This window comes from Mytilus californianus, unplaced genomic scaffold (assembly GCF_021869535.1).
Source record: "Mytilus californianus isolate M0D057914Y unplaced genomic scaffold, xbMytCali1.0.p SCAF_20, whole genome shotgun sequence".
Classification (NCBI taxonomy): domain Eukaryota; kingdom Metazoa; phylum Mollusca; class Bivalvia; order Mytilida; family Mytilidae; genus Mytilus; species Mytilus californianus.
The window spans coordinates 6,098,287-6,241,433 of record NW_026262669.1 but is presented as its reverse complement, the minus strand read 5'-3'; the positions used below and the strand labels follow the sequence as shown (position 1 = coordinate 6,241,433).

Below are 143,147 nucleotides of genomic sequence, written 5' to 3'. Positions count from 1 at the left end.
GCAATTATGCATTCTCAAACATTACAAGACCTGGTATATAAAGGATATACCTTAGCTAATCATAAACGTCATCAACACCATTGCATAACTTTGACAAACCAGCAAAAACAATTTGCCCCATAACATATATGTTAGTCCAATAAACATGATAGACGCAAATCACATCAATTGTAAAATGAGTCATTATAATATTCTATTAGTTCAATTTGCAAAATTCTTTCAGCAGACTATTTTCATACTACCGACTTTTGACTCCAAGTATATTTTCATTTCGACAAGACTCCTGACTCTGATTCCGAAGTATATAATTTGTTGACAGGTAAACTACTCTGTGATGGTACATTGTGGTACTCGGTCAAGTGACAGCAAGTAAAAGAAGTAAAATTAAATTTGCGATTGAAGAATTTTTGTGGGAAAAATTAACAGTTATCTTTTTTCCATACTTGATAAAATCATCGGAAAACAGTCATTTTCCCCTAATTGTACTGACTGCAAGTTGACTTTTTTCATGTATTTCCTCTTAATTGACCAAATACCAGAATGACCTACCACATAGTAGTTTACCTGTCAAACAATTATATATACTCCGGAGTCAGAGTTAGTAATATGAACATATGTTATTAACCCTAATGTCGAATGATTCTTTCTAAACAAATAAAATATATGTCATTACAGATGATTGTTCAAGTGTCAAACTATTAGTACTTAACCTGATGATTAAAGGGTCCTCACAGTTCCACAATGCAATCAAATTGATTAACCTGCTAATAAAAGGATCCTCACAGTTACACAAAACGAACTAAATTACTTATCCTGCTAATAAAGGATCCAAACATTTATACAAAACCAAACTCAAAGTACAATGTACATACTCTGCTAATTAACTACTCTTCACATTTACACAAAAAAAACTCAAAGTACTTACCCTGCTAATTAAAGGATCCTCACAGTCCCACAAACCACACTCAATATGCTCAAAGTACTTACCCTGTTAATTAAATGATTCCCACAGTTATACAAAGATAACTCAAAGTACTTACCCTGCTAATTAGAGGATCATCACAGTTACACAAAACAAAATCAAAGTACTTACCCTGCTAGTTAAAGGTTCCCCACAGTTACACAAACCAAACTCAAAATACTTACCCTAAAGAAAAGAGTCTCCACAATTACACAAACGAAACTAAAAGTACTTACCCTGTGTGGATCTACATAGTGGGTGATATAACAGGAATTACTCAGTTTCTGTTGTATACCTTGATTTGTATCCTCTTAATAGATTTATGAGAATTGAACATCAGCACACTACTGTTGCCTAAATTTGATATCGATCAATACACTTAGTACACGTATAACATACAGCGATGTAATAAACAGTAAAGGAAGACAATATCTTAAAATGCGTCTAGAGAAAACTTTGCAGATAAACAGTTTTGCTTTTACATTGCGACTTTTTTTTTATTTTAAGAACAGACGCAGTGAAAAGTAAAGTAACAAACATACTGAATTGAAAATGGAAAGTTCTTTATAAAATGGCAAAATCAAAAGCTCAAACTCATCTAACGAATGGAAAACAATTATCATATTCCTGACTTGGAACAGGTATTGAAAATGGTGGGTTAAACCTGGTTTTATAGCTAGCTAAACCTCTCACTTCTATGACAGTTGCATTGCATTCCATTATATTGACAACCATATGTTAGCAAAACAAATAGACATTATAGGAAAAACCGTAAAAAAATGGGGTACAGTAGTCAACATCTAAAGCATTATAAAAACAAATAACTGTTTCAACAAACAAACACAAAAGGGCATGTAGACAAAGTGCATAGAAGAAATAAAAGACATGAACTCAAAATTGACCATAGCACAATTACAGAATGGCAGGATGTATAAGTACCCAGCCACGTAATAAGTATATAAACAAAAATAGACTAAACAGTAAAGGTTACAAATATACAAGGACAATGAAAAAGAAAACTTTAACACGTAATTAAGATGATAAACAACGTCAGTACCTATAATCTATTCTTCGAGACCATTATGAATTATTTGTGATGGAATATTTATAAACACGGTCTTGGTATCTTTCAAGGAACTCTTTTAGAAAAAGGACGAGACGTTCTTCGACATAACCTTGCCTCATCAACTTTCTGCTCAGACACTGCTGACGTTTGATAAAGTCTAAGTAGCAGTGGCAAGCTCTTGAATAGCGAATGAGTTGGGAATAGATATCCCATATGTAGGTGAAGTATACTGCTGCCAAGGTTGGGAAAATTTATAATTTCAAAATTAAAATCGTCTCGCTTGTCATAGATTCTGGTATGGAGATGACCGTTTATGTCAAATTCGAGGTATAAGTCTTAAAATGAAGCAGAGGAAGCCGTGTCTGATGTTTCATTAATTTCTAGTTATGGAGGATATGTTAATGGAACTCAATCAGAAAAATGTGGATTGTTAATATTTATTAAGTCTTTTTTTCTTTAATGGTTGAGCTAATTATGTTGTTATGCTAAAAATTGTTTTTTATATACCAGTGAATACGCTTTTTTAACTGATGATCAGGCTTTCTTCATTCGTTTTTATCAGTGACTTCGCTTAGTTAACTGGTGATCAGGCTTTCTGCATCGATGATTATCGTCCGTTTAGATGTCGTTCTTCATATCGTTATTCATTCGGTTAACAACTGTTTATCCTGTGCGGACTTGTATTATCTTTTAGCTTTTCATTCATCGTACATCAGGTGGTATCATATAGTATGATATTGCAACTTTTCGATTCCAGTTCAACAAGAATCTAGAGTTATCGAATTAAGGACACGATTCAATGTTATATATAGAGAAAAAGAACAACAGTCTGCTGCTTGATTTGGAAATAAATATCTACTGGAACAAATGTTGATTTACATTTTGATTTCCGATTACAACATACCACTTGTCTCTGGTATCATATAGTATGATATTGCAACTTTTCGATTCCAGTTCAACTATAATCTAGAGTTATCGAATTAAGGACACGATTCAATGTTATATATAAAGAAAAGAACAACAGTCTTCTGCTTGATTTAGAAGTAAATATCTACTGGAACAAATGTTTATTTACATTTTGATTTCCGATTACAACATACCACTTGTCTCTGGTATGTTTTACTATGTCAAATGTCCGGATTTGTTTACATTTGTATGCGAGTTAGTCTAACGTTTAGTCAAATATTCATCATGAGGAGAAAAACGATGTAAACCAATTCCTTTTGTATAAAGTGAAATTCTATATTCCAAGTCACACTATTGCTTGTTATGATAATAATATCATGCTGGTTGAACATCGTGCGCTTCGTAAATATTCTAATCAAAACACAGCAGCGACAGAAATCTATTATTTCCAAATGTTTTATTTTATGTTTTTAGGAATGAAGGTTTTCACTTTGAGGGTTTTTCCTTAGACACTTACTAAAATATGTCCAATATAACGAGCACAATTTACGATGTTATAATGTATATATTACTCTATTTATCGTTATTTCATGTTTTTTATGCGTAAGACGTTTGTAATATTTTTAGTAAATCATTGGTGCGTGACATCATTATTAAACACGTCCTTCAATGTTTGTACGTAGAAAAACCTTAAAAGAAAAATAGAATGTTTGCATGACTTGCCGAATTGTCATCAATCGATAAGTTCATGACATGAACTATTAGGGACCAAAATGTATAGATAATTATTCTGAAACTCTTGTTAGCAGTACAAATCTTAGACTGACCAAGCTATGCGGTCGCATGATAACCCAAATGCATTTGTGTCGACTGATCGTATCTTCAGCCTATAAACTAAATTTTAAATATTTTACTTTGCAATACCAATAAAAAATGTCATAGTGAATTTAAAGATCGACGAACAAGAGTTGAACTGTTCATCTTTATGACTTATAGTTGGTGTCGGTTTAAGTTAGGACTTATATGTTTGTGATCCTTGGGTTAAGCTGTACAGGAACACTCGACGAACAGGAGTTGAACTGTTCATCTTTGTGAATTATAGTTGGTGTCGGTTTAAGTTAGGACTTATATGTTTGTGATCCTTTGGTTTAGCTGTACAGGAACACTCGAAGAACAAGAGTTGAACTGTTCATCTTTGTGAATTATAGTTGGTGTCAGTTTAGTATAGGACTTATATATTTGTGATCCTTTGGTTTAGCTGTACGGGAACACTCGCCCACCTGTAAATGTATCACAGATTCATTTGAATCATTAAATACAAATTTCCTGTTTTCAAAAATATGTTTGAGAGAATATATCTATAATTGATTTGAAAACATGAATATTTGCAATGAAATCTAAAGTTTAATATTCATGTACTGTACATATTATTTTGGGTTCATAAAGTGTCTGATCATACAACGCCCGTTAGTGTCGTTGAAAGTGTTTTTTTTTGTAGATTCTGTATCATATGTACAATATGGAGAGTTGGACAAAACATCGTACAGGTATATTAATAAATAACAGCATGGTACACCTAAATAAGCAATATCCAATAAATAACAGAAGACGAACATTTAAGAAGATTGATTTGTTTAGAAAACAGGATTGCAGTGACGGAACCCAAGGAAAAACACAAAGACTGAAAAACGTATCTCCACAAGGTGTCAAAAATAGTAGTTAACAAATGTTAACAATTACCCTCACAAATGAAAGAACAAATGAAAGAAAACACGTGTGCTATCATAACAATAAATCGATAAAAGACAACCAAGTCGTAAACTCATGTGCCACGAAATGAAATAATTTTCTAAATCTACTAGTTGGTCAATAATTATGCATTCATATCAGTAAATAACAACATGGCAGATATTACATAATTTTAGGTTGTTATAAAATGGATAGTTGTAACAACCTTGACTAACAAGGATGAAACTACTACTGTGGGTAACAACCTTGATTACCCAGGATGAAACTACTACTATGGGTGTTTAACGACCTTGACCACCAATTAGGGCGATGACATTACTATTAGGGGGTTATTTAACGACCTTGGCTACCAATTAGGGTGACGACACTACTACTAGGGGATGTTAAGCGTCCTTGACTACCCATCAGGGCGATGACACTTCTACTAGGGGGTGTTTAACACCTTGACTAGGCTTTGAATCGTTATGCCATATGTACTTAGCCTCACCTAATAAATTAGACATTTTTGCGGATCAATTTTTATTACAGAAGTGGAATTCATTTTCTTTTAGCAATAAATCATACATCAGTTTGTTTTATGATTTTATAGTTACGATGTCAGAGGCTTATAATTAATTGTTCAGATTATGTTTAAAGAATACGTATATGATATTATTATAAGTGTGGGCTAAAATAAACATAAACAATGGGGAAATTTAAGCTTAACTATTTGCACTACATCAAAGCGTACAGGAATAAACTTTCCAAATAGTTGTAGGATCTAAGAATGTGTCAGTTGTTTGCATTTAACCAAATACCTCTATGTATTTGTCAATAGTATGTTTCTTTAGGGAGTCTTTTTACGTTTTACCAAATTCTTGTTTGGAAATCGTAATATTTTCTTCATTGATTGACAATATCAATTGCGCTTCAAATAGTTTTTGTTTTCAAGCTCTTTTATTTTTTCTTACTGAATTACAAAATATGAACATTGCTTAAAGGTATCGTCGATTTGTTGAAAAAAGAAAAATATCTCTCTTTTACTTGATTCTTTGTGATAAAACTTTCTGTTAAATTTCGCTTTTATGAGTAAACCACTTGTCTATCTTGTTCCCATTTATAATCAATAGAGAGTTACATAAAAACAATTTACGAATTAATCATTAAACATAGAAGAAATTACATCAGTTTGGAAATAAATCAACCTTTAGGAATTTTCTTAACTTTTTGACTAAACAAACTGAATATTAAATGATATCAAATTGCCTTGATTTACCTTGTCAACGTTCAGACTTTTTATAAAAACTCTAAAAGTCCATCAGTACATTTTTTTGCATTATGTTTTTTCTATTTTATTAGCTAGTCCATTAAATAGAAGAAAACAAACTTTTGATATAGGACATATTTATATAGTCACGTGAATCATGCGTGCCTCTAAGGTGAAACAGTTGTCGTGCAATGAACGTATTTGATATTTCCTGACGTCGAACAAGTTGTTTTGTTGTTACAGTTGTTTCTAATAGTAAACGAATCAACACGGGATCCTTCTAACCAGGCACACACACATGACGTCTGACCTAGTTGACGTGCTTGCGCGAATAATTGTGTCGATGTAATATTTGAACCACTCTGCCTGCACAGATTGACAGCCTTATTACAGGTGAAGTTTTCAGTAACGCTTCCAAAGAGAGGTATGTTGATAAGTCTGCCTGAAAAACAGAAAACATAATGTTACAATTAATGTATGTTTATATAGTAACGCCATGTTTCCGATTTTGCCGAACATTTAGTGTTTTTGATATAACGTGTTTACAAATTTTGAATGAGTTCATTTATCATAGTCTCAATAAATTTGTTAGAAATTGTTCAGGTTAACAGATTCTGTTTAAAATCAAACTGTTAACAAAATGATCGAATCGAATGATAAGGTTTAGGTTGCCACTTTTGTGTCTCCTTGAATATTTTAAAAAAGTATTATGTACTATGAAATAACATCAGTTACATATTCATAAGACATAAGTATTTTTGAATTCTGATGGCATTAAGGCTTCAAAGTTCATATATTTACTGCATAACAGCAACAACTGCCAAACAAAAGCCTCATTTTGAGATCTTAGCATGAATATTTAGACAGCTCTACCAACAAATATATTTTGTCACAAAATGTATGTTATAAAGATATCTATGTGTGTAAAGGTCGTAACATTTCCAAAATAAATTGCTTATAATTCTGTTATCATACATAAAATAATTAAACCCTTTAAGATGTTTTAGGATCACATTCGGTTTTTAGTAGCGATCGTGTTTCTTAGTCTACGTTTTTCTATGAAGTGTTTTGGACACTGCGGTTTGTATTTTCGTCATTTTTGTTTTTTGTCATCGCTTCCTCAGTTTTTTTTGGACTCAAAGAGTTTTGAATGACCCTTTGGTATCCTTTACTGTTTTGTACTAGAGAAATGCTGCAGGAATTTGAACAATATATTATAGTTTCAAATAACAAAAGAAATTATACTCACCACAAAACAGGCCATTGTAGTAACTCTGGGACCCAACAGGACATGCTTCACATTGTTTTGTCATTTCTGAGTAATACTGTTTGTTCTTAGGACAACACAAATCTCCATTTGATCTCTGTTTGCGTATGCTAGTGGATGTAACGCGTCTTCTGATTGCCTGACGTTGTTTTGTATATCAGCTCATAGACATAATTTTGTCATGTGACAGTGACGTCATCAACGTTTTTTCATGGTTTACTCCGGTTTAAAATGGAATTTAGAATTAAATTATAAGAAATGACTGTAATATTTTTTCTGTCTATTCGAAATAACATAAAAAATGTGGTGCACACTTTAAAATAACCCGCTACGCGGGTTATTCAGTGTGCACCACATTTTTGATGCTATTTCTTCATAGACAGAAAAAATATTACAGTCATTCCTTAAATAGATGCAAGCAAGTGATGAGTAATAAGTTATAGATATAAGCAATTGGTGAGTAATAAGTTATAGATATAAGTATTTAAATAATAATAAGTCATAGGTATAAGTAATTAGTTATACATGTAGATGTAAGCAATTGGTGAGTAATTAGTTATAGATATAAGTATTTGATAAATAATAAGTCATAGGTATAAGCAATATGTTCCCGTCTGTAACACCCTTTTATAGGTCTTGTTTGTTACATTCGTGTGCAATCTTCTTGATTCCCTCCTGCGTTTGGTATTTTACACCTCCTTTTTATCACAATTGTATCGGTATCATGTGCTTGTGGTTCATCCCTACAATTAAAAGCACATTCAATGTCCGTTTTTTGTTCTGTCAAAGATTTATTTCATGAATGACCTTCATTTTGCATATACAATACCAATAATGAGGAAAGCCAAAAATTGTCTTAATTGTAATACCAAATCATCATTCTATCAGGAATTAACAGATTAATCAAAAATATATAGTGTTTAGGGTAAGTTTCATATCAGGTTAATAGGTTAGAAATGCTGAACATATAGCGAAGTAAGTCGTCTGTTATTTTAGAGTAATTGTTAAAAGGTATTTTTATTATGCATGCATTTTACATCATCAGATATATTAACTAGATATAATACATGGACGCTAATACTGTCTATTTTCATTAAATGGAATAATCATCAATACCCAGATTTATTCGGAACACACCTTAAAGTAGTAATCATTTGACATGTTAATATGTTGTTACTTAAGACGTCAAATAATGTAGGGCCCATAATTTAGATCGCCAGGTTTAGTTTTTGGTTTAATTAGTCTCCGAATCGTACATGCATGAACACAGACTCCCGTTCAATCAACAAGGTGTTTCGATCGGCATTGATGTTAACCTGTTTTACACAGAAACACGTGAGACTGTTATTTGTTGACTGAGCCTTGTATTTCGGGATGTTGGGATAATCACGATAACATGTCAGTTAGACATCTCCCGTATCTTTCCTACAGCAACACCAGGATTATTTATACATTATAAACATAGTACCTGTCAACGTTACATTTCCACGGTAATTGGTGGCAAATGTTAGCTGTGCATTATATATACCTTGAGATTTCTCTTTTCTGTCGTTGCAAAGGTCGACATGGATCAACATAGCAGAACTTGATACCAATTTTTAGAGGAACATCTGTGACTGGTTTATCTAGATGAAGTTGTTCATATCCCTCCACTCGTAAATTAAACTTTGAATAAATGGACGGTAGCAGTATACTGTTGTCTTTTTCATCTGTAAAGCAAATATGTTTGTTGAAAGGTTGAGCTATAAGTAAATATACCAGTGTGCATTGTACATGCATAAGGTAAACACATGTTTAATGTAACTTTGCCGTAAAGCGTGCAATAAGTTAAATATGATATACTGGCATACATGTATAAAATGAAAAATGCATTAGAAAAAAAAAACTATAAAGAGTTAACACAATGAAAATGTCTGATGTTATTTGCATAGTGTTTATCGATGACTATTCGGTAATGTCATGATGAGAATAAGGTATGCTGATAACAGTTGCATTGTGTTTACCGATGACGATGCGGTAATGTCATGATAAGAATAAAGTATTCTGATAATAGTTGCATTGTGTTTACCGATGCCGATGCGATAATGTCATGACTCATGATGATAATTGCTTTTTTGCATTGTGCTTATCGATGTTGATGTGGTAATGTCATGATGAGAATTGCTATTTGCATTGTGTTAATCAATGATGATGCGGTAATGTCATGATGAGAATGAGGTATGCTGATAATAGTTGCACTGCGGTAATGTCATGACTCATGATGATAATTGCTTTTTGCATTGTGTTCATCGATGTTGATGTGGTAATGTCATGATGAGAATAAGGTATGCTAATAATAGTTGCATAGTGTTATTCGATGACGATGCGGTAATGTCATGACTCATGATGATAATTGCTTTTTGCATTGTGTTTATCGATGACGATGCGGTAATGTCATGACTCATGATGATAATTGCTTTTTGCATTGTGTTTATCGATGTTGATGTGGTAATCTCATGATGAGAATGAGGTATGATGAAAACACTTTGAACAAGATAAAAAAAATATCTAATTGCAAAATACAAAAAGGATTTCAAATAAGTAACAATATAAGTATTTAATTTCTTGCATTTAATAAGGACAGATAGATTAATGTTTATAATAATGTCCAAAATTGTCTAAACCCAAGGTTGCTGTCTGATTTGCTTGTATCCTATATCTCGGTTTAGTCATTGTAAATCGCAAATGAAAATGCAAATAAAAATTAGAATTACTTATTGAATTAGGGCATATCTTTTGAAAATATGATCGTTCGTTCCTGCCACACACCCGGTATGGATTGGGTATTCTTTGCTGAAGGCAACTGGAACCGTGACCTTCTGTGTATGATATCTTTAGGCGGTTGGTCATTTGTTTGAGCGGTGATATGATGTAATTTGTCTAAGCATCTTGAAACAATTTGTTGTCGAAGTTCTTTGGGGTGACTTGCACAAGTACCTAATAAAGAAAATAATTTAGTAAAGTTGGAAAACATAGTCAAAACAAACTATGACAATCATTCCTATCTAAATAGTTAAGAATTTTACTCAGACACTATTTTCCAATAATGCTGGAAATTTGGATTGATCTTAAATACAATATCCTGTAAACATGTAAACCAGGAAGTAGAACATACTTAATACGTTTTACATGTTTTACCACGAATTGATTGACCGATACGATGTGATTGTATAAAAGGTCAATAAAGACATGATTACACGGATTGATTGAATAGCAGTTGTTGGCTGATATGCAAATTGACCGAGTGTGTCCTATTCACGATTGTGATACTTTGACAGGTGATGAAAACATGAAAGTTAACGGTTATACAGTTGACGCACTCAGGAATTGTCTAGTCGTTAATGAATTTATTGTATGATTACAAATGCGGATGCGATAGATGACACACCTTTCAAATGACCCATTTTTAAGTTGCATATCATCGTGTAACAACGACCCCTATTTGAAAGTCTTGTTTTAAAAGACAAATGAGAATATTAACATCTAAATCATGTAAACTGAAAATGAAGTCAAACAGGTTAAAAAGTAGATGATTTTATTTTTTGTTTGGTTTGCAGATGGATTGACGATTTACGAAATGTTGGTATAATAATATATATAACACATAGTCAAAAAAAATAATGTTATTCATAAATTAGTTTGGTAAGTTTTGTAAATTCAAACACTGTTAATCGTTAATTGCTAATTGTTGAGTAATGTACACAAATGAGAAATTGGTTATTGGGATTTTAGAAAATACTGCATAAAAACAATGTTATCAGCATTTACAATGTAACTTTGTTTCGGAACCTATCCGATTGCAATTTCACAGTGATGAAACAAAGCAAAAATTATTGGATTTATTGTAAGTAATTAAACTATTTACCGGACGAGCGTTTTTGCTAACAATCAGCATATATATTTCAAACCCAGCCAGATAAAAGCTATGACCTCTTTGTGATGGTAAAATTTTAGCATGCTGCATCCACCAGTTCGTTTCTGGACTTGGAATAGAACAGTTTTAGCACGGAATAACATTGAAAGGTCTAACCAAGAATAGTCGCAAGTTTTGTTCGTCCTTTTTGTTGACACTGTTATAAATTTCAATTCAGCATGACATTAACTGTCTCTTGATGCTAATAACTTGTCAATTTCTGTAGCCAATCCGTTAAATAACTATGGCTTTCGTCCCTGCTTATATTCTAAAATGTTACACAGCATTTGAACATTAGTTGTCCGTAAATTATTGTACGACATCGATGAAACTGCCAATAAGGTTGTAATAGTGTCAATGGATAAACCACTTGGATGCTGAGCCTTTGGACTTTCTCCAAGAATTTTAAAGGTTTGTATCTGAGTGAGGCTTCACATTAATTTGCCATTGTTTCAAAAAGGTCAACCTGAAGGTCGTATACTTCTATTTGTGTTGCTACCAATTGTTCGGCCGTTATTTTAGCTTCATGACACCTGCCAGTTGCACCATAATTCCTCTTATTGTGTTTGCAGCTATACTACTTGTGGAAGCAATGCCCTCGCATATTTCTGCGATAAATAGTGCCCAATACGAACTTAGTTTGGCTAGATCATCTTTAGGGGAATAAGAAGTATAGTCTCTCAAAAAAATGAATTGCATAGTTTCATACCCATTGTCATTATCTTGCCAACATTATTTGCAATTTCAGTGCTGTAATCCACAAGCTTATGAAAATTAACTGCATTCCCAATGGCATGAGTTAAACGTCTAGATGCTTCCGCTATTTCTGTCGAAACTCAAAAATATCGTCGGAATTCTCAATATCAGTCAGCCATTTAAATGTATTTGCAGCCATTGCCATTCGCAATGCCATCTTTAATACGACTTTAAGTAAATCTTCCAAGGCACTACCAATGTAAATAACTAGTAACTTTCTTAGTTTTACCTTGAGTTCATCTACATATTTGACAAATCTTTTTTGATAGTCTGCAATTCTACCTTTAAGATAGCCAACGTCCGCATCTAGCTTAGCTTTTTGGTACGAGGCTACTTTCTTGAAGCATGTTCCAAGTTGTTGAAATCGGTGTTGTACATCATTTTTGATATCCATAGCAGCAACTTGTATACTGACTACATTCTTCTCTGCTAGATCTTTTATTTGAATTCCTTTTAAGCTTTTTATATAATCCCGAATTTCAATATCTGAAACCAAAAACTTGCGAGGTAAAACATCAGCGTTACCTGTCCCAAAGGTTTGAAGGTACACACGGAGCTCGTTAAATACCTTGGCGCATGAGTAAATCAACCATTTGAATGATGGGAATAGTATAATGTAATCACATGGTGAATACTGACTTTAAGGAAGTATCTTTAATAGTTTGACAGCTAGCGATCAATTTTGTAAAAATTTACATATAAGATATATTACACTTCTAACTGGATAAAATGCTTTTAAGACACAATCCTATCGAGTTCCATTTAAAAAATTAACGTGACAAATGTAAACCACCAATTTAAAAATAACACGTGTTTCATGAAAGTGCCTTAGAAATGTAAACAATGGACAAAAATGAAATGTGACTGTTGATTGCTTAATGTCCAGTGGCAAATATTTTCTGCATATGTAGAGCAAACATAAAGATTGCAATTAGTTTTGTACAGATAAATGCATTGTACTAATATACTGCAGTGATGCCTAAATATCTTAATAATGTTTCAGGGTATTGCATGGACGGTTTCCTGCAAGAGTAGTTTTTGAGCTTTTAAAGAAAAACTGTTCCATTTTTACAACAAAACAAAAGGAAGGTTCCTGCAATAATATCGATTGGATTTATTCTTAAACCACACGTGATTATTTTATAAATCGCTATTGTATAACGGTGGACACAAATAAGCATTCATAAAAGGGGACGATTTGGCTTCATTTGAAACGTTTGTGCGATTATGAAAAGGACAAGTTGGTGTTCATTGACGTCTTGACATATAGACTAGTCTGGGGGTATGGACATGTGTCTGAGTGTTATATACAATGTACATACATATAATACTCCTTACTTTGGAGCACTCAATGTGCACTTTAAACATACATGTAGTGTATACATAATTATTAATATGAAGAGAAAAAGGAGTACACAAATGCTATATATATATGTATTTTAACAAACATTTCTTCACTACATAGTTTTTTAACAGGTTTGGTAAAATCATATATTCGAAGTATTGCTTCATGCAGACTTATAGCTATAATGGATGATAATGTTGTATTGGCAAAGTTGCATGGACGTATTAGGGTACAATGGACTATTCCAGAAATAGTTCACCCCCATCTTTTTTTTAAGGAAGAGCCTGGAATTACAGATAATTGTGTTTATTCTCTAGCCCTATGGAAGACGCTGGATTTCCAGTACTTTTTGCAAAATGGAATGGTATGGAAAATTCCGACACGGGATTGTTTGTTTACAAATAATAATGTCACGTGATAATGATTATGTAATGATGTCAAATTAATTATTCTAGAACATCGTCCGCCATCCTTTTGGGTGCATACAAAATTTCTCATCATAAGCCACTTATCTTGTATAGACTTGAACAATGTGAATTAAAACATGACATGAAAATATATGTTCAAGGTTACACGTTAAATACAAAGATATAGCAAACACAGATTATTCAGAAATTATGTTGATCAGTGACCCAAAAATTGTTAAGATTCACATTTCATTTTTGTCCATTGTTTACATTTCTAAGAAATGGGATTGTTACTTAAGCAGTCGAAGGTCGACAGAACCCAAATCTGATACAAATCAATTCTAAATAATCCTCACCAAAATTATTGAAAATAGAAAGATTATGTCTAAGAAGATCATTGACATGCCTCATTCATTGATTTATGGATTTATGGCGCGATAGATTCTTACTTACTTTCGATTTGTATAACAAAATTGTATAGAATGTCATTAAACAATATTTCAGTGTTAAAATGTGAACATACATAAGCATAGCATACGTATTATATATATATCTTTGTCAAGGTTAATATTTTACCTCAACAAAGTACTTCACTTAAGAATTATATTTGAGCGGAGTAAATGTATTAATAGCATTTTAATTTGTGAATCTTTTGAATCACAGTACAAGTTGAACCAATCAGCGGAATTTATAATTTTGGGCATACTTATTTTTAATGCAGTTTTTTGCACACTTAAGTAAGAAATATAAAAAATGGAATGCTGATAGTAGATATAACAGGTGGATCGGGGTTCTGTGTATTCAAATTATGTGTACAACTCTCCTTACTCTTTGAATTTCTAAAGATTTTGCGACCTGCATCGTTCACCAAGATTAATATTTTATTATAAAGTATAGTAATTATTCATATCTTATAAGCTAGAGGCTCTAAAGAGCCTGTGTCTCTCACCTTGGTCTATGTGCATATATATCAAACAAAGGACACCCTCCAACATTGTAGACGAGAATAGACTTCATGACGAAAATCTCTATTTTTTTTATCTTGTATGACTGATCTTTTAGTCTGTTTAGTTTCTCTCTATCTTCTTGAGTTTTTGCTCAAAACACAAAAGAGAGTAAAACAATCCTCATGTAAGGGCAATCACTTTTATGAAGAGTGACAGTCTACTAACTATATCGGCAAGATTTGACTTTTTAATGGAGCTTACCTTGCTGATCATTTTTGTGATTAAAAGTGTTTATTAATCTATTAAAACTTAAATCATATAAGGCATAACAGAAAAAAAACATGTTTCTCTCTAAATATCATAGTTAACATGATAATAGGCAAAAATGAAAAAAAATGGTGAAATTTGTTATTTATTGGCTATAACTCCTATAAGAATTTGTCTAATAGTTTTGACGTATATAAACAATTGGTAGAGCTCATAATTATGAACATTTTTGCTCCTTTCAGATTTTCTCTATTTATAACGGTTCAAATAATAATAGACAAACCTTGCATAGTACCCCTATGTCTTATTTTTAGCCATGCCTGCCATCTTGGTTGACAGGCGAGGTAATTGGACACATTTTTTAAACTACCTACCATAATGATGATTGTGGCCAAGTTTGGTTAAATTTGTCTCAGTAGGTTCAGAGGAGAAAATTTTTGTAAAAGATTACAAAAATTTACCAAAAAATTGTAAAAAATTTACTATAAAGGGCAATAACTCCTTAAGGGGTCAATTGACCATTTTGGTCATTTAACTTATTTGTAGATCTTACTTTGCTGAACATTATTGCTGTTACAATTTATCTCTATCTATAATAATATTCAAGATAATAACCAAAAACTGCAAAATTTCCTAAAAATTACCAATTCAGGGACAGCAACCACACAACGGGTTGTCTGATTTGTCTAAAAATTGCAGGGCAGATATATCTAAACCTGATGAACATTTTATCTCATGTCAGATTGCTCTAAATGCTTTAGTTTCAGAGATATCCGCCAAAGTCTGCATTTAACACCTATGTTCTATTTTTAGCCATGTCGGCCATCTTATTTGGCGGGCCAGGTCATCGGACACATTTTTAAAACTAGATACCCTAATATATATTAATATGGTTAAATTTGTTTCAGTAGTTTCAGCGGAGAAGATTTTTGTAAAAGATTATTGCTGTTTACAGTTTATCTCTATCTATAATAATATTCAACCAAAAACTGCAAAATTTCCTTTAATTTCCAATTCAGGGTCAGCAACCCAACTACAGGTTGTCCGATTTGTCTGAAAATTTCAGGGCAGATAGATCTTGACCTGATGAACATTTTTAGTCATGTCAGATTTGCTCTTAATGCTTTGGTTTTAGGGAAATAAGCCAAAATCTACATTTAACCCCTATGTTCTATTTTTAGCCATGGCGGCCATCTTGGTTGGTTGGCCGGTTCATCGGACACATTTTTTAGACTAGATAATTGATGATTGAGGCCTAGTTTGGTTAAATTTGGCAAGGTAGTTTCAGAGGAGAAGATTTTTGTAAAAGTTAACTGACGACGACGACGACGACGGACGACGGACGCCAAGTTATAAGAAAAGCTCACTTGGCCTTTCGGCCAGGTGAGCTAAACAGTAATTATCTTAAGGCATTCATATTGACTGATTGCAAATGACGTTGCATTATTTCTGATCTAAAAGAAGAAATATTGGCATTTTAATCAATGCAAACAAAATTGTAGTATCTTTCCCCTGAAAATCAGCATATTTTATGAAATACAGTCAATCCTGATGTACATGAAGTACTAAAATCAAATGGCGGTTCATGATTTCTATTAAAATAAAGACATAAGTGCATTCTTATTCAACACAAACAAAAGTTTAAGTATTTTCATCCTTATAGCATTACAATTTTATCAATTTTCATTATTTTATGAAATTATAGCAATAAAAAACTTATCCTGAGGCCTTTGAAATAACCAGTTACAAATAACATTGTATTTTTTTCATTAAAAAACCAATTTTGTTAATTTTAAACTACATTTGTATGCGAACAACATTTTAGTATCTTTTCTCTGATATTCATTTAACTTTGTGAAAAACAACCTTTCCTGATGTAGAAAAAGTACAAAACAACAATGACTATCAATAATATATATTCAAATAAAGGAGTGATTGCATTCTTATTCAACAAAAACAAAAGTTTTTGCATATTTATCCTTATATTATTCACATTTAAAAAAAAACAAAAAATACTCACAGGCATTTAAAATGACTTATTGCAATTAACATTGCATTAGTTTGAATATAAAGAAGAAATATTTGCATATTTAAATAATGCGAAAATCATTTTAGTATCTTTTCTCTGATATATATCATAATTTGTAAAAAAAAAATCCTGATGTACAAAGAGTACTACATTCTAATGGCGGTTCATAATTTCTATTACAATAAAGAAATTATTACATTCCCATTCAACACAAACAAAAGTTTAAGTATTTTCATCATAATATCATTACAATTTTATCAAAAAAGAACTTGCACTGAGGCCTTTGATTAAACTAGTTACAAATAACATTGCAATTTGTTGGATATAATAAAAAAAATATTGGTAATTTTAAACAATGCACTGCTAACAACATGTTAGTTTCTTTTCTCTGATATTCATTAAATTTTGTGAAAAACAACATTTTCTAATGTACAAAAAGGACAAAAAAATATTGGCATTTTTAATCAATGCAAACAAAGTTTTAGTATCTTTTCCCCAAAATTTAGCATATTTTATGAAAAACAATCCATCCTGATGAACAAAAAGAACTAAAATCCAATGGCGGTCGATAATTTCCATTAAAATAAAGAAATGGTTGCATTCTTATTTAACAAAAACAAAAGTTTATTTATACTTAAATTCTTCACATTTCATAAAAAAAAAGAATTATTTAGAGGCATTTAGAAAAAGAAGAAATGTTAGCATATTTAAACAATAGAAACACAATTTTAGTATCTTTTCTCTGATATAAATCATTATTTGGTAAAAAAAAAACAACACATCCTGATGTACAAAAAGTAATAAATTTCAATCGTGGTTCATGATTTCCATGTAAATAAAGAAATGAATGCATTCGTAATTTATCCAAACCTAGCTTTAAGTATCTGTACTGTTATATTATTTTCATTTTCATCATCTAGTGACATTAAAATGCATAATTGCTACATACATGATAACATGTTATCTCTTTTTAGTGATACAGAAACATTCTGAGCATGACATTAAAATGCACTTAGGTAATTTATTTGGCTGAAAAAAAAAGAAAACCAATAAAGAAAACAAAATACACATAATGCGTGAAAAGTAATTTACATATTTGTTTATGTGTTATTGTGAGTAAAGGTGTCTTCGAAGAGGTCCGCGTTTATCGCATGTAATTACTTTGGAGTTCGTTTTACATAAGTATTTTAATTATATACGCATTCGGCCGATCCGTGCGATCCGTGCATATAATTAATTTACTGATCGATCGCTGACCGTTGTCACGGTTACTCTCACATAGCTTATTTGACGTATCTGACGGTTTATATGGGTTATCGATCACAGATCATTCATCGATCAGTCAAACATCCGTCACCGATCATTCACCGATCAGTCAAGTTCCCGTCAAATAGTAATGCATAATATTGCAAGTAATGTAGCACATGTAATTCAACTGATGTAAGTTCTTTATTCTCTCTCTCTCTCTCTTAATTATGATATAGTGTTTTTTATATCATGATTACCTTATTTATTTGATTTTATTACTTTCATTATTATTACTATACTGTATCATTATTATAAGTAGACGTTGTAGGAGTAGAACTGTTATATTTTAATGTTTATGAAACGCCCAAAGTTGAAGTGTGGTGAACAATAGGGATATTCCGAAATAACCTTTCGATAAACAATTTCGATAAAATATTTTCAAATGTCTTTTGGTTCTTTATACCGTTTTTTTTTTAAGAATTGCAAATTAACAGTTTAACTTAATCAACAAAATTAATTGTTTTAAACAATTTATTGACTTTGTGAATGCAAATTGTCATTAGTTTTATTAGATATTCGCATGTTCAATTATCCAAAACCTGTACCGAGACAGTATGTCATCGTCCTAATTGGAAGTCAGTGCGTTTGTCTTTGTCACTTTAGTGATCTTAAAAGGAAGAATAAGAGCAAACTGTTTACTTCAATACATATATAAAGTCCTAATTCGAAGTCAATATGTCAGGCTCTTAGTCACAGCGTGTACAAAATTGCTTTTTTTCAGAATATAACTTTTGAGTAGATTTGTGAGAAAATGAGACAGCAAGCCAAAAATAAAATTAACCATTAAACCTCTTTGGTCTGTTGTGCCAGTCACCAGTAAGTTTCATCAACATAAGGTTTCAAGTTTGGTGGCAGTCCCCACCTGTTGTATCATACGCTGGCTTGCACATTTTGTTGTAAACATATTTTTTACGACTTTCCCTTGTAAAGACAGACTTGCTTTGACAATCAATTCAAGCTGACTAATTAAACGCGGTCATAATATGGAAGTTCGAATTAATAACCAAGATGGCAATGTTACAATTCACGTTATTGTTGGCAATCGATCTACCATATAACTGGACACAATATCAGTAAGGAATTAACACAGATAAGTTTTCTTTTGAAAGAGATGCGAAAGATACCAAAAAGATATTCAACCTAATAAGTCGGAGAAAACCTGAAAACGCCATGGCAAAAAAAAAAAAAAACTACTTAAATACAAACAACACAAAATAGAAAAACCAAAGACCGAGTAACCGGGACCCAACTTAAAATTTGGGGTATTATCTAGTGCTGTGAAAGGGTAAAAAGATATTGGTCAACATTTCGTACCTAGTTTGAAACACACATATGTTGATTAGTTGAATTCCACAATGTCCTGTTTGAGACAATGAGTAAGCGATAGTGGTGACGACCATTGGAAGATAACTATCGTTATCTGTGAAACAAAAACAAAAATTATATAATGGTTAGCTAGTAGTTTTCCCAATTTTCTTAACGTTCTGAGATGCATCGATCAAAGGTCTGACACGTTTGAGTTAATGTATTTATAATTTATAAATGTGAAATTATTTCATGGCTCTGACTTTTGTTATCATAAAGGGACCATCGTGTTTTTCTAAATACAGTATCACGCTAGATACCTGTACTTTTATCTACAAACAAAAGAAAAACAGAAAAATCACAAATACTGAACTTCGAGGAAAATTCAAATAGGTAAGTCCCTAATCAAATGGCAAAATCAAAAGACTAAACACATCAAACGAATGGGTTACAACTGTCATATTCCTGACTTGGTACAGGTACAGCTAGCTAAACCTCTCACTTGTATAGTGTCGCATCAAATTCCATTATATTGACAACAATGCGTGAACAAAACAAACAGACACAAGAGGTAAAAATGTCAAAAATAGGGGCACAGCTGCCAACATTGTATTATCATCTTAATCACTATAAAAACAAACACATGTAACAAAGAAGCACAAAAAGGCAAACATCAAATTTAACATTCTCATTTTGCTTTTTTATGATACGATTTTATTTATCTATGTAAAATCCACCAATAAAGGATAGAAGGTTTTAAGTACTGGCGAAGAATTGCGCGTTTGACGTCACACAGATAGATATAAAATACTTTTGTCGTTCAAAGTATGACGATATATCTAAATACAGAGTCACGTCAAATGGATATCACAAACAAACAGACTTAACAGTAAAAGTAATATTAATAAAATAAAAAAAAAAAATAATTTTGTCGTTCAAAGTATGACAGGATACATAAGTACAGAGTCACGTCAAATGGATATCACAAAAAAAGACTTAACAGTAAAGTAATATTAATAAAGACAAATAAAAGAATATTCTAACAGCTCTTTAAATGTCTTACCTGTAAGATTAGCTGTTATACCTGTATATAATATATATCATATAGACAAATTTCTGAAAGATTTTGTAATATTGTGTACTTATATGAGCATTACAAATTGTATGTTGATAATTTAGATAAATGTATATTCTTTTGGCAAAATATATAAGTAATGTACGTGTTTCATTCTGTATAACATGTGTCTTTCTATTTTGTTATGTTACACTATTGTTATAGATAAGGGTGATGGTTTGGTACCATTAAAACGTTTAAACCCGCTGCAATTGTTTGCACCTGTCCTAAGTCAGGAATCCGATGTTCAGTAGTTGTCGTTTATTGATGTGGTTCATAAGTGTTTCTCGTTTCTCGTTTTTTACATAGGTTAGACTGTTGGTTTTCCCCGTTTGAATTGTTTTACACTAGTAATTTTCTGGGGCACTTTATAGCTTGCTGTGTGGTGTGAACCAAGGCTCTGTGTTGAAGGCCGTACTTTGACCTATGATGGTTTAATTTTATAAATTGTGACTTGGATGGAGAGTTGTCTCATTGGCACTCATACCTCATCTTCTTATATCTATATAGTCCCTGTTTATTATTTTGAATACTTCAAGGTTAGACACATACGGATAAAAACATAAAAACATAAATTTGTTGGTAAGACATATTTGTTTAAGGGCCGTATTTGTTATAAAGGCACTTACCCATGCATTAATTTTAATCATTCTATATATGTTATAAACCTATAATAAGTTGTATGTTTTTATTTTTGCATATTTACATGTCTTATGTGCAATCCCCATGGATTTTGCTGTAGTAAGGGTTTCATTGTTTTTCACTTATTATTGCTCATTTAATTTAGACAGCTTGTTCTTTGCTTTTATTATTATACGGAGATTCTTTTCAACCTGAATGTATTTAACGTTGCAAATAAATATACGACACATATTGATATAATCTTATTATATCTAAATATAGATTGTTATGTCACGGGTTATATATCTTACCTGTGTGATAAGTGTATTTGCTTTCCGATAAAATGGCTCAGGCGGCGTCTAAAACATGCGAGATTTGCATAAGTGCTTCAGGATCGCAATACTGCTTAGAATGTGAACAATACTTTTGTGAAAATTGTAAAATATTTCACAAAAGACAGAAAGGCACAATCAATCACCAGTTTCAGTCGTCCTTAGACGTCATTCCGGAAGGTAAATCGAAATGTCCGGACCACAAGGAAGACTTATGTTTTCTATGTAATACCTGTAATGTAGCAGTTTGTAGCAGTTGCGTGACCGGAAGTCACACAGGCCATGCCTTTTCTAAGCTTATGGACAGCATAACAAAGTTGAAGGTGAAGATTAAAAAAGACCTCCACAGAAAGGTACACGAAACAACCCAAAACTTGAAAAAGATAGAAGAAGGTCTAAAGGCATTTGATGTAAACGTAGAAGTAGTAGTAAAAGCTATAACAGAAGAAGGTACAAATATAAAGGCAATGGTTGATAAATGCATCGCAGAGATGATCGCATCGGTCAAGGATCAATCCAAGACGGAAAAGGACAAATTGACAAAGATCATGGCAGATAGCAAAATGGATTTGAAGGCGGGAAGTGACATAAGCAATAAAATATATGAACTCGAAAAGACACGAAACGATGGACAATTGTTACAGTCTTTACAGAAACTTACAAATGACATTGCAAAGCTGACGATAGAGCCTATATCCGAGTTTCCGAACATACAGTATACTGCTAAGCCTGTAACAGATAACGACATCAAACAACTGTTTGGCATCTTCAAAATAAGGTAAATCCACTGAAATACCTGAGAGTATTGTTTTGTAGACTGCATTCTGTAGTCCGAATACATGCTTTAATATAACTATATTATTTGAAAGTGACATGTATTTTTGTATAATCAAAATTCTGTTTTTGAATATCAATGTATTTCTGTATTAAATCTCATGACAGATGCAGGGGAGACAATTCATTCAATAAAAAGATGTGGTCATTAACAATGTATTGTTTATAATGGAATAACAATGGACTCTAGTGAATAGACATGTGGTCTATGACAATGTACATTTTAAATTGTATTCACAATGCACTCGACACTACGTAAACTTATGAATTTATTCAGGAATACTTGTTTTCAAACTGGCACAGAATGTCTGTTTTCCTCATTTTTAAAATGTTTTGCTTTGATATTATGCATTTAAGGAATCATATGTAAATACTTCATTTTTATTTTGACAGTGGAGTACGTACACAACATATCGGAAACAGAGAGAAAGAATTACCTAAACCAAAGAGGTAGGGCAATATGTTTGTATATTGTGTTAATTTTACGCATACAATAATGTAAACTGTTCGTTAAAAGTTTAAGTGAATCACACATTATCTTCGTGTATACCTTAATTTTTTTTTACGAAATGAAGCCCCTCTCTCCATGGTTCTGGGTAAATTTGTTTCTTATATTGTGTAAACCAGTGCACCGTTTTAATGTTGACACATTTACTAGTTACATGTATGTACTTATCTTCATTACATTGTTCCTAAGTAGCAGTTGTTTAAAGCCGTATTTGCTTAATTATCTTGATACATATTTCACCAACTCACATTGTTTTTTAAATATTTTGTTTTACTTTGATTTACATCTTCTACAAATTCATTTATAATGCGTTGCATACGTTAGCAAGCACTAATTCGAGTAGGATTGCGTTTAAGTAATTAATACTGATAATGATGTGCAAACGTATAGCGTAATTTATTTTCCATAGCTTTAAAATTAGGTTGTATTTAATTTTCGTAAATATACTACTCGTTAAAATGTTTCTGCTTGTCTAGTTAAAGATTTGGAACCTATTGATACTTTAAATTTACGATATAACCATGATATTGAATGTAAAAGGCATTCATCATAATTATCCGCACTAGTAAGGCAAATTGTGCATAGTATAAGCTAAGGACACCATACTGTTTTCAAACGACATTATCAGGTCATGTTGCGCAGTCTTCTTTTAGTTGTGTATATGTAGTTTTATGTTAACTGTTGTTTGTCCTTTCGTCAATTTTCATTATTTGCCATAGTGTTACCCATATGTCTTCGATGTATGAGTTTGATTGTCCTCTTAGATATTTTCCATCTCTTTTTAAAATATCCTCGATTCACAAGATTATTTTAAATCGAATGTTTGCTGAAGGGTTCAACGATTCCAGCAGTAACGTTCACAATCGACTGTTGATACAGCGGTCAAAGACTTCAGCAGTCACATTCACAATCGACTGTTGATAAAGCGGTCAACGACTTCAGCAGCCGCATTGAAAATCGACTGTTGATGAAGGGGGGAATGACGTAAGCAGTGACATTCACAATCAACGGTTAAAAAAGGTTCAACGATTTTACATTCAGATTCACAATCAACTGTTGATTAATGGGTCAACGACTTTAGTAGTCACATTCACAATCGACTGTTGATAACGGGGTCAACGACTTCAGCAGTCACATTCTCAATCGACTTTTAATGAAGGGGTCAACGACTTTAGTAGTCACATTCACAATCGACTGTTGATAAAGGGTTCAACGACTTTAGCATTCACATTCACAATCGACTGTTGAAAAAGGGGTCAAAGACTTCAGCAGTCACATTCACAATCGACTGTTGATAAAGCGGTCAACGACTTCAGCAGCCGCATTCAAAATCGACTGTTGATGAAGGGATGAATGACGTTAGCAGTCACATTCACAATCAACGGTTAAAAAGGGTTCAACGATTTTACATTCACATTCACAATCAACTGTTGATTAATGGGTCAACGACTTTAGTAGTCACATTCACAATCGACTGTTGATAACGGGGCAACGACTTCAGCAGTCACATTCTCAATCGACTTTTAATGAAGGGGTCAACGACTTTAGTAGTCACATTCACAATCGACTGTTGATAAAGGGTTCAACGACTTTAGCATTCACATTCATAATCGACTGTTGATAAAGGGGTCAACGACGTCAGTAGTCACATTCACAATCGACTGTTGATAACGGGGTCAACGACTTTAGCAGTAACATTCACGAATAGCGAAGGAAGTTAGTAAAATTGTTTTGTCTGTATATTATCATTGAATGAACATAACAGAACACTACCATTGATTTTGATAATATTTGGAATAATCGTATATAACACAATTCTATATTAATATTCTTGTAATGGTTATAAAATACATCAAATAACACCATTACTAACTTAATCCCAATTTCATTTTGTATTTTTAGAAATTTACCTATGACGTCGTTTTTTTTTTTTTGTGGCGTTGATGCGTTCGTGTTACGAACAGTTCATTATTCTATTGTGCTGTATTTGTGTTCTGTCGTCAATTAATTTTAGGTGTTCGTTGTTATTCTGTGGTTTACATGTTGGGATGGGCTATTGTATTGTTTGTTTATGTATTTCTCTGTCCTGAATGTTCTTGCATTTATTTGTACTTTATTCCTGTCACGTAATGTTGTCATTTTAGCGGTATTTTTAACATTGCTATATAAGCGGGAGGTTTGGCTAGCCATAAACCCAGGTTCAACCCACCATTTTTTCTTAAAATGCCCTGTACCAAGTCAAGAATATGGCAATTGTTATCACAGGGTCCGTTTTTAAGTGTTGGCGTTTGTTTTTGTAACAGTTCAGTGTTTCTGTTGTTCCGTTTTATTTCCTTTCATGGTTTCCCTCAGTTTTGGTTTGTGACCCGGATTTGTTTCAGTTAAATCGATTTATGACTATTGAACAGCGGTATACTACTATTGCCTTTATATATAGCTTCTTCAATTAAACCGTTCTGCATATTGTTAAAGCTAAAGACTTCATCAGTTCATGCGGCTTTTTGCTGTAAGAAGGACGGGGAATAGGAGGGAAAAGTATATGCAAGGCAGAAATAGTTCTATAAGGATTTTGAATATAGATAAGTATGTCATTAATTCATTGCTACCTTGTGTTTATATCGTTAACTTAAAAAGAGTTTAATTTTATTTTAATCAATTGTGATGTTCATTACAGTGATTACGAACAGGATACGAAACCAAAAGAGGAAGGAAAATACCTGTACAGATGTGAATGGTGTGGGTAAGTTCCTTAATATTGTTTTTATGGACATGACGTAAATATGTATATTTATATTATATATGCAACATACACTACAAACCAGAAAAAATCTGAAATGGCCATTATCTTTACTCGACTGTACTGATTTTTACCCGACCAAACTGACTTGGTGTGAAATTTACTTGATATTACTCGAGCGTAGTCTGAACCATACTTAACAGTCTCTACCAGTAATGAACCATTTTATATGTGTCTGAACTATTCTCGATCAAGTCTGAGCCATTCTCAATCAAGTCTGAACCATAATCGACTAGTCTGAACCATACTCTACCAAGTTTTAACCAACCTATTTCTGTATCTATCTATTGTATTTCATCAATTAAGGAACTTTTTTAAAAACAGCTATTCCCCTTGGCTAGAAATTTGAACAACAATTTGAAATCCAAAATGTATTTAATATAGCATTGAAACTAAAATTTCACAATAAACATAATATAATCATCAACACCATATTCATCAACACTTATACATATATATATGTGTGGTCTAGAACGCTGGACACAGCGCAGGCGGTGTTGTCACAATATCCCAATAGCATGAGTTCGGATCCCGGCGAGGGAAGAACAAAAATTTGCTTCCGCAAATTTGCATATTTAACATTGTTGTGCTGATATTTAGAGTAATTATGAATATGATATGTGTTTTCAGTCGTGCATCACCTTCACTGGTGATCTTATAGATGGATCTGTCGTAGAGTTGTCACTTGTTTAGACGTACTGATCAAATAATTATTTCTGTGACTACATCTTACGATCCTCTACGACAGATACTTTAGCTAATCTGCAATCAATTCCATCTCCGTGCTTTATATATCATGTACTGTGTTACAACTCTAGATTCTACTGACGAGGAAAGGTAACACTAGGCCACCGAAAGCTGAATATTTAGTTCAGTCTAGGTGGCCCTGTGATCTAGAGCGCTGGACACAGTGCAGGTGGTGTTGTCACGATATCCCAATAGCATGAGTTCGAATCCCGGCAAGGGAAGAACAAAAATTTGCTTCCGCAAATTTGCAGATTCAACATTATTGTGCTGGTATTTAGAGTAATTATTTATATATATATATACAATGAATATAACCTTTGAAATAAAAATAAAACAAGATGACCAAAGAAAATTATTTCTGGTAGGATTAAAAAAATATCATGTAATAAATTAAGTTTTCGGTTAAATAAATTTGTATATACATAATGTCATGTTCACATTGCACATTGTTCATCAAAAATACTAGAACTTTCAACCATTATTCAAATACATATCTTAAATGGTATTCAAACTTTTTAGAATGTTTGAGATATATTTTATGATTACTGGAAACTTTTCAACACTAATTTAAGCCTGGTATAAGTTTATGGTGTCAGTCGAGTTTAGTTAATAACGCAGTGGACTTTTTTTGTTATTGTATATAACGTAACTTTATAAATTTTAAAAATGACACCTACGTTTTTGTAAAGAATTTAATATTATAGAAGTTCCATAGCAATCCCTGATAGTCTTTTAAAAAAGGAATGGTGTTCCAAAGTTGCAGTAACAATTAGGTTGATTAATTAAGTTTTGTCAAAATTAAAGACATGGCATAAAAGAAGAATTTTAATAAGGTTAAATTACCTCAGTACATGTGTATTTTACAGGTAAAAAGAAAACCCTATTTTCTTAAACTCGTGTATTGTTATCTAGTGAATTCAAAAGGCCTTGCGATTTAAGTTTTACAGGAGGTTGTTCAATTTTCAATGGATGTTATTCAAACTGTATTACTCTCTGACAACGTGTGATATATTTAATGAGTGTGCCCCAAGCAGGAGGCATTACTTTACAGTGTATCCCTTATCAGAAGAACAATTTTAATCATTTTATATATATATCCCAATATTCGCGTGTGCCATCAGTGATATGAATGGATGTATATTAGTTACTTGGATACCAAACTTTCCAAAATAACTAAGGTCATAAAAATAAAATACTCATATCTTGGTAAAACATTGCAGTTTTGTTTTGTTGATAATTCCAGAACAACATTGAACAACTTAACCACAATCCTCAATAATGAACGGCAAATCGTACATACATCAATCATATTTTAACAATGAACTGTATGTTCTACTATACGACATATGCCCATTTTCGATGGTTATGTTTCAGATATTTAGAACACTAAACAGCCTCATAATTGATAACAAAATGTTTAATAGAAGCATTATGCATAGCTCTCAATGCAGCGAATACTTATCAATTTAGACATTTTACGTTTGTATTAAATTTAAGATACTCATAATTGCTGAGTCAATCAACACCATTAATTGTCGTAATACACGTCTGAAAATGTAATGCCGTTAATGTTATCATAATAATGTTATCCTTGTCCATAACGGTTTTGAATGGTCAACTCACAATATAATTCAACAATAGGTGGTATAATGAAGTAAATCAACCACATTTTTTTTATTCGAAACCATTTGTTTTGCTTTGGAAATGCTATCTGAGTAAACGACAACACATCTATCAGTATATTTGTTTGGGAATCTGTCACTTATACATGTGAAACTGACACCATTGATCTGTTTCGTCTTTCAGAAAGGAAAAGAGATCTAATATGTAAGTATTATCTACGTGTATTGTAAGTAACAAATAGTCAAAACAGTCATTTACTACAGACATGGTTTTGAAAATATATTTAAACACTAGGCTCGTTCTGATAATAGACACGCCGTAACTATAGGCAAAATATTTAACAATGACCATTAAATACAGACATCTTTGATACACAACCTCTATGATAAAGGTATATATTACCATGATTCAGATTTGTTTATGTGCTCCGGTCATTCAAATCAATGTTGAGGTGTTTGACTAGGTTTTGTTAGATTCCATTTCCTCTATTATCTTATTTCAACCAGACATGTAATAACTAAATAATGACTTTCATGATAGAGGGTTACTGATAACACAGAAGACATTGATCCAAATACTAATGTTAGTGGCATCCCTTAAACATGTTTAATGGTGTTACGGACGCGATCATAGTTTGGTTGACATATTTGAAATATTTGTTTTCCATATAACTCTGAATATGTTCCACTTGTCATAACAACAATCTTTCCTATTTTACCACAAAAGACTTACAATGGATGTTTTCATGACCAACACGACGGATGCTAGGTCTTAGTTTTCTTTTTATAGTTTTGTTATTGTTGTTTGTCCTTTTATCGTTTATGTTTTTGAAATGGTGTTGTTTGATTTTGTTGGATTTTCCAGTGCCCCTTGTATCTTGTCTAAAATGTCTTTTAAAAAAATGAAGAATTGACATCTAGTATACTGGTAATGAAAAAGAAAACTAGGATCCCATCAGAATAAATCGATATCAACAGCATGGTGTACGCATTCCAATTTGACTGTCAGACCTATGTTGTTTTTCATTATGTCGTCAACCTGTCTACAATACATTAAGAAATACTTTATATGAAATTTTAAACAAAACGCATTGTTGCCTTGTTTGGAACATTATCAATATTCAAAATTGTCATGTGTCGTCTTAACATTTGCAATAATACATACATATATATCAAATGTTCCCTCTTAACCTGTATCAATAATGAATTCTACAAAAGAGGAACAATCCAGGGAAACAATTACACTAATGAAGTCCAAGTTTAACGTAAATAAAGGCAATAGTAGTATACCTCTGTTCAATAGTCATAAATCGATTAAGCGAACACAAATCCGGGTCACAAATCAAAACTGAGGGAAACACATCAACTATAAGAGGAAACAAAACGTAACAACAGAAAAATTGAACTCCTATAAAAACAAACGCCAACATACATAAAAACGGACTATGTGATAACAATTGCCATATTCCTGACTTGGAACAGAACATTTTAAGAAAAAAATGGTGGCTTGAACATGGTTACATGGCTAGCCAAACCTCCCGCTTATATAGCAATGTTAAAAAATTCGCTAAAATGACAAGGTTACGTGACAGGAATAAAGTACAAATAAATGCAAGAACATTTAGGACAGAGAAATACATAAATAAATGATATAATTGTCCATTTCAACATTTAAACCACAGAAAAACAACGAACACCTAAAATTAATTTACGACAGAACACAAATACAGCACAATCGAAAAATGAACTATGTCACACGAATGTATCAACGCCACAAAAAGTGCCGTCACAGTAAAATTTTTAAAAATACAATATGAAATTGGGATTAAGTTTGTAATAGTGTTATTTGATGTATTTTCTAACCATTACAAGAATATTAATATAGAATTGTGTTAGTTATGGTGTAATTATTTGTATTTTAAAACCATGTTTTTTCTTTTATATCAAACTGTGTCTTTCTAAATCAAACTGTGAAAAAAACAAATGAATCCTGTGCATATAGTTGCTTTTAACCTAACAATCATATAAATGAACTAGGTAACGTTGTTTTATTTTATTTTATTCGGGATGGATCATAAGTTTAAAGTTAAGTTGTCCGCTTTTGTTTCTAAATATTTTTAGCGCATTTGTTTGCAAAAAAAATTAATTGCCAAAAAGCGTTTTAACTAACTTTTTGTTTTTAATATCTCGGCTGGTATTATTTAATAACAAAACAATCCTTGCTTTTTATGCGAATAAAAAAACTCACATATCTAATGAAGCAATCAAGTATGTGAAAAAAGTAAAAATGTGAGATGTGTTGCACTCATACAGACCTGGTTTTACACGTTGAATATTCATTGTATAACTGGCTATGGGAAATAGGTTTTCTCATTGTTAAAGGCCGTTCAGCGACCTATAATTTTTATTTACGTCATTTAAATTTTTTTTTTTTATTGGCAATCATATTACCTCTATTTGTTTGTATATCAAAGGATGCTCGAGCACAAAACTTTGGAAAATAAAATAACTACTGTCATTTGCTTAAATCTCACATGTCTTTGTATAACACAGGAGAACATTGCAGGATTTGCACCTCATGCTATGTATGTCTGATCCAACTATAAGCACCTTAGGCATAACTTTATTTTCAAAATCATCTCAAAGAAAATGATATAAAACACACCTTTAAAAGTTCTTTGATTCCATAATCGGAAATATCGACGATGTTTTGTAATGCAATAACTCACATTTCCGCGAGTGCTTACACCTCATATACCGAAAGTAGCAGATCTGCTTTATATCTTGATTTTTTTTCAAAATTGACAAATGTAGAATCTATGACAACCGATTTCAATTTTCAATTTCTCAGCACTGACATACTGATTCGACACTACAGAGGTTCACAGTTACAATCACGGATTGGTTGATCTATTCAATTGTTCTCAACTCACTAACGACATATTTCAGTTATCTTAGAGCTTTGTGTATGAGACCAGTCGTCTGATCTATAAATTTACCGATTGTGTCGTATTCCTGATAGTGACGTTTTGACTAAGTATGGACTGGCATTGTGAGTGATGCATGAATATCAGGTATCATTTGTCCCATTGACGCACGCCGACTAGCTCCTGTTGGAGATCATGCATATCAGGTATCATTTGTCCCATTGACCCACGCCGACTAGCTCCTGTTGGAGATCATGCATATCAGGTATCATTTGTTCCATTGACCCACGCCGACTAGCTCCTGTTGGAGATCATGCATATCAGGTATCATTTGTCCCATTGACGCACGCCGACTAGCTCCTGTTGGAGATCATGCATATCAGGTATCATTTGTTCCATTGACGTACGCCGACTAGCTCCTGTCCTTTTCCAAAAATTGTGCAGAATTTATCTTTGTTCCAAATAAAGAAATACTAAGCATGAGTAAAGTTGTATCCTGTCCAGTACTACAGACAGAATTTCACATAACATTTCATTGCATATAAGATAATAACCATCACTGTAAGTTAACCAACCAAATGTCCACCCTTTTCTTTCCTGTTTACAAGCTTAAGAAACCATGTTACCTAAAGTTTCCAAAATAGTTTATAGAAACAACAAATAAAAAAAGGATGGTGCTTTGAAACACCCAAGATATATGTTGATGACTCAGTTTTTGTTTACTGCAATGAAATGTAGGAATAATTTCCTACAACTGTCAAAGTCAAGGGAATATTTTATTTCGACCCTTTTTCGTATGCAAGGGATGTGACGTACTATGATTTGGTGGTATTGCACCTTTACTCCCCCCAAAGTTGGATTATAAATAATGAAAATAAACGATATGTTATTGTCTTCTTTAACAAAAATCTGAATATATTTATTTCTCTTTATTAGCTATCACGTCTACGAAAACGCAGTTTCAACTTTAAAGCCATAAACACTTCGAAACAATATATTGATCATATTTGTTTTAAATTGATGAAGTGTTGGTTTTTTATATTTATTTAAACTAGTATTTTAATTTTTATTTTTCTGTCCATTGTAAGTGTTTTGTACCAAACAGATAAGTATACAGTACATTTTGTATGTGCTTTTTTTATTAAAATTAGATAAAGACGCAATTACATAGAAGTAAAAATACAACCTATTCGTACATGAGAAGCAAAGAGAAGCATAGAGATATTGTCATTATTAATATAATACATACGCCATAAGTAACAACCCTTTTCGATATAGTTAATGTAAAATGTCAGGCAGAACGAATGCCTCATATCATATTTCGATTGATACGGTATTTTGTTAAAAAAAAATACTTTTAAAGGAGAAGGTAATATTAAGATCGTATTGTTATTAGAACATTTTTTTTCATACTTTTAAGATTATTTCAAAACGTTTCTATCAAATGCCTAATCAAATACAGGTGAACTTTCAGATAAATGTGTCCACGTAAATAATGAATTGGTTTTTTGTAACTAATTTTTAAAATATATCCTAAATTATAACTTGAATATGTTCTGATCAACCTTTTCTTATGCTTAACACATACAGCTTATGCACTTTTGTCAGATTGAATTAATTGATATTATTGTTTTCAATTTTTATTTCCATAAGATAAAAAATCTGTATTTGAAATAACCACACTTATTCGGAAAGCGTTTTGTGTTCGTGCTGGTCAACAAAGCAACCAACAACATTGTATTAGTACGACGTAAACACTACACCAACGTTTTTGAAGAATGAAACTACTGGTTTGGTCTAGATTCAAGGCCCTAGTGTCCATACAGAGTCAACCTGTAGACAATCATACCGTTACCGCATCTCAGCTTTGGTCCTCTTTTGAAAATTTGAATGCCTTACTGTGAGTTCGCCCTCACATATATAAATAACCATTCAAATGATGATAAATAGAAGAGAACATCCTTACTATAGTTATAGTTAATATAGTTATGTCGTATATAATGCTCATCAATAGACAAACGATCCATGTAAACGTATGGTTAATATAGTTATGTCGTATATAATGCTCATAAATAGACAAACGATCCATGTAAACGTATGGTTTTCCTGAATAAAAAACAATCGTAAAGGTTATCATTTACCTTTGGAATAAATAATATTAATTTTGTTTCAAACATTTAATACGTAACTAAACATCCTCTTCATTTGATCACTAGTGGATTGTTGTTTCTTTGGTAATCATACCACATCTTGTTATTTATATAGGTATTGTAATCCATAACACGTATGGTCATATGCAGGTGTCCTGGTGTTTTTACAATCATTTTTCTTATGCGACTGCGGTGGATATTTCGTTCCTTAAAGTATCACCAGTCCAATAGACAGTACTTTTGTTGTGAATTGAAATATTATTGATACGGTCATTTTATAAATTAACTGTTTACAAGGTGTATTCAAAGCTCTAAAAGACTTTTTACTTCAAGGCATAGATGACCTTGGCCGTATAGGTCTCAATTTTTTTGCAATGATTGCTTAAAAATGCTCTTCAATTTTGTATTTAAATGGAAATCCCACGAGGAGTATGATATAAACAAAGATTGCGTCTGTCGTACCAAATTATAATCCTTGTATTTCCACTGAATATTTTCATAAGGTATAGGTTTTTGCTCAAAACCATATGGTGAGCTGTAATGTTTCACATTTTTGTGTTTTTGTCTGTGGAATTATCCCGGAAATAAACGTTCATTTGTCATATTTGAGATACATTTATTTACCTGCTTACAGATTTGTATCACAAACTGAACAGATATACATTCAAATGTGTGAATGGACATGTAATTATACTTCAAACTTAACTGGGTTGTTACAAACGAGGAAAATTTATTCGGTCTCTGTTTGAAAATGTAACTAATCAGAATAATGATTCTGTTTTTTATCTAAATAATGTATACTATATTTGAAACCTTAGGTGTTACTGTTTGACGTAAACATTGCTAGTCGGTGAATAATCGGTGACGCGAACTTGAATTACCAATGACTGATCATCGATCGATACAATGAAGATTATTTGACTCATCTCGCAGTTATCGTGACAACCGTCATGGATCGATCAGTCAATTATTTCTATGCACGGGTCGGCGAATACCCAATTCATTTAACTTCTTATGTGAAACGAACTCCACAGTATTTACATGCGATAAACACGGACCTGTTAGAGAACACTATTACCTGAAAATGTGTATCAAACTTGTCGCAATAACATAAAACAAAAATATATAAATGACTTTAAATGCGATATTTCTGATTGCTTCATTATCGGTTCTTTTAATTTCCTGCTAAATAAAAAGTAAAATCACAAAAATACTGAACTCCGAGGAAATTCAATCGGAAAGTCCCTAATCACATGGCAAAATCAAATGTAAATTACATTATAGCAGAATAATAGCATGCTCAGAATGTTTCTATACCACTTAAAAGAGATAAAATGATATCATTTGAAATTAGTACCCTATTAAGCAGTAATGCATTTAAATGTCACTATGTTAATTAGTTTTCACAAAATGTTAATGATATAACAGTAAAGATAATTATACCCTTGTTTTTTGTTGATTAGGAGTCCATTTTTGTCTTTATTCTATTATAAATATGTCATTGGTATCAGTACTTTTGTACAACAGGTTGGGTTCTTTGTTCTAAAATATAATAAATGTAAGTTAGTAACATTTTGTTTAAATTGTTTAAAAATTGCCATATTTCTTCTTTTATATGAAAATAAATGAACTTTTATGTTCAGCTAGTCATTTCAAATGCCTCTAGATGATTTGCTTTTTTATTGTATAAATTTTGATTAGGCTAAGGATATAGATGCTTACACTTATGTTGGTGTTAAATAACAGTGCAACAATTTCTGTATTCTAATGAAAACATGAGCTGCCATTTTTGTACGTCAGGTTTTTCGTAAAATATGATGAATATCAGAAAAAAGATACACATATTTTGTTCGCATTGTTTAAGCATGTCAATGTTTCTTCTTTTATAGAACAATTATGCACGGTTGTTTGCAATTAGATATGCATAATGCTTCTGGATAATTAATTATTTTTATAAGATTTGAATACAATAAGGATACAGTTGCCTAAACTTTTGTTTTTTGTGGAATAAGAATGCAATTTTTGTTTTGTTTAACTGGAATTCATGAACAACCAATTGATTTTTGTACTTTTTGTACATCATAATGGGTTGTTGTTCATAAAATATAATGAATATATGCAATACGTTGCAAATATTTTGAACACATTGTTTAACAATGTCAATATTTCTTCTTTTTTATAAAAAAAAAATGCACTGTTGTTTGCAAGAAGGTATTCTTATGCCTCTAGATTGATTGTTTTGTTTGGTTTTTTTTTAATAAACTTAGATTGCAGATGATTAAACTTACGTGTGTATTGAATAAGAGTTAAATTATTTCTTTATTTTGATGACTATCATGAACCACCATTGGTTTTTAGTACTTTTTGAACATCAAGATAGGTTGTGTTTCGTAAATTATGATGATTATAACGGATAGCAAAATGTTGTTTGTTTTGTTTAAAAATACCCATATTTCTCCTTTTTCATGAAAATAAATGCACTTTTATTCGCAAATCAACATTTCAACCGCCTTTTGATGAGTAACTTTTAAGATGTATGGATACATGAAGAATAAAGATGCATTAACTTGTTTTTTTTATAAATAGCAAAATTAAGAAGATATTTTACCACTTTAAGAACCAAAATCATGAACCACTATTGTTTTTGATAAATTATGATGAATAAAACAGATAAGTTAGTAACATTTTGTTTGCATTGCTTAATAACATTGAGAATGGAAATGGGGAATGTGTCAAAGAGACAACAACCCGACCACAGAACAGACAACAGCAGAAGGCCACCAACAGGTCTTCAATGCAGCGAGAAATTCCCGCACCCGGAGGCGTCCTTCAGCTGGCCCCTAAACAAATATATATACTAGTTCAGTGATAATGAACGCCATACTAAACTCCAAATTGTACACAAGAAACTAAAATTAAAAATAATACAAGACTAACAAAGGCTAGAGGCTCCTGACTTGGGACAGGCGCAAAAATGCGGCGGGGTTAAACATGTTTATGAGATCTCAACCCTCCCCCTATACCTCTAGCCAATGTAGAAAAGTAAACGCATAACAAAACGCACATTAAAATTCAGTTCAAGAGAAGTCCCAGTCTGATGTCAGAAGATGTAACCAAAGAAAATTAACAAAATGACAATAATACATAAATAACAACAGACTACTAGCAGTTAACTGACATGCCAGCTCCAGACTTCAATTAAACTGATTGACAGATTATGTCTTCATCATATGAATATCAGCCACAATCCTTCCCGTTAGGCTTAAGAATACCAATATTTCTTCTTTCTTGTCAAAATCAATGCACTTTTATAGACAAATGGTCATTGTATACGCTTTTGATGAGTTATTTTGATAAAATGTGGATATTCGAAGAATAAAGATTCTTTAATTTATGTGTGTCGAATAAGATTGCAATTATTTCTATATTTCCATTGCATTTTAGTACTGTTTGTACATCAACATGGGTTGTTTTTCTGTAAATAAGAGAAAAGATGCTCATATTTTTTCTTTTGATAAAAATCAAGGCACCTGCATTTGTAATCAGTCGTTGCAAAGGCCTCAGGATGAGCTATGTTATAAAATATGAATAATCTAATAGGTTTTGGTACTTTCGAACATCAGGATGGATTGTTTTTTGTATGATTTTATGAATATCAAAGAAAAGATACTAACAATTTGTTCTCATTGTTTAAAAATCTCAAAATGTCTTCTTATTATAAAAAATAGTGTAATGTAGTTTTAAATTCTTCTGGATAAGTAATTATTTTTATGACATTTAAATACTATAAGCAAGATAAGGATACAGAAGCTTACACTTTTGTTTGTATTGAATAAGAATGCAATTATTGTTTTATTCAAAATTAAAAGGAATTCATGAACAATCAGTTGATTTGTGTTTTTTGAACATCAATATGGGTTGTTTTTCATAAAATATAATAATTATGTAATGCGTTGCTAAAATTTTGTCTACATTATTTAAAAATGTCAATATTTCTTCTTTTTATAAAAACATTATGCACTGTTGTTTGCAATCAGTTATTCACAATGCCTCTGGCTGGATTATTTCTTTATTTCAATGAAACTAATGAACCTCTATTGTATTTCGTAAATTATGATGAATATAACAAATAAGTTAGTAAAATTTTAAAATGGTGGTTTTCATTAGATATGATCAATAAAAAAGAATAATAAAAATACCAAACTTCATGGCATATTCAAAACGGAAAAATCCATAATGACTGCCAAAATCAATCGCTTACAATCAACGGAACAAGTGTAAACCTATAGTTGTATTCCTGACTTGGTACAGGCATTTTTCGAAGAAAATTGTGGGTTAAACCATGATTCAGAGCTAGCTAAACCTTCCACTTGTATGACAGTTGTTTATCTTATTAGAAAAAAGATACTAAAAATGTTGTTCGAATTGTTAAAAAATGCAATTAGTTTTTATCAAAAATAGTGCCCTGTTGTTTGCAATCATTTTTTTAAAATGCCTCTGGATACGTTATCAATTTTATACTTTGAATAACATAAGGAATAAGATGCTTATACATTTGTTTGTGTTGAGAAAGAATGCAATTATTTTTTTTATCTTAATGTAAATCATGACCCACCATTGTATTTTAGTACAAATGTGAGTAGCATATGGAATATAGATACCTTATCATTTTTGTGTTAAATTCAAATACAATTATTTCTTCATTTTATTATATTGTTATGGAAATCATCAACCATATAATTCTTTTTGTACATCAGGATTAGTTGTTCTTCATAAAAAATCATGCAACGAAATTTGCAATATTTGTTTATTTGATTTTTTAGAGCATTTCAGCAAATTAAGTTGATTTTAGCAATCGCAATAAACAACGTTTTTAGCACTCGTCGGGTTTGATGAAAAAATGCCTTTATATTAACTACAATCGCATTGTTTTTTTATAAAATTGAAATTTTACTTCTATCAGCATATTTCAACTCACATTTAACAAACGTAAAACTGTAGATATGAAAACTTTGCTGAGTGATTAGTTTTAACTTGTTGGGCTTTTTATTTTTTTCGTTTTAAATTGTAAAATTTCATTATGTGACCTAGTACAGTTCAAAACGTCAGAAAGGTAAATCGGTCCGATCAAAGATTTTCGCTGTTAGTCTGATTGATTTATAACGTGAGTTTAGCGTGAACTTGACTGATCGATGACTGCTGACTGATCGTTGATACAGTAACTCCTAAGGTTGTAAGTCTAAGGTTGTAAGTCCTTTAGTTTTGTGTACTTTGGTAAATTTTCATTTCATTTTTTTTTATATCTAATATGTTTGCAATTGTAAACGTATCAGCATTAGAAAGTGAGCAAACATTCTACTTATAAATAACTTACAATACCAAATTTGAGGGTCTTTGATAAGCTGTAAGTCCTCACTGTTCTTCAACTTCATACTTTATTTAGTCTTTCAACTTTATTTTATTCGAGCGTCCATTTTTTAAAAAGAAACACACAGCTGGGGGTTCACATTCGCATTGTATCTTAAATACATGTGTTTTGCATGAGATTCTTCACTTTTTATAATGAATGTCACATTTCAAGCATTTTGCATTTTTATTATGTTTGTTTATCAACTTGAAGATAATCTAATGTTGTTCACTACATTCGTTCTTTATGAAAAGAAGGTTTCCTAATACCGTACCAAACGAGATGATAAAGCGATGGAATAAGATGAGTCAAAATAACCTAAAATATTGGTCAATTAGGTATCATTATTACACTTTTAAAAAAATCTAAGTAATTTAAATTTAAACGGAAACAATTGAACAATACAAATGCATATGGGGTTTTTAAAAGATGTTTGACATCAACCTGTTTCTCTCTTCTATAACACGCATGGTTAAAGTGATAAATTCGATCATAAAAACATTCAATGTACTTTTATTCTTTTTAACAAACCGAAATTCAATGAATAATGTAGTTAAATTTGTATAGACCAAATGCTTCCAAATTGATTCATTCTTTAAATAGAATTAAACATGCACTGCCAGTAGTTATATATTATACCACAAAACAATATAAAAAAGATACCAGGATAAAAATTATGTATGCCAAACGCGTATTTCGTCTACAAAAGAGACGGAAGATACCAGAAAGAAAGTCAAACTCAAAGGTAGAAAATAAACTGACCCATGGCTAAAACCTAAACTGAAAAAGAGACACCAAACAGTATACAAAACACACAAAACCGGATGTGATTGTATGTATTGTTTGTTGATGATTTACCTTCATGGAAAGCGTTCAAACCAAAAATGGTTAAAGCCAAGGATTTGTGATAACCAAAACAGTTGAAGTATGTGACCATAGAAAACCTGTAGTTCAGTAGTTGTCGTTGGTTCATGTTAGTTATATCTGTTTTTCGTAAATTATTTTGTCATAAATTAGCAGTTAGTTTTTTCAATTGAATTGTTTCATATTGTTCATGTCGGGCTCTTTTATAGCCGACCATACGGTATGGGTTTGTCTCATTGTTGAAGGCTCTACGGTTGCCTATAATTGCTTACATTCACTTCATTTGAACTTTCGTGGATATCTGTCTCATTGGCAATCATACCACATCTCCTTATTTTTATATAAACAAAACTGGTTAAATCAACCTAAGGTTAACTTTAATTGTATGTGTTGAAACCTAAGTTTTTTAATCATTTCTAAATCTATTAAGCGAAACTTTAAAATCATACAAATATCACATTTCAATATTTGGCATGATTAATGACAATACTTATTCAATAATCTGAAAGAACAAGCTGTCATCTTAACATGTTCACTTTACTACTTATTCAATTAATTTCATTGTCGTTTCTATAATTCATTGCTTAATGGTATGCTGTTTTTAATGAATATTTATTTGAATTTTTCAGCCGGTAAGTGTCAAGTAGCAAACAGATAAGTATAGCGTACAATTATCTATGCAATTCATAATATAACGATATTTATACAATGGTGTTAGTAGAGTAGTAAAGTAAAACAATAAACATACCATGAACATGATGTGTGATAGACACGCGTTCCGTCTACAAAAGAGGCGGAAATACCAAACAGACATTCAAACTAATTAGTCGAACATAAACTGACAACGCCATGGCAGAAGCCTCAACAGACAAAACGACAAACAACAGTATACAAAAAACAAATAAACGGGATTGATTTCATGTGCTGTTTTCTAAATTTACCTTAACGGGGAACGCTCAAAGCAGAAATGTTTAAATCAAGGAACGTATAATAATCAACATAGTTCAAATATATGACCATAGAGAACATACACGAACATAATTATATCAACTTAACGTCAACATTACTTGAGGGTATTAAAACCTAAGTTTCTTTATAATTTCTGAATTTATAAAGCGACACTTTGAAATCATACAAATATCACATTTCAATATTTGGCATGACTAATGACTTTACTATTGAATAATCTGACAGACCACGCAATCATCTCGAAATGTTCTACTATCATGTTACTACAAATTTAATTAATTCCATGTTCGTTGTAATAATTCATTGCGAAATGGTATGCTGTATTCTAAGAATATGTATTTGATTTTTTCAGCGGGTAAGTGTCAAGTAGCAAACAGATAAGTATAGCGTACAATTATATATGCAATTTATAATATAACAATATTTATATAATGGTGAACGTAGTGTAGTAAAGTAAAACAATACACATACCATTAAAGAGAGAAATAGTCAAAAAAAGTATTTAAAAATGGGTTGGTAATACACTATTATCTGCTTTTCTTTAAAACAACCCTTTTGGAAAGATTATAAGAAATTGTATTTTTAAATTATTGTTGTCAAGTATTGAAATATAAGAATACATTATGAAATAATATGACTTGATTATGACAGGCGATTAATAGTTTATAAAGCTTGAATCATGTGACTATTTATGCAGCCACTGGATATGCTAATTACGTAAAAAAATCCAAATTTGTCCTAGTGTCAAATCTAGGTATGTCCTTATGTTTGTATTAGGGAGACAGAAGTTAACCGATGTCCAAATAGTGACTTTATGTTTAGTCTTGTTTATTCTGTTTGATTATACCTATCATTTTATTGCTTTTCAAAAAAATAGAATGTTGTGCTAAATACCATGTATATACTCCTGATTATACAGTAGCTACTCATCAATAGACGATCAGCAAAAGAACATCACATTATCAATATGCTAGTATTTTCATAATATACATTTCAATTTTTTGTTCTAATATGATTGCTATATAATTTACTACTGGACACCATAGATACAAAACACCTATAGACAAAATTGATGCTATTGTGATTTTTATAAACTCTAAAAGAGAAGATAATGACTTTAAAACTATTTTTGAGATATAGGTATTCGTGTTCACCACTTGGTTTGTCATTTTTTATATCTATACTTCGTTTGAATAGCTACCACATTCAAGAAAACACAGTTTTTAGTTAAAAAAAACAAACACTTCAAAACAATACGCTGAACATATTCAGTAAAATTTATAAACTGGTGTTTTGAGATGAGTATTTGCTGTATCGTGATTGTCTTAAATTATTCCTCATACTTTAAACTTGTATTTTTTTTTTTATTTTTCAGGACAATGTAAGTATTATATACCATAAAAGATAAGTATATAGCGATTATTTTACAAAAAATGAAGAATGAAAGAACAATAGATAGTGAATGTTGTGTATGGTGTTTTTTATTGAAATTGAACAATAAAAAAACAGTTCTAATCAATAAAGACGCAATTATATAGAAATAACAAAACCCATTCGTATATTAGAAAAATGCTATTTTTTTATTAGTCTGAGTTTAATCGAAATGCTAAGTAGTCTAAATTCAAACGTGAACAAATAGACAACACAATTCGCATTGTTGTTTATAAATATCTTTAACAACACCCTGTTTGTTCTCTAGTATTATAATCTTTCAAGTATTAAATACTTTCGTGAATATGTTCAATGTAATATTTGTTATTTTTACAAATCTTAATGTTATAAATATGTTTAACCCAACGAATAATATATTGAAACAAAAAGATTGATAATTTTATTTAGACAAAATGCTTCAAAATTGATTTAAACGTTGTGTAGGTAAATCATTACGACTTAATAACCTGACAATACACTGCCAGCAGTAACAGAGTATTCCATAAAACAGTATAGAAACTTATTAAAGAGATCAGGTTTATAATGTTGTACATGTATGTGTAAACGGACAATGTTTGAAAGTTTTATAACCTTTGATATCCACAGTTAACTAATTATCACTCACATATGGAAGTTTTATATTTTTTATTTGATAAAAGAACAAACATGTTTTTCAGTTGCATTTGTTATTTGTTATGACAGTAAGACAAAACAGGCAATAGAAGACTGAAGTACAACCAGTGCTTCAGAAAACATTATATGTTTGTTATTATAAAATATTACAAACACAAAATGTAATTTTTGACATGATTACTGACTATAACATTCAACAAAAAGCTGTCAGTTCTTATATCACTTTACTACTTATACTACGGTGGCTTCTATAACTCTTTGCTAGATGGTATGCTGTATTGTATGATCATTTACTTGATTTTTTTTTTTTGCAGTCGGTAAGTGAATAGTTTCAAACAGATAAGTATAGTTTACAATTATATCGCAATGTATAACATGACGATAGTCTTTGAAACTTGTATAATGTACTTAATTATGCAGGTTGCAATAAGGGGAATTATCAAATTGCGTAACGATATTCCAAGTTATCCAAACATCGCATATGTTTAGTATGTCCGTATTTCTGAAAAAAGGTGACAATATGTCTAAATTGTAACAATATTTTTTGATCTTGTGACTTCTTTCTCATTATTCCTTTCATGTAATATATCTATATGTCCAGGCAATGTATCAATTCCCGATATGTACATGATATGCTGTAAACCAGAGTTCCTGGTTATTTGATTAATCGTCGCCATTCAAAGTTGTTTCCGATTAATAATAAATGTTTGACGTCTGTTTTTAAAACATAGTTCTAGAATTACAAAAAAACAACATGTGTTGGCCTTTGTATTATTTAATATATATATATATCAAACCATTACTATTTCAAATATATGCATTATTTAACTTTAGTCGGTAACTTTCAAGTACCAAATCGAAAACTAAAACTAAATACTTTGAGCATTTGTTGTCTTCTTATAAAAGTGGAAAAAGGTAATAGTGGGAATGTCTGAAAATTGTTATCAAGATGCATAAATAACACTCAATCTGTTACTTTGCTTATAAAAAAAATCGAATAAACTTGAATATTTTCATTTGATAAATTATGTGTTCAGTCATTAATCTATTAGCCTATAGGATAAACATTACAAAATGTGGTAGAATTGACAATAAGACAGCTACCCAACATAGAGTAAATTATGTTGATGGTAGTTACAATAAGTCACAATACGGGCTTTTCCAATAGTGAGAAATGCAAATACCGTATATTAAGTAAGCTAAGAAAATCCCAAAATGACAATATGTGAACTATAGAACTTACACTGTTAGGTCCGATAGGTAAATACATTTTGACAAAAGTCATGATATAATATGTTCTCTTTGTAGCTGTACCTGTGGAGAGTAAGTATTGAAGATAAAGCTTACGATTTATATTTTTTTTCGATAGCGCGGATGTACATTATATGCATTAGTCATCAAAAGAAGTACATATAATGATTATACACAATTATATAACTGATAGCTATACGCGTAGTATAACATGTTTCTTTTCAATTAATTTGTTTCATATTTAAAATTTACATGAACAGGTACAATACATCTAATTACTAACTGATCGATAATGATATGCACAAAATAGCATGTTTCTGCGGTAGTATCTTTTAAACTTGTTTTTGTAAAGAGATAACGTAATTTATGTTTGCAAGTTGCTTCTTATGAAGGACACTATTTGTTTAGTTAAGTGGTATGGTCGTCTCTGACATAAATCGGTTTCATTTGAAAAGATTGGTACTCTTATAGACCGGATACATATTCATCAGATACAGATAATTTCAACAAATAAAGTGACTATATATATTTATCAAAATACAGAACTAGCATGTACTGTTATTAGAGGATCTATAATATAACTTTTACAAAGAGGAGACGACGTTCTTGTTAAAATGCTGCAACATCGGAAGCCATGAATTGTATGACTGCTGTTCCATAAAACTGATCGTAAGCAACATCAGTCCACACTATTTATTGAGTCAAATCGTGACCAAATACAAGATCAAACAGATAAACCAATAACAGTCCTTTAGGAATTTGTTCAGTATATCAAACTAGTTAGATATTTCAAAGCTAGATATACGGAAGTTAATGTTGAGGTCAATTAAACTTCTAAGATGTAAGCAAACATTCACTCACACCTATGACGAACAAAGTTTTAACTTGCAATGCGTTTCAAGAATGATGTATATACTAAGGTAAAACACAACACATTCATTTCATTTATTTCTTCAGATTGATGAATCACATAGGGGAGTAAATATACAGCCAGTAACACACATTTGAGAGACACAGAAATGATATAAAACACTTTCTTCTGATAAAACAATAATGGAAAACAAATATAATGTTTCCTTGTTTTATGTATATGTTAGTTTTATGTTGAAATATGTACGATTCTGACAACATAAAAAGACAAACTTTGCAAATAGTTTACTAAAATGGATCACACGAATCATTCATACTTTGATTTTGTCGTATATCAGATAATAATTAAATTTTCTCTCGTGACTTAATATTATATTAATTTCGAAATAATTAGCTACACTTCATAAAAATCAAGTGTTACAAAACTACAATGAATTATTGTCATGTTAGTGTCTGTTGTTAGAAAAATAACCTAAACCATTCGAATTTATTCTACTTTTCTATGTATCCTACAATTAATTTTAGAGTAGAACCTTACGTATTAAAAAGCATTATAACGTGTCGTTTAAGTATTTAAGCAATTGAGGCGAAACAAATTAAAATTGAACATTTTTCTAGTACTTCAAGTTATTGTTCAAGTTAACCACAATATGTCTTTACCCTACATTGTATTTCTAAATGTGAAATCAATCATCAGACATATATATGATTAATCCGTTTTTTCTTCCATTAAACTAGTAACCACGTAGATTGTATTATATATCCATTTAGTATTTTAGTAATATGTATATTTTTTGTGAATGTTAATTTTCTTGTTTTATAGAATTTTATGATTATATTTCAATACGTATTCTTTCTTTTTAATGACACAAACCTTGCAACTGCTTTGACTAGAATTTTTTTTAACTGTTTTGCTAACATCGAAAACAAGTCCAGTAACCCGCTCGACTCCGTTCGTCATTCCGTCCTTTCGTAATTCCTTTCGTACGTCCAAAAGACCTGTGATAGAAATTTTTCGTCAAAGTTTTCGCTGCTTCGTTGAAAGAGAATTATCTTATATTTGGTGTGCAGCTTGATAATGTTGAATTGTAGCGTGTAAAACAATTGTTATATCCGCTGTGCAGCCACTTTCTGTTTGCTGATAGTTCGAAATATTACAACTCTGATTGTACAAGGACAATTTTCGTCAAAGTTTTCTTGGCTTGATTGAATGGAAGTGACAAGGTATGTTTTCGTGTACAAGTCCCTCAATCAATAAACCAGTTTCCAGTTTTTAGCATTTTCGTCAAAATTTTTGGTTTTAGTGAACATCATTCGTGCGTTTAGGGGCATCGTCACTTCCTTCCAATGTTGAGCGAGCGGTTAAAAAATATGATTCTATGTTGCTCTAATCATTCGGCAAATTAAATTCTTAGAATTGATAATCAGCGCAGCTGTCATTAGGGAATTGTGATTAAGTACCTACGGAACAAACATAATTTTTAGATTAGCCTGCATAATGATAATCACGAAGATGCTTGATGAACTTTAATAGTGCAGGGATACAGGCGGTCCCCTCTATCAGGAAAATGACGTCATAAAGGCGCGCATAATTGACAAACTTTTTTTGGTGAAGGACATAACTCGAAAGGTGTCTATTGTATGCTGTGACGCAGATCCAGACACGGTGTTTCTCTTGTTTTAAATACGATAGAGAAAATTGTTAAATAATCTTGCAAACACATGGATCGGTCGTACTTTTATATCTACTGATATCGGATAATGATTACATATCTTAGTTTACACTTTACGCTCGTGCCTGTTAACAATATACATAATTCATTAACACGGGTGTGCTTATTACTGAAAACCTGCTCCACACTGTTTAGAGAAAAAAACGACTGAAATCGCCAATTTATAAATTTTACGAATTGGTTGACCGATATGATATGTTTGTGTCTCAAATCATTAGCTACATGTTTTAAATCGTTTGATAAAGGTGCATGTTTCTGATTCTGTCCGATTGTTACATTCTGTAAGCATTCACTTCTTACGGATTTAAGGAATAAAATTACATAAGTTATTAATAGTTTGAATCTGAAATAAAAGTTTAAACACAAAAAACATAGCTGTGAATATGAACGTAAATGTCATGTAGTGTAAGGAATATGCACTGGAAATTACACAAAAATATCTTGGAGTATATTTAAACCTTCAGGTAGCTTCACTAAAGCAAATGAATATTTATGTAAAAAAGCAAGGAAAGCATCATTTTGAATTTACAAAACACTGCATTCAGACAAACTAAATGTATTACCAAATCTTAAATTATTTGACTCATGTGTAAAACCTATACTGCTTTACTGTAGTGAAATTTTATGTCTATATACTTTGTTGAAAAACAATGCTTCCATGGAGTCTAGATATTTGTTTATATCAACCTGTGAAAGTACAAATTAAATTTGCTAAATACATCTTAAGAGTTAACAAAACTGCATCAAATTTGGCAGTTTTGGGAGAATTGGGTATGATCCCATGTTCTGTTGGTGATTCTAAACTTTGTGTAGGTTACTGGCATCATTTAGTCAATTCAAATCCAGATAGTTTAATAAATAAGATTTATTCATCAAGTGTTAATAATAACTCAGACTGGTATAAAACAAAAATGAAATTGTTATTTGATAAAGATGGATTTAAACATGTCTGGGAAAATCAAAATGCATTTAATAAAAATCGTTTAACTTTTGCTATATATAAAAAACTGAAAAATGAATTCATAAAATTTTGGGACCATTCCATTTCAAAAAGTGTTATTGATAAAAGAGGAAACAAATTAAGAACCTACAAGGATTTGAAGAAGACATTTGATAAGGAGAACTTTTTAAAATTAGATATAGACAGAGCTGATATTCCAACTTTATAAGAAAAAGGATAAGTAATAGTATCCTTATGATTGAAAAAGGCAGACATAAAAAGATTGATTTAGAAAACAGATTATGCCCCTATGTAAATTTGAAGTTGAAGATAAATTACACTTTACCATAAAATGTACCAACTCAATGATTTTAGGAATAAATGTTTTCGGAATATTTTACCATCTTTCAATAATCTTTCAGACATTGAAAAATTCAATTTCATATTTCGAAGTAATGATTATGATGTCAGTAAATGTGGCATAAAAGGTATTAATGAGATGTACAAGTTCAGACGTTCACTGACTTAAGTTGTTTTATGTTATATATTACATAACATGTATTACTAGTATCTAAAACTGTACCTCCTCAGTCAAATAAATAGAAGGGAAAAAAATATATTGAAAAATTTCAAGATTTTATATATATCTCTTTATATATAGATTCTACCACTGCATCGAGAGTGATACGATTTTTATCTACTAAAGACAGTTACATTTTTAAAATTTAACTGTCGAGAGTGGATAAATACCGTATTACACGAGATTTGGTGGTGGAATCTGTTTCTCTAATGATTTTCAAACAATACGCAGGCAAATTTATTCCTTCTTTTCGAATGCTCTGCAAAAAGATGTGTTCTTTCTATGTGACGTCATCAGACATGGTCGCCTTTTTTCATGCCGTCACAATAGGAAATTCAGAGGAAAGCAAGAAAATTCGACTTCATAATCGGATTTTAACCAATGAAGAACTGAGATCAAACGAACCACACGTTGATTACATTTTTTTTTATACAATGGGTGCAGAAAGGGATAAATTGACGAAGAATTAGAGAAATATATATATTTTTTTGTTATGTTCTGTATTGAAATATAATTGATTGTAATGATTTATGTTTGTTCTTTGTTTGTGTGTTGATGACAATCTAATTTTGGATTTTATATCAATAAAATCCTTGACTTTGACTTTGACTTTGTAGTGTCGATTACAGTTCTTCTTATTGATAAACCAACTGGAACATATTTTGTTTGGCAAGGAGTAGTGCAAAAACTCATCAAAGAAATAGATAGTGTAAAAAGTTTAACAAATAGTTAAAATACATTATGAAGACTCCAGTATATAAGTTCCATTGGTTTTCAAACTTTGTCTGGCTTTGACACTTAGAGTGATCGTAAAAGGGTAGATATTACATACATGAGTCGGAAACACATGATTTGCTACCGTACAAATATAAATTGATCGTGTTGCTCGGGATGTTAAACTTTGATGATACTTTGCATTTCGTGGCTAATGGAAAAGAACACGAGATTGAGGGTAAAACATAGGAGCTAACGCGTAGATATCTGTGACACCGCTATTTCATAAGGAATAACTATATCAAGATGGCGTCAGTTAACCTTTAAAGAGATGAGTCCATCTTTAACAATAGGCACACTTTGCTCAGAAGCTTCATTACAAGCAGCAACAATCTATAAGTTGAGTAATGATAGGGAAAACACAAAATCTAGAAAATCATATAGACAATGAATTCAGTTAGAGCTGCCATATTTTATTGAGATTGTCGAATAATGAACATTTCAGGGAATTCTGCATACAAATATCATTATTTAAAGTTGAAATGACAGTTATTATGTTGGCGAATTTTATCCTTTTGTAATTTCTGAATGTACAGTATGTTCCCCATACGCAAGCGCTACTATATGAAACTACATTTAAATGACAAATTGTAAAAGACAAAAGACGAAAAAAGACCCCCTGGAAAACTGATTGAATTAAACACTATCATAAATTGTGGTGGCCTTATACAAATGCTATATGCTCTGAAACATAGATGGAGTACCGAAATAATATCATATGTCATTCAGATAATCAGATGATAAAAAATCTTCAAAAGTAAATGGCTTATAATTCAATAATTCTTATACAATTTGCATATCTACAAGTACTTCAATCGGGTTAGTCTGATATAATTTGTTTCCCTTTGTTAGACCATGCCGAAACGTCTCTCGTAACTGTTCTGCAAATTTAGAATCTATTATTTTCATAAATAACTATTATTCCGTTCAAATCTATTTTATAATGCACGCAATACATTTCCGCGAATATGACATTGGGCTATTCCAACAACTATCCATCCCCCTAAGGAAGACATCAGATGTAAAAAAAAAACCATTTCCATGAAAAATTTTTGTTTCACCATTACCAAAAATTTATTAAAATTTTCTCGAACTCCAGCATTTAAAAGCGTAATATATACTACTTAAATAATGATGCTGTCAATTTGTTTGGAAATTTTAATGTACAGATTAGAAGTAATACCTATGGAAGACATTTTTTTTAATCTTGAATTTATCTATTTCTTTCTTTATATTACAAAAAAAAATGGAATTTTCCTAGTAAGTAACAAATGCAGACAAGCATTTTGTTTTTAGTAATAAAGCACAAACAAATCCTTGATTAGATGAACTGTTATCCAATATGATAAATCACACTGAAAAGCCTTTCATAATAGGCAGTTCAAAGTGGAAACCAGCACTAAAAGTCTAGTTGTTGCTGAAGCAGGGAAGCAAATGGGAACTAAAGGTATAGCAGCAGTGATGTTAACACTTGGAGACTCAAAATTTTTCTGGGATGTATGTATAGCAACAATTGGTGATATTTTACCATCATGGAAAGCGTTCAAACCAGAAATGTTTAAAGCCAAGGATTTATGATAACCGAAACAGTTGAAGTATGTGAACATTGATAACCTGTAGTTCAGTAGTTGTCGTTGGTTCATGTCTGCTATATTTGTTTTTCGTAAATTGTTTTGTAATAAATTGGCAGTTAGTTTTCTCAATTGAATCGTTTCATATTGTTAAATTTAAAGCCGACCATACGGCATGGGTTTTTATCATTGTTGAAGGCTGTACGGTGGCCTATAATTGCTCACATTCACTTCATTTTAACTTTGGTGGATAGCTGTCTCATTGGCAATCATACCACATCTCATTATTTTTATATAAACAAAACTGCTTAAATCAACCTAAGGTTAACTTTAATTGTATGTGTTGAAACCTAAGTTTTTTTAATGATTTCTAAATCTATTAAGCGAAACTTTGAAATCATACAAATATCACATTTCAATATTTGGCATGATTAATGACAATACTAATTCAATAATCTGAAAGAACAAGCTGTCATCTTAACATGTTCACTTTACCACTTATTCAATTAATTTCATTGTCGTTTCTATAATTCATTGCTTAATGGTATGCTGTATTCTATGAATATTTATTTTAATTTTTCAGCTTGTAAGTGTCAAGTAGCAAACAGATAAGTATAACGTACAATTATCTATGCACTTCATAATATAACGATATTTATATAATGGTGTTAGTAGAATAGCAAAATAAAGCAATAAACATACAATCAACCTAAGGTTAACTTTAATTGTATGTGTTGAAACCTATGTGTTTTAATAATTTCTATATCTATTAAGCGAAACTTTGAAATCATACAAATATCACATTTTAATATTTGGCATGATTAATGACAATATGAACTCAATAATATCAATAATCTGAAAGAACAAGCTGTAACTTTAACATGTTCACTTTACAACTTATTCAATTAATTTCATTGTCGTTTCTATAATTCATTGCTTAATGGTATGCTGTATTCTATGAAAATTAATTTTAATTTTTCAGCTTGTAAGTGTCAAGTAGCAAACAGATAAGTATAACGTACAATTATCTATGCAATTCATAATACAACGATATTTATACAATGGTGTTAGTAGAATAGCAAAATAAAGCAATACAAAAACCATGAAAATGATGTGTGATAGATGAGCGTTCCGTCTACAAAAGAGGCAGAAATACCAAGCAGACATTCAAACTAATTAGTTGAACATAAACTGACAACGCCATGGCATGAACCTCAACAGACAAAACGACAAACAACAGTATACAAAAAACAAAAAAACCGGGATTGATTTCATGTGCTGTTTACTAAATTTACCTTAACGGGAAACGCTCAAAGCAGAAATGTTTAAGTCAAAGGACGTTTGCTAATCAACATAGTTCAAGTATATGACCATATAGAACATACACGGAACTAATTATATCAACTTAACGTCAACATTACTTGAGGATGGTAAAAACTTAGTTTCTTTATAATTTCTAAATTTATAAAGCGACACTTTGAAATCATACAAATATCATATTTCAATATTTGGCATGACTAATGACTTTACTATTGAATAATCTGACAGACCAAGCTGTCATCTCGACATGTTCTACTATCACTTTACTACATATTCAATTAATTCCATTTTCGTTGTAATAATTCATTGCTGAATGGTACGATGTATTCTAAGAATATTTATTTGATTTTTTCAGCGGGTAAGTGTCAAGTAGCAAACAGATAAGTATAGCGTACAATTATATATGCAAATTATAATATAACAATATTTATGTAATGGTGAACGTAGTGTAGTAAAGTAAAACAATACACATACCATTTTAAGAGAGAAATAGTCGAAAAAAGTATTTAAAAAAAAAATGGATTCGGTAAAATACTATAATCTGCTTTTCTTTAAAACAACCCTTTTGGAAAGATTATAAGAAATTGTATTTTTAAATTATTGTTGCAAGTATTGAAATATGAGAATACATTTTGAAATAATATGACTTGTATATGACAGGCGATTAATAGTTTATGACGCTTGAATCATGTGATTATGTATGCAGCCACTGGATATGCTAATTATGTGAAAATATCCAAATTGGTATGTCCTTATGTTTGTAATAGGGAGAGAGTAGTTAACCGATGTCCAAATTGTGACTTTATGTTTAGTCTTGTTTATTCTTTTTGATCTATCATTTAATGTCTTTTCAAAAAATAAAAAGTTGTGCTACATACCATGTTTATACTCCTGATTATGCAGTAACTACTCATCAATAGGCGATCAGCAAAAGAACATCACATTATCAATATGCTAGTATGTTCATAATACACATTTCAATGTTTTGTTCTACTATGATTGGTATATAATTTACTACTGGACACCATAGATACAAAACACTTGTCAAAATTAATGCTATCGTGATTTTTATAAACCCTAAAAGAGAAGATAATGATTTTACAACTATTTTAGGGATATCGATATTCGCATTCACCACTTGGTTTGTCATGTTTGATATCTATACTTCGTTTGAAAGCTACCACATTCAAGAAAACACAGTTTTTAGTTAAGAAAACTAAAACACTTCAAAACAATATGCTGAACATATTCAGTAAAGTTTATAAACTGGTGTTTTTGAGATTAGTATTTACTGTATCGTGATTGTCTTAAATTATTCCTTAGATTTAAAACTTGTATATTTTTTTTTATATATTTTTCAGTCCAATGTAAGTGTTATGTACCATAAAATATAAGTATATGGCGACTATTTTACAAAAAAATGAAGAATTAAAGAATAATAGATAGTGCATGTTGTGTATAGTGTTTTTATTGAAATTGGACAATATAAAAACAGTTCTAATCAATAAAGAAGCAATTATATAGAAGTAACAAACCCCATTTGTATATTAGAAGCAATGCTATATTTTGATCAGTATGACTTTAAAAATGAAATGCTAAGTAATCTAAATCAAACGTGAACAAATGGACAACAATTCGTATTGTTGTTTATAAATATCTCTTACAACACCTTGTTTTTTCTCTATATCGTGATTGTTGTAAATTATTCCTCAGATATTAAACTTGTATTCTTATTTATATTTTTCAGTGCATTGTAAGTGTTATGTACTATATAGATAAGTAAATTGTGATTAGTTTACAAAAAATGAAAAATGAAAGGACAATATATAGTGAATGTTGTATATGGTGTTTTTATTGAAATAAGAAAATATAAAAAAAGTCCTAATCAATAAAGACGCAACTGTATAGAAGTAACAAAACCCGTTCGTATATTAGAAGCAATGCGATATTTTGATCAGTATGACTTTAAATGAAATGCTAAGTAGTCTAAATTCAAACGTGAACAAATAGACAATAAAATTCGTATTGATGTTTATAAATATCTTTAACAACTAGTATTATAAAAAAAAATATTCGAGTATTAAATACTTTCGTGAGTATATTCAATGTAATATTTGTTATTTTACAAAACTAAATGTTTTGAATGTCTTTAATCCAACGAATAATATATTGAAACAAAAAAAAATATAATTTTATTTGGACAAAATGCTTCCAAATTGATTTAAACGTTGTATATGAGTACTCCATAAAACAGAATAGAAACTTATTAAACAGATCAGGTTTATAATGTTGTACATGTATCTGCAAACGGACAATGTTTGAAAGTTTTAAAACCTTTGATATGGACAGTTAACTAATTATCACTCACATATGGAAGTTTTATATTCTTTAACATGTTTTTCCTTCAACCGTAGTCGCATTTGTTATTTGTTATGACAGTAAGACAAAACAGGAAATAGAAGACTGAAGTACAACCAGTGCTTCAGAAAACATTATATGTTTGTTATTATAAAATATTACAAACTCAAAATTTTTGACATGATTACTGACTATAACATTCAACAAAAAGCTGTCAGTTCTACTATCACTGTACTACTTATACAACGGTGGCGTCTATAACTCATTGCTAGACGGTATGCTGTATTGCATGATCATTTACTTGATTGTGTTTCTTTTTGCAGTCGGTAAGTGAATAGTTTCAAACAAATAAGTATAGTTTACAATTATATCGCAATTTATAACATGACCATAGTCTTTGAAACTTGAATAATGTACTTTATTATGCAGGTTGCAATAAGCGGAATGATCAAATTGCGTAACGATATTCAAAGTTCTCGAAATATCGTACATGTTTAGTATGTCCGTAATTCTAAAATAAGGCGACAAATTTCTAAACTGTAACAATATTTTTTTATGTTGTGTCTTCTTTCTCATTATTCCTTTCATGTTATATATCTATATGTCCAAGCAATGTATCAATTCCCGATATGTACACACTTTGCTGTTAACCAGAATTCCTGGTTATTTGATTAATCTTCGCCATTTAAAGTTGTTTCCGATTAGTAATAAATGTATGACGTCTGTTTTTAAAACATAGTTCTACAATTACAAAACAAAAAAACATGTGTTGTCCTTTGTGTTATTTAATATATATATATATATCATACCATTACTATTTCAAATATATGTATTATTTAACTTTAGTCTGTAACTGTCAAGTACCAAATCGAAAATTAAAACTACAAACTTTGATCATATTGTCATAGGAATCATATGACAAATGGCAGTCTTCTTATAAAAGTGGAAAAAGGTTATAGTTACAATGTTTGAAAATTGTTATCAAGATGCATACATAACACTGTTACTTTACTTACAAAAAAATCAAATAAACTTGAATATTTTAATTTGATAAATTATGTGTTCAGTCATTAATCTATTGGCCAATAGGATAAACATTACAACATGTGGTAGAATTGACAAAGAGACAGCTACCCAACATAGAGTAAATTATGTTGATGGTAGTTGCAATAAGTCACATTACTGGTTTCTCTAATAGTGAGAAATACAAATACCGTCTATTAAGTAAGCTAAAAAATATTCCCAAAATGACAATATGTGAACCATTTCAAAATATAGAACTTACACTGTTAGGTCCGATAGGTAAATAAATGTTGACAAAAATTCGACGATGATATAATATGTTCTCATTTTAGCTGTAGCTGTGGAGGGTAAGTATTGAAGATAAAGCTTACGATTTATATTTGTATTCGATGGCGCGGATGTACATTATATGCATAAGTCATCAAAAGAAGTACATATAATGATTATTGTATCATTGATAGCTATACACGAAGTATAACATGTTTATTTTCAATTAATTTGTTTCATACTTAAAACTTACATGAAAAAGTACAATACGTAATAGTAAAAGCTAAATGATAAGTTAATATTGATATTAAAATACCTCCGAACAAAAAGGGATGTTGAGATCTCCGAGCCCGAAGGGCGAGGGGATTTGAACAGCCCTTTTTGTGATGAGGTCTTTCGATGTCATAATTAATTAGTCATTGATCTTTTACTAACTTACAAACCGTCAAAAACTTTAGAAAAATACACTAAAAACACTAAAAACACTTGCAGAAATCTATTTCCTCTGAATTGGTCGAGTCTAAATATATTCAACACAAATGATAGATAAACAGTACTCAGACTGATATAGACAAATAGCAGTTACCTAATTGCATTCAAAACGGACCGATTAAATGATCTTTAAAACATCATTTAATTTTTTATTTATTATAATGTTTTAAGCATTTTGATAGGACCATAAGATAGTTTTATGAAATTAAGGGGTAAATTTATATTTTTGAATTCCAAATTTTCAATATAATGATTTTGATTTTATAAATGAGGAAATCAAAAACCCTATACAGACCTCATTTACAACTGACCAATGAATGTTCTGCACCAAAACTTCTTGTTATATATATTTGATGTTTTTAATCTGTCAGTAATCATGAAATAGATTCGTAAAGACACCAAATGAAAACAGTAAGTAAACTCTTCCAACAATAAGCTATTTAAACAGTATGTTTCACAACTTCTATTCAAACATACCTAGATGCATAAGGTCCTTCACTATGTTTCATGCAAATGCAAAATAATAAGTGTTGTCTGTTCAGTCCAATTAATTAATAAATCGTATTTTTAGGCTTGATTTTGCGGTATGGGCTTTGTTCATTGTTGAAAGACGTACGGTGACCTATAGTTGTTAATTTCTGTGATATTTGGTCTTTTGTGGTGTGTTGTCTCAGTAGCAATCATACCTGACTCGATCAAAACGTGTATAGGTGGAATATTTTCGCAAGGTTGATAATCATTCTTAAATTGAAATGCAATATATTATATGAAAACAAACACTTTTATTTTAGTCGTCCGTCATTCCCTTTTCACATCTAAATGTTGTATAAACAACCAACTTGAAAACAGCCTTTTACCTTTATAGGTTTTATAGTCGCCTGACAAAACCTTATATTATAAATCGCAATTAAATCGTAGATAAAGAACCGTAGTAAAAACATTATAAAAGTATAGGTGTTTAGCTATGTAGTAAATTGCAAAACCATAAAAAAAAGTGTACACTATTAATGAGTAATTTAAATGGAAATTTTAAGTAATAACATTTTACAAGATCTTGTCTTCGTGTACTGTGTACATTGAATAATTTATGGAGTTGGTTGATTGTTGTTTGCTTTACCTCCTGGAGAAAATATGTCATGCATGTTCATGACGAGAACACATGAATTTTGAATACAATAGGTAGATATTGCAATAGGATGTAGACATTGAGGTAGGACGTGGAAATTAGAATATCACTGGAAACTGAAGATATATTGAATAAAGACAGAAATTAGCCTTGCAACAGCTGGCCACATCCGAACCCCTTAAATGATTGGTGCAAAAATAGTGAATTTGCAGAGACCGTTAATCCATGAAACCTATTCAGAAGTCATCCATCCATATTTATGTGTAGTTTCTAAAATAATTTAACATTTCTAATTTCTGTTTTATACTTTTATCACCACTTTAGTAACTATGAAATTTTTGTGAAACTGTATTTTATTTGTCTCTGTACATTAGTTTTTGGTATGATATTCTGTACTATCGCTCTCCTTGTTTGTTTCGTGTGAGTGTTTTCCTTCAGATCGGGAGGTCGTGGTTCGAATCTCGACCAGGTCTAACAAAGTCGTAAAAATGGTACATGTAATTGCTGTTTCAACGCTAAACTGACGGTATTTAAAAGTAAGAGCACATACTTGTCGGTTCGGAGCCAGAAATTTTTCGTGTAGGGTGACTGTTCTTCCTGCGAAATGATATCTTCATGCGAACTAAGGCGTAAAAAAACTGGCGGTAAATATGTGGTTTAATTGACTTTTGAAAAACTGATATTGATTTATTCTATGTTCCGAAAGAGAAATATATGTTATAAATAAAAATATATATATATTTATCAAAATACAGAGCTAGCATGTACTGTTTGTTTATCGAGGACCAATAGTACACTTTTACAAAGGTCAGATGCAGTTCTTATTGAAATGTTAACACGACTTGTATGGCCGTTGTTCCTTAAAACTGAACGTAAACAACATCAGTCCACACTATTTGTTGCGTCAAATCGTGCCCAAATACAAGATCAAACAAATGAACCAATAACAGTCCTTAAGGAGTTGTTCAGTATATTATAAAATTGAGAGAGGAAATGGGGAATTTGTCAAAGAGACAACAACCCGACCATCGAGCAGAAAACAGCCCAAGGCCACCAATGGGTCTTCAACACAGCGATAGACTAGTTTGTTATCTAAAAACTAAAAATATGGAAGTTAATGTTGTGGACAACAAAACTACGAACATTTAAGCAAACCTTCATTTACATCGTTGACGAACTAATTGCATCCAGGAAGCAGATAGCACAAATTCATAATATTTACAATATCACTTGTAAACATGTATGATGTATAATTTTAAGTTAAACAAAAACAACCATTGTATTTATTTCTTCAGATGGATGAATCTCATAGGATAACAGTAACAGCCAGTAATAAACATTAGCGAAACACAGAAATGAGGGAAAACACTACCTTCCGATGCATAAACAATATTAAACAATCTGAATGTAATGTGTACTTGTTTTATTTGGATGCACGTTTTATGTTTAAAATAAATATGATTCTGATACATCAAAATAGAAACTTTACAATTGTTTCCCTAAAATCTGTTTTAACCACATAAGAATTATGTCGTACGTGTTGCATCACACGAATCATTTATACTTATATATTTTCTTATGTCAGATAATTATTAAATGCTCTCCCGTAACTGAATATTATATCAAATTCAAAATAATTAGCTATACTTCTTACCAATCAAGTGTTATATAACTACAATCTATATCCTAGTGTCCGTTACTCATTCAAATTGATTTCACTTTTCTATTTATCCTACAAAAAATGTTATTATAAAACTTAACGTATTGAAAAGCATTATACACTGTCGGAATAGTCCTTAGGTAATTGATTCGAAACAAATCAACACTGTAGACTTTTCTAGTACTTCAAGTTATTATTCAAATTGTACACAATATGTCTATGACCCTACAATGTATTTCTTTATGTGGATTCAATTATCATACATATATTTGATTTATACGTTGTTTCTGCATTTAAACTAGTAAACATGTAGATTGAAATTGTATTATATTTAACGCGCGAGACTACTATACATAATTTTGTAATATGTATATGAATGTTATTTCTTTTGTTTTATAAAATGTTATGATTATATTTAAATGTGTAGTCTTTCGAAATCATGAAGTAAATTTGCAACTGGTTTGACTAGAATGTGTTTTACCTGTTTCGCCCACATCGTCATGTCTTTGATAGAAACATTTCGTCAACGTTTTCACGGCTTCGTTGAAAGGGACTTATTTCATATTTGGTGCGCAACTTGATAATGTTGAGTTGTGGCGACTTTCTGTTTGCCAATAGTTCAAAATAACTCTGATTGTACAAGGAGAATGTTCATAAAAGTTTACTTGGCCTGATTGAAAGGAATGATTAGTTATGTTTCAGTATACATGTTGTTATGTTATTTTTATTATCATGTTTATTTATCTTGGCCTAATTTGTTTTGTGTGGCCTTATAATATTTATAATATGCTTACATCATATTTATAGTTGTTTACAAAATAATGTTATAATTGTGCAGTTTAGAAATCACTTGAACAATCATAGATACTGATGGAATGATTAGAACTTTCTATTTGACTGACATATTAATTCTGAAATGATCATAATATACGGTGTGTAATTTAAACTTCCACCATATTCTAGGAGTTTCGCTTCTACAGTGTTCTAGAGGTTTCCGTGACAACTACATATACAGACACCGAAATTATACTTTTTTAGACATTAATTTACTTGGATTCACAGAAGTTCTCTGAAGTTGTTGTATTGATACTTTATTTACGTTAACTACATCATACTAGAATGGACATATTCCGTACAGTTAAGAAAATAATTCCAAATAAAGAAAAGACAAAAGACCGGACATATAACTTAACAGATAAGTTAACATTTCAATTTGTATAATATTTCTTGTAAACTTGTGTATAATAAATCCTGATAAATATTATTATTGATTTGTGTCTTTTGTTGGCTACAAGTTAAAGGTGATTTCTGGCCGTAACAATGTCATCCAAAATGATTGTATGCAGCGACGCAGTTCCAGACATGGTATTAGCCTTGTATTAAACACGGAAAAGACACTTATTGACTAATCAAACACATGCATCAGTTGTTCGGATATCAGATAAAAAGTAAATGCTCAATGTTACCCATAATTTCTTAGAAGTAACACACTATCTGCTCCATCTTATGGTGTTTAATATCTTAGTAAAAACTTGAAGCTCTTCCACACTTTAAACACTTCATTAACACGGGTTTGCTCCTTACTGAAAACTTGCTCGAATAGAGTTATATACTACATACATTTTAAGAATTTATTGACCAATATGGTATGTATGTGTATCAACTCACTAGTGACATGGTTTCGCGGTCTAAGTTCTTCTGATGAAATTGTAATCGTCTAATTATGTCAGATTGTTACATTTTGACTTAGTGACACAGCATCCATTTCTTATATCTACTAATTTTTAAAATTGAAATATATGTATTATTAATATTTTTAATCTGAAATTAAAATTTAAACACACAACAATTAATGTGATAGTGCGAGGAAATGCCATGTAACCTTGATAACAGTCGTTTTTATTTGTAAACCAACTAGAACAAATTTGTTTTTCTGCTAGCAACATTCAAACTCTTTCTGGCTTTAACACTAACAGGGAACATAAAGGGTATATATTACATACATGAGTCGGAGGAACATGATTTGCTGCAGTGTACATATAAATGTATCATGTTGTTCAGGAGGTAAAAAAATCGATAATACGTTGTATTTTGTGTCTGAGGAAAAGAACAAGAGATTGTGGGTACAAAAATTTGAACATACGCGTGGATATCTGTGACAAAGCTATACCATTACCGTAAAGTATTTCAAGATGGCGTCAGTGAATCTTGAGTATTTGAAGATATAATTTCATCGTTTCCAATAGGAACACATTGTTCAATGGTTATCTTGCCAGAAGACACTTACAAGTAAATCAATATTTGAAAATCGTATAAACAAGGAATTCAGAAATTAATGATGGCATATTTCATTGTGATTGTTGATAAATATACATTTCAGGAAATACTATTGTCTAAGTTGAAATGCATTTTATTTTTATTTTGGCGAACTCTATCCTTTTGTAATATTGGAATTTACAAAATGTTCCCATAGGCAAGCGCTACTGTATGTAACTACTTATAAATGATAAATTGGTCATTTTAAGAGAAGAACTGACAATACAAAGGCAAAAGACAAAGACGAAAACAAGGAAAACTGATTGAATTAAACTATATCGACAATTGTGACGCCTCCTATGCTCTGTAGCATGGAAGGAGTACGACTTAATATCATATATCATTTATATCATAATCAGATGATAAAAACAACTTCATATGTAAATGGTTTATAATTTAGTAAGTTATACAAGACGAAGCATCAAACAGTAACAAAATGATAATGATGCCATGTGTAATCTTGAATTTTTCCTTGATTTATGAGAGAAAAAATCTGCTGAACGTGAAAACTCCATTCCCAAAATACTGTCGAAAACAAAAATTTAAAAAACATATTTTTTTTTTATACCCAAAACCAGATTATTACTGGCGTAAGAAATAGAAAAAAAAAAAACAGAGAGACTGAACAAATATCACCACAAAGAGTCAATCAAAAGAGACTACTGACGATATCCAAACAAAACTCATGTAAGAAACCAAGTGGTTATCACGACAATACATCGATAAAAGATAATCTAGTTGTAAACTCATGTGCTACGGAGGAGTAAACAGAAGTAGCAAATTATCTCTCTTATTTTAGACAATTGTATATAGAAACCAATTTTTTTTAATCAGTATGAAGAAACTTGTGATTGGACACCAATAGTAACTCTGAGTAAACTGAAAGTAGCTTCTTGTTAGTTATTTAGAAATTTAATGTGGAAAGACCTTCAAATTTTCTCTGAACAATTGGTTTTTAATAGTATACTTGCAATCGCAAGGTATACATACTGGTTGAATTTCATTTTTTAAAAGATATTTGTGTGTATTTCTAGCATGACCAATAGGGCATCTAGAAATAACACACTTATCTTTTCTGCTTATAAATTTGTTTAAATGCTTTCATAAAGTTGGTTTAATTTCATGAAATTTATTGTCGTTCCTTTTACTCCAAGCGTTTTTCCATACATCTAAAACATATTCTATTTTATTAGATTTAAAATAATTATATGTTATTTCTCATTTGGATATAGGGTCGGTCAGGAAATTCTTTGCTACCTGATCTACAACTGTGTTTCCGTGAATGCCGGTATGACTTGGCACCCATAGAAATATAATCCTTTATTTCTCAAATTTCTCATCACGTAAAGGACTTTTATCATAATTGACTTCTTGACATTAAACCCGTTACTATCAGAACAGACTACGGACGACAAAAACTAAACCTGAAAAAACAAAAGAAAGAAAACAAGGGGCTATTAGTTGGCAAATGTGTACCTGTGCATGTCACATCAGGACATAACCACATTTGTTTACATTACTGATTTTGGGTATAAATAAGAAGACTAGTTGTACTCGATAAACAATACGTAACTGTTACTCATAATCGATTGCGGGACTGTCATACACTTATCCGGGAACAACATTTATGCCGATAATTTACTCTTACGAAATACCCTTATCCTGGAAATTTCAATTTTATGAAGTAAATATGTCTATAAGTATCAATAAGCAGTTCTTTTTTTGAGTTGGTAAATTATATTGATGAATTGCCATTTTTTATGTTTTTTTTTTTAAATTAAGTTATTTTTTCGTTGAAATTATAAAGACATAAGAAAAGTAGCTGTCTAGATATTAAATAATGTCTCCCGTGTAACTGTTACCCCTAAGAAAAATTCAAATAGGAATCAGCTCACATTCGCGGTATTTTTCGAAGTCCGTTTTCAATTTGAAAATAGGAAGGGGGGCATTGATGATAGAACTTTTGTTCAAAATATATACATCGAATAAATTAAATAAAAAAATAAGGAATTGACACTAGACATCACTTGTGGATAAGAGAATATGTTGTGTATACATTTATAACCTTCAAAAAAAGATGAATTAATCAACACGTCTAACACAAGTGATCCTATAATACCTTTCACTCGATGAAATAAAAAATGTTTGGGGCCAGTGATTTTAAATCTTAAATGGACAACCTCAGTTTCAAATACTGTATAACTACACGAACATTATCACAAACCGAATTTAAATGTTACTGATGCAGCAGAAACTCAAAGTTTTCAAATATTTTTGTTTCACCACAGCTCGTAACCCCCTTCTTTGCAGACGAATTCATGTAATGGTAAACTTAAAACATACTAACATTCTGTAAATGCCTTTCCCAAGCCAGGAGCCTGTAATTCAGTGGTTGTCGTTTGTTGCTGTATATCATATTTGTTTTTTAGTTCATTGTTTTGTATATAAATCAGGCCGTTAATTTCTAGTTTGTCATTTCTGGGCCTTTTATAGCTTTGTATTTTGTAAAGGTTTTGCTCATTGTTGAAGACCGTACAGTGACCTATAGTTGTTAATATCTATGTCATTTGGTCTGTGGTGGTAAGTTGTCTCATTTGCAATCATACCACATCTTATTCTTATTATTTTTATATAGATAAGCATAACATTGTTTTATCGTTATTTCTGTTAATTATGTCATATTGATACGATTTGCACAGTTTGAAGGTATATATGAACGGAACAACAGAAACTTTGAACTGCTATAAAAACGGACTATGTGATAACCATTGCCATATTCCTGACTAGGTACAGGACATTTTAGGAAAAAAATGGTGGGTTGAACCTGGTTTTATAACTAGCCAAACCTCCCGCTTATATAGCAATGCTAAAAAATCCGCTAAAATGACAACATTGCGTGACAGGACTAAAGTACAAATAAATGCAAGAACATTTTTGACAGAGAAATACATTAATAAATAATATTATAATAATATTCCATTTCAACATTTAAACCACAGAATAACAACGAACACCTAAAATTAATTTACGACAGAAAACAAATACAGCACTATAGAATAATGAACTATACGTCACACGAATGTATCAACGCCACAAAAAGTGACGTCACAGTTAAATTTCTAAAAATACAATATGAAATTTGGATTCAGTTTGTAATGGTGTTTTTTGATGTATTTTCTAACCATTACAAGAATATTAATATAGAATTGTGTTAGTTATGGTGTAATTATTTGTATTTTATAACCATGGTTTTTCTTCTAAATAAAACTTTTTCTTCTAAATCAAACTGTGAAAAAAACAAATGAATCCTGAGCATATAGTTACTTTTAACCTAAATATCATATAAATGAACTAGGTAACGTTGTTTTATTTTATTTTATTCGAGATGGATCATGAGTTCAAAGTTAAGTTGTCCGCTTTTGTTTCTAAATATTTTTAGCATTTGTTTGCAAAAAAATTGAATGCCAAAAAGCATTTTAACTATTTTATTGTTTTTTTATCTCTCGGCTGGTATTATTCAATAACAAAACAATCCTTGCTTTTTAAATGAATAAAAAAAAAAAAACACATATTTAATGAAGCAATCATAAAGTTCGTGCAAACACACTGTGAGATGTGTTGCACACATACAAACCTTGTTTTACAAGTTGAATATTCATTGTATAACTGGCTATGGGGACTAGGTTTTCTCATTGTTAAAGGCCGTACAGCGAACTACTGTCATTCCGATGTTTTGCTTAAATGTCACATGTCTTTGTATAACACAGGAGAACATTGCAGGATTTGCACCTCCTGCTATGTATGTCTAATCCAACAATAAGCACCTTAGGCATAACTTTATTTTCAAAATCATCTCAAAGAAAATGACAAAAAACACCTTGCAAAGTTCTTTGATTCCATTATCGGAAATATCGACGATGTTTTGTAATTCAATAACCCACATTTCCGCGTGTGCTTACACCTCATATACCGAAAGTAGCAGATCTGCTTTATATCTTGATTTTTTTTTCAAAATTGACACAATCTAGAATCTATGACAAACGATTTCAACTTTCAATTTTTCAGCACTAACATACTGATTCGACATTACAGAAGTTCACAGTTACAATCGATGGTTCTCAACTAACTAGCGACATGTTTTGGTTGTCTTAGAGCTTTGTATATAAGAACAGTCGTCTGATCTATAAATTTACCGATTGTGTCGTATTCCCGATAGTGATGTTTTGACTAAGTATGGACTGGTAAGTGATGCATGCATATCAGGTATCATTTTTCCCATTGACGTACGCCGACTAGCTCCTGTTGGAGATCATGCATATCTGGTATCATTTGTCCCATTGACACACGCCGACTAGCTCCTGTTGGAGATCATGCGAATCCCCGAGTTTTGTTTTTGCATGATTTGCCTCTCCTTATTGAATTAATGAAATTTGAGCATCAGTTGAATATGTTTCAATCTAGATATTGTTCGCACTGAGTGATTTTGAAAGAGGAAATTACTAAAAAGAAATTTACTTTTTTTATCATTGTTCAATTTGCTATATCTAAGTATCAAGCTTACAACTTGCTAACAACTATTAAAAAATGTAATTATGTAGTTATTGCAGTACTGAATTATGTTAGCTTCAACAAGCACATCAAATCAAATGTAACGACGACTTTAAAAGGCTTAATTTCTCTAAAATCAGTTTACAGCTATAAAAATCGAGCATACCTTATAGTGTTCCTTTACAGATACTATCCTCTCTGAGGTCTGTGTTGATATGATTAATTTAACTGGACAGACATCTGCACTTCTTTTACAACATATATGATTACTATATTTTCTAAATTGTATGCATTGATGTTTTTGAGATTATGATGTTTTGTATCGTGAGTAGCTTAACATATTTTTCCAGATATTAAACTTGTATTATTGTTTTTTTCAGCTAGTAAGTGTTATTTACAAGACAGATAAGTATACTGTGATACGTGCGTAAACAATGTAGAATAAAAGATTGATACATAAGCAATTGATGTGTTATTATAATTGATAAAGTCTAAAGTTTGAAATTATCTCTATATTATGATTGTTTTTGCTGTATTGCATGTTTTCCTTGTAACTTCTGAAATATTTCAATGTTTTTTTTTATACATTGGGCTTCATAAATCATATGTAAACAAATGTGATACTAATTGTATCTTTAGGTGTAATACCACCATTTACTTTCCCCTATTAGTCTTTGTTAAATATGCACTTTTCAAAAAATTGGGCAGCATTTATCTTTCTTTCAAATAAAGAAATATTTGGCATTAGTAAAGTTTTATCCTATTGTACTACATAACATTTCATTGCATATAAGATAATAACCATCGCTGTAAGTTAACCAATCAAATGTCCACCCTTTTATTTCCTGTTTACAAGCTTAAGTAATCATGTTACTTAATGTTTCCAAAATATTTTATAGAAACACTAAATAAAAAAGGATGGTGCTTTGAAACACCCAAGATATATGTTGATGACTCAGATTATTTTTTACTGTAATGAAATTAAGGATTAATTTCCTACAACTGTCAAAGTCAAGGGAAAATTTTTTTTCGACCCTTTTTTGTATGCACGGGATGTAACGTACTATGATTTGGTGGTATTCCACCTTTATTCCCCCAAAGTTTGATTATAAAATAATGAAACTAAACGATATGTTATTGTCTTGTTTAAAAAAAATCTGATTATATTTATTTCTCTTTGTTAGCTATCACGTCTAAGAAAATGCTGTTTCAACTTTAGAGCCGTAAACACTTTAAAACAATTTATTGATCAAATTTTTAAAAAATTGATGAAGTGGTGTTTTTTTTTTATATATATATTTATTTAAACTTGTATTTTTTTTTTTTTTTTTCAGTCAATTGTAAGTGTTTTGTTCCAAGCAGATAAGTATACAGTAAATTTTGTATGTGATGTTTTTATTCAAATAAGGAAAATATAAAATGTTCAGTAGATAAAGACGCAATTCCATAGAAGTAAAAATACAACCTATTCGTATATGAGAATCATAGAGATATTGTCATTTTTAATGTAATACATACGCCATAAGTAACAACCCTTTCGATTTAGTTAATGTTAAATGTCAATCAGAACGAATGCCTCATATCATATGCGTATTAATACCTTTGAAAGGAGAAGGTAATATTGAGATCGTATTGTTATTAAAACGTTTTTTTCATACTTTTAAGATTATTTCAAAACGTTTCTATCAAATGTCTAATCAAATACAGGTGAACATTCAGATAAATGTATCCACGTAAATAATGAATAGGTTTTTTGTAACTAATTTTTAAAATATATCCTAAATTATAACTTGAATATTTTCTGATCAACATTTTCTTATGCTAAACACATACAGTGTATGCACTTTTGTCAGGTTGAATTAATTGATATCATCATTTTCAAAGTTTATTTCCACAAGATAAAAGATCTGTATTTGAAATAACCACACGTATTTGGAAAGCGTTTTGTGTTCGTGCTGGTCAGCTAAGCAACCAACAACATTGTATTGTTAGGACGTAAACACTACACCAACGTTTTTGAAGAATGAAACTATTGTTTTGGTCTAGATTCAAGGCCTTAGCGTCTATTCAGAGTCAACCTATAGACAATCATACCGTTATCGCATCTCAGCTTTGACCCTCTTTTAAAAATATGAATGCCTTACTGTGAGTTCGCCCTCACATATACAAATAACCGTTCAAATGAATGTCCTTACTTTACAGTTGAGTGGAGACCAAGCATTACATAAGGTAAACGCACGTTAACGCCGCGTGCACATATTTCGTTATTTCACTTCAATTTTTGCGTTTACTAGTAAACGCGTGTTTACTACAATTATGTTAACGCCGTCAAAATGGAAATTTCTAATGTCAACCCGAGTAAACGCGCGTTTGCTCTGTGTCCGTTCAGTCAGTAGTAAACGGGCGTTTACTTCAGATTTCAAAAGTTTATTTTACGTGCACTTTGTAAAAGTAAACGGGCGTTTACTACAGATTTCACAAGTGTATTTTTACGTGCACGTGAAAGAAAACGCGCGTTTACTTTGCGCGCTAACTGGTTGTATCAATCATTTTATCGTATTTTATAGTCAGTTAAAAGCTCTCAAGAGCTTATGTTTGTATTGTTATATGTAAATCGAATTAAAATAAAACTTTCGTATTCGTATTATGAAATCATAAAGTGCAAATATGGTCAGTTTTGGGTTGATGTAGACAAATAATTTTGTTATACGAGTCAGCCTGATGTATCAAAAGTACTGAAATATGTTAACGATTCAATATTTTGAATAAAAAGAGGAAATGCTGGCACTCTTATCTGATGTGGACAACATTTTGTAGCTATTGTGTTCCAATGTTGCTGTCATTTGTATTATACTATCCATCCTGACATAAAAATATCACTGAATTACTTTGCAACTATAAGATTTACATAATAAAGTGCAAATATGGTCAATTTTGGTTGATGCAGTCAAATTATTCTGTTCTTCGAGTCAGCCTGAGGTATCAAAACTACTGATATTTATTTACGATTCAATATTTTGAATAAAACGAGGACATGCTGGCACTCTAATTTGAAGCGGATTAAATTGTGTAGTCATTGTGTTCCAATCTTACTGTCATTTGTATTATACAATCAATCCTGACATAACAATATTACTAATTTACTATGCGACTATAAGATTGACATAAAAAAGTGCAACTATGGTCAATTTTTGTTGATGTGGACAAATAAGTTTGTTATACAAGTCAGCCTGAGATATAAAAACTACTGAATTTTTTTTACGTTTCAATATTTTGAATAAAAAGAGGACATGCGGGCACTCTAAATTGATGCGCACAAAATTTTGTAGTCATTGTGTTCCAATTTTGCTGTCATTTGTATTATACAAAAAATTCAAATCACAAAATTACTGAACTCCGAGGAAAATTCAATCGGAAAGTCCCTAATCACATGGCAAAATCAAAAGACAAAACAAATCAAACGAATGGACAACAATCAATTCTGACATAAAAATATCAATGATTTACTATGCAACTATAAGATTTACATAATAATGTGCAAATATGGTTAGTTTTGGGTTGATGCAGACAAATAATTTTGTTATATGAGTCATCCTGAGGTATCAAAAATACTGAAACTGTTTTACGTTTCAATATTTAGAATACTAAGGAGGACATGCTGGCACTCTAAATTGATGCGCACAAAATTTTGTAGTCATTGTGTTCCAATCTTGCTGTTATTTGTATTATACAATGTATCCTGACATAAAATTATTACTGATTTTCTATGCAACTATAAGATTTACATAATACAGTGCAAATATGGTCCGTTGGTTGATGCGTCAAATAATTGTGTTATACGAGTCAGCCTGAGTAATCGTAACTACTAATATTTTTTTACGATTCAATATTTTGAATAAAAAGAGGACATGCTGGCACTCTAAATTGATACGGATAAAATTTTGTAGTCATTGTGTTCCAATACTGCTGTTACTTTTATTAGATAATCAATCATGATATAAAAATATTACTAATTAACTATGCGACTATAAGATTTATATAGTAAAGTGTAAATATGGTCAGTTTTGGTTGATGCGGACAAAAACAATTTTGTTATACGAGTCAGCCTGAGGTATCGAAACTTCTTAATTTTTTTTACGTTTCAATATTTTGAATAAAAAGAGGACATGCTGGCACTCTAAAGTGATGCGGACAAACTTTTGTAGTCATTGTATTCCAATATTGCAGCCATCCTCACACAGAAATATTACATATTGACTATAAGGCTATATATATTTTAAAATAAAGTGCAAATATGGTCAATTTTTGTTGATGCGGTCAAATAATTGTGTTATACAAGTCAGCCTGACGTATCGAACCTACTGATATTTTTTTACGATTCAATATTTTGAATAAAAAGAGCACATGCTGGCACTCTAAATTGTTCTCGACAAAACTGTGTAGTCATTGTGTTCCAATATTGCTGTCATTGTTATAATCAGAAGTACATGACTAGACGAAGTGTGCAAGCTGTACTATATATATTAAGGCGATCATGATGTCCGCTTTATCAGTAAAAAGCCCCATAGATGGTATTATACAATCCATCCTGACATAGAAATATTACCGATTTACTATGAGGCTAAATAGATTTACATAATAAAGTGCAAATTGGTTGATTCGATCCAATTATTTGGATAAAAGAAGGACATGCTTGAACTGTTTATTTTCATTTTCAACTAATTGAAGAGGTGTAATATCATTAACTGCATTCGTCAATATGTCAATCAAAAATGACCAGTTGGTCATTTAATTCTGATATAAAGGTCAGTGTATTCAGGATACGATGATAATCTGCGTTAACGCGCGTTTACTACAAATGTACGTGCGTTTACTTTTTACGAATAAAGAAGACGCACCTTTTTTCACGTTAACACCGAAGTGAACGCGAAAGTAAACGCCCGTTTACTCTTAACAAAATTAGAAGACGCGCCATTTTCGCGTTAAGGCGGAGGTAAACGCAAAAGTAAACGCCCGTTTACTTTTTATGTCTACTGAAATTTCGGAGTTAACGCAAAGTTAACGCGGCGTTTACATGAAGTGCACGCAAGTAAACGCCGCGTTAACTTTTTCCGATGGTCTACATGTAATGCTTGGTCTGCACCCAACTGTAGTTATAGTTAATATTGTTATGTCGTATATAATGCTAATAAATAGACAAACGATCCATGTAAACGTATGGTTTTCCAGAATTAAAATAATCTTAAAGGTAAAGTTATTAAAATTCACTTCCTTTTTCACCACGAATGTTACCTACCGAATTAGACTATTTATCGGATTTGTAATAACATGAGCAACACGATGGGTGCCACATGTGGAGCAGGATCTGCTCACCCTTCCGGAGCACCTGAGATCACCCCTAGTTTTTGGTGGGGTTCGTGTTGCTTAGTCTTTAGTTTTCTATGTTTTGTCTTGTGTACTTTTATTTGTCTGTTTGTCTTTTTATTGTTTAGCCCTGGCGTTGTCGGTTTGTTTTCGATCTGTGAGTTTGATCGTCCCTCTGGTATCTTTCGCCTCTCTTTTTATCTTTTATCTTTGGAATGAACACCATTCATTTTGTTTCAAACATTTAATACGTTACTAAACATCCTCTTCATTTGATCTCGAGTGGATTGTTGTCTCAGTGGTAATCTTACCACACCTTGTTATTTATATAAGTATTGTTATCCATAACACGTATGGTCATATATCTTATCGAAATCTATAGTTAGGCGCAGTATATGATCATCCTCTTTATATAGGTATTGTTATCCATAACACGCATTGTCATATATCTTATCGAGACCTATAGTTAAGCACAGTATATGATCATCCTCTTCATATAGGTATTGTTATCCATAACACGTATGGTCATATATCTTATCGAAATCTATAGTTAAGCACAGTAGATGATCATCCTCTTCATATAGGTTTTGTTATCCATAACACGTATGGTCATATATCTTATCGAAATATATAGTTAAGCACAGTATATGATCATCCTCTTCATATAGGTGTTGTTATCCATAACACGTATGGTCATATATCTTATCGAAATATATAGTTAAGCACAGTATATGATCATCCTCTTCATATAGGTATTGTTATCCATAACACGTATGGTCATATATCTTATCGAAATCTATAGTTAAGCACAGTATATGATCATCCTCTTCATATAGATATTGTTATCCATAACACGTATGGTCATATATCTTATCGAAATCTATAGTTAAGCACAGTATATGATCATCCTCTTCATATAGGTATTGTTATCCATAACACGTATGGTCATATATCTTATCGAAGTCCATAGTTAAGCACAGCATATGATCATCCTCTTGATATAAGTGTTGTTATCCAAAACACGTATGGTCATATATGTTATCGACATCTATAGTTAACACAGTATATGATCATCCTCTTGATATAGGTATTGTTATCCATAACACGTATGGTCATATATCTTATCGAAATCTATAGTTCAGCACAGTATATGATCATCCTCTTCATATAGGTATTGTTATCCATAACACGTATGGTCATATATCTTATCGAAATCTATAGTTAAACACAGTATATGCTCATCCTCTTCATATAGGTATTGTTATCCATAACATGTATGGTCATATATCTTATCGAAATCTATAGTTAGGCACAGTATATGATCATCCTCTTCATATAGGTATTGTTATCCATAACACGTATGGTCATATATCTTATCGAAATCTATAGTTAGGCACAGTGTATGATCATCCTCTTCATATAGGTATTGTTATCCATAACACGTATGATCATATATCTTATCGAAATCTATAGTTCAGCACAGTATATGATCATCCTCTTCATATAGGTATTGTTATCCATAACACGTATGGTCATATATCTTATCGAAATCTATAGTCAGGCACAGTATATGATCATCCTCTTCATATAGGTATTGTTATCCTTAACACGTATGGTCATATATCTTATCGAAATCAATAGTTAAGCACAGCAAATGATCATCCTCTTCATATGGGTATTGTTATCCATAACACGTATGGTCATATATCTTATCGAAATCTATAGTTAAGCACAGTGTATGATCATCCTCTTCATATAGGTATTGTTATCCATAACACGTATGGTCATATATCTTATTGAAATCTATAGTTAAGCACAGTATATGATCATGCTTTTTGCAGACAGTTAATGCCATTTTTACATTTAATAGTCGATTTGTATTTTGTAAACAATTGCGTGTCTGCTTAACCATATTATAATACACGTGTCCTGGTGTTTTTACAATAACTTGTTCTATGCGACTGTGGTGGACATTTCGTTCCTTAAAGTATCACCAGTCCAATAGAAAGTACTTTTGTTTTGAAATGAAATATTATTGATACGGTCATTTTATAAATTAACTATTTACAAAATGTATTCAAAGCTCTAAAAGATTTTTTACTTCAAGGCATAGATGACCTTGGCCGTAAAGGTCTCATTTTTTTGTAATATTTGTTTTAAAATGCTCTTCAATTTTGTATTTTTTATATCCTCCAACGAGGAGTATGATATAAACAAAGATTGCGTCTGGCGTACCAAATTATAATACTTGTATCTCCACTGAATATTTTCATAAGGTATAGGTTTTTGCTCAAAACCATGTGGTGAGCTGTAATGTTTCACATTTTTGTGTTTTTGTCTGTGGAAATATCCCGGATATGAACGTTCATTTGTCATATTTGCGATAAATTTAATTACCTATTTACAGTGTTGTATTAGAAATATATTCCAATGTGTGAATGGAAATGTAATTAAACTTCAAACTTAACTGGTAGAGAACAAACGAGGAAATTTATTTGGTCTCTGTTTGAAAATGTAACTAATCAGAATAATGATTTCTGTTATTTGATGAAAACATCAAAATAATGTATACTATACTTGAAACCTTAGGTGTTACTGTTTGACGTAAACTTTTCTAGTCGGTGAACAATCGGTGACGCAAACTTGACTTATCAACGACTGATCGTTGATCGATACAATGAAGCTTATTTGACTCATCTCACAGATTTTATCTGGCAGTTATCGTGACAACCGTCATTGATAGATCAGTCAATTAATTGTATGCACGGATCGGCGAATACATATCTGATTTGACTTCTTATGTAAAACGAACTCCGCACTATTTACATGCGATAAATACGGACCTCTTAGAAAACACGGTTACCTTAAAATATGTATCCAACTTGTCCCAATAACATAAGACAAAAATGTATAAATGACTTTAAATGCGATATATCTGATTGCTTCATTATTGGTTCTTTTAATTTTCTGCTAAATAAAGTACATTATAGCACAATCATAGCATGCTCAGAATGTTTGTATACCACTTAAAAAATATAAAATTATATCATTTGAAATGAGTACCCTATTTAGCAGTCATGCATTTTAATGTCACTAGGTTAATTAGTTTTCACAAAATGTAAATGATATAACAGTAAAGATAATTATAGCCCTGTTTGTGTTGATTAAGAGTCCATTTGTGTCTTTATTTTATTATAAATCTGTCATTGGTATCGGTACATTTGTAAAACAGGTTGGGTTCTTTGTCTCAAAATATGACAAATGTAAATGATAAGTTACTAACATTTTGTTTGAATTGTTTAAAAATTGCCATATTTCTTCTTTTATATGAAAATAAATGAACTTTTATATTCAGTCAGTCATTTCAAGTGCCTCTAGATGAGTTGTATAAATTGTGATTAGGCTAAGGATATTGATGCTTACACTTATGTTGGTGTTAAATAAGAGTGCAACAATTGCTGTATTTTATGAAAATATGAACTGCCATGTTTTAATACTTTTTGTACATCAGGTTAGACGGTTTTTCGTAAAATAAAACGAATATCAGAAAAAAGATACACACATTTTGTTCGCATTGTTTAAACATGTCAATGTTTCTCCTTTTATAAAACAATTATGCGCTGTTGGTTGCAATCAAATAGTTATAATGCTTCTGGATAATTAATTAATTTTATAAGATTTGATACTTTAAGGATACAGTTGCCTAAACTTTTGTTTTTTTTTATTTGGAATAAGAATGTAATTTTTGTTTTGTTTAACTGAAGTTCATGAACAACCATTTGATTTTTGTACTTTTTGTACATCATAATGGGTTTATTTTCATAAAATATAATGAATATATGCAATACGTGGCAAACATTTTAAACACATTGTTTAAAAATGTCAGTATTTCTTCTTTTTATAAAAACATTCATGCACTGTTGTTTGCAATTACCCTCTAGATGGGTTATTTTTTTTTTAATAAACTTAGATTGCAGATGATTAAACTTACTTGTGTATTGAATAAGGGCTAAATTATTTCTTTATTTTGATGAAAATCATGAACCACTATTGGTTTTTAGTACTTTTTGAACATAAATAGGTTGTGTTTCGTAAATTATGATGATTATAACGGATAAGTTAGTAAATTTTGTTTGTATTGTTTAAAAATACCCATATTTCTTCTTTTTTCATGAAAATAAATGCACTTTTATTCGCAAATCAACATTTCAACCGCCTTTTGATGAGTAACGTTTATGATGTATGGATACACGAATAATGCATTAACTTGTTTTTTTTTTATAAATGGCGAAATTAAGAAGATATTTTGCCATTTTAAGAACCAAAATGATGAACCACTAATGTTTTTCATAAATTATGATGAATATAACAGTTAAGTTAGTTAAATTGTGTTTGCATTGCTTAAAAATACCAACATTTCTTCTTTCTTATCAAAATCAATGCACTTTTATAGACAAATGGTCATTGTATACGCTTTTGATGAGTTTTTTTTATAAAATGTGGATATTCGAAGAATAAAGATTCTTTAACTTATGTGTGTAGAATAAGATTGCAATTATTTCTTTAATGCCATTGCATTTTAGTACTATTTGTACCTCAACTTGGGTTGTTTTTCTGAATATTAGAGAAAGATGCTCACATTTTTTTTTTGAAAAAAATCAAGGCACCTGTATTTAAAATCCGTCGTTTCAAAGGCCTCAGGATGAGATATTTTATAAAATATGAATAATCTAATAGTTGTTGGTACTTTCGAGCATCAGGATGGATTGTTTTTTGTATGATTTGATGAATATCAAAGAAAAGATACAAACAATTTGTTCTCATTGTTTAAAAAACTCAAAATGACTTCTTATTATAAAAAATAGAGTAATGTAGTTTTGAATGCCTCTGGATAAGTAATTATTGTTATAAAATTTGAATACTATAAGCATGATAAGGATACAGATGCTTAAACTTTTGTTTGTATTGAATAAAAATTGAATTATTGTTTTATTCAAAATTAAATGGAATTCATGAACAATCCTTTGATTTGTGTTTTTTGAATGAATAATTGACTGCAAACATACATTATTAAAAAATGCCAATTTTTCTTCTTTTTATAAAAACATTATGCACTGTTGTTTGCAATCAATTATTCATAATGCCTCTGGCTGGATTATTTCTTTATTCTAATGAAACTAATGAACCTCGTTTGTGTTTCGTAAATTATGATGAATATAACAAATAAGTTAGTAACATTTTAAAATTGTGGTTTTCATAAGATATGATCATTAAAAAGCATAATAAAAATACCAAACTTAGAAGCATATTCAAAACGTAAAAATGCATAAAGACTTCCAAAATCAATCGCTTACAATCAACGGAACAAGTGTAAAACAATTGTTGTATTCCTGACTTCGTACAGGCATCTTCCGACGAAAATGGTGGGTTAAACCTTGATTAAAAGCTAGTTAAACCTTCAACTTGTATGACAGTTGTTTATCTTATCAGAAAAAAAGATACTAAAAATGTTGTTCGAATTGTTAAAAAATGCAATTAGTTTTTATCAAAAATAGTGCCCTGTTGTTTGTCATCATTTCTTTAAAATGCCTCTGGATACGTTATTTTTCATATACTTATAATAACTTAAGGATTAATATGCTTAAACTTTTGTTTGTGTTGAAAAAGAATGCAATTATTTCTTTATTTTAATGTAAATCATGACCCACCATTGGATTTTAGTACAAATGTGAGTAGTATATGGATATAGATACCTTTACAGTTTTGTGTTAAATTCAAATACAATTATTTCTTCATTTTATTATATTGTAATGGAAATCATCAACCATATAATTATTTTTGCACATCAGGAATAGTTGTTCTACATAAAAGATGATGAATGTAAGAGAAAACATACTTTATATTTTGTTTGCATTTTTTATAGTGTCCCCTTTGCATATTTCTTTAATTCATTAAAATCATGCACCTAAATTTGCAATATTTGTTTGACTGATTTTTAGACCATTTCGGCAAATTTAGTAGATTTTAGCAATCGCAATTAACAACGTTTTAGCACTAGTCGGGTTTGATGAAAAAATGCCTTTATATTAACTACAATCGCATTTTTTTATAAAATTAAAATTTTAGTTCTATCAGCATATTTCACCTCACTATTAACAAACGTAACATTTTAGATGTGATAACTTTGCTTAGTGATTAGTTTTAACTTGTCGGGCTTCTTTTTTTTCCGTTTTAGTTTGTAAAATTTCATTATGTGACCTAGTAGAGTTCAAAACGTCAGAAATTACGGTAAATCGGTCCGATTAGTCAAAGACTTTCGCTATTAGTCTGATTGATTGATGACGGGAGTTTAGCGTGAACTTGACTGATCGATGACTGCTGACTGATCGTTGAAACAGTAACTCCTAAGGTTGTAAGTCCTATAGTTTCGTGTACGTTGGTGAAATTTCATATTCTTTTTTTTATATCTAATATGTTCGCAATTGTAAACGTCTCAGCATTAGTAAAAGAGGGACGAAAGATACCAGAGGGACAGTCAAACTCATAGATCGAAAACAAACTGACAACGCCATGTCCAAAAATAAAAACACAAACAGACAAATAAAAGTACAGATGACACAACATAGAAAACGTAAGAATAAGCAACACAAACCCCACCAAAAAGTAAGTGAGCAAACATTTTACTTATCAATAACTTACAATACCAACATTAAAGGTCTTTGATAAGCTGTATTTTGCAAAACTGTTCAGATTGTAGTTCCTCAATGTTCTTCTTTTTCATACTTTATTTAGTCTTTCAACTTTATTTTATTCGATCGTCATTTTTTTTAAAAAGAAACACAGAGCTGGGGGTTGACAAGTATTCAGATTGTATCTTTAATACATGTTTTTTACATGAGGTTCTTCACTTTTGATAATGAATGTCACATTTCAAGCATTTTGCATTTTTATTATGTTTGTTTATCAACTAGAACGTAATCAAATGTTGTTCACCACATTCGTTCTATATGACAAGAAGGTTTCCTAATACCGTACCAAACGAGATGATAAAGTGATGGAATAAGATGAGTAAAAATAACCTAACAAATTGGTCAATTAGGTATCAGTATTATATTTAAAAAAAAAAATCTAAGTAATTTAAATTCAAACAGAAACAATTGAACAATACACATTCATATGGGGTTTTTCAAAGATGTTTGACATCAACCTGTTTCCCTCTTCTATAACACGTATGGTTAAAGTGATCAATTCGATCATAAAAACATTCAATGTAACTTTATTTTGTTTAACAACCCGAAACTTAATATATGTCCAAATAATGTAGTTAGAAAACAAAATCGTTATATTTGTATAGACCAAATACTTCCGAATTGATTCATTTTTTGCATAGAATTAAACATGCACTGACAGTAGTAATATATTATATCATAAAACAATATAAAAAATATACCAGGATAAAAATTATGTATGCCAAACGCTCGTTTCGTCTAAATAAGAGGCGGAAAATACCAAAGAGACAGTCAAACTTAAAGGTAGAAAATAAACTGACAACGCCATGGCTAAAACCCAAACTGACAAAAAGACACCAAACAGTATACTAAATACACAAAACCGGATATGATTGTATGTACTGTTTGTTGATGATTTACCTTCATGGAAAGCGTTCAAACCAGAACAATTTAAAGCCAAGGATTTATAATAACCGAAACAGTTAAAGTATGTGACCATAATGAACCTGTAGTTCAGTAGTTGTCGTTGGTTCGTGTCTGTTATATTTGTTTTTCGTAAATTGTTTTGTTATAAATTAGCAGTTAGTTTTATCAATCGAATTGTGTCATATTGTTCATGTCGGGCTCTTTTATAGCCGACCATACGGTATGGGTTTTTCTCATTGTTGAAGGATGTACGGTTGCCTATAATTGCTTACATTCACTTCATTTGAACGTTGGTGTATAGCTGTCTCATTGTCAATCATACCACATCTCCTTATTTTTATATAAACAAAACTGGTTGAATCAACCTAAGGTTAACTTTAATTGCATGTGTTGAAACCTAAGTTTTTTTAATGATTGATCAATCTATTAAGCGAAACTTTGAAATCATACAAATATCACATTTCAATATTTGGTATGATTAATGACAATACTAATTCAATAATCTGAAAGAACAAGCTGTCATCTTAACATGTTCACTTTACTACTTATTCAATTAATTTCATTGTCGTTTCTATAATTAATTGCTTAATGGTATACTGTATTCTATGAATATTTATTTGAATATTTCAGCTTGTAAGTGTCAAGTAGCAAACAGATAAGTATAGCGTATACAAGTATCTATGCAATTCATCATATAACGATATTTATACAATGGTGTTAGTAGAGTAGTAAAGTAAAAAAATAAACATACCATGAAAATGATGTGCGATAGACGCGCGTTCCGTCTACAAAATAGGCGGAAATACCAAAACTGACATTCAAACTAATTAGTCGAACATAAACTGACAACGCCATGGCATAACCTCAACAGACAAAACGACAAACAACAATATACAAAAAACAAAATAACCGGGATTGATTTCATGTGCTGTTTTCTAAATTTACCTTAACGGGAAACGCTCAAAGCAGAAATGTTTAAAACCGATGGTTATTTCATTAATCGTCGCCAGGCAAAGTTGTTTCCGATTAATAATAAATGTATGACGTCTGTTTTTAAAACAAATTTCTAGAATTACAAAAAAAAAAAAAAAAAAATATGCGTTGTCTTTTGTGTTATTCAATATATATATATATATAGATTCTACCACTGCATCGAGTGTGATACGATATTTATCCACTCGAGACAGTTAAATTTTCAAATTTAAACGCGAGGCTCGCCGAGCGTTTTAAATATTTAAAATTTAATTGTCGAGAGTGGATAAATATCGTATTACTCGAGATTTGGTGGTGGAATCTGTTTCTCTAATGATTTTCAAACAATACGCAGGCAAATTTATTCCTTCTTTTCGAATGATCTGCAAAAGGATGTGTTCTTTCTATGTGACGTCACAATAGGAAATTCAGAGGAAAGCAAGAAAATTCGACGTCATAATCGGATTTTAGCCAATGAAGAACTGAGATCAAACGAATCACACGTTGATTAAATTTTTTTTATACAATGGGTGCAGAAAGGGATAAAATGACGAAGAATTAGAGAAATATATATATATCATATCACTACTATTTCAAATATATGCATTATTTAACTTTATTCCGTAACTGTCAAAAACCAAATCGAAAACTGATACTAAAAACTTTGAACATTTGTTGTCATATGAATCATATGACAAATGGCAGTCGTCTTATAAAAGTGGATAAAGGTGATAGTTGCAATGTTTGACAATATAAAAACTGTTGCATAAATAACACTGTTACTTTGCTTATAAAAAAATCAAATAAACTTGAATATTTTAATTTGATAAATTATGTGTTCAGTCATTAATCTATTAGCGAATAGGATAAACATTACAAAATGTGGTAGAATTGTCAATGAGACAGCTACCCAACATAGAGTAAATTATGTTGATGTTAGTTGCAATAAGTCACATTACGGGCTTTTCCAATAGTGAGAAATACAAATACCGTATATTAAGTAAGCTAAAAAAATCCTAAAATGACAATATGTGAACCATTTCAAACTATAGAAAAATAGTTAGGTCCGATAGGTAAATAAATTTTGACAAAAGTCATGATATAATATGTTCTCGTTGTAGCTGTACCTGTGGAGAGTAAGTATTGAAGATAAAGCTTACGATTTATAGTTTTCTTCGATGGCGCGGATGTACATTATATGCATTAGTCATCAAAAGAAGTACATATAATGATTATACACAATTGTATAACTGATAGCTATACGCGTAGTATAACATGTTTATTTTTTCAATTAATTTGTTTCATATTTAAAATTTACATGAACAAGTACAATACATCTAATTACTAACTGATCGATAAGGATATGCACAAAATAGCATGTTTCTGCGGTAGTATCTTTTAAAATTGTTTTTGTAAAGAGATAAGGTAATTTATGTTTGCAAGTTGCTTCTTATGAAGGACACTATTTGTTTAGTTAAGTGGTATGGTCGTCTCTGACATAACTCGGTTTCATTTGAAAAGATTGATACTCTTATAGACCGGATACATACTCATCAGATACAGATAATTTCAAAAAATAAAGTGACTATATATATATTAATCAAAATACAGAACTAGCATGTACTGTTATTAGAGGATCTATACTATCACTTTTACAAAGGGGAGACGATGTTCTTGTTAAAATGCTGCAACATCGGAAGACATGAATTGTATGACTGCTGTTCCATAAAACTGATCGTAAGCAACATCAGTCCAAAATATTTATTGAGTCAAATCGTGACCAAATACAAGATCAAACAAATAAACCAATAACAGTCCTTAAGGATTTGTTCAGTATATCAAACTAGTTAGATATTTCAAAACTAGATATACGGAAGTATATGTAATGTTGAGGGCAATAAAACTTCTAAGATGTAAGCAAACATTCACTCACACCTATGACGAACAAAGTTTTAACTTGCAATGCGTTTCAAATATGATGCATATACTAAGGTAAAACACAAAACATTCATTTCATTTATTTTTTCAGATTGATGAAATGTATATGGGAGTAAAGATACAGCAAGTAACAAAACATTTGCGAGACACAGAAATCATATAAAACACTTTCTTCTGATAAAACAATAATGGAAAACAAATATAATGTTTCCTTGTTTTATTTGTATGTTAGTTTTATGTTGTAATATGTGTGATTCTGACAACATAAAAAGACAAACTTTGCAAATAGTTTACTAAAATGGATCACACGAATCATTCATACTTTGATATTTTCGTTTATCAGATAACAATTAAATTTTCTCTTGTGACTTAGTATTATATCAATTTCGAAATAATTAGCTACACTTCATAAAAATCAAGTGTTACAAAACAACAATGAATTATTGACATTTTAGTGTCCGTTGTTAGAAAAAGAACCTAAACCATTCGATTTTTTTTTACTTTTCTATGTATCCTACATTTAATTTTAGTGTAGAACCTTACGTATTAAAAAGCATTATAACGTGTCGTTTAAGTATTTAAGCAATTGATTCGAAACAAATTAAAATTGTACATTTTTCTAGTACTTCAAGTTATTGTTCAAGTTAACCACAATATGTATATATCCTACACTGTATTTCTGAATGTGAATTCAATCATCAGACATATATTTGATTAATCCGTTGTGTCTGCCATTAAAATAGTAACCACGTAGATTGTATTATATTTCTATTTAGTATTTTAGTAATATGTATGATTTTTGTGAATGTTAATTTTCTTGCTTTATAGAATTTTATGATTATATTTCAATACGTTTTCTTTCTTTTTAATGACATAAACCTTGCAACTAGTTTGACTAGAATGTTTTTGTACCTGTTTTGCCAACATCGAGAACAAGTCCAGTAAACACTTGACTGCGTCCGTCATTCCGTTCTTTCGTAATTCCTTTCGTACGTCCGACAGACCTTTGATAGAAAACTTCGTCGAAGTTTTCGCGGCTTCGTTGAAAGAGAATTATATTATATTTGGTGTGCAGCTTGATAATGTTGAATTGTAGCGTGTAAAACAATTGTTACATCTGCTGTACAGCCTCTTTCTGTTTGCCGATAGTTCAAAATATTACAAGGACACTTTTCGTCAAAGTTTTCTTGGCTTGATTGAATGGAAGTGATAAGTTATGTTTTAGTGTACATGTCCCTCAATCAATAGACTAGTTTCCATTTCGTTGCATTTTTGTCCAAATCTTTGGTTTTAGTAAACATCATTCGTGCGTTTAGGGGCATCGTCACTTCCTTCCAATGTTGAGCGAGCGGTTAGAAAATATGATTTTATGTTGCTCGAATCATTCGGCAAATTAAATTCTTATAATTGATAATCAGCGCAGTTGTCATTATGGAATTGTGATTAAGTACCTACGGAACAAACATAATATTTAGATTAGCCTGCATAATGATGATCACGAAGATGCTTGATGAACTTTGATAGTGCAGGGATACAGGCGGTCCCCTCTATCTGAAAAATTACGTCATAAAGGCGCGCATATTTGACAAACTTTTTCGGCGAAGACCATAACTCGAAAGGGGTCTACTGTATGCTGTGACGCAGATCCAGACACGGTGTTTCTCTTGTTTTAAATACGATAGAGAAAATTGTTAAATAATCGTGCAAACACATGGATCGGTCGTACTTTTATATCTAACGATTTCGGATACATATCTTAGTTTACACTTGACGCTCGTGCCTGTTAACAATATACATAATTCATTAACACGGGTATGCGTATTAATGAAAACCTGCTCCAAAGTGTTAAGAGAAAGAACTACTGATATCGCCAATTGATAATTTTTACGAATTGGTTGACCGATATATGTTTGTGTCTCAATTCACTAGCTACATGTTATAAATCATTTGATAAAGATACATTTTTCTGATTCTGTCTGATTGTTACATTCTGTAGGCATTCACTTCTTACGGATTTAAGGAATAAAATTACATAAGGTATTGATAGTTTGAATCTGAAATAAAAGTTTAAACACAAAAAATATATCTGTGAATATGAACGTAAATGTCATGTAGTGTCGATTGCAGTCGTTCTTATTTATAAACCAACCGGAACATATTTTGCTTAGCAAGGAGTAGAGCAAAAACTCATCAAAGAAATAGATAGTGTAAAAAGCTTAACAAATAGTTAAACTCCAGTATATAAGTTCCAATGGTTTTCAAACTTTTTCTGGCTTTGACACTTAGATTGAGCGTAAAAGGGTAGATATTACATACATGAGTCGGACAAACATGATTTGCTTCCGTGAAAATATAAATTGATCGTGTTGCACGGGATGTTAGAATTTGATGATACGTTGCATTTGGTGGCTAATGGAAAAGAACACGAGATTGTGGTTAAAACATAGGAGCATACGCGTAGTTATCTGTGATACAGCTATTTCATAACGAATAACTATATCAAGTTGGCGTCAGTTAACTTTTAAAGAGATGAATCCATCTTTAACAATATGAACACTTTGCTCAGAAGCTTCATCACAAGCAGCAACAATCAATAAAATGAGCAATGATAGGGAAGACACAAAATCTAGAAAATCATATAAATAATGAATGCAGTTAGTGCTGCCATATTTGATTGAGATTGTCGAATAATGAGCATTTCAGGGAATTCTGCATACAAATATTATTATTGGAAGTTGAAATGACAGTTATAATGTTGGCAAATTTTATCCTTTTGTAATTTCTGAATGTACAGTATGTTCCCTATATCCAAGCGCTACTATATGAAACTACATATAAATGATAAATTGTTAATTTTGAGAGAAGAATGGACTATACAAAAGTAAAAGACAAAGGACCAAAAAAGACCCCCTGAAAAACTGATTGAAATAAACCCTATCAAACATTGTGGTGGTCGTATATACCCTGAAATATAGATGGAGTACCGAAATAATATTCCAACCATTATCCACCCCCCTCCCCCCCCTAACGAAGACATCAGATGTAAATAAAAAAAACAATTTTACGGAATTTTTTTTACACCATTACCAAAAATTCACTAAAATATATTCGAAATCAAGCATTTAAAAGCGTAATATGTACTACTTAAATAATGATGCTGTTAATTTGTTTGGAAATTGTAATGTAAAGATTAGAAGTAATACCTATTGAAGACATTTTTTTGAATCTGGAATTTATCTATTTCTTTCTTAATATACCAAAAAAAACTCGAGTTTTCTTAGTTAGTAACAAATGCAGCCACGAGTTTTGTTTTTGGTAGTAAAGCACAAACAAATCCCTGACTAAAAGAACTGTTATCCAATATGAGAAATCACACTGAAAAGCCTTTCAAAACAGGCAGCTCAAAGTGGAAACCAGCACTAACAATCTAGTTGTTGCCGAAGTTGAAAATCAAATGGAAATTAAAGGTATAGCAGCAATGATGATAACTCTTGGAGACTCGAAGTTTTTCTGGGATGTATATGTAGCAACAATTGGTGATGATTTACCTTCATGGAAAGCGTTCAAACCAGAAATGTTTAAAGCCAAGGGTTTATGATAACCGAAAAAATTAAAGTATATGACCATAGAGAACATGTAGTTTAGTAGTTGTCGTTGGTTCGTGTCTGTTATATTTGTTTTTCGTAAATTGTTTTGTTATAAATTAGCAGTTAGTTCTCTCAATTGAATTGTTTCATATTGTTCATGTCGGGCTCTTTTATAGCCGACCATACGGTATGGGTTTTTCTCATTGTTGAAGGCTGTACGGCTTCCTATAATTGCTTACATTCACTTCATTTGAACTTCGGTGTATAGCTATCTCATTGGCAATCATACCACATCTCCTTTTTTTATATAAACAAAACTGATTAAATTAACCTAAGGTTAACTTTAATTGTATGTGTTGAAAACTAAGTTTTTTAATGATTTCTAAATCTATTAAGCAAAACTTTGAAATCATACAAATATCACGTTTCAATATTTGGCATGATTAATGAGAATATTAATGTTATATTCTGAAAGAACAAGCTGTCATCTTAACATGTTCACTTTACTACTTATTGAATTTTTTTCATTGTCGTTTCTTTAGTTCATTGCTTAATGGTATGCTGTATTCTATGAATATTTATTTGAATTTTTCAGCTTGTAAGTGTAAAGTAGCAAACAGATAAGCATAGCGTAAAATTATGTATGCAATTCATAATATAACGATATTTATACAATGGTGTTAGTACAATAGTAAAGTAAAACAATAAACAAACCACGAACATGATGTGTGATAGACACGCGTTCCGTCTACAAAAGAGGCAGAAATACCAAACAGACATTCAAACTAATTAGTCGAACATAAACTGACAACACCATGGCATGAACCTCAATAGACAAAACAACAAACAACAGTATACAAAAAAACAAAAAACCGGAATTGATTTCATTTTCTGTTTTCTAAATTTACCTTAACGGGAAACGCTCAAAGCAGAAATGTTTAAATCAAAGGACGTATAATAATCAGCATAGTTCAAGTATATGACCATAGGGAACATACACGAAAATAATAATACCAACTTAACGTCAACATTGCTTGAGGGTGTTAAAACCTAAGTTTCTTTATAATTTCTGAATTTATTAAGCGACACTTTGAAATCATACAAATATCAAATTTCAATATTTGGCATGACTAATGACTTTACTATTGAATAATCTGACAGACCAAGCTTTCAAATCGAAATGTTCTACTATCACTTTACTACAAATTCAATTAATTCCATTTTCGTTCTAATAATTCATTGCTAAATGGTATGCTGTATTCTATGAATATTTATTTGATTTTTTAAGTAAGTAAGTGTCAAGTAGCAAACAGATAAGTATGGCGTTCAATTATATATTCAATTTATAATATAACAATATTTATATAATGGTGAACGTAGTGTAGTAAAGTAACATAATAAACATACCATTTTAAGAGAGAAATAGTCGAAAAAAGTATTTAAAAATGGGTTGGGAAAACACTATTATCTGCTTTTCTTTGAAACAACCCTTTTGAAAATAAGAAATTGTATTTTTCAAATTATTGTTGTCAAGTATTGAAATATGAGAATACATTATGAAATAATATGACTTGATTATGACAGGCGATTAATAGTTTATAAAGCTTGAATCATGTGATTATTTATGCAGCCACTGGATATGCTAATTACGTGAAAATATCCAAATTTTTCCTAGTGTCACATCTTGGTATATCTTTTTTTTTTATAGTAAGGCAACAGTAGTTAACCGATGTCCAAATTGTGACTATATGTTTAGTCTTGTTTATTCTTTTTGATTATACCTATCATTTAATTGCTTTTCAAAAAATAGAATGTTGTGCTACATACCATGTATATACTCCTGATTATGCAGTAACTACTCATCAATAGGCGATCAGCAAAAGAACATCACATTATCAATATGCTAGTATTTTCATAATATACATTTCATTTTTTTGTTCTACTATGATAGCTATATAATTTACTACTGGACACCATAGATACAAAACACCTACAGACAACATTGATGCTATCGCGATTTTCAAAACAATATGCTGAACACAGTAAAATTTATAAACTGGTGTTTTTGAGATGAGTATTTGCTGTATCGTGATTGTCTAAAATTATTCCTCAGATTTTAAACTTGTATTTTTTTTTTTTTTATTTTTCAGTTAAATGTAAGTGTTTTGTGCCATAAAAGATAAGTATATTTCGATTATTTTACAAAAAATAAAAAAAATGAAAGAACAATAGATAATGAATGTTGTGTATGGTGTTTTTATTGAAATTGGACAATATAAAACAGTTCTAATCAAAAAGACGCAATTATATAGAAGTAACAAAACCCATTCATATATGAGAAGCAATGCGATATTTTGATCAGTATGATTTTAAACGAAATGCTAAGTAGTCTAAATTCAAACGTGAACAAATAGACAATAATTTGCATTGTTGTTTATCAATATATTTAACAACACCCTGCTTCCAAATTGATTTAAACGTTGTGTAGGTAAATCATTACGACGTAATAACCTGCCAAATACACCGCCATTTGTAACAGAGTCTTGCATAAAACAGTATATAAACTTATTTAAGAGATCAGGTTCATAATGTTGTACATGTATCTGTAAACGGACAATGTTTGAAAGTTTTATAACCTTTGATAAATTTTATTTTTTTTAATTGATAAAAGAACAAACATGTTTTTCAGTTGCACATGTATATGTAAACAGACAGTATTTGAAAGTTTTATAACCTTCGATACGCACAGTTAACTAATTATCACTCACATATGGAAGTTTTATATTTTTTAATTTATATAAGAACAAACATGTTTTTTCCGTCAAACGGAGTTGCATTTGCTATTTGTTATGACAGTAAGACAGATCAGGCAATAGAAGACTGAAGTTCAACCAGTGCTTATGTCTAAATTGTAACAATATTTCTTTATCTTGTGTCTTCTTTCTCATTATTCCTTTCATGTTATATATCTATATGTCCAATCAATGTATCAATTGCCGATATGTACAGTCACTAGAAGACCAGTGCTTCAGAAAACATTATATGTTTGTTATTATAAAATATTACAAACACAAAATTTTAATTTTGACATGATTACTGACTATAACATTCAACAAAAAGCTGTCAGTTCTACTATCACTTTACTACGTATCCTAAGGTGGCTTCTATAACTCATTGCTTGATGGTATGCTTTATGCATGATCATTTACTTGATTTTATTTATTTTTTTTTGCAGTCGGTAAGTGAATAGTTTCAAACAGATAAGTATAGTTTACAATTATATTGCAATTTATAACATGACGATAGTCTTTGAAACTTGTATAATGCACTTAATTATGCAGGTTGCAATAAGCGAAATGATCTAATTGCGTAACGATATTCCAAGTTATCCAAACATCGTATATGTTTAGTATGTCCGTATTTCTGAAAAAAAAGGTGACAATATGTCTAGCTTGTAACAATATTTTTTGATCTTGTGACTTCTTTCTCATTATTCCTTTCATGTACTATATCTATATGTCCAAGCAATGTATTAATTCCCTATATGTACATACTATGCTGTAAACCAGAGTTCCTGGTTATTTAATTGATCGTCGTCATTCAAAGTTGTTTCCGATTAATACTAAATGTATGACGTCTGTTTTTAAAACATAGTTCTAGAATTACAAAAAAAACCATCATGTGTTGTCCTTTGTGTTATTTAATATATATATATATATATATCATACCATTACTATTTCAAATATATGCATTATTTAACTTTAGTTGGTAACTGTCAAGTACCAAATCGAAAACTAAAACTACAAACTTTGAACATTTGTTGTCATAGGAATCATATGATAATTGGCAGTCTTCTTATAAAAGTGGAAAAAGGTGATAGTTGCAATGTTTGAAAATTGTTATCAAGATGCATAAATAACACTGTTACTTTGCTTACAAAAAAATCAAACAGACTTGAATATTTTAATTTGATAAATTATGTGTTCAGTCATTAATTTATTAGCCAATAGGATAAACATTACAACATGTGGTAGAATTGTCAATGAGACAGCTACCCAACATAGAGTAAATTATGTTGATGGTAGTTACAATAAGTCACATTACGGGCAATATAGAGTAAATTATGTTGATGGTAGTTACAATAAGTCACATTACGGACAATATAGAGTAAATTATGTTGATGGTAGTTACAATAAGTCACATTACGGACAATATAGAGTAAATTATGTTGATGGTAGTTACAATAAGTCACATTACGGGCAATATAGAGTAAATTATGTTGATGGTAGTTACAATAAGTCACATTACGGACAATATAGAGTAAATTATGTTGATGGTAGTTACAATAAGTCACATTACGGGCAATATAGAGTAAATTATGTTGATGGTAGTTACAATAAGTCACATTACGGACAATATAGAGTAAATTATGTTGATGGTAGTTACAATAAGTCACATTACGGACAATATAGAGTAAATTATGTTGATGGTAGTTACAATAAGTCACATTACGGACAATATAGAGTAAATTATGTTGATGGTAGTTACAATAAGTCACATTACGGGCTGTTCCAATAGTGATAAAAACAAAAACAGTATATTAAGTAAGCTAAACAAATCCCAAAACGACAATGTGCGAACCATTTCAAACTATAGAATTTACACTGTTAGGTCCGATAGGTAAATAAATTTTGACAAAAGTCCGACGATGATATAACATGTTCTCATTGTAGCTGTACCTGGGGAGAGTAAGTATTGTTGATAAAGCTTACGATTTATATTTTTCTTCGATGGCGCGGATTCACATTATATGCATTAGTCATCAAACGAAGTACATATAATGATTATACAAAATTGTATCACTGATACCTATACACGTAGTATAACATGCTTATTTTCAATTAATTTGTTTCATACTTAAAATTTACATGAAAAAGTACAATACATCTAATTACTAACTGATCGATAAGGATATGCACACAAAGGCATTTTTCTGCGGTAGTATCTTTTAAACTTGTTTTTGTGAAGAGATAACGTAATTTGTGTTTGCAAGTTGCTTCTTATGAAGGAAACTATTTATTTAGTTAAGTGGTATGGTCGTCTCTGACATAAATCGGTTCCATTTGAAAAGATTGGTACTCTTATAGACCGGATACATACTCATCATATACAAATATTTTCAACAAATAAAGTGACTATATATATTTATCAAAATACAGAGCTAGCATGTACTGTTTGTTAATAAGGGATCAATAGTACACTGTTACAAAGGGGAGATGCAGTTCTTTTTGAAATGTTAACACGACTTGTATGACTGTTGTTCCTTAAAAATGAACCTAAACAACATCAGTCTACACTATTTATTGTTTCAAATCGTGCCCAAATACAAGATCAAACAAATGAACCAATAACAGTCATTAATGAGTTGTTCAGTATATTATAAAATTGAGAATGGAAATGGGGAATTTGTCAAAGATCATAAAAGACAACAACCCGACCAAAGGGCAGAAAACAGCCCAAGGCCACCAATGGGTCTTCAACACAGCGATAGACTAGTCTGTTATCTTAAACTTAAAAATATGGAAGTTATGTTGTGGACAACAAAACTGCGAACATTTAAGCAAACCTTCACGTATATCGTTGACGAACTAAGTGTTAATTTGCAATGCGTTTTAAGAAGGATAAACAAATTGCATCCAGGAAGCAGATAGCACAAATTTATAACATCACTTGTAAACATGTATGATGATAATTTTAAGTTAAACAAAAACAACCATTGTATTTATTTCTTCAGATGGGTGAAATTCATAACACAACAGTGACAGCCAGTAATAAACATTAGCGAAACACAGAAATGATGGAAAACACTTCCTTCCGATGAAAGAACAATATTAAACAATCTGAATATAATGTTTCCTTGTTTTATTTGCATGCACGTTTTATGTTTAAAATATATATGATTCTGATACATCAAAATAGAAACTTTACAATTTGTTTTCCTAAAATCTGTATTAACCACAAAATGATTATGTCGTACGTGTTGCATCACACGAATCAATCGTACTTTGATATTTTCTTATGTCAGATAATTATTAAATGCTCTCTCGAGACTGAGTATTATATCAAATTCAAAATAATTAGCTACACTTCTTACCAATCAAGTGTAATATAACTACAATGTATAACCTAGTGTCTGTTACTCATTCAAATTGATTTCACTTTTCTATTTATCCTACAAATAACGTTATTATAGAACTTAACGTATTGAAAAGCACTATAAACTGTCGGAATAGTCTTTAAGCAATTGATTCGAAACAAATCAAAATTGTAGACTTTTCTAGTACTTCAAGTTATTATTCAAATTGTACACAATATGTCTATAACACTACAATGTATTTCTTAATGTGAATTCAATTATCAGACATATATTTGATTTATACGTTGTTGCTGCTATTAAACTAGTAAACATGTAGATTGAAATTGTATTATATTTAACGCGCGAGACTAAAATACATATTTACGTAATATGTATATGAATGTTATTTTTCTTGTTTTATAAAATGTTATAATTATATTTAAATAGATATAAGAAGATGCGGTATTAGTGCCAATGAGACAACTCTCCATCCATGTCAAAATGTATAAAAGTAAACCATTATAGGTCACAGTACGGTCTTCAACACGGGGCCTTGGCTCACACCGAACAGTTATTTTGAAAACGACTATAAATATGCTGTAAACATATTATACATATTATAACTTGGCTTGATTGAAAGGAATGATGAGTTATGTTTCAGTATACATGTTGTTATGATATTGTTATTATCATGTTTATTTATCTTGGCCTAATTTGTTTTGTGTGGCCTTATAATATGTATAATATGTTTACATCATATATAGAGTTGTTTTCAAAATAATGTCTAGTCTTTCGATATCATGAAATAAATTTTCAACTGGTTTGACTAGAATGTGTTGTACCTTTTTCTCCCACATCGTCATGCCTTTGATAGAACACTTTCGTCAAAGTATTCACGGTTTTGTTGAAAGGGATTTATTTTATATTTGGTGTGCAGCTTGATAATGTTGAGTTGTGGCAACTTTCTGTTTGCCGATAGTTCAAAATATTACAACTCTGATTCTACAAGGAAAATGTTCGAACAAGCTATGGCTTGATTGAAAGGAATGATTAGTTATGTTTTAGTATACATGTTGTTATGATATTGTTATTATCATGTTTATTTATCTTGGCCTAATTTGTTTTGTGTGGCCTTATAATATGTATAATATGTTTACATCATATTTATAGTTGTTTTCAAAATAATGTTATAATTGTGCAGTTTAGAAATCACTGGAACAATCATAGATACTGATGTAATTTAAACTTCTACCGTATTCTAGAAGTTTCATTTCTAAAGTTTTCAAGGAGTTTCCCTTCTACAGTGTTCTAGATGTTTCCGTGACAACTACATATACAGATACCGAAATTAGACTTGTTTAGACATTCATTTACTTGGATTCACAGAAGTTCTCTGAAGTTGTTGTATTGACACTTTATTTACGTTAACTACATCATACTAGATTGGACATATTCCGTACAGTTAAGAGAATAATTCCGGATAACGAAAAGACAAACGATCGGACATATAATTTAACAGTTAAGTTAACATTTCAATTTGTATAATATTTCTTGAAAACTTGTGTATAATAAATCTTGTTAAATTTTTTTATTGATTTGTGTCTTTTGTTGGCTACAAGTCAAAGGTGATTTCTGGCCGTAACAGCAATTGGGGGCTCATCCGGGAAAACGTTAATATCAGATTAAAATTTTCTGTATTTATAGAATAAGAATTAGCCAAACACAATTCTACAAAATGACATGTGATGCCGGTACATTTTTGAAATCGCCAGACATGTAAGGGTTTGATAATTTAAAGAAAGAGGAATAAGTGTTGCTTGCTTAACATCTAAAAATTGATTTTAGAGTATCCATGAGAAAACAAATTATAAAAAATTTGGTAATAAACAAATAAATTTACGCAGAAATTATAGATGAAGAGGCTCTTGAACTTGAAGTAAAAATGTTGATGCTTTCAAATTAAAACAGCTTGCATTGGAACATGAATTTAAATTAAAACAATTGGAAAAAAAATGGAAAACGAAGTTAAAATAAAACAATTGGAAAAAGAAAAAGATGAATTTAAATTAAAACAGGCAGAACTTGAAATGAGGGAAAGGTTAGAGATGGAGAAAATAAAAATTGAAATGGTCAAAGTAGAAAGCAACACTAATGTAGAGTCAAAATCAGAATATTTTGATGCAGCAAAAAATATACGTTTGGTTCCCAGATGTTGTGAAAAAAACAGTTGATAAATATTTTCCACAGTTTGCGAAAATTGCTCAAAACTTGAAATGGCCAAAGCCTTATTGGACTACAATGCTGCAAAAATGTTTTTGAGGGCAAGGCTGCTGAAATTTTCTCAGCACTTTGGTCAGAAAAAAGTTCTGATTATGACACTGTAAAACAGGAAGTTTTGAAAGCTTATAAGCTAGTGCCAGAAGCATATAGACAGAAATTTAGGTCTTATAAAAAGTTTGATTCACAAACCTATGTTGAATTTGCTAGGGAAAAAGAAGATCTATTTGATAAATGGCTTAAGTCAAAGAAAATAGATAACAAATTTGGTAATATAAGACAATTGATGTTATAAGAAGAGTCCAAACAGTGTGTTCATTAAGACTTAAAAACACATTTAGATGACAAAACTGTTGAGACATTACAAGATGCAGCTGTCATTTCCGATAAGTATACCCTTTCATATACAAGAAGTTTCAAAGGTCAAAATGTTTATACTTCGAGCGGAAATTACAAAAATCATAGTACTGAGCGTACTGATAATAAGCATGTTGCACAGAATAAGAGTCAATCCAGTAATAATATGTCTAATCCAAAATTTTATACTTTTGAGAAGAAGTCACTAACTTGTGCTTATTGTAAGAAAAATGGTCACCTGGTGGCTGATTGTTTTAGACTCTAGAAGAAGAATGAAAGAGATAATAAACCCAAATCCAGTGCTTGTACGACACCCCTTGTTACCTATAAGTTGGAATGTCCTGCGAGTCAGGCTTTTAAGTCCAGTTTTTGTGATTACATGGAGGATTATAAACCCTTTATGTCTGATGGGTTTGTTACTATTGTTGATAATACTACTCCTCAGCCCATTAAGATTTTATGGGACACTGGAGCTTCTCAGACTTTGTTATTAGAAGGTGCGCTGCCTTTGTGCGAGGAGACTTCTGTGGCTGCCTCCGTTTTGGTACAGGGTGTGGAGTTAGGTTGTATAGATGTTCCCTTCCATCGTATTTATCTGAAGTCAGTTTTAATTACTGGACCTGTGGGTGTTCGTCCTAATCTCCCTTATTGATAGGAAAGATCTAGCTAGAAACAAGGTGGTTGCTGAACCAATTGTAACTAGTGAACCGATTGTTGGTGTTAAATCACTTGAGGATGATGCTGAACTGTATCCAGCTTGTGTTGTTACTAGGGCGCTGGCAAGAACACAACAAAATGAGGATTTGCAAGAAGACCAGTATGATTATATGGACCTTTCTGACACTTTCCATTGACGGTTCCTGTGGCTCAGAAAAGGCCATGATAAGACCACCTAGTACTAAAAACATGTAATTATGCAATGGCCAGAAGTGAACAGCCATTCGTTTGACAGAAGAAAATTTGGGGAAGAACAAAATAAAGACAATGAGGTTCTTCAGCTCCGCAAGAGGGCTCAACCACAGGAGGAAGCAGACAAAGTGGCCGAATGCTTCTACCATCAAGACGGCATTTTAATGAGAAAATGCAGGCCCCTGATGCTATCCCAGAGGAGGAATGGAGAGTGGTATACCAAGTAGAGATGCCTAAAGTTTATAGGCAAGCAATTATTGGTCTTGCCCATGAGCCCCCTTTGGCTGGACATTTAGGTATAAGGAAGACTTGCCTTAAGATCTTGCAGCATTTCTATTGACCCAGACTTAAGGATGATGTCACACAATACTGCAAATCATGCCATATATGCCAGGTTGTTGGCAAGCTTAACCAGAAAAATACCACCAACACCATTTATGCCAATTTCAGCCTTTGAAGAACCTTTCAGTCGAGTATTGATTAATTGCGTTGGCCTTTTACCAAAGACCAAGACTGAAAATGCGTATTTATTGACGATCATGTGTACATCCACTCGCTTTCCTGATGCCATTCCGTTAAGGAATATCAAGATACCAACTATTGTGAAAGCTCTTATAATATTTTTCACGTTAATAGGACTTCCTAAGTCTATACAGTCGGACCTGGGTTCAAATTGTATGTCGGGTTTATTTCAGCAGGTCGTTTACCAGTTAGGGATTGCTCATTATAGGTCAAGTGCTAATCATCCAGAATCTCAAGGTGCCTTAGAACGTTTTCAATAAACATTCAAGAACATGATTAGAACTTTGTGTCTTCAATTTGACATATACTGGGATGATGGTGTTCACTTTCTACTTTTCGCGGTCCAAGAGGCTGTTCAATAATTCCTTGGTTTTAGTCCCTTTGAGTTGGTATTTTGTCATACTGTAAGGGGACCTTTAAAATTGGTTAAGGAAAAATGGCTAACTGAACACCTTGACTTCTAGACTATGTATCCAGATTTAAAGAAAAATTGTATACTGCTTGTCAAATTGCTCAGAAAAACTAAAAAAAACTGTTCAAACTATGATGAAAATATGGTATGATAAAGATGCCAGGGACAGAGGTTTTGAGCCTGGTGATAAGGTACTTGTATGTTTGCCAGTCCCTGAATATCCTTTACAGGCTAAATACTGTGGGCCTTATACAATAGAAAGTAAAATCAATTATTTGAATTATATTGTAAGAACTCCGGGTCGGTGCAAACAAAATAGAGTGTGTCATATTAATATGTTAAAACAATATTTTGAGCGTACTAATGAAGGTGAGAGTAAACCAGTTAAGGGGGAAGGTGTTATGATATTGTTATTATCATGTTTATCTATCTTGGCCTAATTTTTTTTGTGTGGCCTTATAATATGTATACTATTTTTACATCATACTTATAGTTGTTTACAAAACAATGTTATAATTATGCAGTTTAGAAATCACTCTAACAACCATAGATACTGATGGAATGATTAGAACTTTCTATTTGACTTACTTAATAATTCTGGAATGATTATAATATACGATGTGTAATTTAAACTTCTACAGTATTCTAGAAGTTTCCGTTCGAAAGTGTTCTAGGAGTTTCCCTTCTACAGTGTTCTAGACGTATCCTTGACAACTATATATGCAGATATCGAAATTATACTTTTTTAGACATTAATTTACTTGGATTCACAGATTTCTCTGGAATTGTTGGATTGACACTTTATTTACGTTAACTAGATTGGACATATTCCGTACAGTTAAGAGAAGAATTCCAAATAAAGAAAAGACAAAGGACCGGACATATAATTTAACATTTCAATTTGTATAATATTTCTTGTAAACTTGTGTATAATAAATCTTGTTAAATTTTATTATTGATTTGTGTCTTTTGTTGGCTACAAGTTAAAGGTGATTTCTGGCCGTAACAATGTCATCTCAAATATTCGTATGCAGCGACACAGTTCCAGACACGGTATTGGCCTTGTATTAAACACGGAAGAGACACTTATCGACTAATCAAACACGTGCATCAGTTGTTCGGATATCAGATAAAAAGTAAACGCTCAAAGTTACCCATAATTTCTTAGAAGTAACACACCATCTGCTCCATCGTATGGTGTTTAATACCTTAGTAAACACTTGAAGTTCTTCCATGTTCACGCTTTAAACACTTCATTAACACGGGTTTGCTCCTTACTGAATACTTGCTCGAATAGAGTTATATACTACATACATTTTAAGAATGTATTGACCAATATGGTATGTATGTGTATCAACTCACTAGCGACATGGATTCGCGGTCTTAGTTCTTCTGATGAAATTTTAATCGTCTAATTATGTCAGATTGTTACATTTTGACTTAGTGACACATCATCCATTTCTTATATCTACGAATTTTCAAAATTAAAATATATATATTGTTAATATTTTTAATCTGAAATTAAAATTTTAACACACACACATTAATGTGATAGTGCGAGGAAATGCCATGTAACCTTGATTACAGTCGTTTTTATTTGTAAACCAACTAGAACAAATTTGTTTTTCTTCTAGCAACAGCTTAAAAATGGTTTTCAATATATTACCAAGACTCCAGTAGACAATGGTAGATAAGTTTCGGTGGCTTTCAAACTCTTTCTGAATTTAACACTAACAGGGAACATAAAGGGTATATATTACATACATGAGTCGGAGGAACATGATTTGCTGCCGTGTACATATAAATGTATCGTGTTGCTCAGGAGGTAAAAAAATCGATAATACGTTGTATTTTGTGTCTGAGGAAAAGAACAAGAGATTGTGGGTACAATAATTGGAACATATGCGTGGTCATCTGTGACAAAGCTATTCCATAACCGTAAAGTATTTCAAGATGGCGTCAGTGAATCGTGAATATTTGAAGATATAATTTCATCATTTCCAATAGGAACACATTGTCAATGGTTGTCTTGCAAACAGACACTTACAAGTAAATCAATATTTGAAAATCGTATAAACAAGGAATTCAGAAATTAATGATGGCATATCTCATTGTGATTGTTGATTAATAAATATTACAGGAAAAACTATTGTCTAAGTTTAAATGTCATTTTTGTTATTTTGGCGAACTCTATCCTTTTGTAATATTGGAATTTACAAAATGTTCCCATAGGCAAGCGCTACTGTATGTAACTACATATATATGATAAATTGGTAATTTTAAGAGAAGAACTGACAATACAAAGGCAAAAGACAAAGACGAAAAAAAGGGAAACTGATTGAATTAAACTATATTGACAATTGTGACGCCTCCTATGCTCTGTAGTGTAATCTTGAATTTTTTCCTTAATTTATGAGTTTTTACCGTTTTTTTTTTCCCCCCGTTAAATCCTTTTATATTGAAATTTTTATTATTGTCAGGTTGGCCTTTTAGTGACGTATAATCTAACATATCCTTGGATTAATTATTGCAGTTATCTTCTCAACATATTAGCTAATTACTATTTAACATGTCTAATCTCTTTAAGATTGATAACCTGTGTATATGTCCTACTTTGCAAAGCTAGTGTCCCTTTCTTTATGAATAGTTATGTCATATATATTAACACAAACACTTAACAAAAACAAAAACACTTCTTTACCCTTACATATAGGTTTATATCAAACTGGATATGAAAAAAACCCAGATATATTGATTTAAACATAAGATTTAAGTGATCGATTGTTGGTTGCTTAACATCCAGTGACAACTATTTTTTTATTGTCCGGTGGATGTTTTATACTTGTACTTGCTAGAATTTGTATTTTGTGCGTATAATATAACAGGCCCAAATACCATATATGGTGTTAAACTTGTTTATCGAAACCATTGTCTGCTTTGCTAGATAAGTAATGTCATGTTGTGAAAATAGTGTAACAGAAGCGAAATCGTGAGCAGGAAAATCATCGTCTATCTGATAACATGAATTGCATACTGATTATACGACAACGCCATTGCTTTATGTTTCCGTGAATTGATATATGAAATATGCTTCATTCACGCTGTGATTTTTCTTCTCGTCGTTCATCATGTTTTGTCATCTGTTTGCCCTTTTCTCAACTACTTTTTTTGTCATTTCGTATCTTCCACTTTTTTGTTTTTGTTAACAGATACAATTATACCTAAAAAATAGCCAGATCCATCTAAGGTCAACTTTGCCTGAGGGAGTTGAAACCTCCGTTTTTTTATAATTTAAAATTTATAAATGAACAATTTTAGAAATGTTTGTTTTAAATCATGTGAGTACCGAAGTACTGACTACTGAGCTGGTAATGCCATTGGGGACTAATAGTCCACCAGCAAAGGTATCGACCCAGTGCTTTAAAGAATGAAAAAACACGTTATAAAATATATGCGTCCGAAGCGCTTTTCTGGATTAACCTTCATCAAGACACTCAAAGCCGAATATTTGAAAGCCAAGGATGTTTAAGAACCGAAACAGTTGAAGAGCTATATGACCAAAAGTACCTAAAATAGCCAAATCCATCTGAGGTCAACTTTGCCTGCGGGAGTTGAAACCTCAGTGAGTTAATTTGTACCTAAAAAACTGATGTTATTTTTTTTAATGTTTACAAGAATATCCTTCTTATTGATCATTATCTATCGATTAAACTACTTAAAATTTCCCCAAAAATCTTCAAACAAATTGATAATTTGAAACATCGAGATTTCTTGATTTGAGTTCATGCTGCAGAATATGTAAAATTGACGCTAGCATATGTAACAACATGGACTTTTTATATGTGAGTTTCAGTTAAAATTGACTTTGTGAAATGAAAGGGTGAGGAATAATGTATTTCGGATAATTTTCATACAATAATGTTGATCGGGCTGTATTTCTGGATAACTATGATTGACAAGGGCTAAGTATATTTTGTAAATAATATTGCTACAAAATGAATTAATTTTCATTGATGTCTTGAATTAGTACATCAAACAACTAATTAAAGAAGGACATCTATTAAAATATTCATCATCATTCAACGTTTGAGGTTTTTCTATACGAATACACATCTCAGTCTATGTTTCATTGTCAAATATTAAGTACTTGACTCAAAAGGCTAACAGTTAAGTATGATCACACCAAGGGTATCCTTTATCTGATGATGATAAGTCTCCACTTGATTAAATCATCCTGATGACTTTTAGAAAGTCTGTATCCTGTGTTATTCGCCTTTGAAACGTACAAGTACTATCGTCCTTCAGGATAAAGTATTTCCACATGATTGTTTTTTTTCTGATTAATTTAGTAGGCGTATATCAAAAAAAAAAAAAATGCACAATGATCATTGTTTTGTTCATAGTGATCCCGGGTATATTTCACTACAGATACAAGGTACAGTAAAAATACAAATAAGGATTTGTGGAGTTTAGCTTACGTAAACAGTAGAATGTTTTTGATATTTAAATACTAGTAACAGTTTTGAGACTCGGCAGATAAAATGATTGCAACATCTAGTAGTATTCTTTGATTGAGTTTTGTTTCAGATAAAGTTGTGCTTTTGTAATATGACCGAGTTTTTGTGATTTGAATAAATTTGTTTGTAAATATCTTTCGTTCTTAGCAGATATATTATACTAGAAAAAAAAAACTGTTGCACAATAAAAGATTGTTACTTGCACTTGGCAAGACCTAGAGCTTTTAAATTGCCAGTCTTTTTAAAAAAAAAATGTAGGCATTCAAAGTGGTGTAGGAAATATATAAGATTTACCTATCACTGAGGTAGAATTAATTCCTTAATGTCGCTGGTCACTGTTAGTTTAATAATATTCGAATTTGAAATTTATTTTATTTTGCATTGATGTCTAGTAAAACAGATTTCAAATCCGACCAATGCTATCCTGTAACAACCATGAATTTATGTGATTTAGAATGATTGCTAATCAGAAACCTATCCACTTGAGTTTAAGTGATGTAGAATGTTTGCTCATGAGAAACCTGTCCACTTGAATTTAGGTGATGTCGAATGACTGCTAATGAGAAATATATCCACTTGAGTTTAGGTGATGTAGAATGATTGCTCATGAGAAACCTGTCCACTTGAGTTTAGGTGATGTAGAATGATTGCTAATGAGAAATCTATCCACTTGAGTTTAGGTGAAGTAGAATGATTGCTCATGAGAAACCTATCCACTTGAGTTTAGGTGATGTAGAATGATTGCTAATGAGAAACCTTTCCACTTGAGGACAACGGATGAATATGAAAACAACTATAAACCAACAATGAGCAAAACTCAAACCGTATAGTAGGCTATTTAAGGATCAAACATGACAAAATTAGAGACAAATCAGAAGAGAAGACCAAAGGCCTTATACATCCTAAATGAAGGAATCCAAAAACAAATATTGCAGGAATCAATGACAATCACTAATTCACGGGCTCCTGACTGTTGACAGACACATACAGAATGTGACAGGAACAAATAGCAATCATTACATCACGGGTTCTTGACTGTTGACAGACACATACTGAATGTGGCGGGTTGTACAACCCATAACCCGGGATAATGGTTTAACATCACAACAAAAAGCTATGAAAATCAGTTCAAAGGGTTGATTAAACAGATCGGCACTAATTAGCACACACTCATTACCCAGCAACAACAAAAGACAACGCAAGGCATAGATCTTAAAGTACTCTAGATTACTGAAAAATGTTTCAAAGTCAATTGAAACTCATAAATAAATCATAATTATATGTATTTAAAGGGCAAAGTAACATACGTATCGTACATGTAGTATAGTCATACATGTTAAGTTATGTTTTAATTTGTTTAAACAAAATATCAATGTAAGTAATGGCGAAAACAAAAGTCAAAAAACTTACTACATGTACAGTGGTAAATTGGTAAATAAGGTTTTTCAACGAATTCATAATTATTCATGGATCATATGTTAATTTGCCGAACTTATTTACAGAATCACAATAAAAATAAGAATGCGATATTTCGTTTTAAATAAGGTCTTCACGTTAAGCTAGATTTTAAACACATTTTTTTTCTATCAGATAGAAAAATGTTTTAAGTTAGTTGTGGTGTCGGAATCCTTGACATCATGATTTACCACCTATACATGGTTCACGCTAATTGAAAACTAAAACGTCACTAAGGAGAATTCTTATCACTTCGATTAGGTACTTTCCTTTTTGAATTTTCCTCGGTGTTTAGTATTTTTGTGATTTTCTTTTTTCGACACTGGTTAAATCGGCACCTGGTCAAATCGGCACATGTGATTGTTATTTCAGCACCTAGTCAAATCAGGCCCTCGTTAATTCGACACCAGGGGTCTGTTGTTCAACTTGGCGTTAAATTAATCATATGATTAATTTTAACAAGTCGTTAATAGTTAATCGCATGACTAGTAAATACAATGATTAAATTGTGTTGTTAAACTGATTGTAATCATTGTATTAGTTAATCACTGTATTAATTTTTAATCGTATGATTAATTTTGGCTAATTAGCAAGTTTTTCTCACAATGCATTGTAAATCAGGACCTATAACTTCCCTTTCTGCTTTTAATTATAACCTAATTCTTTTTACCCAGTTTTTGGGTGCCAAATATATATGATTGAATAAATATCTTATAACATGTTCATATTTTGTATGGTAATATATACATAGTTTAGATTCATCAAAATTGTCTGTTGGAGTTAAAATTAAATGTGCTTGAAGGGGAAAATGATTTAAGATATGCAGAAATTAATGCATTCTGTTTAACAAAATGTGCTTTCGGGTACATTTTGCAATAATAAACATCTCCATTCACCCTTTACTGATCATGACTACAATGGATTAGGCCCAAAGTTGTTATCTGAAATGATGGACCTAGGTGATCGTAGAAAAAATCCCAAACAAATTGCATTCATTAAGTAAAATTTTATTTCATTCAAAAGTTTTAATCTTTGTTCAAACTAGCTTTACCGTGCAGCAACGGCTGTTTCAACATGGAAACATTGTCAGTGTTTGTAGTTCGTTTCTGTGTGTGTTACATTTTAATGTTGTGTTTTTGTTGTGTCGTTGTTCTCCTCTTATATTTGATGCGTTTCCCTCAGTTTTAGTTTGTAACCCGGATTTGTTTTTATCTCTATCGATTTATGAGTTTTCGAACAGCGGTATACTACTGTTGCCTTTATTTGTCCTCGGTAGGCTAATCTCTTATTTAAGTTGTTACCGTGTTGGTTGTATAAAGTTTATCTTTTAGTATCACGAAATTTGAGTGTTGATAGCAGATAATTTGAAGTCTTTGTTAAACTTATTTAGCAATATGATGACGAGTCCTTCAAAAACCTGTAATTTCTGTTGTTCATTTAGTACAAATTGATACAGATTTCAGGTATTTTGTTTGATAAATGATGAAATTATCATAATATTACATCCAAGGAATGTAATCTTCGTTGACGCTTTAGTGAAGAGTGCTTTCATTCACGTCCGCATTTCTATCAAGTATGGCATGCCAATATAACATTTTACATGATTGTTCAGGATGGCGAAAATAAATTCAGAACTATGAACAATAACATAAATTGTTAATCATACGGCATAGTTTGTTTTTATCAAAATGAATTTACGACTCGTTCGTTACATTTATTAGCAAAACCCTGAACAAGTATTTTTTTTTCAGTTACAAAACAATAAAAAAAAATGATTGAATACAACTATCCGACACTATGATATAAATTGGGTATCAGATATTCACGCGGGGTGCGTAAATATAGAAATAAGAAGATATGTTATGATTGCACTTGAAGTTAACAACTATAGGTCACCTTACCGCCTTCAAAAATTAGCAAAACCCAAATATCATAGTCAGCTACAAAAGGCCATGAAATGACGCTTTCATTGTTAAATTATTCAAAGAGAAAACTAACGCCACGATATATGTACAAAACAATAAACGAAAAACAAATATGATATGCAGCAACAAACGACAACCACTAGATTGTAGGCTCCTGACTTGGGACAGGTACATACAGAAAGAGTAATATATACAAGGAGTGGGGGTTTTCTTCCAATATGCAGATTGACACAGACGCCCCGCTGGTATGAATAACTTTTTTTTGAAATGTCAAATATATCAATGGTATGTAATTTCACGGAGGAAAATGTCAATGTTATATGTTTTATTTTTTCAAAATCACATTATCAGATAACGACGTCAAAGGAAATAAAATCGACGTTTTATTTTGACTCTTTATTTTGTATCTCAACTTTAACGATCATTACTCACATAACGATAGAATATTATATGGTGAAATGTATATGTTGGATACTATATGCTGTCATAATGCTCAATGATTTTGCTGCAATTTATATTTTATCATATCTTAATGGGACCTTGGGCTCGCTACAAGAGACATGGGAGAAGCAGTGTTCAGTTTAAAAAAAAAACATATATTGGTGATATGAATGATTGGAAAGTGTTTTTCTTCCTGAAGGTACTAGTAATAGGCCACCTACCCCTCATCTCACGCGGTATAAAACTTTTAGTGGCGGATTTCATAATTTTCATAAGGGAGGGGGCAATGACTGCCTAAGAGGGGGCCCGCTATAGTCATTCTTTAGTGATTCCTAAATAATCAACGGGGGGGGGGGGGGGGGGTTCCACTCCCCTAAATCAGCCTCTGAATTCTTTTGAACTAGGACCAGTATATCTGTTCCTGTTTTGAAAAATCCCTGGCTGTCTGAACTTAGGTTTTCCAAATTCTGAATAACAGGTGCTTGTTTTTGTATATCGTGTCAACTGTGAAATATAGTGAGACTTTTTATTCACTATATCTGAATATTATACTTAATCACTGACATAAAACACTTACTAGAGCAAATTTTCATCATAGATATTTTTTTCCTCGTCAAGCTCCTAATTTTTACTAATTGAATATATAATAGCGGTATGATAAAATAAAACTACGCAAAAATATTAATATTGTTTGGTCCGAGCTATTAGAGGGCCGAATTTAACCATTTAAGTTTACCTGCGCAGGCAATTAAGTCAAGGGCGCTACTAAATATGCTAACATTTGAACTTTAAAAAAACGGGAAAGTTAGCAAAGATTTGCTTTGGAAATCAACTATGGCCTGTACATTAATGCTATGATAACCTTTATTTTTTATAAAAGCTTGTTCGTCATAATCTGTTGAATGATTCCGCACAATAATGTTGCCCGTCTTTACAATCAACACTGCTCGGTAAGCGGTAACATACACACGAATAACTGTCAATATGTGCAATTTCTTTCTGTTATCGGATGACTATTATATGTATCCGTTCCATCCTTCACACTGTCTTGTCTAATCTGTTTTCAATTTATGTTTCAACTCAACTCCTAACACATCTTATGTGTTGTTTTTTTTCAAATCTAAAGCGCTTTCATAGCTGGTCATTGCCAAAATCCCTTTTCAGGGGATACATCTCATTTTTCGAGCACACTAATGTTTGCATTGCTACAGCAGTGATGTTTGATGTTTTAATCATATGATTAAAATGTAATACTCCCTCATGAGGTTGATTAAATTTAACAACAGTTTTAACATTTTTTTCACCGCGTTAAAATTAACGAACAACACACTTATCATATGATTACTTTCAATCCAATGATTAAGAAATGTTTACGACTCATTAGCACTAACGAACAGTTGAACAACAGACCCCAGTGGTGATAATTTCAGCACCCAAATTCAACATTATGATTTTCAAGTAAACTATTGAAGACTCCGTACTCCGTACATCGTTTTTTTGGTTTTCTTTTTAATACTTTCACTCGTGGTGTCAACGTATATTAGTTGTGCGTAACAGAGGTTCCAATGAAAACTTTGTTATACACAATTGGGCAACAATATCTGTCCCTAGTGAAACTTTTATCATAAAGGAACCTCTATTTCATGACAACAGCATATTACCAAAAACGATGGGCTACAAGATTAGTGCCAACGTTATTAATAGTATACAAATAGACAGGAAATGCATAATAAAAATAAAACAAGATAACAAAAAAAAAAAAACCTGACAATTATAAAAACAACAAACGGGTTATTGCTGGTAATTGATATAGGTTGATACATTTTAACCAATGAAAACATTATTAATAGAGTATAGCGAAAACGCCAAACAGAAAGCCAACTGATTATTGTTAATTGTGTACTCTTATTGCTTACTAAAATGTGCTGAGTTTTAAACGATGTACGAAATGAACATCTAAAATTTTAAGTTAAATTTTGCCTAAACATGGCCAAGTCAGGAGCCTGTAATTCAGTGGTTGTCGTTTGTTTATGTGTTACATATTTGTTTTTCGTTCAATTTTTGTACATAAATTAGGCCGTTAGTTTTCTCGTTTGAATTGTTTTACATTGTCATTTCGGGGCCTTTTATAGCTGACTGTGCGGTATGGGCTTTGCTCATTGTTTTAGGCCGTACGGTGACCAATAGTTGTTAATGTCTGTGCCATTTGGTCTTTTGTGGAGAGTTGTCTCATTGGCAATCATACCACATCTTCTTTTATATATGAAGTCTTTGAGTCTAAGATGAATGATATTTTATTAGTTGTTATTGCCTTTGAACTAGGGTATGTGTCTGTCCCAAGTCAATAGCCTGTAATTCAGTGGTTGTCATTTGTTGCTATATATTATACATGTTATATTTGTTTTTCGTTCATTATTATATACATAAATCAGGCCGATAGTGTTTTCGTTTGAATTGTTTTGAATTTATCCTTTCGGGGTCTGTTATAGCTGACTCTGCAGTATGGATTTTGATCATTGTTTAAGGCCGGAGGATGACCGTTTGATGTTAATGTTTATGTCACTTGGTCTCTTGTGGAGAGTTGTTTCATTGACAATCATACCTTATCTTTTAATTTTTATATTAACAAAAATGTACATTTAATGCAAACGTTTAGTTTTCTTTGGGGTCATAACTGATTGCATTGTGACGTCATCAATAATTGTTTCGTTTAACATTTTTTTAATCAAAACAGACATGAAACGAGATCGTATGATACAAGTTCAAGTCCGTTGCAAAGTTATTTTCTTTTTTTTTTCAGTTAAACATCAATATAAAGTCAGTTCTTATACTTGCATGTTTACATTGTCTGACTTAGAGAATATACTGTGTATAATGTGTTGTCAAATAATGTATAAAACTTTTATTTCAGCTTTAAACCTCGTTTTTATAACATCACTGTACCACCTGCATCACCTCACACCACAGGTCATGGGACTGATAGTTCACATCTTTGCTGCAATGTTCGCTCTGAACTTCCTCGGACGACCATCTTTGTAGCTAGAGCAATCAGTTCTAGATCTATTTCCAGAGTTTACTAGGTTGAAACAGGAATATCAAGTTTGAACTAGCATCTATAAAGTCGAAGCTTCAGAGTAAGAAATGCTCTAAATTTTTAAGAAAATAAGGTTCCAATTCCTTGTGACAAAATTGACCATAGAAGCCATCTGATTAATATTTTAGTTCATATAGCTTCCAACGGTTGTTTCCTTTTTTTCCACATTACTTGCTTTCAAATCATTAGGTTTGAGTTGAGACAAATTCAGAAAAGCGCTGCGTCCGCAATAAATTTGTAAAGTATTTTTTTTCAATCATAATAGTAAGTTAATAGCAAAACTTTTAACGATGAATACACATTAAAATTCAGACCCTGTAATTAAATAAGATTTATGACATTGATTGTCAGTCAACTTAACACATGTGGGTTATACTTCACACATCACAACTTTAATTACCATGTCATACACAGTGTTTGGTAAATTGGTGTAAGAGCTACAATATTATAAACATATATTTTACTTAAATCATTTTTTTTTCGTATATCTAGATGAATAGCAACATTTCTCCTTTTTTTAATTATAGTTCTAATATGCAAATTTGAAACCCTAAGCAGATGCGTAGGACAATTAAACACGTGTTACTGATATTTGATAGACAAATTTAACACATAGTAAATGATTTTTGATAGACAAATTTAACACATAGTTACTGATATTTGATAGACAAGTTTAACACATAGTTACTGATATGTGAAAGACAATTTTAACACATAGTTACCGATATGTGATAGACAAATTTAACACATAGTTACTGATATTCGATAGACAAATGTCCCTTGAATGAATAAATGCTGGTGCATGTTTATTTTTTTAGTTTATCAACGTATACATATTAAATACTGTTTATTAATTTGTCACATGAAATTAAGCAACCGCCAATCAATCAATACTGTTTATATTATCAGGTGGACAATATAAGAGAGTTGCATTTCATGCAAAACTACAACAGGATTGAAGCTATGTTGCCTTCAACGACAGTGGTATTTGATTACGTTATCACAAACATTGGAAGCGCTTATAACAATCGAAATGGGCATTTTACTGCTCTTTATGATGGGGTGTATTCTTTGTTTCTACATTTCATTCGATGCTATATAAAAGCTATGGTCTACATCTACAAATGGTCAAAAATAACTATGTTTTATCAGAAGCATCAGCTGGCGCAAGTAGTGATGGAAGCTCAATGAATGCAATAGTATCTCTAAAACGAGGTGATGTTATCAAAATACGTAATAATCCAATTTATAGAGGAACATTTCAGGAAGGTATGAGTTTCTTTTCTGGTTATCTTGTGTATTGAAACCAGAACACACATAATACACGATTTCCTAACGGCTGATTCTAAATTACTTTGATTTGCATTGTTGTAATAAACTTTTGTGAAACCTGTTTTCAGTTATTACAACTGTGCATTCTCAAACATTACAAAACCAGGTATACAGAGGCTATACATAAACAAATAATTTTCTTCAACGACATCATTGAATAACTTTGACAACCCAACCTAAACAGTTTGAACCTTAACATATATGTTAGTCCAATAGACGCAAATCACATCAATTGTAAAATGAGTCATTACAATATTTTATGATAATAATACAAATAAGTTCAATTTGCACAATTGATTCAATAGACTATTTTCATACTACCGACTTTTGACTCGAATGTATATTTTTATTTTGACAGGTTATCTACTCTGCGGTATGACATTCCGGTACTCGGTCAAGTTAGGGCTAGTAAAAGAAGTAAAATTAAGCTTGCAATTGGTGAAATGTTTTGGGAAAAATTAACAGTTTTAGGTTTTCTATACACGAAAAAATCATCGCAAAACAGTTATTTTTTCCCGAATTGTACTGATTGTAAGCTTAATTTTACTTTATCTACTTGCTTTTAATTGACCAAGTACCAGAATAATCTACCACAGAACAGTTTACCTGTCGAATACCTATATACTCCATATTCAAAGGTCAGTAATATGAAAGTAGTCTAAACAAAATTTTAGGACGGTGATGTTCCTTTGGCACCTTCTTACGGTGTTTATATATGACAACTCGTGTTCTATGCCCGTGTCTGTTGTGACGTTTTGGATTTCAATGAACGTAATATATGTATTAATGGTAAATAATTATGTCAGGGATTCTGTTACCACAGATTACTTAAAACCTTTACTAAATTCTTTAAAATATACAAAGATTTGGTTTAGAAGTTTTGTTCTTCATATATGATCCGGGTAAACCTAACACTGTAATTATATCATGTGTATATCTTTGAATAATGATTTATCGGTATAAATATTGATTTTGTTATCAGTAAATTAAAATTAAACAAAATATTATTTTATATAAATATGCACATTCATGGCTCTACAATCTGTCGATACCTGTATGTTGGCATTGCACAAAGTAATTGTTTCTCTTACTGTTAATGACATATTTACACTAAATCCATTGGATGTTGGATGTGTACTGATTGATGTTTTTGTCTTATATACATGATTTCTTTATTAGTTGTTATTGGTTTTGAAATAGCTGTCAGTAACTCCGAGTACTCTCAGATCTGTACTTAGTGTCTTTTTGTTATGGAGATTTATAAGTACCTGACCACGTCCGGAGTTTGATTTTGTCAGATGTATTTCTGCTTTTTATCGATCTGATTTTTAAGCCCTTTTCAACTGGATTTTATAGTTTGTTCTTATGTGTACTGTTACACCACTGCCCAAGGTGGTTAGCGACAAACTAGTTAAATCCAATGTGCCTGTCCCAAGTCAGGAGCTTGTTATTCAGTGGTTGTCGTTTGTTGCTGTCTATCCTTTTTTGTTTTTCGGTCATTATTTTTAGCATAAATCAGGCCGTTAGTTTTCTTGTTTGAATTGTTTTAGATTTGTCATTTAGGAGCCTTTTATAGTTGGCTATGTGGTATGACTATGGGTTTTGCTCATTGTTGTTGGCCGTACGATGACCTATAGTTGTTTATTTTCATGTCATGTTGGTCTCTTGTGGTGAGTTGTCTCATTTGCAATCATGCCACATAATTTTATTTAAATATTAAGCCTATTGTCAAATGTTTCTATTCGAAAAAAAAAATTATATGTCATAACTGATAAACGTTCAAGTGGCATACTCAATGTACTAAACCTGCAAATAAAGAATCCTCACAGTTATACGAGGCAAACTTAAAGTACATAACCCGTTAATTTAAAGAATCCTCCCAGTTACACATGTTACACAAGGCAAACTTAAAGTACATAACCCACTAATTTAAAGAATCCTCCCAGTTACACAAGGCAAACTTGAAGTACTAAACCTGCTAATTAAAGAATCCTAAAGGTTGCATTTCTGTAAATATTGGCAATGCAATTTTCCATAGGAACTCCTTTTACGGCTAAAACTGTACCACTTTTACTATGAAGTTTTGAACAAAATCTTATCCTAGAATTGAAAGTTCATATGCACTACAATTTTTTTCAAAGGTCAAAATATAGGGCTGTGCGGCATATTTTCAACGTTTATATGCCCTGAACTTTTCAGAGTTTAAACTAACACTAATTTTCTTAACTACCCCTACCTCGAATGAAGGGTTACCACAGATTTCAATGTAAACAATATGCACATGTATATTTACTGGTAACATTCCCAAGTTATGTCTCTATGAGATGAAACACAGAGAGCATAACTGGGAACCAGTATGTAAACAAAATTAATTTTCTATGAATATTCTAAATCTCCCCAAAAGAGGCGTGGTTTGAGAAACAGCTGTATTTACAAAGTGCAACCTATACAAACATTTATTCAAATAGGAAACTCTCTATAATCAGTTTTTCTCACATTAATACTCATTTATCAGAATTATAGCCTGAAAGAAATCACTGTGTATACTCTAAGTTTTTTTTACTGAAAATTTTATACCCCTCCCCTGTTTCAATTTTTAAAAGAATTTGAAAACAAGACTTTAATTATTGCCAGCTTACCCTATTTGCATATTTTCAGATATAAAATGCCTAGAACCTGTTTAAAACTGTTTTGATAACATATTGAAAGCATATCAGAATACTATAAATGTTATGTTTAGCAGTCAATCATTACAACATTCAAGATTATATAAAATATCCAATCCTGCCTCTGTCTCCAGTCCACATCTTACTGTATGCCTATTTGTCAATTAAAGTTCACATTTTCTACCTCAAATGGTCAATTTAGAATTCTTGTCACAACATTATCATCTGTAACCATATATCTGACACAATTTACCTAATAAATATACTAGAAGTGTTCAAACAAAGCCATATTTGCAATAGTTGTATGTATGCAGATACCAGTCTGAGATATAAATTCACTTAAAATGTTATAGAGATGACTGCTAACATCTGATTTTTGCATAACTTCCAAGCATAGTTATTGTTTTCTATATCAAGAACTTAAAAATCATAAAATCATAGCATTTACAGGTTAAATTATCTGTTTTATGACCCAGGGGGTAGGCAATTTTCTATGTTTTTTGCCCCTGGGGTCTCAAATTTCCTAAATTATTCTGCTGTTTCTAGCAATTTGGAATATTTAGTACATATTCAGGATAGAACACACTATTGTAAGTTTTGTTGAGATATTTTTGTATTTCTAGCTTGTATTTTTTATGCCGTGGTGACAAAAAAGCAGATTTAGGTGTTACGGCTTACTTTTGGGTTAATGACAGGACACAAACACCCCATAAATAATATTCAGGAAGGATCGATGAGTTTCAATGACTGCGAAGAGTAAATATAAGCACTTCTGAACAATTAAACTTACAAACATGCAACTATTATGAATTAATTTTGTATTCAGGACTTTAAGTAAACTATGCATACTGTAAACTGTGAATTTATGCTGAGTCATCATATCTAAGGCCCAGGATTATATCAATCTTCATGAAATATTTATAAAACTTCATATTTGAGTTAATTTCTTTAAAATCTGTGAGATAAAGAAAATTTGGTTAAATTCTGAATGTTCTCTTTTTTCACCCTATATAGGTTGCATTTCTGTAAATATTGGCAATGCAATTTTCCATAGGAACTCCTTTTACGGCTAAAACTGTACCACTTTTACTATGAAGTTTTGAACAAAATCTTATCCTAGAATTGAAAGTTCATATGCACTACAATTTTTTTCAAAGGTCAAAATATAGGGCTGTGCGGCATATTTTCAACGTTTATATGCCCTGAACTTTTCAGAGTTTAAACTAACACTAATTTTCTTAACTACCCCTACCTCGAATGAAGGGTTACCACAGATTTCAATGTAAACAATATGCACATGTATATTTACTGGTAACATTCCCAAGTTATGTCTCTATGAGATGAAACACAGAGAGCATAACTGGGAACCAGTATGTAAACAAAATTAATTTTCTATGAATATTCTAAATCTCCCCAAAAGAGGCGTGGTTTGAGAAACAGCTGTATTTACAAAGTGCAACCTATAAGTTACACAAACAAACTTAAAGAACTAAACCAGCTAATTAAAGGATCCTGACAGTTACACAAGGCAAACTTAAAGTACTAAACCTGCTAATTAAAGGATCTTCACAGTTACACAAACAATCTCAAAGTACTAAACCTGCTAATTAAAGGATCCTCACAGTTACACAAACACACTTAAAGTACTAAACCTGCTAATTAAAGGATCCTCACAGTTACACAAACAAACTCAAAGTACCTAACCCGCTACATAAAGAATCTTCACAGTTACACAAACAAACTTAAAGTACCTAACCCGCTAATCAAAGGATCATCACAGTTACACAAACAAACTTAAAGTACTAAACCCGCTAATTAAAGGATCCTGACAGTTACACTAGGCAAAATTAAAGTACTAAACCTGCTAATTAAAGGATCCTCACAGTTACACAAACAATCGCAAAGTACTAAACCTGCTAATTAAAGGATCCTCACAGTTACACAAACAAACTCAAAGTACCTAATCCGCTAATTAAAGAATCCTAACAGTTACACAATCAAACTCAAAGTACCTAACCCGCTACATAAAGAATCCTCACAGTTACACAAACAAACTTAAAGTACTTAACCCGCTAATTAAAGGATCATCACTTTTACACAAACAAACTTAAAGTACTAAACCCGCTTATTAAAGGATCTTCACAGTTACACAAACAAACTTAAAGTACTAAACCCGCTAATTAAATGATCCTCACAGTTACACAAACCAACCTTAAAGTACATAATCCGCTACATAAAGAATCCTAACAGTGACACCAACAAACTCAAAGTACCTAACCCGCTAATTAAAGAATCCTAACAGTTACACAAATAAACGTAAAGTACTAAACCCGTTAATTAAAGAATCCTCACAGTTACACAAACCAACCCCAAAGTACCTAACCCGCTACATAAAGAATCCTCACAGTTACAGAAACAAACTCAAAGTACCTAACCTGCTAATTAAAGAATCCTAACAGTTACACAAATATACGTAAAGTACTGAACCCGTTAATTAAAGAATCCTCACAGTTACACAAACAAACCCAAAGTACCTAACCCGCTAATTAAAGGATCCTCACAGTTACACAAACCAACCTCAAAGTACTAGACCTGCTAATTAAAACATCCCAGTTACACAAGGCAAATATGTCACAAACTGTTTTACACAGTTCTAGGATATCACAGTCAGAAACATTTTACACAGTTCTGAAATACCACTGTCAGAAACTGTTTTACATATTTATAGGATGCCACTGTCAAACTATTGTATGCAGTTCTAGGAAACTACTGTCAGAAACTGTTCTACACAGTTTTATAATACCACTGTCAGAAACTGTTCCTATCTAGAACTGTTAGGTTCAGTTCCATAACAAATTTAGATCAATTCAAGTCGTCGAGGAAGTCAGGAAAAAAACTGGTTATTCCCTGTTAGACATATTTTTGAGTAAAGATTTAATGTTTGAAATGAAAAGAACCTTCACCATTTCTTGTTTTGAAAACAAAAATCCTTGCACTTGAATATATATTTTTACATCGTAAATATCATCTTTTTGATCAAATTAATTTGGTGTATAATAGTAGAGGTAGTTTTTAATGTAGCGAAAGTGGTTTAATACCTTTATTGATTTTCAGGATATTTCACATTTGTATGTACTGATTATGTAATTCAACATGTTTTTGTACTTTTTAAAATAATATAACAACAGGTCATGAAAAAAAAACAAAAACATTGTTTAAAATTTTATCACGAATCTAAAAAAAAAACCAAAAAATAGCACACAAACGATATCAAAGATTATTTTGTTGGAAATAACAAATATAATTTCCAAATGATCATAAAAATACATGAACAAATACAGATTAAGTAGAAATGTAAAAGGTATCTATGTTAAGGCTGTCAAATTAAAATATGTTGTAGGGTAGACCTGTCCAGAACTGTCCTATGGTCGAATAGTTTTTTTTCAGAAATTGGTTAATGTTAAGGTGTCATAAGAACTTCTCTAGATGTCAGCTAAAATTGATCAAAATAAATTCTACTGATAGCCCTCCTATTTTAAAATGCTGGCCTTTTGAATTGTTTTACACTAGTCATTTTAGTCAAAGATTATTTTGTTGGAAATAACAAATATAATTTCTAAATGATCATAAAAATACATGAACAAATACAGATTAAGTAGAAATGTAAAAGGTATCTATGTTAAGGCTGTCAAATTAAAATATGTTGTAGGGTAGACCTGTCCAGAACTGTCCTATGGTCGAATAGTTTTTTTTTCAGAAATTGGTTATTGTTAAGGTGTCATGAGAACTTCTCTAGATGTCAGCTAAAATTGATCAAAATAAATTCTACTGATAGTCCCATTATTTTAAAATGCTGGCCTTTTGAATTGTTTTACACTAGTCATTTTAGGGGCATTTATAGGTTGTTGTTCGGTGTGAGACAAGGCTCCGTGTAACGGCCGTACTTTGACCTACAATTGTTTACTTTTTATACATTGTGACTTGAATAGAAAGTTGTCTCATTGGCACTCATACCACATCTTCTTATTTATAAATAAGCTGGATCATGGTTGCTTTTGCAATCGAAATAACAATTTTAACAAAAAGCTGATAAAACTCGGGATTTTTCCCTAAGACGTTTGATATGTTATCAAAAAACGTACATATGTTTGAAGAAATATTTTGCTAAACGCAAACACAGAATAAATATATATATTTACGGAACAGTAGTTTATCATAAATCATTTAGGAAGATACAAACAAAGGCAGCAAACACACACTGAGGGAATCTAATGAACTCCAACACGAGTGAGACCGGGAGCGTCGACAGGGTGAAATGTCCTGCTACACATGCAATACCCGCCTTCAAATAAAGCAAAAGGTCACAATCAGAAATATGACACAATCGGTTAGAATTACAGAACAGACAACTTTTAAGTTCTCTAAATGTATTAGACCGGGAAAATGGGATGCGCTCATAAATACATATGACAATAAAGTAAAACGTACGCACAAAAATAAATGATTTTTTGTCCGGGTTATCATCCAAGGTAATGACATGTCAAACAACAAGAAACACATCTCTTCTACTGGTACATTCTTATTACACATGTAACAGAACCTTACGCTTGAAAATTGTGTTCTTCGAGAGGTAAAATAATTAATCCAGACTGAATTTAGAACAATTAACAACAGCTTATAGAAATATCAAGCAGGTACATTTCGAATAAGATATTTATTTGTGAATTACTATATTGCAAAGAAGTGACATTTTCACTTCTGGGTTCTTTTAGTAAAGGGGGACAATCAAATAGATCTGTCAATTGGGCGTCAAACAAAACTGAATAAAAATTTGCATTTAATAATATCACAACCACACAGATATTCAGGTTGTTGTAATACTTATTACTTGCAAACTATCTGTTCCATTTAAACTATCAAATGATAACAATACACACAGTATATATTTATCCTCATCTGATATTCAACTTTATATATATGAAATTGTCTCATTTTACTTATCACTCCTTTCTTTTAATGGTCAAAAATACTTCCATAACTCAACAAGTCCCCTGGGAAAGAAACAAATCACAATTTTAAGTAACAGACCGATTTAATCTCGAATAAAACCGTCAAAACATAATTATTTGACAACCATGCACGCCATAATTACAATATGACAAACAAAATTTGATATATCGTGCGAATATTTGAAACAAGAGACATAAGGGCGGGGCATGGTGTGTTTGTGTGACAAAATCTACCTTGGAGTTCTTTATTGTGCTGATGGACAAACTATTAATGAATTCTCCTGAACTGATCATTCGTGATATAATATCTGCCCTGACAATAGTCAAACTCCAATTCCAAGTTCCAGTCAGTTCTCAACATGTGACTTCAACACTGTCCAGGTGTTATACTGACAACACCCTCAAGACTAGTGTTTCTAAATTAACCTGCCTAACCAGTTTTTCACCTTCACATTACCTGTTTGTCAAACTTGATTACTTTTGTTCTATTTATAAATCACTAATATTTAAATCTAGGTAACACTCAAAGAAGAATAACTCAAAAACTTTACAATCCTCCCCACTAAGGAGACAAAATAACATTTGTGTCCAACCCAAATACACACTCATACCCGATACAAAATAACTCACCTGTCTACACCATTTAGACAGAATCTCATAACTGCCAAGAACAACAAGCATAAACATATATACAACTATACACACTACCTGGAGTATTTCAGGGGACTTCTATTCCTCCAACCTGGACAACGCATCTGCCACAATGTTCAACTTACCAGGCACATACGAAATTCTAAATTTTAATTTCTGTAGTGTCAGACTCCAACGTAATAATCGCTGATTACTCATCGTCATTCTCTGAATCCATTGTAATGGTGCATGATCTGTTTCAATAACAAATTCCTTACCTTCTAGATAAACTCATAAAGACTTCACAGCCCATACTATAGCATAGCATTCCTATTCTATAAGCCAATACCTACGCTCAGCATCTGAAAATGTCTTACTCATATAAAGAATCAGATGTCTTCCATCTTTAAACTCTTGTTCAAGTACACATCCAACGCCTGTGTTACAAGCATCAGTACATAAAATAAATGTAAGAGAAAAATCAGGCGCTCTCAACACTGGTTCTGATGCAATCATAGATTTCAACTTGTCAAAGCACTGCTGATGTTCACTAGTCCATTTTACTTTGTTTGGCAAGCCCTTCTTAGTTAGGTCTGTGATTGATGCAGAATACTTGGAAAAGTTTGATATAAATTTCCTATAGAATCCAATAAATCCAATAAAAGATCTTACCTGTTTCTTTGTCGTTGGTGGTTTAAAATCCACAATAGCCTGCGGCTCTTTTCACAAACAAACAATCTTAAGAGTAAAAATACTCGTAAGTCATACACATTTCAGTATAACTTACGATCAATTTTAATCGTAAGATTTTTTGTGAAAAGACTCACAGAATCTTTTCCTGAGTAGGCTGGATTTCACCTCCACCTACTATATGCCAAAGAAATTCTAACTTACTGAATCCGAAACAGCATTGTTTTGGCCTAGCTTCTACATTTGCTTTTCTAAGAGCAAGTAATACTAACCTTTTATGTTTCAGATGATCTTCAAATTTATCACTATAAATTCCAATATCATCTATAAATGAGTCAGCAAAGCCATCACAGTCTTTCAGGACCTTTCTCATCAGACGTACAAAAGACGCACTAGAATTGACTATACCAAAAGGCATTACTGTAAATTGATAGTGACCCATTGGTGTCACAAAAGGACTTTTCCTCTTAGCATCTTCATCTAGACTAAGTTGCCAATATCCCTTGGCAAGGTATATCTTACTTAGAAATTTTGCATTACCTAACTTATTTAGCACAGAATCTATCTGCGGCATCAGTGCTGGATCAAATTCCGTAATTTTATAAATGTCCCGGTAATCGCAACAAAACCGTATTGGTGAATCTTTCTTTTCACCAATACCACTGGAGCTGCATACGGGCTGTCCGAAACTTCAATAATGCCAAGTTTCAACATGTCATCAATTTTTTGTTGAACCTTCTCTCTAAGTGCATACGGAACAGGATATGGCTTCTTATACACAGGCTTATCTGTAATTAATTTAACCTTATGCTGCACAAGATCTGTGCTCTTTGATACATCAGTTAATATGTCTGAGAATTCCCAGATCAGTTCTGAGATTAACCTATGTTGTTCACCTGTTCAATCCTCTGAAATTCTGACGTCATTTACTGTTTCTTTACCTACCAGCTTAGGAGTTACTTTATAGTCTACATCTATGTATTCATCTTCAAACTGATCTTCCGCTACATCTTCTCATTTTTCAGTGCTTCAGGACGCTCATACCATGTCTTCAACATATTCACGTGATAAACTTTCTCTTTACCTCTTACCTTGACTTTATCATCTACTGGGCCAACCTTATCTGTAACAACGCAAGGCCCTTTCCACTGAGCCAGAAGTTTACTTTCACTAGTGGGAAGTAGAACTAATACCTTAGTACCAACCTCAATCTCTCTCGATCTTGCCTTCTTATCGTAATACCTCTTCTGTACCTGTTTTGCATTCATTTCATTCTGGTGTGCTAACTCAGATAACATTTTCAGTCTCTCTCGAGTTTCAATCAAATAGCTAAGTACAGATGATTGGCAATTCTCTGGTTCTTCCCATTGTTCTTTCAAGACAGACAGTGGTCCTCTTTCATTTCGACCATACAATAACTCAAATGGCGAAAAACCTGTAGTATCATTTGGTACCTCCCTATAAGCAAATAATACATATACCAGGTACTTATCGCATGTCTTTGGTTCTAGTGAAGCATGGGCTTTCAACATACGTTTCAAAACACCATTGAGTTTCTCACACATTCCATTCGTCTGCGGATGGTAAACACTAGATACCTTCTTTTCAACTGTTAAAAGTCTGCATACTTCCAATATAAGTAACGACTTAAAATTTAATCCTTGGTTCGAAAGTAACTCTTCAGGGAATCCTACTCTAGAAAATACTTCCATCAATGAGTCAACAACTGTCTCTGCATCTTGGCTTCTCAAGGCAACAGCTTCTGGGTATCGAGTGGCATCTGGGTATCGAGTGGCACAGTCCACAATTACCAAAATATACCTATTTTTTCGTTTTGTAACCGGTAATGGTCCAACAAAGTCAATAGCAATTCGACGAAAAGGTACATCTATTGGTGGAATACTCACTAGCGGTACCTTTGCTGACTTACCTTTTGAACTACTCAAATGGCAAACATGACATGATTTACAATACATAGCCACATCCTCAAACATACCTGGCCAAAAGTTATGATGTAATATTCTATCCCTAGTTTTCTTTATACCAAGATGGGCTGAAAGAGGAATATCGTGAGCAAGTTCCAGTATTATGGCCCTATTTTTCTGTGGTAAAACAACCTGATATATCTCTTCCTCACTGGGTGTCACATAAACTCTGTATAGAATTCCTAACTTCTTTATGAAATAGGATGACTGTTGTCCTGGATTTTCCTGAACTAGGCTCCTTACCTTATTCAAAGATTTGTCGTCAGCTTGAGCTATTTTTAACTCATCTCTGCTATACATCTTACCTACCTGTGGTATTATATTATCTGTTACATGTTCATTTAACTTGTCTATACTGGCTTGTATCTTTTCTTCGTTTTCGTCTTCTTGTTTCTTCTTGGCCCTTGTTTTTACAGCCTGGCATGTGTCTTGATCAACATTCTTACCATTGTTTTCTACTTTTCCAGTGCATACATCTTTAGGAACAGAGGTATTTACATAATTGCATAACCAAGTCTGCAAATAGTATGTCTAAAACCAGTGCCAACACTGAACCAGATATGTATGGTGTAGTAACATTGATCCACACCTCTTCACAGTTTCTGACAGATCCATCTGCTAACCAGATATCTTGCATTTTACCTGTTCTCTCCATCCCTTTTACAAGACTACCATGTACAAAGACTGTGGCTGCCGGTGTCACGTAAAACTGATACTGACTTACCTTCAACTGTACCCTTTACAATTTCTAAACCAGGACCCTTACCTTCATCAAAATTTACATTTACAGCTACTCCTGATAGTTTCACAACTTTACCTTCATCAACATCCTTCCTCTGTACACACTCTAAAACTTTATCTTTATCTACACAAAGTCCAAAGCTACCTTTCTTACCTTTTTTCGTACCTTTCTTTTTAGTGCAATCATAACTCAAATGTCCTTGTTTATGACAAATGTAACAAGTTTTAGGTTTACTGTTACTCTGAGCCCTTAACGGTTTTCTGACATCCTTTCTCTCTCCTAGATCCTTCTGTAAGCCTCTGGTTTGACCACCATTATTACCTGATTGAGGTTTCATCTTGAAAGCACCATCTGATACAAGACTCTCAGTCTTGTGAGCCACTTGATAGGATTCAGCTAAATCAACAACTTCATGAGCAGATTTAGGCTTGTGTTCATTAACCCAAAAGCCTTAAATCATTACTGCAAGTTTGGAGTAATTGCTCACGCAACATCAAATCCAACAGTTTTTCATAATTGTTACCAACACTCTCACGTTAACACCAATGTGCTAAATACCTTTCTAACTTAACCCTGAATTCTCTAAATGACTCGTCTTTTTCCTGAATAGCAGACCGAAAATTTTCCCTGTAGGCTTCTGCAGTTATCTCATACCTTTTTAGAATTGCATCTTTAATCTTGTCATAATTACCACCATCAGCATCATTTAAACGAGACTATGCCGCTAATGCCTTACAACTCAATAATGGCACAATACGAACTGGCCATTCAGACTTTGCCCATTTATGCAAGGCTGCTAGTTTCTCAAAAGACTTCAGAAAAACATATGGGTCTTGACCTTCAATAAATTTTGGTAACTTACTATATTTCAGATCTCCTTTGCTAGTAACAGGTGCTGCAACACCTAGAGCTTGTTGCACCGCTATCTCTTTCTCCTTAATCTCAAGTTCACGCATGCGTATTTCCATCTCTGCACGTTTCAAATCACGCGCTACTGCACGTTCTTCGCGCTCCGTCGCTTGTATTTCCTTCCACAGGGTCAGACAATCTGTAACAGGCCCCCCTTTTTCTACTAACTCGGACATCCACTTAGGCATATCCATGACAAAGTTGAATTTCAGTCAACTAGTATAAACCCTACTGACAGATCCCGTCGAGGATGCCAAATGTAAAGAAGTGAAATTTTCACTTCTGGGTTCTTTTAGTAAGGGGGACAATCAAATAGATATGTCTATTGGGCGTCAAACAAAACTAAATAAAAATGTGCATTTAATAATACCACAACCACACAGATATTCAGGTTGGTGTAAAACTTATTACTTGTAAACTATCTGTTTCATTTAAACTATCAAATGATAACAATACACACAGTATATATTTATCCTCATCTGATAATCAACTTTATATATAGGAAATTGTCTCATTTTACTTATCAATTCTTTCTTTTAATGGTCAAAAATACTTCCATACCTCAACACGTCCCCTGGGAAAGAAACAAAACATCCCGAATAAAACCGCCAAAACATAAGTATTACAACAACCTGAATGCCTGTGAGGTTAAATAGTCCGTCAGTGAATTTGTTTCGGGACAATTACAATTTAAAAGATAGTAGAAACTTGCTTGACAGTTTGTCCCAGAGACTGAAATATTTAACGTTATGTTGTCAAAGTATTGGTTTTTCAACATTTGTCAAGTTGACAGACAGTAAATTGGAGCAGTATAATAATTCGGATCAAATGAGAACAACCTTTGAGATTTCTGGATTGATATAGACTTGTGATTTATGGACTGTGATGGACTAATTTATTTATTTACTTTTAATTTTAACTTTTAGTTATGTGTATTTAGTTCCGTGTATTTGTCATTGTCTATGTGAGATAGAATAGAGGTCGTGGAGAGGTTGTTTCATATGTGTATATTTATGTTTTGTGTTTGTCTTGTGGTTGTGGTATTATTAAGGCAGATCATAGGTAAATGTTTCCCGAGATAAAATTTTCTTATACTTTGCCAAAATGAAAATTTTACTATGCTCTTTTCAAAAATATAATAAAAAGGATGGATCACTGTGCTTTTTTTTTTCAATCTATGAGTCGTTGAAAATTGCCTAAATTTGGTTAGAATGATCATGAAAAAACACATTTTTGTGCATAAAAAGAAATCTATGAGATAGATTTTTTAAATAAATTGTGAGAAGATAGGTTTTATAATATGTTTTAAGAAAATAAAAAGAAAAAATGGTGTCACCGAACTTGTTTTCTTGCTACAAGTAAAAATTAAAAAATTCCCTATCAGTCCAGTATACATTTTTTACTAAAAGAGTTATCTCCCCTAAAATTGCTTAGTTAAAAATATGTATTATAAAACACAATGTTTGGTATTTGTTTAAATATTTTGGATAATGCAATAAATCAGCAAGTTTTCTTCATATACATAAACTGTCTAATCAATAACATTGCACATCTGTCTACAAATTTGCAGATTTGGACAAATAACTAGACTGATAGTGAACAGCGATAGTACAATCCAAGATGGCGATATACAATGAATCTACCTTAAATTCAAATTTGTATTCAGTTTTGTTTGGCGCCCAATTGACAGATCTATTTGATTGTCCCCCTTACTAAAAGAACCCAGAAGTAAAAATTTCACTACTTTACATATATAAGCGAAGTAACATGTATCTAGATGTGTCCAGTTCAGTTAAAGACAAGTAACAATTTTCATTTCCATTATCTAGTATGCGGCAGTTTGACGTCTCCGTTATCTGATGTGTGTTTTTTCTAAATTTTATTTGAAATGTTTGTTATCTGGATTGGCTAATTCATATTTCCGTTATATGGTGTTTGACAGTTTGGCTAATTCATATTTCCGTTATATGGTGTTTGACAGTTTGCTGTATCAGTTTATCTTGAATTTTGCCTTCAATTACTATCCACTGACATCAATGATTAACGGCTAGGATACCATAGTCAGAAACCGTTTTAAACAGTTCCAGGAAAAAATAAGCAATATATATTTTGCGTTTCAAAAGTCCAGTATATAATCCACAGACTGATCAGATTGCAGCTTTTTATATCATGAATCCAGAGAATGTCGAATGATCACGACCATACGCATTCTCCACTCTATTATCTTTCTGGACATAAACTGTATCTCCAGCATTCAATTGCAGGACGGCAGTAAATGGGTAACTATCCCAATGTAATTCGCTTGCATATGGAATCATTATAGGTGTTCCACTTTTCATCAACATCATACTTAGTGGATTAGGGGAGGCAGACATTATTGTACCTCCAAAAAAATGTAGGTACCTTGTTTAGGGGCCTTGAATTTTCCTGTTATTGGACTGTAACCATTCCTTACGTTTGTGACAACATGGTTAAATTTGATGATGTCATTTCTCCTCAAAGTAAACTGTATCTTCTGTCCATATTGCTATGAAGGCTGGGTGCGAATCTGAAAGTAAAACATAAGATTATTGAAATGACAGTTGACATCGTTTCATATACCTTTAAATGACAGCTCACAATAAAGCATCTAGGAACTATCACCTGTTATACCTATATCTGTTTTGTTAAAACTTAAGAAGCACAATCATCCTATTAAATATTTAGCAGTTCAATCTTTAGAAGTAGTAAATAAGCAGCCTGGTGAATCTCATTCAAAGTTTGTACGATCACGGAAAATAATTGAATTAAATTGGATTAAAAAATTACAGACAGTCTACCCTCTCGGTCTTAATGATAATATCATGGGAATTGGTAATATATCAAGAACCGATTCTGTTAACATTTTGGATATAGTTTCTAAAACTGTTCGTAAAAACCGTTCTCATGGTCGTAGAAAAAATCGCAATCAAAGAAAATTTCGGACCAATCATACCAATATTTCGGACCTAATTTCTATTTCAAAAAACAACGGCAGACATTATCTGTTAACAAAGCTCTGTTCATTACCGGTTAATAAGTTAAATAAAATTTTAGAGGATTGCAACACAATTTCATATAGCAGTCCTAAGTATGAAATCGTTCAAATTATAATGGCATATTGTTATTCTAAACTGTTTCCCAAAATTGATCGCCCTGAAGATCATAAAAAACAGTTTATTAAAATAAAGTATGTCAATAAAGGTTTTGATTTTGTAAATATTGCCGGTATTTTTAACGACAATTCTGTTAAAGAACAAATTCCTGGATATTTTGATAATACTGAGCTCCCTCTTATTTGTTATATTTACAAGAAATCTACCCGGAAATTTGTGTTTAATTTTAGCCAAGTGTGTAAAGATGTTAATATCAGTGAAAATACACCTACTTCATGCAATTGCAGTAATTCCGAATACATTTATGGACCCGTTTCCCATGTTATAACAGGAGATCTTAACATCGTTCAAGACCGAGAGTTAAAATCATTCCTCAGTAAAGGACCTAAATATCGTCCTCCGTCAATTATTAATTGGAATGAGTGTCGTAATATCATCCACGACTCACTCCATACTTACTGAAATGGATAAAACGGGAAAAAGCTGACAAAAAAATCTTTGGACTCTTTTTTTAATTCAGTAATGAACATAGTTGATATACGTATTCAAAATTTTAAAGAACATTTTACTCTTAACAATAATCACAATAAACCTATTTCTCGTATCAAACATATCAAACACAAACTAAAAGAACTAGCCAAGGAATTTGTTTTTGTCCCGGCCGATATAGCTGCTAATAATATTATTATTGTTTGACGTAAATTTTACATTGAGGTTCTGAAAAAAGAAATCACCAAAGAAATCACCAATTCACCAACATTCCAACTGACTCCATTTTCAGAAAACGACATCTGTAACAAACATAAACTTTTAGCTACCGCTTTACAAGCAGAACCAAATACAATGAAAGTCCCAACTATGTATTGGCTTCCGAAGCTACACAAAACACCTTACAAATATAGATTTATTTCGTCTTCAAGCCATTGTTCCACTACTAAATTGTCTATTCTTCTTACCAGTACACTTGGTACAATCAAAAACCTGATAATAAATTGTTCAAATAAGGCCTTCGAAAATAGTGGAATTAATTACTTTTGGAGTGTCAAGAACTCGTTGGAAGTACTTGATAAATTACATGCATATATTGATGATTTTGAATCTGTTCAAAGTTTTGATTTTTCTACCCTATATACCACATTGCCTCACATTCTCATTAAGAAAAAATTCACACACCTAATTAAATGGGCATTTAAAAAGTCAGAATGTGAATATATATGTTCAAACTCTTTTAGGTCATTTTTTAGTAGCAATAAACAAAAAAACTATGTCAATTGGACATGCTTTGATACTATATATGCCCTTGAATCTTTACTAGATAACATTTTTGTTCGCTTTGGAGATTCCGTATATCGTCAGGTTATCGGAATTCCAATGGGGACTAACTGTGCACCACTTATTGCAGACCTTTTTTTTGTATTGCTATGAGTTACAATTTATGACAAAAATCAGCAAAGACCCATCGAAACAACATCTGATACACAAATTTAATAATACTTTTAGATATTTGGATGATATTTTGGCTCTCAATAATGAGGACTTCAGTATGTATACTAAAGACATTTATCCTATTGAACTTACTTTAAATAATGCTAATACTAACAATGACCACTGCCCTTTCCTCGATCTTGATATCTATATCATTAATGGAAAGCTTAATACTAAAATATATGATAAAAGAGATGATTTTTCATTTCCTATCGTTAATTATCCATTTTTAGATGGTGACGTTCCCTTGTCACCATCTTACGATGTTTATATATCTCAACGTGTACGATTCGCTCGTGTATGTAACAATGTTTTAGATTTTAACGAGAGAAATTTATGTATTACTGAAAAAATTATTACACCAGGATTTTCGATATCACAAACTAGTGAAAACATTTACTAAATTTTATCATCGGTATAAGGACATCATTCGTAAATATAGCTCAACATGCAGACTTCTTATACGTTCAGGTATTTCACATCCAATTTGTTATGGAAATATTCTTTATAAAGCACACAAATGTCAGTATTCACCTCTGAAGCTAACAAAACCTTTAGATAGACTTATTAAGAAGGGATATAGTTACGATACTGTTGTCAGGTCATTAAAGATTGCATATTTTGGCGTTAATATTGATTCACTTATAGGGTCTTTACATCGGCACTAAACACATTTATTTAAAAACCAGTTGTTGGCATGACACGGGTTATGTTCTTCTCATATATGTTATGATGGTATGATACTAAACCCCTAACGGGAAGGATTGTGCCTGATATTCATATGATGAAGACATAATCTTTCAATCAGTTTAATTGAAGTCTGAAGCTGGCATGTCAGTTAACTGCTAGTAGTCTGTTGTTATTTATGTATTATTGTCATTTTGTTTATTTTCTTTGCTTACATCTTCTGACATCAGACTCGGACTTCTCTTGAACTGAATTTTAATGTGCGTATTGTTATGCGTTTACTTTTCTACATTGGCTAGAGGTATAGGGGGAGGGTTGAGATCTCATAAACATGTTTAACCCCGCCGCATTTTTGCGCCTGTCCCAAGTCAGGAGCCTCTAGCCTTTGTTAGTCTTGTATTATTTTTAATTTTAGTTTCTTGTGTACAATTTGGAGTTTAGTGTGGCGTTCATTATCATTGGGCTAGTATATATATTTGTTTAGGGGCCAGCTGAAGGACGCCTCCGGGTGCGGGAATTTCTCGCTGCGTTGAAGACCTGTTGGTGACCTTCTGCTGTTGTCTGTTTTATGGTCGGGTTGTTGTCTCTTTGACACATTCCCCATTTCCATTCTCAATTTTATTATGTATACAACCACGTGTTAGGCATGCACGAAGTAAATTTGATCTTTATTTTTAAATTGTTATCGTATCAACATATTTTTCTGTTTTAATCGCTGAATTTATTTTTCATATTCTATATGAATTTCGTATATTTCTCACAAATATGAACGGTAACCCATATTTTGGTTCAATACATTTTGACTGTTTTTCTTAAAATGTCCTGTACCAAGTCAGGAATATGGCAGGTGTTATCAAATAGTCCGTTTCTATGTATGTTGGCGTTTGTTTTTGTAGCAGTTCAGTGTTTATTTTGTCCATTGTTTTCCTCTTATAGTTGATGTGTTTCCCTCGGTTTTGGTTGTGACTCTGATTTGTTTCAGTTAAATCGATTTATGACTATTGAACAGCGGTATACTACTGTTGCCTTTATTTGCATTAAATTCAGAAAACATTCCCCAAGATAAAATCACTCTAAAAAGTAATAAAAAGTAGTGCATTTGCATGTGTAATAATACATTATCTTTTTTATCATTTTGTGAAATGGTTCCTCGGGGAACACATAATGAAAATTACCATTTAGGTAAATGTTCCCCTTCAAAGGCTGTAATATTTCTCCGGGGAACATTGTTATGTTCATCTAGGGAACACATTATACAAGTTACTATCAGGTGAAATGGTCCTCTGGTGAGCACACAATTTGATGTGCCTCTGGAAAACACATATCAAGGTTCCCATTTACTGAAATATTCCCCTGGGAAACATTGAACTCTACACTAAGGAACATGTACTGAAAGTTGGATTTAGTGAATTTTTCTTCTGGTGACCACGTATAAACATTATCATTTAGTCAAAAGTTTTAAATGACTAAATGATCAAGATGATATCCCTTCTAGCAGTAAATAGTTCATGAATAAATACTTGTTAATTTCTGAGGACAACACTACAAAAAAGAAATCATTGACTCATTTATAACTTTTGACTAAGTGATAACTTTTATACGTGGTCCTAAGAGAATTATTGCAATGAATACTCGCCAGGGGAACATTTCACTAAATGGAAACTGTTAGTATGTAGAAGTGAGGACCAAAAATCAAAAACACCAGTACGGGTAATTACTCAGGTTATATTTACTAACAGAACAATTATCACTGAACGTTTAATTACTTTATCTATTATGAATTGTGTATTTGAATTTGTCCGGTAACAATTAAAATTAGTTGGATTTATTACCTTCCAAAATTATCTAACGAACTGTAATAGGTGAGAAATAGACAACGTTTTTAATTATTTCTTAAATATTTTTACATAAAGTTCGAATTAAAAATAAGCTATCACATATGAGTTTTGGATTTTAGATCAATTATAGGGTTCAATCGGGCTTTGATATAAACGGTCATGTGTAAAGGACATGGGGTCTGTAAAAAGGTCTGATACTTATTGCCGTCTTGTAACATAGACGAAGCAATCCTTATGACGTTGTTTTTATTAATTACGAATATCAAAAAAGATATTTCTGATATGAAATGTCCCATTTTTGTATTTTACTTTATTAGTATTCTTTTACAGATTTTTACGTTTTGTTATTGTGAACACTAAAGCTACATAAACATGACAAAATTCACGATTTAAAAATGCTTATGTTCAGTTTGTGTAATATATCACTTTCAGGTTTTCACAAAAGAATATTACGAAGCTTTAATCAAGCGGTACATACAAAAAAATATATTTGTTATCCGAAAATTTAAAACTTTTGTCATGTTTTTTTTTTTAACAAGAAAGACATGTAATGATATACGGTATGATTGCGTATTAGAAAAATATTCACCAGAATCCATGACGTAGATTTATTTGTTACTCAATTTTTGGTGTACACATTTTAGACGTTTATATATATATTACCTTAACTGTTGCTGTAAATGTTTATAAAGTGATACATTAGCTTTCTTCATTTTCACCGTTTACATGTCATGTTGTTTTTATTAATCTCTCCTCTGTTTATGTTTCGGTTATGTTTCATTATCTCTTTTGGTTGTATTTTATTTTTTGCTTCAGAATTAGTTATCTCGTTAATTTACCTGTTGTTGTTTCCTCTCTTCTCTCGTTAATACACCAAGTTCTATTTCTGAAATATTACACACACTATCTCTTTCCTATCGTAACCTTAACTGTTGCTTTTGAATGTTTCCGTCTAGCTCCGCTCGTCAAACTACATGTTGCTAGTTCTATAAGTTATACACATTATCTCTTCCGTCATTAACTAACCTTTTTCTGTTCCTTTCACATTATGTTTTATCTCCTCTCGAATTAAAGTCTTTATTTCCTGTTCAAACGATTTTGATAACATCTCAAATAAACTCATCATAGATACCAGGATCAACCTTTTATATTTACGCCAGACGCGCGTTTCGTCTAAAAATCATCAGTGATGCTCGAATAGAAAAATGTTTAAATCGTGGCAGATTCTGGCAGTATAAAATTGCATATCATCATTATTAAGCATAAATATAAGTTTGTATCATCATAAATATTTATAAAATTATCGTTAAAATGACTATCATGATGACTAGCATTTTTTCAAAGGCTGTCAAGTAAATCAGCATTTTGTGGACATTGCAATAATACATGTTTTTCATCTTCAATTGAATTACAATTAAAACACAACATTTTCTCTTGACATATATCTTCATATTTTTCTGTTTCTATTCGAAAAGGTGCGACACCACACCAAAATTAAATCATACCACTCATATATAAAAACAAAATTCTCAACACCATATGCAAATTTAAATGTTCTGTAAGTTCGTAATTTATTGAATCGTTAGACATCAGCTATCTAAACCAAATGTCGCCCTCTTAATCGTCCTTACTTAGAGTATAATTTGTTTTTTAACGGTTATTCACACCAAGACTTATAAACTTGTCATTTATTTTAAATAGCGAATGTTTTATTTTACCTTTCACATAGGAACTATCCTACAAAAAAAAACAACATTTAGATTTTCATCACACATTATTTTCACTCGTGACCAGTTTCTAAACACACAAGACCATTTTTAAATACTACAATGAATCCAGCCTACGTCACCATTTAAAGATAAATCATTTGTACATTTACCGACACCAATACAACAAAATGCGCATTGCTCTATTCTTCACACTATTCATACATAATAAATTCTTTGTACTTAATATTGTCACTTGTTTAGTCTGTGATTGAATATGGTGTTGCTATATGGATAGCAACACCATATTCAATCACACCCTAAACAAGTGAATCAAATAGTTTTGTAAACGTGGAGTACTAAAAATCGCATTTGCTTTACTCTCTGCTATAAACAACATTAAAGATCTTCTAGCGAATTTTGCCATCGATTAAATTAAAGTGGAATATAAATATAAATTTGATATTCCTGGTTTGAAAAATCAGGAACAGCTTCTTTGGTTTTTTTTTGGTTTTTTTTCAAAACGATCAATTGAATTGGTACACTTTAGGTAGTAACAATTCCTTTACATTTTACTTGGGGAATAGGGCTATATTGTCCACGTTCGATGTCATTAGATCTGGTTGTATATTCGTTTATGAAAATTTACATACCAACCCATCAAACAACAAATCAATTAGACAAACTATGTCACTTGCGAACGAACTTTATATACTTGTTCCAATTGTCATATACTTTAAAGTGACTGACTACATTATTATTTCTTTATCAATGATTTCTACGAGTATCAAGCCATGCTGTAACGGGATTTTTTTAAAAATGCGAACGCAATGTTAGTATGTTTTCTCTGATATTTAGCGTACATTATATAGAACAACCTAGTCTAATGTTCAAAAATTACTAAATACCCATGACAGTTTATGGTTTCCATTCGAATAAAGAAATATTTGCACTCTATTTCAACACAGATACAATTTTAAGTATCTTTATCCTAAGATTATTGACATTTTATAAAAAAAAAATAAAAATAGCTCACCCGGAAGCGTTTGAAAATGCTTGATATTGCAAATAAAAGAACATCTATTCTGTAATAAAGATGAAACATTGACTTTTTTAAACGATGAGAACATCATATTAGTAACTTGTCTCTTAAATTCGTCATATTGTATGAAAGAAAAACCAATCCTGATGTACACTTAGTACTAAAAACCAATGACGGTTTCTGATTTGCATTTAAAATTGAAAAAATAATTGCACTCTTATTCACCAAATTAAAAATGACTGATTGCAAATAACAGTGCATACAGCCCTTGGATGGTGTAAACTTCCCAAAAAAAAACGTGTATGGTGTAATGGTGTATGGCATATGGTGCAAAAGTAGAAGGTGTATGGTGCTATGGTGTTTGGTGTAAGGGGAATGGTGTAATGGTGTAACGTGCGATCAAGAATGGTGTGAATGAATGGTTTACGACATTTAAAACTATACAAAATATTGATAAGAACTGATTTTTAATTTTATACATTCATTTACAATATTGTGATCAAAAACTATTTATTTTTTAAATAAAAAAATAATTTTGTAGTCGCACGCTTTCTTTGAAATCATATTGCATTATGAAGTAATGTGTAATGTGTATGGTGCAAAGGTGTAACGTGTATGGTGTAATGGCACAGGGTGTATGGTGTAATGATGTGCGGTGAATGGTGTAATGGTGTATGGTGTTAGTGGGAAGTTTACACCATCCAAGGACTGTACATTTTATCTAAGATAAGAAATATGGTCATGTTGCAACGATGCAAACAAACTGTGATAATCTTTTCTTCCATTTTCATAAACTTTGAATTTTTCGAAATAAGGATATTCTACCTATGAATAGATTACCTTAACTATGTTTAGCAAAACCTTGTGGAATTTTGGGCCGTCAATACTGTTCTACTTCGTATTTCATTTTGCCTTTTTTGGATCTTTTTAATCCAGCAGTTTGTTGTCAAACACTGTTTGTGTAATTCTTAAAACTTCCCCTGATGCTGTGTCCACCAAGCTCTGTAGACAACAAATATCAAATTAAATATTTTTTTTTAGGATGACCAAACTATGGTGAATGAACAAAGTAGTATATCTCATGATATGTTACAACTACATTGAACTAAACACATGTCTCATTGTTTAAAAGAGTCAATGTATCTTCTAAATTTCAAAATAGATGCTCTTTTATTTGCAATCAATCATTTTAAATGAACTTTTTTTTAAAAATGTCAATAATCATAGAATTATTACCTTTGAAATGCAAGACTAGAGAAGCAATAAACAACTATTGGAAAATTAATCGCCAAAGGAACGCCAGTAACAAATCAACACTGAAATTCCTCTGTATCCCTAATCTGGACATTGACAAACTCCATATTATCTGGAACAGTCTACCAGCTAATATCGACGAACTCAGGAAAGCAACAATTAAAGTAAGACTATGTACTGGAACGGAACATATATTTTTGAAACTCACAAAGCTTCAAAAGAGTTTCTCAAATATTAATCTTGCAGCAACGTGTCCAATCTGTCAATTGGAAGAAGATGATATCATACATGTTCTCACTCGTTGCCCAGTTCTAGAATGAATACACAGAGAGTCACTTGGTATTATCAAAAGACTTACCATCTGTAAAATTGGGTTATGAAACTTTCACGAGAGAACAAGAATTGCTCAGCTAATTTTGGATTGTCAACAACTGACTCTTACCAATATACTCCTTCAGGATGAACTTTTTCTGAATACACTAGAGGAACACAGCAGGAACTTATGCTATAGATTACATCTAAAAATAGTTGCCTGTCTTAATGACTAAGATTCACAAGGTTATTTAACTTCATCAGAAATGCTTAAGTCAAACAAAACAAAATGAAATGGAAAAAGGAGATGTTGGACATCCCTCAATGATATGACAATAAACAAACGACCTCTAGATAACATACATTTTTAAGACATCGTTTGTTTAAGGCATTCCAACTATTTCAAATATCACAAAACATCTATTGGGTAATGAACAAATAGAATCATAGTAAATTACATGAAAAATGAAAGCAATACCCGAAAAATGTTATAATATTAGGTTCGATCATCATAATTTAAAATGTCCATAAATATGACTTTAATATGATTAATTCACGATATTTTTTCTTCAAAATTGGAGTTCATTATTTTAACTATTAATTATGTTCTTAGAATTCGCGGTCGACACAATGTAAATAATTTGTTTGAAGTAGTTTTAACGGCACTTTTTTATTCCTTGTTTTCTTTTCCTTGTTAGTGTTGTCATTGTTGGTCGTATTGCAACCCACTTTTTAATAGGAATGTCTGAAACAAAAAAATATTCGTGAATGCCTCAAATTTATAAACCAAATGAAAATTTTGATTTTGTTTTATAAACGGGATTTTCTTTTAATTGATTCACTTCATTTATTTAATGAACTTGTTTTCAATATGGACAAGTTGTCAATAGCAAAACTACAATTGTTGAGCTCCTTAATTGTTTCCTTACTAAATTAAAAAAATATTAACATTGCTTGAAGGTATCGTTGATTTGTTGAAAAATAAAAATATCTCTCCTTTCATTGATTCTTTGTAATAAATCTTTTTGTTGAATTTCGCTTTTGTGAGAAAACTACTTGTCCAAGTTCTTTCCGATAATAATTAAAAGATAGATAAATAGAAAAAAGCATAGGTGAAATTACATTAGTTTTGAAATAATTTAACTTTCAAGCATTTTTAAAATTTTTCGACTAAACAAATGTGAATATGAAAGATCATAATATTCTAAATTGCCTTGCGTTACTTTTTCAACTTTCAGAATTTTTATAACAACTTCAGATGTGCATCAGTACACACATTTTTATTATTTTGTTCTATTTCATAAGCTAGTCTATTCAAAATAAGAAATAAACTTGTGATATAGGACATATTTCTAAACGTGAATAACGTGTGCCTCTAAGGGAACACATTTCTTGTGCAATGAACGTATTTGATATTTCCCGACGTCCAACAAGCTGTTTTGTTTTGACAGTTGTCTCTAGTAGTAAGCAAATCAACACGGGATCCTTCTAACCAGGCACACACACATGACGTTTGACCTAGTTGACGCGCTAGCGCGAACAGTTGTGTCGATGCAATATTGGAACCACTCTACTTGCACAGATTGACCGCCTTATCATAGGTGAAGTTTTCAGTAATGCTTTCATAGAAAGGTATGTTGATAAGTTTGCCTGAAAAAAAGAATACATGATTTTACAGTTAATGTATGTGTATACAACACTGAGGAGGAGTTATTCTGTTTGCTACTGTGACCATATTTATAGTAACGCCATGTTTACGGATTTTGCAAACATTTACGTTTTTTGATATAACATGTTACTTTCAAATTTTGAACTTGAATGACTTCATTTATCATAGTTTCAAAAAATTTGGTAGCAAAAGTTCAGGTAAAAAAATTCTGTTAAAAATCAGTCTGTTAACAAAATGATGGAATCGAATGAGAAGGTTTAAGAATGCCACTCTTTTTGGCTCCTTGAAGATTTCAAAAAGTATTATAAAACTATCAAATAACATCCTTTACATGTTCATAAGACATAAGTATTTATATTTTTGAATTCTGTTGGCATTAAGGCTTCACACTTCATATATTTACTACATGACAGCAACAACTGCCAAAAAGCCTCATTTTGAGATATTATCATGAATATTTAGACAGCTCTACCAACAAATATATTTGGCTCAAAATGTATGTTATAAAGATAGTAATGTGTGTAAAGATCGTAACATTTCCAAAATAAAATAAATTGCTTATAATTCTGTTATTATACATAACATAGTGAACCCCTTTTAGATGTTTGATGATCACATTCGGTTTTTAGTAGGGATCATGTTGCTTAGTCTATATTTTTCTATGAAGTGTTTTAGACACTACGGTTTGTATTTTTGTCGTTTTCGTTTTTTGTCAAGGCTTTCTCAGTTGCTCTTCGACTTAAAGACTTTTGAATGTCTCTTTGATATCTTTCACTGTTTTGTAATAGATGAATGCTGCAGGAACTTGAACAATACATTATAGTTTCAAATAACAAAGGAAATAATACTCACCACAAAACAGGCCAGTGTAGTAACTCTGGGACCCAACAGGACATGCTTCACATTGTTTTGTCATTTCTGAGTAATACTGTTTGTTCTGGGGACAACACAAATCTCAACTTGATCTTTGTTCGCGTATGCTACAATTTATAAGCAATTGATGAGTAATTAGTTATAGATATAAGAAGTTGGTGCATGATAAGTCATAGGTATAAGTAATATGTTCCTGTCTGTAACACCCTTTTATCTGTCTTGTTTGACAAATTCGTGTGTTATCTTCTTGAATCACTCCTGCGTTTGGTATATTACACTTCCTATTTATCACAAGTGTGTCGGTATCTTGTAATTGTGATTCATCCCTACGATAAAAACCACATTGAATGTTCGGTTTTTGTTGCGTCAAAGATTTATTTCGTGAATTACCTTCATTTTGCATATTCAATACCAATAATGAGGAAAGCAAAAAACTGTCTACATTGTAATTAAAAATCATCATTCTTTCAGGACAACAGATTAATCGAAAATATGTAGTGTTTAGGCTAATTTGTTTATCAGGTTAACATTTTGACAAAAAAAAATAATACGTAGAGACTGCACTTCATCTAGACATTGTACATTTTCAGAAGTTACTAGAAATGCTCAACATATAACGGTTTACGTCGTCTGTTAGTTTAGAGTTTTTGTTAAAAGAAATATTTATTATAAAATTGAGAATGGAAATGGGGAATGTGTCAAAGAGACAACAACCCGACCACAGAACAGACAACAGCAGAAGGCCATTATGCATGTATTTTACATCATCAGCCATATTAACTAGATATAACACATGGACGCTAATACTGTCTACTTTCATCAAATGGAATAATCATTAATACCTAGATTTATTAGTAACACACTTAAAAGTGATAAACACTTGACATGTTGATATATTGTTACTTAACACGTCACAATAATGTAGGGCCCATGTTTCAGATCGTCAGGTTTAATTTTTGATTTAATTAGTCTCCGAATCATACCAGCATGAACACAGACTCTCGTTCAATGAACAATGTTTTTCGATCAGCATTGATGTAAATCTGTTTCACAAAGAAACACGTGATACTGTTATTTGTTGACTGAGCCTTGTAGTTGTGCACACTTTGATATCTCCCGTATTTTTTGTTCGGCAATACCAGGATTATTTATACATTATAAACATAGCTCCTGAGAGCGTTACACTTCCACGGTATTTGGTGGACAATGTTAGCTGTGCATTACACATACATTGAGATTTCTCTTTTCTGCCGTTGCAAAGGTCGAGATGGATCAACTGAGCAGAACGTGATACCTATTTTTAGAGGAACATCAATGACTGGTTCATCTAGATGAAGTTGTTCATATCCTTCCACTCGTAAATTGAACTTTGATTAAATGGACGGTAGCAGAATACCATTGTCTTTTTCGCCTGTAAAGCAATCATATTTAGTTAAAAGGTTGAACTATAAGTAGCAATAAATACCAGTGTGCATTGTACATGCATAAGGTGAACAAAAGTTTAATGTAACTTTGCCGTAAAGCGTGCAATAATTTGCAGATGTTATGCTGGCATTCATGTAAACAATGATAGATGCATTAGAAAAAAAAAAACCCATAAAGAGTTAACACAATAAAAAATGTCTGATGCTATTTGCATAGTGTTTATTGATGACGATGCGGTAATGTCATGATGAGAATAAGATATGCTGATGATAGCTGCATTATGTTTATCGATGACGATGCGGTAATGTCATGATGAGAATGTGGTATGATGATAACAAAATAAAAAAAATATCTAATTGCAAGATAAAAAAAGGGTTTCAAATAAGTAACAATATAAGTTTTTAATGTCTTGCATTTAATAAGGACAGATAGATTAATGTTTTTAATAATGTCCAAAAAAGTATAAACCTAAGGTTGCTGTCTGATTTTAGTGTATCCTTTATCTCAGTTTAGTCAATGTAAATCGCAAATGAAACTGCAAATGAAAATTAGTATTACTTATTGAATTAGGGCATATCTGTGGAAAAGATGATTGTTCGTACCTGCCACATACTCGGTGTGGATTGGGTATTCTTTGCTGACGAAAACTGGAACCGTGACCTTCTGTGTATGATATCTTGAGGCGGTTTGTCATCTCTTTGAGCGGTGATATGATGTAATTTGTCTTAGCATCTTGAAACAATTTGTTGTCGACGTTCGTTGGGATGACTTGCACAAGTACGTAATAAAGAAAATAATTTAGTAAAGTAGGAAAAACATAGACCATACTATTTTCTCTTCTATGCTAAAAACGTTTTACATGTTTTATCACGAACTGATTGACCGATACGATGTGATTATTATAAAAGGCCAATAGTGACATGATTACACGGTTTGAATAGCGGTTGATCGCTGATAGGCAAATTGTATCTTATCCCCGATTGTGGCACTTTCACTGAATATAGATTCGCATGATAGGCAATGCAAACATAGACGTAGATGTTTATAAGTTGACATGAAATTTATTACCTGTTGTTTTCATTTTTTAACTGCATTGGATCGATACCTCTGCTGGTGGACTTTCAGTCCCCGAGGGTATCATCAGCTCAGTAGTCAGTACTTCGGTACTGACATGATTTATAACATACCAATCTAAAACTGTCCGTTTATAAATTTATAAATTTTTAGAAACTAAGGTTTCAACTCCCTCAGGCAAAGTTGATCTTAGATAAATTTGGCTTTTTTTCTAGGTTCTTTTGTTCATCTAGCTCTTCACTGTTTAGGTTATTGTACATTCTTGTCTTTAAAATATTCGGCTTTGAACAATCCTGATTAAGGTAAATCCAAACAAAAACGCTTCGGAAGCATGAAATTTATAACATGTTGTTTTCATATTTTATGCTGTTGACACACCCAGGAAATATCTAGTCGTTAATGAATTTATTGTATGGTTACAAATGTGTATGCTTAAGATGACACACCTTTCAAAAGACCCATTTGGAAAGTTGTAAAGCATCGTGTGATAACGATCACTATTTGAAAGTCTTGTTTTAAAAGATAAATGGAAATATTAACATCTAAATTATGTAAACTGAAAATGAAATCAAACAGGATAACAAGGAGATGATTCTATGTTTTTTTTAATTTACAGATAAACTGACGATGTACGAAATGTTGATGAAATAAAACATATAACACATAGTCTAATAAATTGTTGCTATAACTTAGTTTGGTCAGTTTTGTAAATTCAATTGTTAATCGTTGATTTCTAATTGTTGAACAATGTACACAAATGTAAAATTGTTTCCTTGGATTTAATACTGCATAAAAACAATGTTATCATTATTCAAAATGTAACTTTGTTTTCGGAACGTATCCGATTGCAAATTTCACAGTGATTAAACAACGCAAAAATTGATAAATTTACTGTAAGTAATTAAAATATTTACCGGACGAGCGTCATCGCTATCAATCGTCATGTATATTTCCAACCCAGCCAGATAAAAGCTTTGTGATGGTAAAAATTTAGCATGATGCATCCACTAGTTTGTTTCTGGTACTTGGAATGGAACAGTTTTACCACGGAATAACATACAAAGGTCTAACCAAGAATAGTCGCCAGGTTTGTTCGTCCTTTTTGTTGACACTGCTATAAATTTCAGTTCAACGTGACATTCGCTGTCTCTTGATGCTAATAACTTGTCAATATCTGTAACCAATCCGTTACATAACTGTGGCTTTCGTCCCTGCATATATTCCAAAATGTTACACAGCATTTGAACATTAGTTGTCTGTAAAATAGTGTACGACATCGATGACACTGCTACTAAGGTTTTAATAGTGTCAACGGATAAACCATTTGGATGCTGAACCTTTGGACCTTTTCCGAGAATTTTAGAGATTTATATCTGAGTGAAGCTTCGATTAAATTTCGTTATTTTTGTTATTTTAATTTTTGCCATTGATTCAATGTTGTCAAACTGAAGGTCGTATACCTCTTCTTGTGTTACTACCAACTGTTCTGTCGTTATTTTAGCTTCACGACACCTGCCAGTAGCACCAGTTATTCCTCTTATTGCATTTGCAGCTATACTACTTGTGAAAGCAATGCCTTTGCATATTTCTTCGATTAATAGTGCCCAATACGAACCTAATCTGGATAAATCATATTTTGTATCTTGGGGGAAATAGGAAGTAAAGTCTCTCAAAAAATTGAACTGCATTGTTTCATACCCATTTCCACACGACTCTAAAATCTTCGCAGCATTATCTATTATTTTGCAAACATTCTTTATCATCTTCTCATTTTTTGCCGATTTCAGTGCTGTAAACCACAAGCTTATGAAAATTAACTGCACTCCGAATGGCATGACTTAACGTCTAGATGCTTCAGCTATTTCTGTCGCGGACTCCAAAATTTTGTCAGAATTCCCACTATCAGTCAGCTATTTAAATGGATTTGCAGCCATAGCAATTAGCAATGCAAAATGCAATCTTTAATACGGCTTGAAGTAAATCTTCCAAGGCACTACCAATGTAAATAACTAGTAACTTTCTTAGTGTTTTACCTTGAGTTATCTACACATTTGACAAATCATTTTTGAAAGTCTGCAATTCTACCTTTAAGATAGCCAACGTCCGCATCTAGCTTAGCTTTTTGGTACGAGGATACTTTCTTGAAGTATATTCCAAGTTGTTGAAGTCGGTGTTGTACATCATTCTTGATATCCCAAGCATCAACCTGAAGACTGACTGCAGTCTTCTCTGCTGGTTCTTTTATTTGAGTTACTTTTAAGTTTTATATAATCCCGGAAGTCAATATTTGAAACCAAAAACTTGCGAGGTAAAACATCAGCGTTACCCGTCCGATAGGTTTGAAGGTACAAACGGAGCTCGTTAAATACCTTAGCACATGAGCAAATCATCCATTTGAATGATGAGAATGGTGCATGGTAATCACACGGTAAATACTGACTTTTAGGAAGTATCTTTAACAGTTTGACAGCTAGCGATAAGTCCTTGGCTTTAAAATCGTCGTAAAGTTGAAAAAAGTATTCCTGTTTTGACAGTCTCTTCTCCTGTTCTTGTGTCAAACAGGTTAATAACATGTGTCGGCATTTTAACCCTCATTCTATAGAAGTTGATATCCGCTGCACTTTGAAAGAACTTACAGTTTGATAACCTACTTTGAAATTCGGTTATGAGAACAAGGTTGCATAGATTTGCCATTGAAATTACTAAAAGTCTAGAACCGGTTCTAGTCTACAGATAGGCTCTTGTTTCCTATAGTGGCAAATCTTCTTGACGTAATTTTTTTGCAACTGCTGTGTCCAACGGTTTTGACCAAGTGCAGAATTTTCGAGAGAGTAAATGTTTACTCCATTTAGCTACATATTTCCAATGAGATGTCGGACGAGGCGAATTTACATTTACTGGGCCACAATTAGGATTTAGAAATACTCGGTCCATGTATCACGTCGAGAGAAGCACTAATACGTGTACCACGAATCTTTGAATCTGGTCCCAATGTTACGTTCTAGTCTTCTTATATCATCAATCATGTGGTTTCCAATAGTTTTGATCCTGAGGTAAGCACATTTTCGGAAGAATTGTCCATGAATGTGCATATCTTTCTAGCTTTTCCAGTCTTTTACTGTGTGGAATGTTTCCGTAGATATTCTTGCCTACTTTTTTGAGTTTGGCATCAAATAGATTCTTGAACTCGTTGATATCGGGATCTTTTTTCTTTCCAGGCAAAATACTCTCTTATCGGGATTTTGTAAAATCGACTGCGAAGCACAAACAAGGACAAGTACTGTCACTATAAACCATGTTACCATCATCTCTGTAATGGTACCGAGATTTAAGTACGAGAACAGGAACATCATTATTTAAAGTATGTTAAAGGAGCAGATAACTTAAATTGAAGATAACTTTTTCTGTCATCACATTTCAATACAGTCAAAGACTGTAATAAAGTCATTAAGTAAGGAACAAATGTAAATCATATCGACATTCAGAGGTCGCTAAATTAAGAATCTAGAAGTAATTTTGAAAGCGTAAAACTGGTAGCCGTGTTAAGATACACAATATCGTTTTTGGTCTTGTGTTTGAGCTTTCGAAATAAAGATATTCGTCTATTTTGTTTTGAGTCCATATTTCGAATACTAGTACCCAGTTTAATACCAAAAACAATTAACGATTGCATTCAAAAATTTTAAGTTTGTCGTTCGAAAATATTTGTGTTATTCCATTGTGTGTTGATTGAGTCAGATAACATGTTCACATAGTTTAAAGTAATAAAAAGCAAAAACCATTTATATCTATAACTTATTACTCATCAACAACTTATATCTATAACTAATTACTCGCTAATTACTTATAACTATGACGTATTACTCACCAACTACCTATATTTTAAGCTAATTACTCGCCAATTACTTATATCTATAACTTATAACCCACCTTTTATTTGAATATTACCGTATTACTCACCTACAGCTTGTACCTTTACATATTACTTACCAATTACTTATACCTATTACATATTACTCGCCTATAACTTATATCTATATCTTAATACTCACCTATTACTTACATATTACTTATTCCTCTTCTTTTACCTATACATATACATTTTTACTCACCTATTACTTATACCGATACCTTATTACTCACCTATTACTTGTACCTATTAATTATTACTCATTTATTATTTATAAATATGGCTTAGTACTTACCTATTACGTATACCTATGACTTATTTATCACCAATTACTTATACATATACCTTAAAACTTACCAACTTCTTATACATATACAGTATTACTTACCAACTATTTATACCTATACCTTATTACTTACCAATTACTTATACCTATAACATATTACTCACCTATTACTTATACCTATCACTTTTTTACTCACCTATTACTTATACATATACTTTAATACTCACCAATTACTTATATTTATAACTTAGTATCCAACAATTACTTATATCTTTGACTTATTGTTCACCGAATATGTATATCATTAACTCATTACTCACTTATTACTTGTAACCTAAGACTTACTACTTACCACTTGTTTTATGTGTATGACGTATAACTTACCAATCACTTAGACCTATAACTAATTACTCACTAATTAATTTTACCTATTACTTAAAAATCACTTATTTCTTATATCTATAATAATTACTCACCAATTATTTATTTACTTGTAGCATACGCAAACAAAGATCAAATGGAGATTGATGTTGTCCTTAGAGCAAACAGTATTACACAAAAATAACAAAACAATGTTAAGCATGTCCAGTTGGGTCCCAAAGTTACTACGTTATCCTTTTATGTGGTTAATATTATTTCCTTTTTTAGTTGAAACTAAAATATATTGTTCCAGCATTTCTCTAGTAGAAAACAATGAAAGATACCAAAGGGACATTTAAAACTCTTTAAGTCGAAAAGCAACTGAGAAAGACATGACAAAAAATGAAAACGATGAAAATACAAACCGCAGTGTCTAAAACACTTCATAGAAAAATATAGACTAAGCAAATCGATCCCTACTAAAAACCAGATGTGATCCTACATCATCTAAAAGGGGTTCATGATGTTATGTTTGATAACAGATTTCTAAGCAATTCATTTTGGAAATGTTACGATGTTTATACACGTTAATATCTTTTAACATACATTTTGTGGCAAAATATTTTTTTAGGCAAAGCTGACTAAACATCTATGAAAGTATCTCAAAATTGGGGGTTTTTTTTTGGCAGTTGTTGCTGTTCTACAGTAAATATAAGAAATTTGAAGCATGGGTGCCAATCGGTGAGACAGCATTCAAATATATAAATAATTATGTCTTATGAACATGTAAAGGAAGTTTGTTATTTGATAGTTTCCTTCTTCATACCTTCAGTGTGTTTGGTATCTTTAAAACTTAGCCCTCGTTACATGTTCTATATTTGTAAGCAAATCTTGAAAACCAAAGCTAACACCTACAGAGCAGTTTTTTGGTGGGATTCTTGTTGCTTAGTATATTTTTTTTATACTGTGTTTTGTAGCTATATAGTCTGGTGTTTGTCTTTGGTCGTTTTTTCATATTGTCTTTTGCTATGGCATGGTCAGTTCGTTTTTGACTGATGCCTTTGAATTTCTTTTCGATTTCTTCTGCTTCTCTTCTTTAAATATTGTTTTAACTTTTTTTTTATTTTACTAATGTATTTATCATTACATTCAATCGTCTTGGTTGACGTTAGTGCAGTGCGTATTATGTCTAATTGTGTTAATGCATACACAACCAATATTTTAGTTCATATCCTTACCCGATTGATTTTGTTGATTAAATGTTTTTGTCTT

At 31.5% G+C, this 143,147-nt stretch overlaps 1 protein-coding gene and 1 long non-coding RNA gene across 2 annotated transcripts; one reads left to right on the top strand and one right to left on the bottom strand.

Moving 5' to 3' along the window:
• The first annotated feature begins 21,552 nt into the window (after positions 1-21,552).
• On the top strand, positions 21,553-28,295 carry LOC127731817 (E3 ubiquitin-protein ligase TRIM71-like). Its single transcript, XM_052240657.1, has 4 exons — positions 21,553-22,356; positions 22,806-22,862; positions 25,595-25,660; positions 28,271-28,295. Exons 1-4 carry the CDS (start codon positions 21,590-21,592, stop codon positions 28,293-28,295), a joined length of 915 nt encoding a protein of 304 aa, XP_052096617.1. The 5' UTR covers positions 21,553-21,589.
• An 11,735-nt stretch (positions 28,296-40,030) lies between these two features.
• Positions 40,031-86,818, bottom strand: LOC127731638 (uncharacterized). Its single transcript, XR_007995654.1, has 2 exons — positions 86,594-86,818; positions 40,031-41,250 (listed from the first exon to the last, which is right to left on the bottom strand). It is a non-coding gene; the product is annotated as an uncharacterized LOC127731638 (long non-coding RNA).
• Between the last annotated feature and the right edge of the window lie 56,329 nt (positions 86,819-143,147).

Excerpts from the sequence above, each read along its gene's own strand:
- LOC127731817 (XM_052240657.1), top strand. The coding sequence starts at position 21,590 with ATGGCTCAGGCGGCGTCTAAAACATGCGAGATTTGCATAAGTGCTTCA. Across the intron at positions 22,357-22,805 it reads TTTGGCATCTTCAAAATAAG|TGGAGTACGTACACAACATA; the intron begins GTAAATCCACTG and ends TTATTTTGACAG. Across the intron at positions 25,661-28,270 it reads TACAGATGTGAATGGTGTGG|AAAGGAAAAGAGATCTAATA; the intron begins GTAAGTTCCTTA and ends TTCGTCTTTCAG.